This window comes from Nerophis lumbriciformis, linkage group LG04, assembly GCF_033978685.3.
Source record: "Nerophis lumbriciformis linkage group LG04, RoL_Nlum_v2.1, whole genome shotgun sequence".
In the NCBI taxonomy this organism is placed as follows: Eukaryota; Metazoa; Chordata; class Actinopteri; order Syngnathiformes; family Syngnathidae; genus Nerophis; species Nerophis lumbriciformis.
In genome coordinates, this window is record NC_084551.2 from 5274602 (window position 1) to 5394195 (window position 119594).

Genomic DNA, 119594 nt, shown 5'->3' on the forward strand with positions numbered 1-119594 from the left:
TTGGTACCGGGCCACGGCCCGGTGGTTGGGGACCACTGTTATAAGCCATATGTATTATTCTTATAAGTATTGGTAGGGTTTAAATTCTTATACCTCAACATGTGGATTACAGGTAACTTCTTCAATTTTATAATATAATTTTATAATGTTTGTGCCACTCTACAAACAACAGTAGGTCCTCTTAGCAGTTAAGGTAAACAAAAGTCTCAGCTATAATGAGAGAATGTATGGTATTTAACATTTTTATTGGTACTTTCTGCAGTTGAGTGAATAACACACCTACAGCCACTAACTATATCACGAAATACGGTACTTGCCATATGTAATTATATAATCAACATACCGTATTTTTCAGAGTATAAGTCGCTCCGGAGTATAAGTCGCACCGGCCGGAAATGCATAATAAAGAAGGAAAAAAAACATATATAAGTCGCACTGGAGTATAAGTCGCATTTTTGGGGGAAATTTATTTGATAAAACCCAACACCAAGAATAGACATTTGAAAGGCAATTTAAAATAAATAAAGAAAAGTGAACAACAGGCTGAATAAGTGTACGTTATATGAGTGATAAATAACCAACTGAGAACGTGCCTGGTATGTTAACGTAACATATTATGGTAAGAGTCATTCAAATAACTATAACATATAGAACATGCTATACGTTTACCAAACAATCTGTCACTCCTAATCACTAAATCCCATGAAATCTTATACGTCTAGTCTCTTACGTGAATGAGCTAAATAACTTTATTTGATATTTTACGGTAATGTGTTAATAATTTCACACATAAGTCGCTCCTGAGTATAAGTCACCCAATCGGCCAAAGTATGAAAAAACTGCGACCTATAGTCCGAAAAATACGGTATGTTAGAATAATTAAATGACGACCCAATAATAACGGGGGCATCTTGATTGTTCACCGGATACCAAAACAGTCATGAATATTTGTGTCTTCTTTCCTAACGCTGTTGTGACACAGAAGGTAATGAGTCAGTCAGAAGAATTGCAGCAATTTGCTTGTGAAGCACCTGCCCGCAGCGCCTTTGGAGACCATGTTTATTTAATACTTCCGAGTCAAGGCGCCTGTCTCGCAGCAACAAAATACAGCTTGTAATAATAAAGGAGTTGTTGTGAGGGGGAATGACTTATTTACACCGCCCCTTACCTTTGTAGTCGCAGTAGGTTCCATAGGCGAAGAGGTTGAGGAGCTGGTACATGGGTGCATGAGGACTGTTCTCCAGCTAAGGGGGAAGTGACATACGCAATGAGAGATGTTTATGGGTGGCCAAGGGAAGCAGGCTGCAAGTGGAGCAGCATCAGTGTATGATAATTAGTCTCCAAATGATCCATTTAGACTTTTTGGTCTTCATTAAACACTGCTCCTACGTCTATGGAAACAAATGCTGTGCAATGAAACACCAAATAAGTTGTCCTTCACACATTTAAAGTGACTCGTGGCTGAGCATGTGAGAATGAACAGCTCTTCGGTGACTAATCACATGGACCAACCAATCACACACAAGGACGCTTTGCATCCTGCACTATTCGGCCCTCAATTTGTTTTGCCTGACGATTTACTCAACTGTCTCCACAATTTTATGCATTTAGAAAGAGTAGAAATTACCCGGGAATTAACTGAGATGGGATTTGAAATAAATTCCGCTCAGAGTAAACATGCATATTAGCAAATTAGACGCTCCAGTGCACAAGATGAATATGCATATTAGAGCAAAGTGTCTCTACAGGCCCAACGGCATTTAACTTCCCAAATATTTCTGACTAAGCCGGTTCACATACATCATGTACACTTCGTTAGGTACACCCACACAACCCAATGAGATCCAGTGTTATTAGGCCTGAGCGACATATCGATTTTATTGATAAATACAAGTTTTTTTGGGTAGCAGACAATTTACAAAATATATTTTTATATATATATATATATATATATATATATATATTATATATACAGTGGGGCAAAAAAGTATTTAGTCAGCCACGATTGTGCAAGTTCTCCCACTTAAAATGATGACAGAGGTCTGTAATTTTCATCATAGGTACACTTCAACTGTGAGAGACAGAATGTGAAAAAAAAATCCAGGAATTCATATTGTAGGATTTTTAAAGAATTTATTTGTAATTTATGGTGGAAAATAAGTATTTGGTCAATAACAAAAATTCAACTCAATACTTTGTTATTGCCAACAAAGGTTATATTACAGAGGTCAAACGATTACTATAGGTCTTTACCAGGTTTGCACACACAGTAGCTGGTATTTTGGCCCATTCCTCCATGCAGATCTTCTCAAGAGCAGTGATGTTTGGGGCTGTCGCCGAGCAACACGGACTTTCAACTCCCTCCACAAATTTTCTATGGGGTTGAGGTCTGGAGACTCCAGGACTTTCAAATGCTTCTTACGGAGCCACTCCTTCGTTGCCCGGGCGGTGTGTTTGGGATCATTGTCATGCTGGACGACCCAGCCACGTTTCATCTTCAAAGCTCTCACTGATGGAAGGAGGTTTTGGCTCAAAATTTCACGATACATGGCCCCATTCATTCTTTCCTTAACACGGATCAGTCGGCCTGTCCCCTTAGCAGAAAAACAGCCCCAAAACATGATGTTTCCACCCCCATGCTTCACAGTAGGTATGGTGTTCTTGGGATGCAACTCAGTATTCTTCTTCCTCCAAACACGACGAGTTGAGTTTATACCAAAAAGTTCTATTTTGGTTTCATCTGACCACATGACATTCTCCCAATCCTTTGCTGTATCATCCATGTGCTCTCTGGCAAACTTCAGAGGGGCCTGGACATGCACTGGCTTAAGCAGGGGGACACGTCTGGCACTGCAGGATTTGATTCCCTGTCGGCGTAGTGTGTTACTGATGGTAACCTTTGTTACTTTGGTCCCAGCTCTCTGTAGGTCATTCACCAGGTCCCCCCGTGTGGTTCTGGGATTTTTGCTCACCGTTCTCATGATCATTTTGACCCCACGGGATGAGATCTTGCGTGGAGCCCCAGATCGAGGGAGATTATCAGTGGTCTTGTATGTCTTCCACTTTCTGATAATTGCTCCCACAGTTGATGTTTTCACACCAAGCTGCTTGCCTATTGTAGATTCACTCTTCACAGTCTGGTGCAGGTCTACAATTATTTTCCTGGTGTCCTTCGACAGCTCTTTGGTCTTGGCCATAGTGGAGTTCGGAGTCTGACTGTTTGAGGCTGTGGACAGGTGTCTTTTATACAGATAACGAGTTCAAACAGGTGCCATTAATACAGGTAACAAGTGGAGGACAGAAGAGCTTCTTAAAGAAGAAGTTACAGGTCTGTGAGAGCCAGAGATCTTCCTTGTTTGAAGTGACCAAATACTTATTTTCCACCATAATTTACAAATAAATTCTTTAAAATTCCTACAATGTGAATTCCTGGATTTTTTTTTCCACATTCTGTCTCTCACAGTTGAAGTGTACATATGATGAAAATTACAGACCTCTGTCATCATTTTAAGTGGGAGAACTTGCACAATCGTGGCTGACTAAATACTTTTTTGCCCCACTGTATATATATCTTTACCCCATCTTGGGGGGCATACGTTTGCCCCCCATGAGCTTACATCCAGGGCGAAGATTTAAAACATGGCTAATACTAACGCTAGCGAGAGCGAAATGTTTGCTCTAAAGAAAAGTGTTGTCAGTACTTTGGTTTTGCGGCAACAGGCGTGGAACAAATGACTGCACGGTGCAAAGTTTGTATAAAAAGGGCAACAGCACAAACTTATTTCAGTATCTGAAAACCAAAGTCTCCAGTCGGGTGCAGGAAATGTAACTATGAGCCGAATAAGACCGCAACTTAATGCATCTTACTGTGGTGAAATAACCTACACCAGGTACGTATGATGATACCATGTATGATGAGAAAGCACAATGCACAGAGCGATCACTAAAGCAGTCACTCTGCACACCGCCAAGATTTGTAAATGAAAAAGCCTGCCTTTATCCATTTACTAAAACTCTTACATAGTCTTCTCAATGTTTTACTTGATTATTTATTTGCATATAATATATAATACTACATTTTTATTTACAGAAGTATTTTATTGAAGTTTTGTATGTTCACATTATTTATCTGAATGTTGGAGATTATTATTTGTTTGCATACAATGTGCAATGGTACATGTATCTTCAAGACAGAAGTATTGCCTCCCAGAGGAATCTCTTAATTTAGTTATTTGAAAATTATTTTAAAAAAAATACAAATGTATATCTGGTCTAAAAAGAACAACAAATTAAATAAAATTAGTTTTTTGCTAATAGTAAAGTGCAGTGTATATGCAGTGTCATTTCAAACTACTAGTTTTTGATCAAATAAAACAAAAACGTGTTTTGAAATATCTCTGTCATTTTTATTTAATGGTTTCTTTAAAAAGTAGGTAAAAAAAGTAAACATTTTTGTGAAAAAATATCAGATTTTATTTTTAGGCCCAAATTATATATTGACAAATCCTGCCTTAAAGGAGACCTATCATTCATAACGTGTTTTCCTTATTGGTACTTGTTTTTGTGTATTTGGGATCTGCATGGGTCCCACAAATTTGAAATCAAACAATGGAGGCATGACAGAGATCTTGCCTTCCTCCAAATACAGTAACTGGAGCATCTGACAATAATGGTGGACCCGCACAAAGCTCTTTGGGTAAATCTCTACCATGTATGGTGATATCTGCTGACGTCACACTTGGGGAAAAATGTCACAAATTGGGCAAATTCTAAACGGCTTGATTGGAGCAAGTATGAAGGAAGGCAAGATTATTTTATAAACATCTCTGCCATGCCTCCATTGTTTGATTTCAAAATTTTCTGGATTTACGCAAATCCCAAATACACAGAAACAGGTAATAATAGGTTTTAAAAGTTGGTTTTGTATAATAGGTCCCTATTTAAGAAAGGTACAGTATTAGAATGGAATGGCGGCTGCAGATACTGTGTACGTTATGTAAATAAAAAGGCAGGCTATGCAAGAGTTTTACCTCTCTGACGTTGGGCAGCTCCAGGATGTCGGAGAATACGTAGAGACCAGGCGTCTCCAGCAGAGAGCTGACAGCCTGGGCCAGTGCAGGTCCAGACAGAGACAGGAGCTGCTCCACTTCCATCTGAAATAATGTACAGGACACAGAGGTGGAGGGTTAATTGCAACACTCAAACAACAGCTGTGGTACATTAAGGCAATATGACTGTTCTAATCTCGAGCAATATCACTGTTCTAATCTATGCCACACTGTGTTATGATGACAGAAAACACCATTGGAGTGACAATGTTGCACATAAACGTACTTTTAAAAGGGACTTCCTACACTCTTTTCATGCCCTTCAAAGGGAGATCCAGTCTCTTGTGGTGCAATGAAAGGACATCCAATTGAACACGAGCCTACGGCCTCATTTCATGTGTAAAAGCACACAGTGGAACATCTGATTTGGGGGATTTCTCAACAAATCTTTCCATTTCAAACATTCTGAAAATCTGTCCCAGGGTCAAAATGTGGCCAAAATAGAACATTTATTACAGGTGAATTTGTTAACTACTGTTCACATTTACAAATCATTTTTCAAAGTTACGTGACGATAATGTAACGCAAAGGTGAGCTGCATCTAATGGTTAATGTTATAACTGCCAGTGTAAAAACAACAAAACCCTGTACCTTAACTTTGATAATAAGATGACATCCAATACCAAGTAATTACATTATTAGTCATACCAATGCTGATACTCTAACTTATTCTTAACATTTTCAAGACAATTACATTAATAATTTTTGATCAAAATTATAATCAGACAAAAACACAGGATGGCAGTGTAACAAATAAAAGTCTGCTTACAGCAGAGCCAATGGGAGCTCCTCTATGTCGCCCATAAAATCCAATAAATAACCCTTCAAAACAACACTTCCAACAATACTCAATTTACATTTTGTGGTTTGAATATTAACCAAATATTAGTGACATTATTATTATAAGCACTAACGCAGACAAACTATTTATAGCGGCGCCGTGATCATTATGTCCCTATGTTTACATCATCGAGTCGTATGCTGCTTTCTCGCTTCCTTGCTCCCTGTATGTTTATTCTAGATCATAAATCACGCAAAGTTGGTACACTTTGACAGCCATTTAGAACCCGAAACAGGCGAGGAAGACACAAAAAGAAGCTTGTTCCCCACCCCCCGTTTCTTCGTGAGGATTATGAGACATTCTTCACCTAAATGGGAATATAGGAACATCCCAGCAGTCGGCATCCCAATGACAGCAGACGTTGTACAGTAAGTGATGTTTTACTATGTTTGTTGACTCTTAAGAAAAAAAAAAAAGCAAACGTGATGCGTTTTTAAGAGAATGTGCCGCCTATGCTTAAAATGATCAAAATCCAGTCCATTGTGTAAATTTGACATACATATTGTCCAATGTGTATTTTACATAAATAAAATAGAAGGTTTAGTGTTAATACATTTACACAATAAAACGTATGTAGAAATTAAATAACATCCACACCAAACATTGCACACAATATGACTACTCACATTTAACCTAAAGTGTAACGTTTTCGCCCCCTACTGGTCAAATTTAGCATTACATGTATTAAACTAGCTTTGATCGCCAGACTTAGTCTCAAAAATAAAACCAACATGACCACGAATAAATCAAAAAGTCAGAAATGTCAATACAAAACAAAATCTACTTACAAAGATTTGACCAAGTTTTGTGATGAAACTTACAGATGAGGATGTCTACCATTGTTGCTGCCCTGTCTAGAACATGGTGTCTAGCGCTTAAAAGGTCCGACAGGAAACAATGACTCGGGCACTTGCTCGGGGGCAGAACATTCATACTTTGTTGTCCAGTCGTTAAGTCAGATTTTTTGCACGCTACACCGCTACAACAAAGATGACGGGGAGAAGACGCTGCCGAAGGTGAGCCACGTAAATAAGACCGCCCACAAAACGGCGAATCCGGAAGAGACTGTCAGAAAGTGGCTTGAAGATGATCTGTAAAACATAATCCATGCAACATTTTGACCAAACACCATTACATTTTATGTACATCACAAGGAAGTGTTTTCAATTTAGAAAAAAATAAATAAAATAATATTACTCCTTTAATGCGCCCTATAATCCGGTGCGCCTTATATATGAAAAAAGATTGAAAATAGGCCATTCAGTGCGCCTTATATTCCGGTGTGCCCTATGTAGGGTTGCAAAGGGGTGGAAAGTTTCCGGTAAATTTACCACGGGAAGTTTAGCTCGGGAAGTTTGGAAATATTGACCATTTTTTGATTATTCAAAGTTGGACACCGTCCATGGGAATTAATGGGAATATATGGGAATTAATGGGGAATTATAATAATTATATATTATTGGGCACTTGTATATATGCTGCTGCATCTTTGTGGCATTTTTGACGTAGCTCTTTGCACAGTATTTGCAAATGTACACCGCCTTTCCGCCTACATTGGTTGGGGTGAAATGTCTCCACACGTACGTGGCATTATTCTGTTTGTATTTATTTATTCTTGTAAAACACTAATGCAATGCCACACAAAGATATAAATAGTCAGCTAAACAATTGGAGTAGTCTTTAAAAATATTATACTGATGGACAAATTAATAGAAATAAGTTAGATGAATAAATGAACACTCAATCAGCATGCTAAATCAAACTATAAAATACATTCTGTATGAGAACAGAAGGCAGAGGAAACTACAGGTTTTGATTTAGTATTTGCTAGTTGAACTTTACAGATCACAAAAAAGGTAAATTCGGATCGCTAACATTGTTAGCATAAATGAATGGGATTTAACATAGAGAAAACTAGCATCACGGCTAACGGAGAAATATTTTCGGTTCATTATGAGACTGTGGTGGTACATTAACCTAGCTAGCTAGAGATATTGGCCCCAAAATCATTTAACAAGTACAGGAACAGCTAGCTAGCTTGAGTGGAAGTCTGCTGGAGTAGCCTACAGTCATACAGTAACCAGAGGTGGGTAGTAACGCACTACATTTACTCCGTTACATCTACTTGAGTAACTTTTGGGATGAATTGTACTTCTAAGAGTAGTTTTAATGCAACATACTTTTACTTTTACTTGAGTATATTTATAGAGAAGAAACGCTACTTTTACTCCGCTACTTTTATCTACATTCAGCTCGCTACTCGCTACTAATTTTAATCGATCTGTTAATGCACGCTTTGTTTGTTTTGGTCTGTCAGACAGACCTTCATAGTGCCTGCGTTTCAACAAATACAGTCACTGGTGACGTTCACTCTGTTCCACCAATCAGATGCAGTCACTGGTGACGTTGGACCAATCAAACAGAGCCAGGCGGTCACATGACCTGACTTAAACAAGTTGAAAAACTTATTGGGGTGTTACCATTTAGTGGTCAATTGTACGGAATATATACTGTACTGTGCAATCTACTAATAAAAGTTTCAATCAATCAATCAAAAGTGTGAAGGAAAAAAGACCCTTTTTTATTTCAACCGTATATCCCGTCAAAAGCCTAAAGACTGACTGCACAGTTCCTGTCTTCACAATAAAAGTGCCGCTCCATCACGCCTGCGCTTTCAAAACAAGAGTCTCCGAAAGCCAGCGCAAACAAGCTAGCAAGCTACGGAGTTTGCCGCCAATGTATTTCTTGTAAAGTGTATAAAAACGAATATGGAAGCTGGACAAATAAGATGCCAAAAACCAACCACTTTCATGTGGTATTAGACAGCAAGGAGGAACTTTTTTTCTCCTCCATTTGAAAACGTGGACGCTATCAGCACTACTGTCTGATTACAGTCAATGCAAGTCATCAGAATCAGGTAATACACCAACTTATATTCTTGTCTTCATGAAAGAAAGGAATCTATATGTGTTAAACATGCATGTATATTCATTAAAACACCTTTAACATGTAAACAAAAACGGCAAAATAAATAAATATAAATTATATACTGTATATATATATGTGTATATATATATATGTATATATATATATATATATATATATGTGCATATATATATATATGTATATATATATAAATGTGTGTATGTATATATATATATGTGTGTGTGTGTGTGTGTGTGTGTGTGTGTATATATAAATATATATATATATATATATATATATATATATATATATATATATATATATATATATATAAAATATGTGTGTGTATGTTACTCATCAGTTACTCAGTACTTGAGTAGTTTTTTCACAACATACTTTTTACTTTTACTCAAGTAAATATTTGGGTGACTACTCCTTACTTTTACTTGAGTAATAAATCTCTAAAGTAACAGTACTCTTACTTGAGTACAATTTCTGGCTACTCTACCCACCTCTGACAGTAACAAGCAATTACACCTCTATTAAACTTAAATACCATAGATCAAATATATTTACCCCAGTAATATCATCAAACCTTACCTGACTGGGTGAAGTCCTTGGGCTCAAATACTAGTGTGGCCTCAATAGCCCTGCTGTAGTGTGTAGCATGCTGGGAATTGTCTGTGCGTGTGATGTAAGAAATAATGCACTGCACATGTGATGGAGGAATGCACAGTGCAGGGTTGAAATTCTACTGAAATTGCATTAAATCAGGTTGTTTTAGCTAATAATCATGCTGCAAGATCTAGCATGTTGCATTCAATGTTTATTCCCATTAATTTCCGTTAATTCCCATATATTCCCGTTAATTACCATTGGAATGTTTTCAACTTTGAATATTCCCGGAATTTTGCAACCTATGGTCCGGAAATTACTGTATATTAAAACTTTGAGGAAAGGGGGCGTTGCATACCTGCCAACTTTTGAAATCAGAAAAACCTAGTAGCCAGGGTCCAAGGGCCGCAGGCCCCGGTAGGTCCAGGACAAAGTCCTGGTGGAGGGTTCAGGGCTTCGCCCCCCGACGCAAAATGATTATTAGCATTCAGACAGGTTAAAATGTTGCTAAAACCATCACTTTTCTATCAGTCACAGTGACTTTTCAAAACAAAAATATTACAGCAAAAATCATATGGGTTGATTGGCATGTTTATTCTGTAAGCTAACTTCAATAGTTTGAAATTATTTTGACAGTTAATGCCAGTTATCCTGTCAACCTTTCACAAGACTTCAATTTGTTAATTGAAAGTATAAACAGTATAAACACTTTTTACAGTAAACAAATGGTAAAACAGTACTAAACAATTCCATTAAAAAAAAAATTGTGTCATTATTAACTTTCTGTCCAAGCTTGTATAATCTACTGCCTTGTTCAATTGTAAAAAATATTATGTGCCTAAAATTCACATTTCTATCACAATTATCATACTGTAAACATGGTAAGCTAACTTCATTAAAATTAATAGTCCTGTCAATAGCATGGAATTACAATTCAAATGTAGTTTTTTTTGTAAGCCTTTCAAAAGAATTCAAAATATGAAAAATTAATGAAAATTAATTTAAGCCATCAGACACTTTAAAAGTGGCACATCACATCTCTAATGTAATCATTTTAACTTTTCAACAGAAATAGCACTGCAAAAATATTAAGGACATACTTCTGTATTTTGGTAGTTATGCTGTCAACATTTAACAAGATTTCTTCAACTTGGACTTGAAAGCATAAATAGTATAAACACTTTTAACAGTATGTCGTGCTGTGAAATACAGCCGACAGGATTGCGCACCAAACACGAAGCAAGGCCAAAGCGCATGCATGGTGCAGGAGAACAAAGGACTTCTTTCATTTAAGGTTTGTGATAAACCATCAAACTCATTCGTTAAAAGGACTCTATAGTAATATAAAGCGAATTTTTCTGGACATTATCATGCAAGAAAAGTTTATTTTTGGGACCGCGATCACCGCGTAATGATTTTTAAAGGTTGCATTACAAACATTTAACTGTCCCATGTGATCAGCCAGTGCGATTGGAAGTCCATGCTCAATTATTGCCTCCGTAAATAAAACTTCGGCATTTATCACATCCAAAGAATCTGTTTGGGCGACGAAAAACGTTGAAAGTTTTCCACTTGTATCGCTAGCAACGGCATTAGACTTGTGTTTTTTTGTCCCAACGTGGTCTTTTACATCGCTAATTCCTCCGTGTCCGATCGAAAAATCTTGTCTGCACAAGGTGCAATTCGCGTAGTTTTCACCCTTTTTTTTTTTTTAATTAATGAAAAACCGTATTTTTTATCACTGCAACCGTAACCCGGAATAGGTTGATGAAAACCGTACGAATTACGGGAAAACCGGAGTAGTTGGCAGGTATGGCGTTGGGTATTATTTTTGATTATACATGATTTATGGTATGTATAATCAAGTGTAAACACAGCATACGTTGTGAAAATCCAACTTCGGACAAACAAAGTAAGCACCTAGTATGGTCGTTTCCTGGCTCAAAGAGGCACAAGAAATAACAACCCAAAAGTTATATGTAGGTATGAGTGAACTTGTCAAATTAAAAGTGAGAGAACAAAAGATCCCAGTGCGCAGCTATTGACTTGGTTGTGCTATTTTAGGAGCTTCCTCCCACAGAACACATATCGGCCCACATGGGACATGTCGTCTACCGATACAGGATACAATTATTCAGCTTGCGTCAGACCACTTTCACGACTTGGGGCCATGTCTTAAAATTAATACCACAGAGAGAGGGCAAAACACTTCTGAGTAGTTATTATTATTCATCTTATGCTGACACTTATTAAAAGGAATTTGCATGTTATCAACTAATATTGGATGCCATCATTCTGCAGCGTGCGTCTATCGTCCCCATCGGGAGTGCCACCAGTTTAGAAAACATTTCAGGTAAGTGAGGTGGATAATTGAGTGGGTTGGTGTTGCAAACGAATAACCGGATTGCGGCTTGTTTTTTTTAATAGGCCTGTGGTAGATTGTAGAAATTAAATTAACAAAAAAAAGCCATTATGTAATGGAAAAAAGCTGATACTAATTACTAACAATAACAAAATACATTTTTTTTTAGCCTTTTTCTAATTACATTCACATGCATCATGGCCAATTATGCAAATTAGACAATGAGGTCATCTCGACACCCTCGAACAACACACCGGCCCATTTACATAGCAGTCCTGTGGGGAACACTGGAGAAGACATACACTAACAGGCGTACAAACAGAAGCATTTAGCAACAAGAGTTTGTGAGCTTGTTAGTGAAAGCAACGCTCAGCTTCTGTCTGTGCGTAGACAATATGTAATAGTGGTAAGCAGCAGAGGACATCATAAGACTTAAAACAAAAGTCTAGCATCCAGCAGCTGACAGTCAGGTCAGTAGATCACAGGGACACATACATCCCAAGTGACACAAAATTTCACATCAGCAACCATGGGGTTTTTGATAGGTTTGACAAGCGGGGAAAAAAAGCAAGTGAGGAAAGAATTCTGCACACAGATGCACTAGATGTCAAATAATCAGAGGTGGGTAGTAACGCGCTACATTTACTCCGTTACATCTACTTGAGTAACTTTTGGGATAAATTGTACTTCTAAGAGTAGTTTTAATGCAACTTACTTTTACTTTTACTTGAGTATATTTATAGAGAAGAAACGCTACTTTTACTCCGCTACTTTTACTCCGCTACTTTTATCTACATTCAGCTCGCTACTCGCTACTAATTTTTATCGATCTGTTAATGCACGCTTTGTTTGTTTTGGTCTGTCAGACAGACCTTCAAAGTGCCTGCCTTACTTGTGACGTTTCACTCCGTTCCACCAATAAAATGCAGTCACTAGTGACGTTTGACTCCGTTCCACCAATCAGATGCAGTCACTGGTGACGTTGGACCAATCAAACAGAGCCAGGCGGTCACATGACCTGACTTAAACAAGTTGAAAAACTTATTGGGGTGTTACCATTTAGTGGTCAATTGTACGGAATATGTACTGTACTGTGCAATCTACTAATACAAGTTTCAATCAATCAATCAAAAGTGTGAAGGAAAAAAGACACTTTTTTATTTCAAACGTACATCCCGTCACAAGCCTAAAGACTGACTGCACAGTTCCTGTCTTCACAATAAAAGTGCCGCTCCATCGCGCCTGCGCTTTCAACATAAGAGTCTCCGAAAGCCAGCGCAAACAAGCTAGCAAGCTACGGAATTTGCCGCCAATGTATTTCTTGTAAAGTGTGTGAAAACGAATATGGAAGCTGGACAAATAAGATACCAAAAACCAACCACTTTCATGTGGTATTAGACAGAAAGGATGAACTTTTTTTCTCCTGCATTTGAAAACGTGGACGTTATCATCACTGCTGTCTGATTACAATCAATGCAAGTCATCAGAATCAGGTAATACACCAACTTATATTCTTGTCAACATGAAAGAAATGTGTTAAACATGCATGTATATTCATTAAAACACCTTTAACATGTAAACAAAAACGGCAAAATAAATACATATAAATGATATACTGTATATAGCAATGTATGTATATATATGTATATATATATATATATATACCGGTATATATATATATATATATATATATATATATATATATATATATATATGATATGTGTGTGTATGTTACTCATCAGTTACTCAGTACTTGAGTAGTTTTTTCACAACATACTTTTTACTTTTACTCAAGTAAATATTTGGGAGACTACTCATTACTTTTACTTGAGTAATAAATCTCTAAAGTAACAGTACTCTTACTGGAGTACAATTTCTGGCTACTCTACCCACCTCTGCAAATAATAGACCGTATTCTAGTTGATATGATTTTTTTTAATGTTTAGAACACTTCCTTGTGGTCTACATAACATGTAAGGGAGGTTATTTGGTCAACATTTTGCATTGATAATGTTTCACAGACTGTTTTCAAGCCACTTTCTGACCATGCGCCGTTTTGTTGTCGGCCTTTTTTAAGTGCCTCCACTTCGCCCGTGCCTTCTCCCCGCCATCTTTGTTGTAGTTTTTACTGCTTCCATAGCGTACATACTGACAAATTAACTAGCTGGGATCCCCGCCTCCCCAAAAGGGACAAGCGGTAGGAAATGGATGGATGCATATACGCTACTTTGTGTGAGAAATGGCAACAGTGGAGGATGCCTGTGCATGTACGAAACAGTCTGCCCCACAAGAAGAGAATAGATAAAAAATTAGTTTTTTGACTACAGCGTCAGACCATGCAGAACCCTTTGGTTAAATTTATACCATATATGGTTTAAGGCTGAAACGACGCGTCGACGTAGTCGACGTCATCGGTTACGTAAATACGTCGACGCCGTTTTTGTGCGTCGGCGCGTCGCATATTTACGTCACACTACTGTCATGGCGGAGTGCAAAGCAGACGATGCGAGCGAGGGGAAAAAAGCACGCCAAAAGTCGTCAAAAGTGTCGGAGTATTTCAATAAACGGCCTAATAATGTTGTTGTATGCACACTGTGTCGAGCGGAAATGGCCTATCATAGCAGCACAACGGCTATGAACGAACATTTGAAAAGAAAACCTCCGACAGCGTTCTTGCCATCACCATCAAGTCAATCGTCCGCGTGCGTATACGTTGTCATTATTACACAAAAACATGAATGTGTCATTTGTATCTGCGTTGTAAATTCATAAACTAAAGCACCGTTTGCTCTGAGAGGCGCGTTTGGCGTGCCTGTTCAGTGTTTACAAAGACGCGCTCCTCTTTAACGCTGTGGAGAGGCGGCGGCGGCGGCGAGCGAGCAGCGAGGCGGGGCGCGCCGGGAGCGACGCCGCAAGAGACAGGGGACGACGAGCGAGCGAGGAAGAGGAGCTGAAAAGCGAGGAAAGAAAGAGAAAAGAGTTGGAAGAGAAAAGACTTTGTGTAAAATTAAAAGATTGTAAACCTGGCAAAGCCGTCTGGCGTTCAGTCTGTCGGTCCTGAAAGAACCCCACGGCACAAGACGTGTCACAAACGCTAACGTTAATTAGTTGTGCAAATACCTTTTACAACATTAACAGTTACATGTACTATGTACAAACCAACAATTAACTTTCACTTTAATCATACTATCATTGTTGTGTTATTAAGCAAAATAAGCAATACTTTTACTTTTGTTGAAATGTTTACACTGTACACTTTTTTGTATTGGATGTTTAGCTTTATTTTTGCACATTTTAGCAAATAAGCAATACTTTTACTTTTGTTGAAATGTTTACACTTGTTACAGAATATTTCCGTTTTGCACTTTTTTGTATTGGATGTTTATCTTTATTTTTGCACATTTTAAAGCAAAATAAGCAATACTTTTACTTTTTAAATGCTTATACTATTCCAGAATATTAAGATTTGCACTGGATGTTTACTTTTATATTTGCACATTAAAAAGCAAATAAGCTACTTTTAATTTTGTTAAATGTTAAAAGTTTTAAATGTTTACATTGTTACAGAATATTTTGTCATGTTGTTGTCAATGTTGACTGAGTGGCCATACTTTTTTTTTTGTAAATAAAAGCCATGCCTTTTGAAAAAACTGGCCTACATTTATTTTTTCCTCTTCATTTTAAATAAAAAAAATATTCGGTAAAAGGAAAAATAATCTATAGATTAATCGAAAAAATAATCTATAGATTAACCGATTAATCGAAAAAAATAATCTATAGATTAATCGATAGAAAAATAATCGTTAGCTGCAGCCCTAATATGGTTAATCCGGTAACACCCATCCATCCATCCATTTCTACCGCTGGTCCCTTTTGGGGTCGGGGGTGTGCTGGAGCCTATCTCAGCTGGGTGCAAAAACGTCCCAGGACGAGCAAATTCCAAACGGCTTATTTGGCGGAAGTATGAGGTAGGGCAAGATTATTTGATAAATATCGTCGCAATGCCTCCATGGTTTGATTTCAAATTTGTGGGACTTATGCAGATCCCAAATACACAACAGAAGGTACCAATAGGTAAAAAAAAGTTGATTACAACTTATCAATTTATTTCGATAAATGTAAATCAGCGAAAACATGATGTCAGATTGTCCTAAGCATTGGTGTCAAAGTCATTTTAGCTCAAGGGCCGCATGAAGGAAAATCCACTCCCACGCAGGCCGGACTGGTAAAATCATTGCATTATAACTTCAAAATAAAGACAACTTCAGATTATTTTCTTTGTCTACATTCTGAAAATGTACATACTACAAATAATCCTCTTGGCAAAACACTTGACGAGAGTTGAAAACTCTGGGGAAAAAAATCGGTGCGATTTCATACCTGCCAACTTTTGAAATCAGAAAAACCTAGTAGCCAGGGTCCAGGAGCCGCAGGCCCCGGTAGGTCCAGGACAAAGTCCTGTTGGGGGGTTCAGCTTCGCCCCCCCCCCGACGCAAAATGATTATTAGCATTCAGACAGGTTAAAATGTTGCTAAAACCATCACTTTTCTATCAGTCACAGTGACTTTTCAAAACAAAAATATTACAGCAAAAATCATATGGGTTGATTGACATGTTTATTCTGTAAGCTAACTTCAATAGTTTGAAATTATTTTGACAGTTAATGCCAGTTATCCTGTCAACCTTTCACAAGATTTCAATTTGTTAATTGCAAGTATAAACAGTATAAACACTTTTTACAGTAAACAAATGGTAAAACAGTACTAAACAATTCCATTAAAAAAAAATTGGTGTCATTATTAACTTTCTGTCCAAGCTTGTATAATCTACTGCCTTGTTCAATTGTAAAAAATATTCTGTGCCTAAAATTCACATTTCTATCACAATTATCATACTGTAAACATGGTAAGCTAACTTCATTAAAATTAATAGTCCTGTCAATAGCATGGAATTACAATTCAAATGTAGTTTTTTTGTAAGCCTTTCAAAAGAATTCAAAATATGAAAAATTAATGAAAATTAATTTAAGCCATCAGACACTTGAAAAGTGGCACATCACATCTCTAATGTAATCATTTTAACTTTTCAACAGAAATAGCACTGCAAAAATATTAAGGACATACTTCTGTATTTTGGTAGTTATGCTGTCAACATTTAACAAGATTTCAACTTGGACTTGAAAGCATAAATAGTATAAACACTTTTAACAGTATAACAGTACTAAACAATTCCAATAGATAACATTGGTGTCATTACCTTTTTGTGGCTAAAATCCAAAGTTTTCCACTTGTATCGCTAGCAACGGCATTAGACTTGTGTTTTTTTGTCCCAACGTGGTCTTTTACATCGCTAATTCCTCCGTGTCCGATCGAAAAATCTTGTCTGCACAAGGTGCAATTCGCGTAGTTTTCACCCTTTTTGGAACGGATAATTATTCCCGGATAGGCTTTTGAATATTCTTCACGGAATGACTGCAGTTTTCTTTTCGGTTTAAGACTCGTTTGCGATTTTTCTCCGGCTGATTCCATGATCGTTCGCTCGTTTGGAAACAATGGGCAACAGGTGCCTCGTGATTGGCAGCGGTGCTATAAATAGTCTCGCGCATGGCATTCGGAATGGCTCGACAGGAAGTTACGGGAAGCAGTGTCGATTATCATTGTTGTTACGCGATTTCGTGAATAAAACTTAAAAAAAAAAATTGTTTTAATTAATGAAAAACCGTATTTTTTATCACTGCAACCGTAACCCGGAATAGGTTGATGAAAACCGTACTAATTACGGGAAAACCGGAGTAGTTGGCAGGTATGCGATTTCAAAAACACAGTGAAGAACACATTGAGCTTAAAGACTTTCTCTCAGGGTTTTTACAAAGTCAATAAAGTTTAAGCACTTCCTGTTTAGCATTCTAACGTTAGCAGTTTCTTAAAAATGCTTGGAAAAGCAACCGATTGTTTCCACAAACATAGATAATTAATTCGCGGGCCGGATCTGGCCCACGGGCCTTGACTTTGTCACCTAAGTGCTAAAGCATTGCTTTTCAATCATGTTATTGAACCTAACCACAAGGCCAGTTAGAGTGTTCTCCCTGAGATCGGTAGGTTGTGAGTCGTACCAAAGACTATAAAAATGGGACCCATTATCTCCCTGCTTGGTAGAGATGCGCGGTTTGCGGGCACAACCGCGGAGTCCGCGGATTAAAAAAATTAGATTTTATCCGCGGGTCGGGTCGGGTCGGGTGGTTGAAATAAAAAAAAATTTGATTTTAAATAGATTCAGGCGGGTGGCAGTTAAACCAATTCGGAAATATATATACATAGTTAAATGTTGTTACCCACATACGAAAAACGAGCAGGCACCTGCTGCATATGCCACAACAAAAAAAAAAAAAAGAGATGGACACTTTTACGGAGCGGAGAAGGGACGCCTCGCCGGGGTCCGGGACCGAGGCCCCTTCCCCCGAGAGGGCCCCACCGGGAGCCGTAGCTGAGGCGATCCGCGAGAAGGGCCCGACGCACGTCCAGGGTCACTACCGCGCCCACCGCACCGACACCCCGCCTCGTCCGCCTTCGCCGCGGCCGGCGTCACGCGCAGCAGGTAAGCAGCTTACCTGCCCGCCACCCCCGTGGCCGAGGGCTCGTAACAGGGGTCACTCCGCGCGCTCCGCCCGCGCAGCTTACCTGCCTGCCACCCCTGTTGCCGGGGGCGTGTAACAGGGGTCACTCCGCGCGCAGTGCGCTCACGAAAGGGGTGGGGCTCACCCTGGTTGATATAGACAGCAGCTAGGACGGTGGCCATGGAAGTCGGAACCCGCTAAGGAGTGTGTAACAACCCACCTGCCGAATCAACTAGCCCTGAAAATGGATGGCGCTGGAGCGTCGGGCCCATATACCCGGCCGTCGCCGGCAGCGAGATGCGCTTGGAGGTGCGCTCAGCGCGGCTCCCATATGATTGCGCACTGGTGTGCGTCTGGGTCGTGACAGCGTGGCACGCGAATGTCTGTGCTGCATTGGATCAGTCTCCTTTCTTTAACAGGCAAAAGCTTTATAACCTCACTAATGCCTTGCATCGTCTATATTAGATATATAACAACGGGCGGGTGCGGTTCTGATCAAATGTTAGATCGGGTGGATTGCGGATGGTTGACGACTTTCTGATGCGGTTGCGGATGAAATAATTGCCTATCCGCGCATCTCTACTGCTTGGCACTCAGCATCAAGGGTTGGAATTGGGGGTTCAATCACCAAAATGATTCCCGGGCGCAGCCACCGCTGCTGCTCACTGCTCCCCTCACCTCCCAGTGGGTGAACAAGGGGATGGGTCAAATGCAGAGGTTAATTTCACCACTCCTAGTGTGTGTGTGAGACTATCATTGGTACTTTAACTTTGACTTTATTCCCCATTAAATGTAAGGCAATCGTTTGCGGTTTATGAAAACTGTTGCTATTATTTAAGCATCAAAGAAAATATGTCTTGGCTCAAAAGTCGGTGTAATTCTTTGATCCATAAAACTATCCAAGCCTTATATACCAAAAATGTCTTTTGTATTCAAATTCGTCATGTGAGTAAACACAAAAGCGTTACTTGTCTCGTTATTTACATGATTAAAGCTCGGTGTGTCGTGCTAGATAGCATGTTAGCATCCACAGTGCTGTGAAACGCTAGGCCACAGTTCAGTCCAATACTTCCCACAGACCTAAATTACAACAAAATGACACCATAGGTAAACTAAAACACGACATACGCGTCAAAGTTGGCAGGAAATGAATACACATAAGGCTGTTGAGAGGAACTGTTACCTTGTTGTGTTGATTTCAAGCAGATTAGCCTCTCCGCTCGACGGTGCATTCACTTCCGCCCAGTTTACGTACGACAACAAAGTAACGTGCAATCTGATTGGACAAATGAAAGGGAAGTAGGCGGGGTTTTCAGGCGAGCTGTGCGTCAGTGGATAAGACTAAACAGCGTCATCTAGCGCTGGTCTGATGTTACAGCAACACAATTTGGGCCATGAATATAATTTCTCTATCCGTCCACTTATGGTTTAATTGATAACATGTAAACAGATAAAATGTGATATATCACATAATAATTACACAAGTTAATTTCTCTTTACATGTTCGAAAAGGAGTAGGGAGAAGCAAAATGTATTTAATCCTTAGCAGTGTTGGGTTAGTTACTGAAAACCAGTAACTAGTTACAGTTACTAGTTACTTTATTTCAAAAGTAACTCAGTTACTAACTCAGTTACTTAAACCAAAAAGTAATGCGTTACTGTGAAAAGTAACTATTTAGTTATTTATATATATTTTTTAATTTTTTTAAGGCCCCATTTAATGCCCTTTTAGCCTTCATTTTAGTACTGTTATTGCACTGGAGAATAATACAATCTGTTGATCAACTTGACATGCATTTGCATCACTGAACTCTGCTAAGCAATGTGCTCTACATACAACACACAAAGACAAAGATATGTTTTAAAGGGCCAATTTGTTTCAGACCAGAACAAATTGACCAAACTATTTTAAATAGCTGCAACTTAACATACATAAGTAACAAACAGCATAATAACAACATAGCTGTAAAACAAGAAAGGCACACACTACATACATAAAGCCTAACCAGGCGTTTTTTTATCTCAAGGAATTCTGAAATAAAATCATGTCTGAAGCCCAGAACACTCTACACATTTCCCCACTTAGTTTAGAGAAAAGGAAATATTAGCCTGGCCCACTAGTATCCCTCTTTAGGTTTGTGAACTTTATAGTCTAAACATTTAGAGTGATGTGATCAGGCCCGGCCCTAACCAATCTGGCGCCCTAGGCAAGATTTTAGGTGGCGTCACCCCACATCGGCAGTGAAGTGTATATACTCACAAGAAACCGAATAGCTTTGTCTTTGACCATTTTTTTACTTAAAGAAAGCAAATTAACAATCAGAATAGTTAACAAGATTAAAAAAAATATGAATAAATAAATGAATGCAAAAAATAAAAAATGAATATATGAAATACAATATTTTTTACATACATATTGCTTAATTAACATTAATGATGTGCACTTTAACAACCAGGCTTACAACTATACCTCATATATAAAGGGGTGGAAAAGTGACTATTACCTGCAGGGCAAACATTATCTAACCAGAAGGCAATAACAATGTAAACAAAAAACACCTGCTTAAAAGATCTAATACAAATGTCCCTGAGGAATGTAAGGTGGGAGTACTGTAATTACCTAACGTTACATTATTATTTTCCATAACAATTTAGCCCCCTCCACAATATTAACCCGACGTTAAAACAGAACTAGCTATTTATTGATTAGCAATTGCCGAATCATGTAACATTAGCTTAATGCTAAAAAGCCAGGTTACTATCACATTCTGTAACAGACAAATAATTTCATGTAGGCTAACGTTACCTACTTGCTACCTCTGTCTTTTTCTCGTTTCTCCTCCTCTTCTTTTCTCTTTTTTCTTCCCTGGGCACCTGACCGTTTTGGCCGTTTTGACATCTTGTGTTGATTTTTTGATGTGGTGACGTCCAAAAAGAGTCATGATACGGGAAGGGAGGAGGCTCACCGTGCGGGGGGGGGGGGGGGGGGGGGGGGGGGGGGGGGGGTAATGTTGTAACAAATAATATTTATATTATATAGGCTTTACTTTGCATTTTAATTAACGTGGGATTATTTTTTGTATTTAGAAATAATAGTACCAACTTTTTTTTTTTTTTTTCTCCCAACATTTGTGGCACTGGCGTGGCGCCCCCTGATGGACGGCGCCCTTAGCATTTGCCTATACGGCCTATGCCACGGGCCGGCCCTGGATGTGATAATCAAACACTCTAAAGGTCTAAAATGAAAGAGTATATAAGAGAATTGACAGAGTGTGTGTACCTTCAGTGTGCAGTGCCTCATTAAAATCCAGCCGCTGTTGGAGGTGGAGGTGAAGTGTGTGTCTCTTTACTAGCTTCGTCGAAGCATGTTGTTTTTGTAGCTGTTTCAGCATATTTGAAACTTACATTCAACTAAAATGTTCTTTTCTTTGTGGTCGATAAAAGAAACGTACTGAAAATATCTCCATTTTAAGAAACTCGGCTTCGGGGTTCGCCATGACGTCTTGATAGTAGACACAGACACGCCCCTTCCCACACACACACACACACACACACACACACGTACACACAGACAGCGCGCGGCGCGCCTCTTTTTTGTCGCCTCTTCAGCAGCGCTGCAACACTCAGATCTTCTCAGTTTCTAGCCGATACTACATAAAAAATAACGCAAAATAACGCAGTAACGTATGTAGTAACGGTAATTGAGTTACTGAATATAAAAAATAACGCGTTAGATTACTAGTTACCGCCGATAGTAACGGCGTTACAGTAACGTGTTGCTTTGTAATGTGTTAGTCCCAACACTGATCCTTAGACTTAGAGACTTAGACTTCTTAGACGTCCTTTTATTGTCATTCAAATTTGAACTTTACAGTACAGATAAGAACGACATTTCGTTGCATTAGCTCGTTGAAGTGCGGGATAAAAGAGCAATAAGGTGCAGATATAAACAAATAAAGTTAAAGTACCAATGATTGTCACAGACACACTAGGTGTGGTGAAATTTGGCCTCTGCATTTGACCCATCCCCTTGTTCACCCCCTGGGAGGTGAGGGGAGCAGTGGGCAGCAGCAGTGCTGCGCCCGGGAATCATTTTTAGCGATTTAACCCCCAATTCCAACCCTTGATGCTGAGTGTCAAGTAGGGAGGTAATGGGTCCCATTTGTATAGTCTTTGGTATGACTCGGCCGGGTTTGAACTCACAACCTACCGATCTCAGGGCGGACACTCTAACCACTAGGCCACTGAGTAGATACAGATTAAATATATTGCATTTGTCATATTGTCTTTATATTCCAGCGAGTTAATCCGTTTTGGGGGGAAATGAGGGGATTATTTTTGATTTACGCCTATACTGGCTCACCTGCACTGGTTTCCTGTGCACTTAAGATGTGACTACACAGTCTAGCTCTGTCCTATCTTGTCGATTGCATTGTACCATATGTCCCGGCAAGAAATCTGCGTTCAAAGAACTCCGGCTTATTAGTGATTCCCAGAGCCCAAAAAAAGTCTGCGGGCTATAGAGCGTTTTCTATTCGGGCTCCAGTACTATAGAATGCCCTCCCGGTAACAATTAGAGATGCTACCTCAGTAGAAGCATTTAAGTCCCATCTTAAAACTCATTTGTATACTCTAGCCTTTAAATAGCCCCCCTGTTAGACCAGTTGATCTGCCGTTTCTTTTCTTTTCTCCTCTGCTCCCCTTTTCCTTGTGGAGGAGGGGGGCACAGGTCCGGTGGCCATGGATGAAGTGCTGGCTGTCCAGAGTCGGGACCCGGGGTGGACCGCTCGCCTGTGCATTGGCTGGGAACATCTCTGCGCTGCTGACCCGTCTCCGCTCGGGATGGTGTCCTGCTGGCCCCACTATGGACTGGACTCTTACTATTATGTTGGATCCACTATGGACTGGACTCTCACAATATTATGTCAGACCCACTCGACATCCATTGCTTTCGGTCTCCCCTAGAGGGGGGGGGGGTTACCTACATATGCGGTCCTCTCCAAGGTTTCTCATAGTCATTCACATCGACGTCCCACTGGGGTGAGTTTTTCCTTGCCCTTATGTGGGCTTTGTACCGAGGATGTCGTTGTGGCTTGTGCAGCCCTTTGAGACACTTGTGATTTAGGGCTATATAAATAAACATTGATTGATTGATTGATTGATTGATTTGATCCAACCCCTTTTTCCAAGTCATAGCAATTACTAACATATTTGTTCACTTCCTGTTCTGATCTTGGAATTGAAACACAATTTATACCTATGAATACAACAGTTCTTTTAAAAGTTAAGTCAGTCATGATTCACAATTGTGATGACTGTCTCATTTTCAATTGTTAGAATACTGTTTTTGACTAATGAGAACAAGTTGTTACTATGGATGATGACACAATATTAATGAACTCACATTATTTTCTGCATATGGTGAATGTTCATATTCATCTTGGAGAAAGCAAACCACCAAGTTTAAAGGCCTACTGAAATGCGATGTTCTTATTTAAACGGGGATAGCAGGTCCATTCTACAGGTAAAAGCCAGTAAATTAGAATATTTTGAAAAACTTGATTTATTTCAGTAATTGCATTCAAAAGGTGTAACTTGTACATATTTATTCATTGCACACAGACTGATGCATTCAAATGTTTATTTCATTTAATTTTGATGATTTGAAGTGGCAACAAATGAAAATCCAAAATTCCGTGTGTCACAAAATTAGAATATTACTTAAGGCTAATACAAAAAAAGGAAACAGAGTGGACCGACACCAGCAGATGACATGGCACCCCAAACCATCACTGATGGTGGAAACTTTACACTAGACTTCAGGCAACGTGGATCCTGTGCCTCTCCTGTCTTCCTCCAGACTCTGGGACCTCGATTTCCAAAGGAAATGCAAAATTTGCATGGTTGGGTGATGGTTTGGGGTGCCATGTCATCTGCTGGTGTCGGTCCACTCTGTTTCCTGAGATCCAGGGTCAACGCAGCCGTCTACCAGCAAGTTTTAGAGCACTTCATGCTTCCTGCTGCTGACCTGCTCTATGGAGATGGAGATTTCAAGTTCCAACAGGACTTGGCGCCTGCACAGAGCGCAAAATCTACCCGTGCCTGGTTTACGGACCATGGTATTTCTGTTCTAAATTGGCCCGCCAACTCCCCTGACCTTAGCCCCATAGAAAATCTGTGGGGTATTGTGAAAAGGAAGATGCAGAATGCCAGACCCAAAAACGCAGAAGAGTTGAAGGCCACTATCAGAGCAACCTGGGCTCTCATAACACCTGAGCAGTGCCAGAAACTCATCGACTCCATGCCACGCCGCATTAACGCAGTAATTGAGGCAAAAGGAGCTCCAACCAAGTATTGAGTATTGTACATGCTCATATTTTTCATTTTCATACTTTTCAGTTGGCCAACATTTCTAAAAATCCCTTTTTTGTATTAGCCTTAAGTAACATTCAAATTTTGTGACACACGGAATTTTGGATTTTCATTTGTTGCCACTTCAAATCATCAAAATTAAATGAAATAAACATTTGAATGCATCAGTCTGTGTGCAATGAATAAATATAATGTACAAGTTACACCTTTTGAATGCAATTACTGAAATAAATCAAGTTTTTCAAAATATTCTAATTTACTGGCTTTTACCTGTATGTGTCATACTTGATCATTTCGCGATATTGCCATATTTTTGCTGAAAGGATTTAGTAGAGAACATCGATGATAAAGTTCGCAACTTTTGGTCGCTGATAAAAAAGCCTTGCCTCTACCGGAAGTAGCAGACGAGAAGCGTGACGTCACAGGTTGTGGAGCTCTTCACATCTGCACATTGTTTACAATCATGGTCACCAGCAGCGAGAGCGATTTGGACCGAGAAAGCGACAATTTCCCCATTAATTTGAGCGAGGATGAAAGATATGTGGATGAGGAAAGTGAGAGTGAAGGACGAGAGGGCAGTGGGAGCGATTCAGATAGGGAAGATGCTGTGAGAGGCGGGTGGGACCTGATATTCAGCTGGGAATGACTAAAACAGTAAATAAACACAAGACATATATATACTCTATTAGCCACAACACAACCAGGCTTATATTTAATATGCCACAAATTAATCCCGCATAACAAACACCTCCCCCTCCCGTCCATATAACCCGCCAATACAACTCAAACACCTGCACAACACACTCAATCCCACAGCCCAAAGTACCGTTCACCTCCCCAAAGTTCATACAGCACATATATTTCCCCAAAGTCCCCAAAGTTACGTACGTGACATGCACATAGCGGCACGCACGTACGAGCAAGCGATCAAATGTTTAGAAGCCGCAGCTGCATGCGTACTCACGGTACCGCGTCTGCATATCCAACTCAAAGTCCTCCTGGTAAGAGTCTCTGTTGTCCCAGTTCTCCACAGGCCAATGGTAAAACTGTCATCTTCCGGGAATGTAAACAATGAAACACCGGCTGTGTTTGTGTTGCTGCAGTCGGCTGCAATACACCGCTTCCCACCTACAGCTTTCTTCTTTGCTGTCTCCGTTGTTCATTGAACAAATTGCAAAAGATTCACCAACACAGATGTCCAGAATAATGTGGAATTTTGCGATGAAAACAGACGACTTAATAGCTGGCCACCATGCTGTCCCAAAATGTCCTCTACAATCCGTGACGTCACGCGCTGGCGTCATCATACCGAGACGTTTTCAGCAGGATATTTCGCGCAAAATTTAAAATTGCACTTTAGTAAGCTAACCCGGCCGTATTGGCATGTGTTGCAATGTTAATATTTCATCATTGATGTATAAACTATCAGACTGCGTGGTCGGTAGTAGTGGGTTTCAGTAGGCCTTTAAGTAAACAGTGGTATTTCAGTTTGACCACATAATAAGATAAGATAAGGCCCCTTAGTTTGATATTCGCAGGTGGATTGGATCACTTCTCATAGGAAAGAAGCCCTAATTGGGACTTTGGAATGCAAAAGTGATAACCATATCCTTGAGAAAGAGACTATGTGTCGAGCTCAACGCCAACATGTAAGTTATGACTTAAAGCACTTGTTTTTCAGACACTTACACACGAACATCTATATATATATATATATATATATATATATATATATATGTATGTGTGGGAAAAAAAATCACAAGACTACTTCATCTCTACAGGCCTGTTTCATGAGGGGGTTCCCTCAATCATCTCCTGATGATTGAGGGAACCCCCTCATGAAACAGGCCTGTAGAGATGAAGTAGTCTTGTGATTTTTTTTCCCACACATACATATATTGCGCTCTACTACGGTATCGAGCACTATTTTTTGGATAACCTTATTAAGACATATATATATATATATATATATATATATATATATATATATATATATATCCATCCATTTTCTACCGCTTGTCCCTTTTTGGGGAGATATATATATATATATATATATATATATATATATATATATATGTATGTGTGGGGAAAAAAATCACAAGACTATTTCATCTCTACAGGCCTGTTTCATGAGGGGGGGTACCCTCAATCATCAGGAGATTTTAATGGGAGCATTCGCATACCATGGTTTATATAGGGCACAGAGTGGGTGGGTACAGGCTGGCCTAGGGGCGTGGTGATTGGCTCCTGTGTTACCTAGGAGGTGTTTCCGTCTATGGCGGCATGCTGTTACAATTTCGCTGCGCTTGTTGAGGGATGACAGGTCTGGACGGTAAATAATAAACAGTTTCTCTTTCAAGCATAGGTTGCATCTTTTATTACCACTATTGTAAGGTGTGCTGGATGCAAGAATTTGCCATGTTATTGAATATTCAACATTATTGTCTTTGAGGTCCCAAATGTGTTTGCTGAGTTCTGTGGTATTTCGCAGGTTTTTGTTCCTGAAAGAAGCCTTGTGATTGTTCCATCTGGTTTTGAATTCTCCCTCGGTTAATCCTACATATGTGTCGGATGTGTTAATGTCCTTGCGTGTTACCTTAGATTGGTAAACAATTGATGTTTGTAAGCACCCCCCGTTGAGAGGGCAATCAGGTTTCTTGCGGCAGTTGCAGCCTTTGTTGGTTTTGGGGTCGCTCTGTCCGGGGGCCGACGGCTCATTTGCAATTGTTTTGTTGTGGTTTGAGATAATTTGTCGTATATTGCTCATACAGCTGTAGCTCAATTTAATGTTGTTCTTGTTGAATACTTTTCTTAGGGTGTTGCTCTGTCCCCCGGCCAGAGCGACCCCAAAACCAACAAAGGCTGCAACTGCCGCAAGAAACCTGATTGCCCTCTCAACGGGGGGTGCTTACAAACATCAGTTGTTTACCAATCTAAGGTAACACGCAAGGACATTAACACATCCGACACATATGTAGGATTAACCGAGGAAGAGTTTAAAACCAGATGGAACAATCACAAGGCTTCTTTCAGGAACAAAAACCTGCGAAATACCACAGAACTCAGCAAACACATTTGGGACCTCAAAGACAATAATGTTGAATATTCAATAACATGGCAAATTCTTGCATCCAGCACACCTTACAATAGTGGTAATAAAAGATGCAACCTATGCTTGAAAGAGAAACTGTTTATTATTTACCGTCCAGACCTGTCATCCCTCAACAAGCGCAGCGAAATTGTAACAACATGCCGCCATAGACGGAAACACCTCCTAGGCAACACATGAGCCAATCACCACGCCCCTACGCCAGCCTGTACCCACCCACTCTGTGCCCTATATAAACCATGGTATGTGAATGCTCCCATTAAAATCTCCTGATGATTGAGGGAACCCCTCATGAAACAGGCCTGTAGAGATGAAGTAGTCTTGTGATTTTTTTTCCCCACACATACATATATTGCGCTCTACTACGGTATCGAGCACTATTTTTTGGATAACCTTATTAAGACATATATATATATATATGTATATACTGTACATATGTATATATGGGAGGGGGGGGGGTTAATGCTTAATTTGGTTTTGCTTCTTTTCAGCACTGCAGCCCTAAAGCCCCCAGGCCACACTTTGGACCACGCTGCAAATGTTTAACTGTGCCAAAAGTCTGCACTTCTTGCCCCGGTGGAGGATTAAACAAAGCCTATGCATAGATTCCATGCAGTGACTAGCTCGTGTCTAATCAGACTCCCTGGTACTAAAGCGATGACTTCTCAGTGTTAAAAGAGTCTGGCCTCAACGCCCCCTTGATGCTTATTGACTTTTTGCGCCCCTCTCCATCTGCACCGACATCATCGTCCTCCTCGCAGGCTAAACACTCCCTAACAAGTGTATGTTTCTTGCACTCAGCATCCTCCAGTCGGAGTCCCTTTCACTCCCCTGATGATTATTCTCCCTTTATTTCAGTGCGGGTGTGCTTTCGGACACCTATAATTGGCAATAAAAATCAGGGAAAAAAAGAGATAAAGCACGCTTGGAGCCCAGAGAGGGTCATATAAAAGGAAAAGAAAAAAAAAAAAAATGAGGACAAAAGTCTATAATTGTGAAATATTTCTCCTGCAGGGGCCGGTGGACTACAGCGGTTCAGCTTGATAATGTGCTTGTGAGGACCCTCTCTGGTTTAAAACAAACACCAGTGGGGGGGCTGTCAGCTTGATCTATTACTAACACCGCTCTTTACGCACGCACGCACACACACACACACACACACACACACACACACACACACACACACACACACCCACACACGCTCCACTTGTTTCATTCGCTTGGTTCCTGCAAACATTTTTGTTCCCCAGGTTGATCAGATTCATGCTTCCACAGAGTAATCATGACAGGCGCACACATACCCACAGACACACACACATACATACACACACACACACACACACACACACACACACACACACACACACACACACACACACACACACACACACACACACACACACACACACACAGAGACACAAGTTCTGAAGGGCAACTTGGTGTCTTTTTTCACTAATCTAGCAACAGCATCAGTGCTTTAAGAACTAGGAGGTGGAATAATCCATCAAAATATGGATAATATCGATACCAAGGTATCAGATTGATACATCACGAGATTGAGAAGTTTGAATCTTATCTATAATTAATTTCACAAATATCCAGAGGTGGGTAGAGTAGCCAGAATTTGTACTCAAGTAAGAGTACTGTTACTTTAGAGATTTAATACTCAAGTAAAAGTAAGGAGTAGTCACCCAAATATTTACTTGAGTAAAAGTAAAAAGTATGTTGTGAAAAAACTACTCAAGTACTGAGTAACTAATGAGTAACATACACACACATATCATATATATATACATACATTGATATATACAGTATATAATTTATATTTATTTATTTTGCCGTTTTTGTTTACATGTTAAAGGTGTTTTAATGAATATACATGCATGTTTAACACATATAGATTCCTTTCGTTCATGAAGACAAGAATATAAGTTGGTGTATTACCTGATTCTGATGACTTGCATTGATTGTAATCAGACAGTAGTGATGATAACGTCCACATTTTCGAATGGAAGAGAAAAAAAGTCTTCCTTTCTGTCTAATACCACATGAAAGTGGTTGGTTTTTGGCATCTTATTTGTCCAGCTTCCATATTCGTTTTTATACACTTTACAAGAAATACATTGGCGGCAAACTCCGTAGCTTGCTAGCTTGTTTGCGCTGGCTTTCGGAGACTCTTATTTTAATAATAATAATAATAATAACTGGGATTTATATAGCGCTTTTCTAAGTACCCAAAGTCGCTTTACATGTAGAACCCATCAATCATTCACACCTGGTGGTGGTAAGCTACTTTCATAGCCACAGCTGCCCTGGGGTAGACTGACGGAAGCGTGGCTGCAATTTGCGCCAACGGCCCCTCCGACCACCACCTATCATTCATCATTCAATTCACCGGTGTGAGCGGCACCGGGGGCAAAGGGTGAAGTGTCCCGCCCAAGGACACAACGGCAGCGATTTTTGGATGGTAAGAGGCGGGGAGCGAACCTGCAACCCTCAGGTTTCTGGCATGGTTGCTCTACCCACTACGCCATGCCGTAGGCATGAAAGCGCAGGCGCGATGGAGCGGCACTTTTATTGTGAAGACAGGAACTGTGCAGTCAGTCTTTAGGCTTTTGACGGGAAGTACGGTTGAAATTTAAAAAAGGGTCTTTTTTCCTTCACATTTTTGATTGATTGATTGGAACTTTTATTAGTAGATTGCACAGTACAGTACATATTCTGTACAATTGACCACTAAATGGTAAGATCCGAATAAGTTTTTCAACTTGTTTAAGTCAGGTCATGTGACCGCTTGGCTCTGTTTGATTGGTCCAACGTCACCAGTGACTGCATCTGATTGGTGGAACGGAGTGAACGTCACCAGTGACTGTATTTGTTGAAACGCAGGCACTATGAAGGTCTGTCTGACAGACCAAAACAAACAAAGCGTGCATTAACAGATCGATAAAAATTAGTAGCGAGTAGCGAGCTGAATGTAGATAAAAGTAGCGGAGTAAAAGTAGCGTTTCTTCTCTATAAATATACTCAAGTAAAAGTAAAAGTATGTTGCATTAAAACTACTCTTAGAAGTACAATTTATCCCAAAAGTTACTCAAGTAGATGTAACGGAGTAAATGTGGCGCGTTACTACCCACCTCTGGCCCTTAATCACAAATGTCTCAAAGGGCTGCACAAGATCCCACATCAGGGCCAGAAAAAATAAGTAGTGCTCCACCCCGGGTACCGACTTCATGTTGCAGTTGTCGTGTATTGTCAATGTGTTAAAATGTTTAAATTCAAAATTCACTTATTTGGGAGAGAAAACAAAAAACTAACTGCATGTATATAAACACATAGCTAATCTAGCGATAGTGTTAGCATGAATACTTCAAAAACCATAGTTCGGGATTTACGGGTAGCAGAATTTGAATGTTATCGACTGGATATTTTGTAAATGTGTTTTGAATGTTTAAATACAGAATTAACTTATTTTGAACAGAAAACATCTAAAAGTAACTGCATGTATACAGACAGGCTAAGCTAACATTAGCAGAGGTGTGGACTCGAGTCACATGACTTGGACTCGAGTCAGACTCGAGTCATGAATTTGATGACTTTAGACTCGACTTGACAAAATGTAAAAAGACTTGCAACTCGACTTAGACTTTAACATCAATGACTTGTGACTTCACTTGGACTTGAGCCTTTTGAATTGACATGACTTGACATGACTTGCTACTTTCCCCAAAACCCAAAGATGAAAAAGTTATTCGGGAGCGCTCCGTATTTTTCATTGTGTACTTGTCTATCAGCGTTGCGTGTGTCAGCTGGTGTGGTCTCAGTACAACAGCCAATCAAATTAGATCTACTTTGTTTTCATCACACAGCATTCATCCAATCAAATTGCAGGACAACCAACGAAGAAGACATGTCCAAACCACACGCCAGTGAACAAAAAATGATACCTAAAATTATTTCGTTTGGGTATAAAAATTACGAGGTGGTCAACACAAAACGGTTTGCAGTATGCAACACATGCGGTTCGAAAATGACTGATGGAGAGGCAACAACTTCCAACTTCGTCCGGCATTTGAAGTTGCACAAAGAACGGTAAGTTTTGAATGTAAGATAACGTTTATTGGCTAAGTAACGTGACTTTTATTTGCTGTGTAGTTAAATCAGTGAGGCTGTAAACTCACTGCTAACGTTATAACGTTATTGCAAACACGGGAATCTGTTGCAGTTCACTACCTTATTCATACTTTTTGTTCAGTGATTTTTTTTAAGCAGGGTTACGTTAGTCAATATATCACACGTAACGTTAGACGGCGGTCAGCAGCACCGCGTATTTTAGCCACCTAAAAAAAGACAAAAATAGTCAAATAAAGGTCAGTTAAAATGTATACTATATTATGAATATGTGTACCGTTTTAGCTAGCTTTCTGACATACTGTTGGTTGTTTACCTCAGTGGTCCCCAACCACCGGGCCGCGGCCCGGTACTGGTCCGTGGATCGATTGGTATCGGGCCGCACAAGAAATTTTTTTTTTTTCTTTTTTTAATTAAATCAACATAAAAAACACAAGATACACTTACAAGTAGTGCACCAACCCAAAACAACTCTCTCCCCCCTTTTGTTCTGGGCATTGAACATGAAGACTCTTCCTTCACTGTTCCGAGTGGCCATGAGAGTCTTGGCAGTGCCTGCCTCCAGTGCTCCAGTGGAGCGAGTTTTCAGCCATGGTGGCATCATACTACGCCCCCATCGTGCACAAATGACTGACAGACTCTTGGCTAATTTGGTCTTTTGCAAATGCAATGCAGCATAGGGCCCTGACATATAAAAAGTACAACTTTTTTGTTATGTTCACGTATATGTCATGTTTTTTCAATGTTAACACTTTTGTACAAATAAGTACATTTGCACTTTATTTTTCAATGTGTTTGTTCTGTAAAGGAATGAGTTAATGTTTAAAATGACTGGTTAATAGTGCTATTATAAAGTGCAATGTCAGCACAATTTTCTTTCCTGCAATTTAAAATGCACTTGTTTTAATAAATAAATACAGCGTTTGAAAAGCATACACAATCTGTGTTAATATATTAGTCTGTGGTTAAAAGGACTTGAAAGGACTCGAAACTCAAAATGCAGGACTTAGGACTTGACTTGAGACTTTCCAGTCTTGACTTTGGACTTGACTCGGGGCTTGCCTGTCTTGACTCGGGACTTGACTCGGACTTGAGGGCAAAGACTTGAGACTTACTTGTGACTTGCAAAACAATGACTTGGTCCCACCTCTGAACATTAGCGCTTCAAGAACTGTAGAGCGGGATTTATGGGCAGCACAACTGAAATATTATCGATTGACATTTTTTCATATATTGTCAATTTGTTAAATATTTGGATGTTTAAATACAACATTTACTTATTTTGAACAGAAACCATAAATTGAAATCTAACAGTGTCTACAGTAACTGCGTAGACATTGCCATGTTTTTTGTGACAGAACAAATTTAGCAAAATGTCTTCATGTGACGACTGTGTCATGTGACCATAAACTAAAGCGTTCAACCAAATACAAGACGACCCCTCTTTTTCAAGACCAAGTTATGGAAACATGGACAGGGAGTTCTGGTAGGAACATAACGTTCGACACACAAATAGAAGTGTAAACATAGCTTGTACAAAACCCAAAACCAGTGAAATTGGCACATTGTGTAATTCGTAAATCAAAACGGAATACAATGATTTGCAAATCATTTTCAACTTATATTCAATTGAATAGACTGCAAAGACAAGATATTTAATGTTCACACTGAGAAACTTATTTTTTTTTGCAAATAATTATTAACTTAGAATTTAATGGCAGCAAAGTTGCAAAAAAGTTGACACAGGGGCATTTTTACCACTGTGTTACATGGCCTTTCCTTTTAACAACACTCAGTAAACGTTTGGGAACGGAGGAGACCAATATTTGAAGCTTTTCAGGTGGAATTCTTTCCCATTCTTGCTTGATGTACAGCTTCAACAGTCCGGGGTTTCCGTTGTGGTATTTTAGGCTTCATATTGCGCCACACATTTTCAATGGGAGACAGGCCTGGAATACAGGCAGGCCAGTCTAGTACCCGCACTCTTTTACTAGGAAGCCACGCTGTTGGAACACGTGGCTTGGCATTGTCTTGCTGAAATAAGCAGGGGCGTCCATGACAACTTTGCTTGGATGGCATCAACTTTCTCAGTCTTTTTTGACACTTGTGCCAGCTTTTTTGAAACAAGTTGCAGGCATCAAATTCCAAATGAGCTAATTTTTGCAAAAAAATAACGCTTTCCAGTTCGAACGTTAAGTATCTTGTCTTTGCAGTCTATTCAATTGAATATAAGTTGAAAAGGATTTGCAAATCATTGTATTCTGTTTTTTTTTTTTAGATTTACACAACGTGCCAACGTGGGTTTTGCAGTTAAAGCATCTTATTTCACACTATTGCCATCTACTGGATTTGGTGGGGTATTACCGCACTTGTCCCCTAATGCAAAATACAATACAGTACTGTGCCATCATTTGCTTTATTGGCCTTTTTCCACTCAAAGAAAAAAATTACGCAAAAATGATTATGCAAAAAACTATTCCCAAAAACTTTGTATAGGGTAGGAAGATGCCATACAATTTTGAGTAGGGTTAAAAAAAAAATAGAGGAATACTCCTAATGTTCGTAAACATACTTTTAAATTTATTTAACAAAGTTGAGCCTTCTCGCCTCACTGCTTTTCTAACATAGACAATAAATGTTTTTACACCTCTTCACTCCCCATCTCTAGTCAATAAGAATATAGCCATGTATAATGAACCAATACAAATAATAAACAAGATGGCAGCTGAATCTACTTCAGTGTAATCAGAGATGATGTTTTGTCGAGAGGAAGATGGCATTGTCGATCCAAACTGGGGACGATCTTTTCACAGCTAATTGGGCTGTCAGGTGATTTATTTCTGCCTCACTGCCGCATCGATTCATTGTCAACTTGCTCCTCTATTGCATCATATGACAGGTGAGAGTCAGAAGGTACAGAACAGTTAATATTTATCTATATTAGCTATTATTTTCTATGTACCGACATTAACCCTTAGGACCCTTTTAAAAACACTTTTACTTTTAGCTCCAGAAATGGTTGCGCTAATAAACGTGTAATAAAAATGTAACATACCATTTTTTTTTTCACTTTTTATGTATCATATACATTGTTTTTCACCAACATGAGACCTAATCGGAGATATAAAGTTTTTACTATCATAAAAATGATTGAGGTCTTTATCCATTTTAGTCATTCGGACCACAATTTTTTTTCTCAATGACAAAAACAAAATATGGAGTGTTTTTCGAAAATGAGGTGCAAAGTGGAATATTTTATATGAGTTTTAGTACAGTCTTGATTAGCTAAATCATTTTGTTTTTGGATCAAATTAGTTTGAGTTTATTTCGAACATGCAAGTATACAACATGATACATCACAATCTCCAGTTTCTCTTTTCAACATGTTCGAAAAGGAGTAGGAAGAAGCAGAGCTTATTTAATCCCACCCCTTTTCTTTTACATAACAGTTGCTAAAACTTTTGTTCACTTCCTGTTCTCAATTTATTCACAATATACTCCATAAGTAATGACAATAAAATAAGTAAATAAATGATAATTGGTGAAGTAAGTTACATTTCATATGTTGAGATAAGTAAGATTATTTTGTGAGTGAAAGAATGAAAGAATGGATGAGTTAAATAAATTCAGAATGTTTATCATGGTTCTTCTTCTTTGTACTTTGTAAACACTTTAAGTTTGAAGAGTTTCTTGAAGAGGATCATATTAGTACATTGTTTGATTGCTTTGCTTAATCCATTCCATAATTTAATTCCACATACTGATATACTGAAGGTCTTAAGTGTTGTACGTGCATACAAATGTTTTAAATTACATTTCTCCCTAAGATTATATTTCTCCTCTTTTTTTGAGAAGAATTGTTGTATATTCTTGGGTAGCAGGTTATAGTTTGCTTTGTGTATCATTTTAGCTGTTTGCAAATTCACTATGTCGTAGAATTTCAGTATCTTTGATTCAATAAATAAAGGATTTGTGTGTTCTCTATATCCAACATGATGTATTATTCTAACTGAACTTTTTTGTAACACCGTTAATGAATGAAGTGTACTTTTGTAATTATTTCCCCATATTTCTGCACAATAACTCAGATATGGTAACACTAGTGAGCAGTAGAGAATATGAAGTGATTTTTTGTCTAGAACATGTTTTGCTTTATTCATTATTGACGTGTTTCTTGCTACTTTATGTTGTATATTTTTTACGTGAGATTTCCAGTTCAATTTATCATCAATCATTATACCTAGAAATTTGGTTTCATTTACTCTTTCAATTTCTATTCCGTCTATTTGTATTTGTGTTTGACTTTCTCTTCTACTGTTACCAAATAGCATTATTTTAGTTTTACTGAGATTCAACGATAGTCTGTTTTTGTCAAACCATCTTTTTAATTTGTTCATTTCTTCTGTTATTATTTGTAGTATCTTCTGTGTGTTCTCTCCTGAACAAAACGCTGTTGTATCATCCGCAAATAATACTAACTTTAAATCTTTTGTAACTTTACAAATGTCATTTATATATAGATTGAATAATTTAGGTCCTAGTATTGATCCCTGAGGTACACCACAGGATATATTTAGCGTTGTAGAGGTGTGTTCGCCTACCTTCACGTATTGTTTCCTGTTCATTAGATAACTTCTTATCCAGTTTAAAACTGGATAAGTAACTTTAATTTTTTACATTTAAATCCCAAAATGGTCGATTTCATAAAAGAGTAACAAAAACATAATGTATATTTTTCCCCTCTCTCAGTGCATCATCTCTTCTCAAAATTGTCAGACCCATCCACAAAATGCATATTTAAAATATAATTTATATTATATATCCCTTTTTGTCATTAGAATTCCAACTGAAAAAATGCAAAATATGCTGTATTTAAAAAAAATTAGGACCAATTTAGAATATTTGGGATTATGTTATTTCAGCCTTCACTCGGTCAATAATCAATAACAGTGATTTTGATACTTTTTTTATTCACAAATGTACACTTATAAAATGGTCCGTCTTATAAAAGTGTGACAAAAGGGTGTTCATTTTCCTCCCCTTCAATGTAACAAATGTAAAATGTTTTAAACAACTTCAAACCTGACCAGCGATATTACTTTTTTAATTTATTGTCTTGTCTTTTTGCCCTTTTTCCATTAGAACTATAGCTGAAAAAACACTAAACATGCAATATTACCCAAAATTTAGGCACAAAGTGAAATATTTGGAATGAGGTTATAACAGTCTTCACTAGCTAAATAACTGATGACGACATCGATTTTGATGCTAAATTAATTTTAGAGTAAATGATTGAATTCATTCAAAACTACTCAGTGGCTTAGTGGTTAGAGTGTCCGCCCTGAGATCGGTAGGTTGTGAGTTCAAGCCGAGTCATACCAAAGACTATAAAAATGGGACCCATTACCTCCCTGCTTGGCACTCAGCATCAAGGGTTGGAATTGGGGGTTAAATCACCAAAATGATTCCCGGGCGCGGCCACCGCTGCTGCCCACTGCTCCCCTCACCTCCCAGGAGGTGATCAAGGGTGATGGGTCAAATGCAGAGAATAATCTCGCCATACCTAGTGTGTGTGTGACAATCATTGGTACTTTAACTTTAACTTTTTTTTAAAAACTTTTTACACAGTGGTCTCAAAATAGTCAATAGCATAAAGTATACTAGTGATGGGTCCGGCAACACCGATGCATCGGCGCATGCGTCGAGCTCATGGAGCGAAACCCTGTGTCGGTGCGCGTACCGCTTTTAGAAAGTCACGTGACCGATCATGAGCTGTTTTGGTCACATGACCGATACGCGAACTGTGTCGCACTGACGCCTCCTCTGTGCCCTGTGAGCGGCTCTTTTCTACAGCCCGATAAATAATAACTAAGAGAAATCGTTTAAAATGTAATACGTCGGATTTTTTTTTTTTTTTTTTTTTAATAAAAATGTGTAAAAAAATAAAATTAAAACAATTCCCAGTCCACAATCATCCACAACACGTTCTCTTAGATTTCCATGTTATGATACATGTTCACATTATTTATTGACTGTATCTAAAAAAGATAACAAATATATTTTTATTTAAATGAAGATATGAAATAATCCTAAATGAAATACAATGACTTGGTTTATATTATTGTATATACTAGGGCAGGGGTCACCAACGCGGTGCCCGCGGTCACCAGGTAGCCCGTAAGGACCAGATCAGTCGCCCGCTCGCCTGTTCTAAAAATAGCTCAAAGAGCAGCACTTACCAGTGAGCTGCCTCTATTTTTTAAATTGTATTTATTTACTAGCAAGCTGGTCTCGCTTTGCTCGACATTTTTAATTCTAAAAGAGACAAAACTCAAATAGAATTTGAAAATCCACGAAAATATTTTAAAGACTTGGTCTTCATTTGGAATAAGCGATAGAAAATGGATGGATGGATGGGTCTTCACTTGTTTAAATAAATTCATTTATTTTTTTACTTTGCTTCATATTACTTTTAGAAATACAATTTTAGAGAAAAAATACAACCTTAAAAATGATTTTAAGATTTTTAAACAAATATACCTTTTTACCTTTTAAATTTCTTCCTCTTCTTTCCTGACAATTTAAATCAATGTTCAAGTAAAAAAAAATGGTTTTATTATTGTAAAGAATAATAAATATTTTAGCTTCTGGTTTTTTGACGAAGAATATTTGTGAAATATTTCTTCAAACTTACTATTACGATTAAAATTCAAAAAAAATATTCTGGCAAATCTAGAAAATCTGTAGAATCCAATTTAAATCTTATTTCAAAGTATTTTGAATTTCTTTTAAAAATTGTGTTCTGGAAAATCTAGAAGAAATACTGATTTGTCTTTGTTAGAAATATAGCTTGGTCCAATTTGTTAAATATTCTAACAAAGTGCAGATTGGATTTTAACCAATTTAAAACATGTCATCAAAATTCTAAAATGTATCTTAATCAGGAAAAAATACTAATGATGTTCCATAAATTATTTTTTTAATTTTTTCAAAAAGATTCAAATTAGCTAGTTTTTCTCTTCTTTTTGTCGGTTGAATTTTGAATTTTAAAGAGTTGAAATTGAAGATAAACTATGTTTCAAAATTTTATTTTATTTTTTTGTGTGTTTTCTCCTCTTTTAAACCGTTCAATTAAGTGTTTTTTTCATCATTTATTCTCTACAAAAAACCTTCCGTAAAAGGAAAAAAAATGTACGACGGAATGACAGACAGAAATACCCATTTTTTTATATATATAAATTTATTTATTTAGCTATTCTTGTTTAAATCACACTTACGTGTAACTTACAAATGACAATATATTTATTTATTTAAGTGTGTATCAAACTGGTAGCCCTTCGCATTAATCAGTACCCAAGAAGTAGTTTTTGGTTTCAAAAAGGTTGGTGACCCCTGTACTAGGGCATCAAATCAGTGTCAGTTGAGTCGGTCCATAGGTTGCCTGTAGGGATTTTTAATGTCCAGCAGATGTCAGTATTTAGTGACACAGTATCGACACAGTATCAATACAGTTTTGCAATGTGTCGAAACGCTTCATGACGCCTCATCAACCCATCACTAAAGTATACTGTAGAAGTCTCCTTCTCGTGGGGTGGGTGAATTACTCACGTCAGCTGGATACCGGTGTTCTGATGTAAAAACTGGTTTTATTTTTCCATCGAGCACTTGCATGACACACGACTTTTCAGTCCTCCTTTGTCTCGTGCTCTCCAAGTCTCTCTCCAAACTTCCCCTCCTCTCCTGCACCCGGCCGCTCACTCTAAAAGACAACAGATGATTAGATAAACACGTACCACCTGTGAAATCTAATCACCTGCCAGCTCTGTCTCGCCGTCAACACATGCCACGCCCCCGTCTGATGGTGCTCTGTTTTCAGCACTATGGACAGAGGCGGTGACCTTTGCTCCTGCAAGCGCACTGATCACACTCCCTGTCCACATATACTATCCATCCATCCATCCATCCATTTTCTACCGCTTATCCCTTTCAGGTTGCGGGGGGTGCTGGAGCCTATCTCAGCTACAATACTAAATGTAATATTTTAGAAGATTGAGACTTAGCTGTAATAGATATTCATGAGATTGCTTTCTAATATGTCAGGATTAGTGTAACATATACTTAAAATGTGTGACTACTAGGGATGTCCGATAATGGCTTTTTTGCCGATATCTGATATTGTCCAACTCTTAATTACCGATACCAATATCAACCGATACCGATATATACAGTCGTGGAATTAACACATTATTATGCCTAATTTGGACAACCAGGTATGGTAAAGATAAGGTCCTTTTTAAAAAAATTAATCAAATAAAATAAGATAAATACATTTAAAAAATGTTCTTGAATAAAAAAGAAAGTAAAACAATATAAAAACAGTTACATTGAAACTAGTAATTAATGAAAATGAGTAGAATTAAGTGTTAAAGGTTAGTACTATTAGTGGACCAGCAGCACGCACAATCATGTGTGCTTACGGACTGTATCCCTTGCAGACTGTATTGATATATATTGATATATAATGTAGGAACCACAATATTAACAACAGAAAGAAACAACCCTTTTGTGTGAATGAGGGAGTTTTTTTGGGTTGGTGCACTAATTGTAAGTGTATCTTGTGTTGTTTATGCTGATTTAATAAAATAATTAAAAAATCCGATAACGATAATATTAAAAAACGATAATTTCCGATATTACATTTTAAAGCATTTATCGGCCGATAATATCGGCAGGCCGATATTATCGGACATCTCTAGTGACTACAATAGAAATCAATCGGACCAAAATGGTCTCAAGGGGAATGAGTGTAGACTTACAGTATAGGCAAATCTATTCTAGAGTCATCAAAATGTCTGACCAAACGTGTATAAAGTGGCATGAAAATTAAGAAATAAATCAAAAAAGTCTGCTGAAGCGAGAGTGAGCATTTGTTGTCTGTGAATGACTCAGAAGTGATAATTGTGGCAGCTGCTTCACTGAAGAAAAAAATTTGAATAATCCCACTTTTTGGGAGAAGAACAACTTGAAAGAATTTAGTTCATGCAACACAAAACTGAAACTGAACGAATGTTTGTTTATCTAACCCACCGAAGAAAAATATCACTGACTGGATTATGATTATGAACACAGTCCAAACCTTTACATATTTACACACACACACACACACACACACACACACACACACACACACACACACACACACACACACACACACACACACACACACACACACACACACACACACACACACACACACACACACACACGTATATATATGTATATGCGTATATATACATATATACCGTATTTTCCGCACTATTAGCCGCACCTAAAAACCACAAATTTACTCAAAAGCTGACAGTGCGGCTTATAACCCGGTGCGCTTTATATATGGATTAATATTAAGATTCATTTTCATAAAGTTTAGGTCTCGCAACTACGGTAAACAGCCGCCATCTTTTTTCCCCGTAGAAGAGGAAGTGCTTCTTCTTCTACGCAAGCAACCGCCAAGGTAAGCACCCGCCCCCATAGAACAGGAAGCGCTTCTTCTTCTACTGTAAGCAACCACCCGCCCCCGTAGAAGAAGAAGAAGCGCGCGGATATTACGTTTCATTTCCTTTGTGTGTTTACATCTGTAAAGACCACAAAATGGCTCCTACTAAGCGACAGGTTTCCGGTTCATGAAAAGACGCAATCTCTCCATCCGCACACGGACTACTATTTCACAGCAACTGCCTAAAGACTTTCAAGAAAAGCTGGCTACTTTCCGTGCATATTGTAAAAACAAGATAGCTGAAAAAAAGATCCGGCCAGAGAACATTATCAACATGGACGAGGTTCCACTGACTTTTGATATTCCTGTGAACCGCACTGTGGATACAACGGGAGCACGTACGGTGAATATTCGCACCACAGGGAATGAGAAGTCATCCTTCACTGTGGTTCTAGCTTGCCATGCTAATGGCCAGAAACTTCCACCCATGGTGATATTCAAAAGGAAGACCTTGCCAAAAGAGACCTTTCCAGCCGGCGTCATCATAAAAGCTAACTCGAAGGGATGAAGAAAAGATGAGCGAGTGGTTAAGGTAAGTTTACGCGAAGAGGCCGGGTGGCTTTTTTCACGCAGCTCCGTCCATGTTGATATACGACTCCATGCGCGCCCACATCACGCTGGTTTTTAATATATTATTAAAGTTTGACTGACCTATCTGACTGTTTTTTTGACATTCCTTTAGCGCAGTTAGATGCGGCTTATAACACGGGGCGGCTTATAGGTGGACAAAGTTTTGAAATATGCCGTTCATTGAAGGCGCGGCTTATAACCCAGGGCGGCTTATGGTGCGGAAAATACGGTACATACATATATACACATACATACATATACATATATATATATACAGAGTATATACTGTATACATATACAGTACAGGCCAAAAGTTTCCACACACCTTCTCATTCAATGTGTTTTTTTAATTTCCATGACTATTTACATTGTAGATTGTCACTGAAGGCATCAAAACTATGAATGAACATGTGGAGTTATGTACTTAACAAAAAAGGTGAAATAACTGAAAACATGTTTTATATTCTAGTTTCTTCAAAATAGCCACGCTTTGCTTCAAAAGGTAGTCACCTGAAATGGCTTTCACTTCACAGGTGTGCTTGAAGCTTATCGAGAGAATTCCAAGAGTGTGCAAAGCAGTAATCAAAGCAAAGGGTGGCTATTTTGAAGAAACTAGAACATAAAACATGTTTTCAGTTATTTCACCTTTTTTTGTTAAGTACATAACTCCACATGTGTTCATTCATAGTTGTGATGCCTTCAGTGACAATCTACAATGTAAATAGTCATGAAAATAAAGAACATACATTTAATGAGGAGAAGGTGTGTCCAAACTTTTGGCCTGTACTGTATACAGTATATATATAGATGCTATTGAAGTGGGAGGATAATAATGATCAAAGCAATTTCAATAGAGCCTTCGCAGCTTGCTGCTCGGGCCATAATTATTCATCAATCTCTTCGTAAAATATATAATAATCAGTTGCCTCTGCAAATTGAGTACAGAGGCTATTATATGTTTATATTCCTATATATTTAATGTTACAAGCGGCCCTGTGAGGGCAGCCATAATTGCAATACAAATGAATTTGACACTCCTGCTGTATAAGAACGGAAGTGCCTGCAGAGACACCGAGGTTAAAAAAAGAGTTTTATTGTCTATCCCTGTGGACTTTTAATCCTTTCTAAAAGCCATATAGAACACCTGGGATCTACTTTACATTCCGCCGCGTAGCCAGCCGTCAGCGGGATGCATGAGTTGTGTCTTCTCCTCTCCATAAATAAAGATATTCTTCTCATAAATTGATGCTGTCAGGGCAGTATAAAGCGTTGCATGAAAGGGCAGTGAATTGTATAAAATATTTACAGTGATGTTGACGGGAGGTGGACAGCTACACACAATGCAGACTTTTGTTTACCATCCTAAAGTCTGGCACGCTGAGTTCCAGACTTATTATTGGAAAAAACTTTGCGGTATATTTGTGACAGATGCGCTTTATTAACTGATTGTTGATTGGATCTTGAAAATGCAGTGCACTTCTGGGATAAAACCAGCATAGGCGCTGTTAGAATAATTGTATCTAAGTTATCACAAAACTTTGTGTTACATTGAGTTCCCGGCGAGAAGACAAAAGCTGTCTTTGAACTGTTGCGTTTTGGACCAGTTGTTCCTCCCAGGGAATTCAAGTCACAATTCGCTCCCAAGTTCTGTCCGACATTTAAAGCTGAGTTGAAAAACCACCAGAGACAGAATAGGTATTTTGTTGTATATATTCTCAAAGCTTTGACAATATACATTTTAGATTGAGACCAGTCTATCCCTAGAACCTTCTATCCCGCACACCCAAAATGGTCTCTCTTCCCAACGCCAAAAAGCTCTCTTTTCTTCCCCCTCCCTAGCCATAACAAAAGCACAACGTCTCCCTAGCCATAATACATTCCAAAGAACTCAAGGTTATCACACATAGTATGCTTGCTGACAGAGCATCAAGAGAATAAATGGAAAAGACGAGCTGTTTTCAAATATGACTAATAAATGAAAGAAGTACAACTTAAATTCGGATATATGTAAATATCTGCCTCTGACAGAACCTACCAAGAAGAAGGCTTGTAAAACTCCACTGTGTAGGATGGGAAGCAACATGAAGGTGTTCTGTTTCTTTCATGTATTGTAATCCACAGAAAGATTTTGTCTTGACTCAAGAACTACAAAAGCGGAGAGGAAGCAGGACTCCCCTCTAGGCGACCTTTTCTGTGAACTGTTTTATGACCTCTTCTTTGAACTCTTTTACAACCTTTTATTTAAACTGTTCTGTAATCAAAGGCGATGGCTGTTTACGACCCACGTCCCTTAGAAACAGCTGTTGCCATGTAATCAGGGAAAGTCCAAATAAAAGAGGCGGGGTACAATCTTTCGCCAGAGCGTGCTGGAGACTGTGCAAGAGTACAGCTCAGACGTTTCTCCTCAAATTGAGCCAAATTTAATTCTCCATCCATCCATCCATCTTCTTCCGCTTATCCGAGGTCGGGTCGCGGGGGCAGCAGCCTAAGCAGGGAAGCCCAGACTTCCCTCTCCCCAGCCACTTCGTCCAGCTCTTCCTGTGGGACCCCGAGGCGTTCCCAGGCCAGCCGGGAGACATAGTCTTCCCAACGTGTCCTGGGTCTTCCCCGCGGCCTCCTACCGGTCGGACGTGCCCTAAACACCTCCCTAGGGAGGCGTTCGGGTGGCATCCTGACCATATGCCCGAACCACCTCATCTGGCTCCTCTCGATGTGGAGGAGCAGCGGCTTTACTTTGAGCTCCTCCCGGATGGCAGAGCTTCTCACCCTATCTCTAAGGGAGAGCCCCGCCACCCGGCGGAGGAAACTCATTTCAGCTGCTTGTACCCGTGATCTTGTCCTTTCGGTCATAACCCAAAGCTCATGACCATAGGTGAGGATGGGAACGTAGATCGACCGGTAAATTGAGAGCTTTGCCTTCCGGCTCAGCTCCTTCTTCACCACAACGGATCGATACAGCGTCCGCATTACTGAAGACGCCGCACCGATCCGCCTGTCGATCTCACGATCCACTCTTCCCTCACTCGTGAACAAGACTCCGAGGTACTTGAACTCCTCCACTTGGGGCAAGATCTCCTCCCCAACCCGGAGATGGCACTCCACCCTTTTCCGGGCGAGAACCATGGACTCGGACTTGGAGGTGCTGATTCTCATCCCAGTCGCTTCACACTCGGCTGCGAACCGATCCAGCGAGAGCTGAAGATCCTGGCCAGATGAAGTCATCAGGACCACATCATGTGCAAAAAGCAGAGACCTAATCCTGCAGCCACCAAACCAGATCCCCTCAACGCCTTGACTGCGCCTAGAAATTCTGTCCATAAAAGTTATGAACAGAATCGGTGACAAAGGGCAGCCTTGGCGGAGTCCAACCCTCACTGGAAACGTGTCCGACTTACTACCGGCAATGCGGACCAAGCTCTGGCACTGAGCATACAGGGAGCGGACTGCCACAATCAGACAGTCCGATACCCCATACTCCCTGAGCACTCCCCACAGGACTTCCCGAGGGACACGGTCGAATGCCTTCTCCAAGTCCACAAAACACATGTAGACTGGTTGGGCAACCTCCCATGCACCCTCAAGGACCCTGCTGAGAGTATAGAGCTGGTCCACAGTTCCACGACCAGGACGAAAACCACACTGTTCCTCCTGAATCCGAGGTTCGACTATCCGGCGTAGCCTCCTCTCCAGTACACCTGAATAGACCTTACCGGGAAGGCTGAGGAGTGTAATCCCACGATAGTTAGAACACACCCTCCGGTTCCCATTCTTAAAGAGAGGAACCACCACCCCGGTCTGCCAATCCAGTGGTACCGCCCCCGATGTCCACGCGATGCTGCAGAGTCTTGTCAACCAAGACAGCCCCACAGCATCCAGAGCCTTAAGGAACTCCGGGCGGATCTCATCCACCCCCGGGGCCTTGCCACCGAGGAGCTTTTTAACTACCTCAGCAACCTCAGCCCCAGAAATAGGAGAGCCCACCACAGACTCCCCAGATTTAATTCTGTCTCTGTTTAATTCCTTGCTTCTTGTCTCGTTTAATAGATGTCATCAGTGTTTGAACCTGACAGGCGCTGTTGATTCCGTCTCAACTAGTTTGTTACACCCCCAAAAATAATAGTAAAACATGAGTTAGATCATTTAGAGAGCAATTGTGACGATGCTGTATCAATAAACTGTGCCCCTTGAGCCTGTTTAGGAGCACTAAAGGTACATATTATCCTGAGAGCCAGCATACTCTGCAATGTGTGTGTGTGACAATCATTGGTCCTTTAACTTAACTTTTACTTAAATGTATGTTTTGCATAAGAGGGCTGTTTTGTTTCCGAAATGAGTAACTCTGACAAAACCAATAAACCGGGGTGACCAAATTGCAGCCCTCAGTTTGGGCCGGGAGAGGTCATGAGCTCGATAAAGAATTTGTCCAAGGGGTGTTTCCAAATTAATCTCAAATATTTCTCAGACTTATTGTCGCCTTCTCTAGAAGAACATGAGTTAAACAGGTCAATGACAATTAATCGTGCTTTGAAATAAATGTAGCACAGCATTTACTTGTATGACCCAATCCAAACAACCTTCACTACTATTGGCGCAAAATAAAAAAATGCAACCAACACAAGTCATGGTCACACATAATACTCAAGAGTTTTGTGGATATTATAAAAAAAAAACCCGTCCTAGCACCATAAAAATAAAGCCATTACAATGCATGTTGGAAAAATGCAAAACACTCTCTCCACATTCATCCGTGTTTGGCACATTTTAGCTGCTTGATATTTCTGATTGATTACAAAACTTTAAGGAGGTCGTCACTGAAGTAAACAAGGTAAGAGTCAAACTTTCACATACTCTTACTCTTCAATTATTAATTGTATACCCATTATATGTACACATATATATGTATAGTCTATATATATATATATATATATATATGTATAATCTATATATATATATATATATAAATATATATATATATATATATAAATATATATATATGTATATATATATATATATATATGTATACATACATATATATATACATATACATATACATATATATATACATATACATATACATATATATATATATATACATACACACATACATGCACACGTTAGGTCAGAAAAAACACAGAGGATATTTTATTTTATATATATATAAAATCCCCTGAAAAAACTGCGAAACAGGCTTGTAGGGATAAAATTGCCTCTGTGTTTTTTCCTGACCTAACGTATATTCCGCTCTACCCCGGTTTTGAGCACTGTATAATATATTGTTACTTCACATGCAGTCGGCTTTCAGCCCCCAGAAACCTTTTTTTAGCCCAGTGTGTCCCCCAAGTCAAAAAGTTTGGACACCCCTGAAATATACCAAAAATCAAGGTTTTCAGGTGGATATACACTGTAATTTAGCGTACGAGAATCCATGGATGGATGGGTGGACGGATAGACTGCCGAATGGATATATAGAACAAAAACAAGGTTTTCAGGAGTATATACACTGTCATTTAGCATAATAGATGCTATGGACGGGCAGACGGACTCTAATAACTAAAAAGAATTAGCACTATATCGACAGATAGATTGACCAAACGACAAAAAAAATATCACATTTGGATGGATGGATAGATAGATGGATTATCTTTATTGTCTGTTATTATTTATATCGTATATGTATTATTATATATGTATAATTTATTTATTATTATCTAAATCCCTTAAGAAAAACATGATCAATCATATAGCCACAATGTCGGTAGCTGACTGACAGTGGCTACTAGAGATGCGCGGATAGGCAATTATTTCATCCGCAACCGCATCAGAAAGTCGTCAACCATCCGCAATCCACCCGATCTAACATTTGATCAGAACCGCATCCGCCCGCCATCCGCCCGCACCCGCCCGTTGTTATATATCTAATATAGACGATGCAAGGCATTAGTGAGGTTATAAAGCTTTTGCCTGTTAAAGAAAGGAAACTGATCCAATGCAGCACAGACATTCGCGTGCCACGCTGTCTCGACCCAGACGCACACCAGTGCGCAATCATATGGGAGCCGCGCTGAGCGCACCTCCAAGCGCGTCTCGCTGCCGGCGACGGCCGGGTATATGGGCCCGACGCTCCAGCGCCATCCATTTTCAGGGCTAGTTGATTCGGCAGGTGGGTTGTTACACACTCCTTAGCGGGTTCCGACTTCCATGGCCACCGTCCTAGCTGCTGTCTGTATCAACCAGGGTGAGCCCCACCCCTTTCGTGAGCGCACTGCGCGCGGAGTGACCCCTGTTACGTGCCCCCGGCAACAGGGGTGGCGGGCAGGTAAGCTGCGCGGGCGGAGCGCGCGGAGTGACCCCTGTTACGAGCCCCCGGCCACGGGGGTGGCGGGCAGGTAAGCTGCTTACCTGCTGCGCGTGACGCCGGCCGCGGCGAAGGTGGACGAGGCGGGGTGTCGGTGCGGTGGGCGCGTTGGTGACCCTGGACGTGCGTCGGGCCCTTCTCGCGGATCGCCTCAGCTACGGCTCCCGGTGGGGCCCTCTCGGGGGAAGGGGCCTCGGTCCCGGACCCCGGCGAGGCGTCGGGGGCCTTCTCCGCTCCGTAAAAGTGTCCATCTCTCTTTTTTTTTTTTCTTCTGTTGTGGCATATGCAGCAGGTGCCTGCTCGTTTTTCGTATGTGGGTAACAACATTTAACTATGTATATATATTTACCAATTGGTTTAACTGCCACCCGCCTGAATCTATTTAAAATCTAATTTTTTTTTATTTCAACCGCCCGACCCGACCCGACCCGACCCGACCCGCGGATAAAATCTAATTTTTTTAAATTTCATCCGCCCGATCCGCGGATAATCCGCGGACTCCGCGGTTGTGCCCGCAAACCGCGCATCTCTAGTGGCTACACATCCAGGTTATATTTTAAGACGTGTAGAGAAGCCTTTCTTTTTCTTTAAAACCTAATTTACTTCGTTTGCTGCTCATAAACAGCTTTAGGGACGCGCTACTGTTAGAGCATCATTAAAAGTGACTTTTGTATAGCATGTTATTCTTTTGAAAAGGTGTCATTCCGTCTATTTTAATGTTGGGTCTCAATCAGAAAAGAAAATGTATTATTTAGATTCGAGGTGCAATGGAGTGATGTATGGGTCATCATCACGACAGGCGACGTGTTGCTACGTACCTTTCGCAGCGGCAGAATCCATGTTGGCGACGACAGATGTTCCGCTGCAGTGAGAGAGAGAAACTATGAGTACTGTGATGTCACAGTAGGAAGGGGATGGTACCTGTCTGTGCCTCCGGGTGATGTAAATAAGGAGGAGAAGAACAAAGATGATGACGGCAGCCCCAATCACGGTCCCAAGCAGGCCCGGCCCTAATCAATCTGGCGCCCTAGGCAAGATTTTAGGTGGTGCCCCCCCACATCGGCAGTGAAGTGTATATACTCACAAGAACCCGAATAGCTTTGTCTTTGACCTTTTTTTTTTTTTACTTACAACTATACCTAATATATAAAGGGGTGGAAAAGTGACTATTACCTGCAGGGAAAACATTAGCTAACCAGAAGGCAATAATGTAAACAAAAAACACCTGCTTAAAAGATCTAATACAAATGTCCCTGAGGAATGTAAGGTGGGAGTACTGTAATTACCTAATGTTACATTATTATTTTCCATAACAATTTAGCCCCCTCCACAATATTAACCCGACGTTAAAACAGAACTAGCTATTTATTGATTAGCAATTGCCGAATAATGTAACATTAGCTTAATGCTAAAAAGCCAGGTTACTATCACATTCTGTAACAGACAAATAATTTCATGTAGGCTAACGTTACCTACCTGCTACCTCTGTCTTTTCTCGTTTCTCCTCTTCTTTTCTCTTTTTTCTTCCCTGGGCACCTGACAGTTTTGGCCGTTTTGACATCTTGTGTTGATTTTTTGATGTGGTGACGTCCAAAAAGAGTCATGATACGGGAAGGGAGGGGGCGCACCGTGCTGGGGGAGGGGGGGGGCGTAATGTTGTAACAAATAATATTTCTATTAAATAGGCTTTACTTTGCATTTTAATTAATGTGAGATTATTTTTTTGTATTTAGAAATAATAGTAACAACTTTTTTTTTTTCTCCAACATTTGTGGCACTGGCATGGCGCCCCCTGATGGACGGCGCCCTTAGCATTTGCCTATACGGCCTATGCCACGGGCCGGCCCTGGTCCCAAGCATCCCCACACTGCACTTAGTCTCTGTGGAAATAGACACAGTCGTCACACAGCACGTCAGCAAGCGAAGCCTCTCGGTTACACTCGCACTTTCCACACCTACCGACAGTCAACGTTATCTCAGCCGACGTCAGCCGGGCGTCGCACCGCCACAGGTCACACCTCCACCTGCCGCCGTCCCCTCGGACCGCTCCCGGAATGACGATTTGAGGCGGGTGATGCCCCGAGCTGAGCAGAGACCACGCGGAGGACTGCTCAGGTGGGAAACATTTCACCCAAAGGTTAGACGGCAACACACGACCCAGGCCACAGGTCAATCAATCAATCAATGTTTATTTATATAGCCCTAAATCACAAGTGTCTCAAAGGGCTGCACAAGCCTCAACGACATCCTCGGTACAGAGCCCACATAAGGGCAAGGAAAAACTCACCCCAGTGGGACGTCGATGTGAATGACTATGAGAAACCTTGGAGAGGACCGCATATGTGGGTAACCCCCCCCCCCCCCCCCCCTCTAGGGGAGACCGAGTCGAGTGGGTCTGACATAATATTGTGAGAGTCCAGTCCATAGTGGATCCAACATAATAGTAAGAGTCCAGTCCATAGTGGGGCCAGCAGGACACCATCCCGAGCGGAGACAAGTCAGCAGCGCAGAGATGTTCCCAACCGATGCACAGACGAGCGGTCCACCCCGGGTCCCGACTCTGGACAGCCAGCACTTCATCCATGGCCACCGGACCTGGACCTCTATAGCCCGCAGACTTTTTTTGGGCTCTGGGAATCACTAATAAGCCGGAGTTCTTTGAACGCAGATTTCTTGCCGGGACATATGGTACAATGCAATCGACAAGATAGGACGGAGCTAGACCGTGTAGTATTTTATACGTAAGTAGTAAAACCTTAAAGTCACATCTTAAGTGCACAGGAAGCCAGTGCAGGTGAGCCAGTATAGGTATATATATATATACTGTAGGTATATAAAGGTATATACAGTATAGGCGTAATATGATCAAACTTTCTTGTTCTTGTCAAAAGTCTAGCAGCCGCATTTTGTACCAACTGTAATCTTTTAATGCTAGACATAGGGAGACCCGAAAATAATACGTTACAGTAATCGAGACGAGACGTAACGAACGCATGAATAATGATCTCAGCGTCGCTAGTGGATAAAATAGAACGAATCTTAGCGATATTACGGAGATGAAAGAAGGCCGTTTTAGTAACACTCTTAATGTGTGACTCAAAGGAGAGAGTTGGGTGGAAGATAATACCCAGATTCTTTACTGAGTCGCCTTGTGTAATTGTTTGGTTGTCAAATGTTAGACTGAGAGGCCCGGAGAGGAGACAACTAGATGGAAAGAGAGATCCTTTTTCTTTTGATGTGATGATCGATACTGAAATATCGATACCACCGATAGCAGATCTTTCTGCTCTAATATCCATTCTCAAATCCAAATATTGATGCTTTTGCTTGGTATTTTCACGTAAACATGTTCATGTAACTAAATTGCGACGTACTTTTTATTCTAATAGTAGTTCTTATTAATTCATGTATTTTAATGCCATTTTGATGTACTTTGTATGAAATTGTCCTGTTTTTTTTTTTTTCCTGTTGTATTATCTTGGCTATATTGTTATTCACGCCACAACCGCAGTATACTTCAGAGTTGGAAATAAATAAATATACAGACACAGTACAGGTCAAAAGTTTGGACACGCCTTCTCATTCAATGCGTTTTCTTTATTTTCATGACTATTTACATTGTAGATTGTCACTGAAGGCATCAAAACTATGAATGAACACATGTGGAGTTATGTACTTAAAGGGGAACATTATCACCAGACCTATGTAAGTGTCAATATACAGGTAAAAGCCAGTAAATTAGAATATTTTGAAAAACTTGATTTATTTCAGTAATTGCATTCAAAAGGTGTAACTTGTACATTATATTTATTCATTGCACACAGACTGATGCATTCAAATGTTTATTTCATTTAATTTTGATGATTTGAAGTGGCAACAAATGAAAATCCAAAATTCCATGTGTCACAAAATTAGAATATTACTTAAGGCTAATACAAAAAAGGGATTTTTAGAAATGTTGGCCAACTGAAAAGTATGAAAATGAAAAATATGAGCATGTACAATACTCAATACTTGGTCGGAGCTCCTTTTGCCTCAATTACTGCGTTAATGCGGCGTGGCATGGAGTCGATGAGTTTCTGGCACTGCTCAGGTGTTATGAGAGCCCAGGTTGCTCTGATAGTGGCCTTCAACTCTTCTGCGTTTTTGGGTCTGGCATTCTGCATCTTCCTTTTCACAATACCCCACAGATTTTCTATGGGGCTAAGGTCAGGGGAGTTGGCGGGCCAATTTAGAACAGAAATACCATGGTCCGTAAACCAGGCACGGGTAGATTTTGCGCTGTGTGCAAGCGCCAAGTCCTGTTGGAACTTGAAATCTCCATCTCCATAGAGCAGGTCAGCAGCAGGAAGCATGAAGTGCTCTAAAACTTGCTGGTAGACGGCTGCGTTGACCCTGGATCTCAGGAAACAGAGTGGACCGACACCAGCAGATGACATGGCACCCCAAACCATCACCCAACCATGCAAATTTTGCATTTCCTTTGGAAATCGAGGTCCCAGAGTCTGGAGGAAGACAGGAGAGGCACAGGATCCACGTTGCCTGAAGTCTAGTGTAAAGTTTCCACCATCAGTGATGATTTGGGGTGCCATGTCATCTGCTGGTGTCGGTCCACTCTGTTTCCTGAGATCCAGGGTCAACGCAGCCGTCTACCAGCAAGTTTTAGAGCACTTCATGCTTCCTGCTGCTGACCTGCTCTATGGAGATGGAGATTTCAAGTTCCAACAGGACTTGGCGCCTGCACACAGCGCAAAATCTACCCGTGCCTGGTTTCCGGACCATGGTATTTCTGTTCTAAATTGGCCCGCCAACTCCCCTGACCTTAGCCCCATAGAAAATCTGTGGGGTATTGTGAAAAGGAAGATGCAGAATGCCAGACCCAAAAACGCAGAAGAGTTGAAGGCCACTATCAGAGCAACCTGGGCTCTCATAACACCTGAGCAGTGCCAGAAACTCATCGACTCCATGCCACGCCGCATTAACGCAGTAATTGAGGCAAAAGGAGCTCCAACCAAGTATTGAGTATTGTACATGCTCATATTTTTCATTTTCATACTTTTCAGTTGGCCAACATTTCTAAAAATCCCTTTTTTGTATTAGCCTTAAGTAATATTCTAATTTTGTGACACACGGAATTTTGGATTTTCATTTGTTGCCACTTCAAATCATCAAAATTAAATGAAATAAACATTTGAATGCATCAGTCTGTGTGCAATGAATAAATATAATGTACAAGTTACACCTTTTAAATGCAATTACTGAAATAAATCAAGTTTTTCAAAATATTCTAATTTACTGGCTTTTACCTGTATACCTTGATGTTGCAGAAAAAAGACCATATATTTTTTTAACCGATTTCCGAACTCTAAATGGGTGAATTTTGGCGAATTAAATGCCTTTCTATTATTCGCTGTCGGAGCGATGACGTCACAACGTGACGTCACATCGGGAAGCAATCCGCCATTTTCTCAAACACCGAGTCAAATCAGCTCTGTTATTTTCCGTTTTTTCGACTGTTTTCCGTACCTTGGAGACATCATGCCTCGTCGGTGTGTTGTCGGAGGGTGTAACAACACGAACAGGGACGGATTCAAGTTGCACCAGTGGCCCAAAGATGCGAAAGTGGCAAGAAATTGGACGTTTGTTCCGCACACTTTACCGACGAAAGCTATGCTACGACAGAGATGGCAAGAATGTGTGGATATCCTGCGACACTCAAAGCAGATGCATTTCCAACGATAAAGTCAAAGAAATCTGCCGCCAGACCCCCATTGAATCTGCCGGAGTGTGTGAGCAATTCAGGGACAAAGGGCCTCGGCAGTTTGTTCCCGCAGACGAGCGAGCTAAACCCCCTGGATGTCTTGGCTCACACCGTCCCTTATGCCACCGAAGATGATCAAGAGAAGAATATCGACCCTAGCTTCCCTGGCCTGCTGACATCAACTCCAAAACTGGACAGATCAGCTTTCAGGAAAAGATAGCGGATGAGGGTATGTCTACAGAATATATTAATTGATGAAAATTGGGCTGTCTGCACTCTCAAAGTGCATGTTGTTGCCAAATGTATTTCATATGTTGTAAACCTAGTTCATAGTTGTTAGTTTCCTTTAATGCCAAACAAACACATACCAATCGTTGGTTAGAAGGCGATCGCTGAATTCGTCCTCGCTTTCTCCCGTGTCGCTGGCTGTTGTGTTGTTTTCGTCGGTTTCGCTTGCATACGGTTCAAACCGATATGGCTCAATAGCTTCAGTTTCTTCTTCAATTTCATTTTCGCTACCTGCCTCCACACTACAACCATCCGTTTCATGCGTAATCTGTTGAATCGCTTAAGCCGCTGAAATCCGAGTCTGAATCCGAGCTAATATCGCTATAGCTTGCTGTTCTATGCGCCATGTTTGTTTGTCTTAAGCCACTGGGAACTGATTTTTAATGGTTTTAACCCTTCTGAAATTGTGATAATTTTCCCCTTTAACAAAAAGAGGCGAAATAACTGAAAACATGTTTTGTATTCTAGTTTCTTCAAAATAGCCACGTTTTGCTTGATTGCTGCTTTGCACACTCTTGGCATTCTCTCTCTGGGAAGCGCTACAGGTGCATTAAAACCAAAACAAACAGGCTAAAGAACAGCTTCTTCCCCAGGGCCATAACCATCCTGAACGGACTGCCCCATTGTCCCTCATAACTGCCTTCTCTTCGGTGCAATAACCCATTCCACCAACCACCCTGTTTTTGTTTTGTTTTTGTTTTTTCATGTAGTTATTCATTTCACACCATATTCATTGCACTTCTACATTTTTTATATCTTTATATATTTGCACATTGTTTTTCTTGCATGCACACATCGCACTGTATGGAATGGCCTCAATCTCGTTACCTTGCGTAATGACAATAAAGCTGATTCTGATTCTGATTCTGAAGAGGTAGTCATCTGAAATGGTTTTCACTTCACAGGTGTCATAGTTTTGATGCCTTCATTGACAATCTGCAATGTAAATAGTCATGAAAATAAAGAAAACGCATTGAAATGAGAAGGTGTGTCCAAACGTTTGGCCTGTACTGTATGTACTGATAAGGCACACCTGTGAAGTGAAAACCGTTTCAGGTGACTACCTCTTGAAGCTCATTGAGAGAATGCCAAGAGTGTGCAAAACAGTAATCAGAGCAAAGGGAGAAACTAGAATATAAAACATGTTTTCAGTTATTTCACCTTTTTTTTGTTAAGTACATAACTCCACATGTGTTCATTCATAGTTTTGATGCCTTCAGTGACAATCTACAATGTAAATAGTCGTGAAAATAAAGAAAACGCATTGAAATGAGAAGGTGTGTTCAAACTTTTGGCCTGTACTGTATATAATAATAATACATTACATATAATAATAATATAATACTGTAATAAAAAAATTATAATAAATAACAATAAATAAATGACTGTATTCTTTATGCTATGTTATTTGAAATACACAACTTTTTTTTAGCTGTTACATACAACTTATATATACTGTATATTTAATTTAGCGGACACATTAGGTATTTGCACAAAGTATCGGTGTCGCCGATTCTAGCCTGAATTTTACTCGGTATTGAATCGGAAAGAAAACCAGAGTTGTTGTTGTTGTTGTACTTGTATAGCGCTTTTCTACCTTTTTTTTAAGGAACTCAAAGGGCTTTGACACCATTTCCACATTCACACACTGATGGCGGGAGCTGCCATGCAAGGCGCTAACCAGGACCCATCAGGAGCAAGGGTGAAGTGGGGATTGAACCAGTAACCCTCGGATTGCTGGCACGGCCACTCTCCCAACTTCGCCACGCCGTCCCCAGTGGTATCGTACATTACTACCTTTTTTGGTGTAAATATCAGTGGATCTAATAGGGATCCCTGTGGGACACCTTTCACTCTCACATGATGCGGAAAAAAAGATGGAACCATGAAACCAGCGCTATTAGATAAATAAAATAAAATAAAGGAGTACTGGTGATGGAAAGCGTATACACAGAGGTGGGTAGAGTAGCCAGAAATTGTACTCAAGTAAGAGTACTGTTACTTTAGAGATTTATTACTCAAGTAAAAGTAAGGAGTAGTCACCCAAATATTTACTTGAGTAAAAGTAAAAAGTATGTTGTGAAAAAACTACTCAAGTACTGAGTAACTGATGAGTAACATACACACTCATATATATATATATATATATATATACATATACATTGATATATACAGTATATCATTTATATGTATTTATTTTGCTGTTTTTGTTTACATGTTAAAGATGTTTTAATGAATATACATGCATGTTTAACATATAGATTCCTTTCTTTAATGAAGACTAGAATATAAGTTGGTGTATTACCTGATTCTGATGACTTGCGTTGATTGTAATCAGACAGTAGTGATGATAATGTCCACGTTTTCAAATGGAGGAGAAGAAAAGTTCCTCCTTTCTGTCTAATACCACATGAAAGTGGTGGGTTTTTGGCATCTTATTTGTCCAGCTTCCATATTCGTTTTTATACACTTTACAAGAAATATATTGGCGTCAAACTCCGTAGCTTGCTAGCTTGTTTGCGCTGGCTTTCGGAGACTCTTGTTTTGAAAGCGCAGGCGCGATGGAACGGCACTTTTATTGTGAAGACAGGAACGTCCTCATGTGCGGTCAGTCTTGAGGCTTTTGACGGGATGTACGGTTGAAATAAAAAAAAGTATATTTTTTCCTTCACACTTTTGATTGATTGATTGGAACTTTTATTATTAGATTGCACAGTACAGTACACATTCCGTACAATTGACCACTAAATGGTAACACCCCAATAAGTTTTTCAACTTGTTTAAGTCAGGTCATGTGACCATTTGTCTCTGTTTGATTGGTCCAACGTCACCAGTGACTGCATCTGATTGATGGAACGAAGTGAAATGTCACCAGTAAGGCAGGCACTTTGAAGGTCTGTCTGACAGACCTAAACAAACAAAGCGTGCATTAACAGATCGATAAAAATTAGTAGCGAGTAGCGAGCTGAATGTAGATAAAAGTAGCGGAGTAAAAGTAGCGGAGTAAAAGTAGCGTTCCTTCTCTATAAATATACTTAAGTAAAAGTAAAAGTATGTTGCATTAAAACTACTCTTAGAAGTACAATTTATCCCAAAAGTTACTCAAGTAGATGTAACGGAGTAAATGTAGCGCGTTACTACCCACCTTTGCGTATACATGACAGTGAAATCCCAAAAGAACATCTTTTTAAACTAGAATAAACCACACACACACACACACAACTACAAACACTATCCAATAATAACAATTATGATAACACAGAGAAGTTAGACAATTAAAAATTGATTGTGTTGCCCCGCATCTCTGCTGTGATAGCCGTTAAAACAAATGAGGCCAGACGAGTGTTTTCATCCGTTGTAAAATCACTACTTAGGGACCGGGTTAAAAAACAATTAACATGAAAGAGAAACAACCATTAAAAAACAAGAATCTTCTTCATAAATGAGATTTTGGCAAAAGAATATAAACTTTCACAGGCAAAAAAACCCAACTTTTAACTGTGATACTGTATTATTACATTTTTAGGTATTATTATTGTTATTACCATCACGATGCTCCAATTAAGACCTCTTCAAAAACACTTGACTCAAGGCAAATAACCAACGGGTTGCTTAATTAGCGCTGGGTCAAAAAACATTGACATTAAAAGCTGTGGCTGTCGGCAGCACCTGATGTGTATTTTTTAATTAACAGTGAGTAGCTCTATAAATAAATTATACATATTTTATCATTAAATGATAAATGATAAGCATCCAGCAGCTGTCTCTGCATGCGCTTTAAAATGTTTGTAGTCAGCTGATTTGATGTCTGATGTGGGGGGTGGCACCCAACTGGCTTCACAGCGTGGGGGCGTGGCTTAAAGGGATTATGTTTTGTGTAATTAGGAATGCTTAGGAAACAAATTCAACAGAATAAAATAACTTACATCCATCCATCCATTTTTTACTGCTTGTTCCTAACTTTACGTATTTTTTTTTAAGATTACATGATGATTTAGTTTAGAGCTGAAACGATTCCTCGAGTAACTCGAGTAATTCGATTATAAAATATATTCGAGGAATTTTTGCTGCCTCAAGGCATTGTTAAGTTGGCTTTTTTTTGCCCCGTTTAGTAGTCAAAGCTCACGTTTTGCACGGACTGTTTAGGTATTGCACAGCGTGTTTACGTCAGATCATACGCCCCCTGCACTGCACAACACCGCTGCTTTAAACCTCTTAAGGCCCAAGTTTGTTTACATGCTTTTTTTTTATTTCTCTGTGCTATTTGGGCTTATTGGACCCTAATTAGAATAAAAATAAAAAATCATCTTTTGATATAATGTACTTTTAGTCCATAAGTACACGAATGTGTACTTCATGCTAATTTTTATTTTTTACACATTTTTTTCCAAATTCCATTGTATGTTATACTCTTCTGACACCACCAGATAGCAGTATAAGTGTCCATATGTCGGCATAAGACCCCAATTCAGTAGTGTACACAATTTTGGAAATAAGAGCTAAAAGGTGCTGTCCATCACAGCTATCACAGCAGAGATGCGGGGCAACACAATCAATTTTTAATTGTCTCCTCAGCCTTCCCGGTAAGGTCTATTCAGGTGTACTGGAGAGGAGGCTACGCCGGATAGTCGAACCTCGGATTCAGGAGGAACAGTGTGGTTTTCGTCCTGGTCGTGGAACTGTGGACCAGCTCTATACTCTCGGCAGGGTCCTTGAGGGTGCATGGGAGTTTGCCCAACCAGTCTACATGTGCTTTGTGGACTTGGAGAAGGCATTCGACCGTGTACCCCGGGAAGTCCTGTGGGGAGTGCTCAGAGAGTATGGGGTAACGGACTGTCTTATTGTGGCGGTTCGCTCCCTGTATAATCAGTGTCAGAGCTTGGTCCGCATTGCCGGCAGTAAGTCGGACACGTTTCCAGTGAGGGTTGGACTCCGCCAAGGCTGCCCTTTGTCACCGATTCTGTTCATAACCTTTATGGACAGAATTTCTAGGCGCAGTCAGGGCGTTGAGGGTATCTGGTTTGGTGGCTGCAGGATTAGGTCTCTGCTTTTTGCAGATGATGTGGTCCTGATGGCTTCATCTGGCCAGGATCTTCAGCTCTCACTGGATCGGTTCGCAGCCGAGTGTGAAGCGACTGGGATGGGAATCAGCACCTCCAAATCCGAGTCCATGGTTCTCGCCCGGAAAAGGGTGGAGTGCCATCTCCGGGTTGGGGAGGAGATCTTGCCCCAAGTGGAGGAGTTCAAGTACCTCGGAGTCTTGTTCACGAGTGAGGGAAGAGTGGATCGTGAGATCGACAGGCGGATCGGTGCGGCATCTTCAGTAATGCGGACGCTGTATCGATCCGTTGTGGTGAAGAAGGAGCTGAGCCAGAAGGCAAAGCTCTCGATTTACCGGTCGATCTACGTTCCCATCCTCACCTATGGTCATGAGCTTTGGGTCATGACCGAAAGGACAAGATCACGGGTACAAGCGGCCGAAATGAGTTTCCTCCGCCGGGTGGCGAGGCTCTCCCTTAGAGATAGGGTGAGAAGCTCTGTCATCCGGGGGGAGCTCAAAGTAAAGCCGCTGCTCCTCCATATCGAGAGGAGCCAGATGAGGTGGTTCGGGCATCTGGTCAGGATGCCACCCGAACGCCTCCCTCGGGAGGTGTTTCGGGCACGTCCGACCGGTAGGAGGCCACGGGGAAGACCCAGGACACGTTGGGAAGACTATGTCTCCCGGCTGGCCTGGGAACGCCTCGGGATCCCCCGGGAGGAGCTGGACGAAGTGGCTGGGGAGAGGAAAGTCTGGGCTTCCCTGCTTAGGCTGCTGCCCCCGCGACCCGACCTCGGATAAGCGGAAGAAGATGGATGGATGGATGGATGGAGGTGCTGTCCACGCATGAGGCCACTAAGGCCTTTAGAGGTTAAATACGCTCGAGTTTAGTAAACTTTTTCGCCGACATAACTCGCAATGGCAGACGCCACAGAAAGCAGAGGACAAGAGCCATAGCAAAACGAGGGAATTAAGACGCGACAAAAGTTGTCTAAGGTGTGGGAACGCTTCACACTAAAATCGAAGGAAAACGCAGTAGTATGTAAACATTGTAAAGTGAAGCTCGCATACCACAACAGCACAAGTTCGATGCTGTAGCACCTGCCGAGAAAGCATCCGATTGAGGGACGTCCAAAAGCCAGGTAAGTCATCTATTATCAAATGTAAACGCAAAAGTTGTTAGTAAAATAAATGTTAGAATAATTATGTATACGTTATCCCATAACTCTTATGCTTAAAGACCATTGCTATAGTTATTATCAATTGTGCTGAAGTTGTACTTTTGTATCTGTGCAAAGGCACAACTTGTAATCTTCCATTGCGAGTTGTCTCGTATCAGCAGTGTGTTTCCAAACCCTGCCTGCTGACAGCCAAGGACAGACATCAAGTACCTCAACGCAGATAAAACAGATACAGGGCGAAATCACGAGTGTCAGCACATTTCCATTCTGAATAATCATGTATTGTGTCTACTGGGGCTGCTTGCATTACCCCTCCCTTCAGAAGCAGCCTCAGTGATGTTAACTAGGGACCTCCCGAATAAATAGAGGAGCACGTGGGACTGTACTATAGAGCGTAGGGTGAAACTGTAACTGAGTGTCTCTTCTCATGAGCAAAATTCAACTCTGTCTCTGCTTGATTCCTTGCTTCTTGTCTCGTTTAATAGATAGTTTGGTGTTTGAACCTGACATTATGATAACCAGGATGTGTTCTCTCACTCCCGCAAAGTCATCAAATGACGCCAAAAGGTGTTCAAAACTAACAATTTTATCCGAGCTGTCGTGTTCAATTAGCCTTTCATCAGTAGAAAGTAGTCGTGCAAAGTTATTCGGGTTATTCAAGTCATGCAACCACATGCTACTTGGATAGCTTGCACTTGCACTCACTATAGTCTCTATATCATAGGCGCCGATCTACATTTCTGCTCGACGGGCAGTAAATCTGACGCTACTTTTCTGAGCATGCGTGGTTTTTGCTTGGTGGTGGCCTCATCACTGGTTGCACATTTCAAATGCAGTATTAAAGGCACTACCTAATCCACTTTTTATGTTTAATATCATGAAAACTGTTCTTATTGTTTTATTTTTGATACTAAGAATATAGTTTTATTTCAACTTTCTCAGGGAATACTAATTTTGAAGTAATTTTATGTATATGTGTTTTCATCTCAAACATGTTATGATGGCAAAATGAACATTGATTACTATTTTGCATGCAGAGAATGAAATGAACTATATTGAGTTTGAGTTTGAGTTTATTTCGAACATGCAATCATACAACATGATACATCACAATCTCCAGTTTCTCTTTTCAACATGTTCGAAAAGGAGTAGGAAGAAGCAGAGCTTATTTAATCCTACCCCTTTTCTTTTACATAACAGTTGCTAAAACTTTTGTTCACTTCCTGTTCTCAATTTATTCACAATATACTCCATAAGTAATCACAATACAAATAAGTAAATAAATAATAATTGGTGAAGTAAGTTACATTTCATATGTTGAGATAAGTAAGATTATTTTGTGAGTGAAAGAATGAAAGAATGGATGAGTTAAATAAATTCAGAATGTTTATCATGGTTCTTCTTCTTTATACTTTGTAAACACTTTAAGTTTGAAGAGTTTCTTGAAGTGGATCATATTAGTACATTGTTTGATTGCTTTGCTTAATCCATTCCATAATTTAATTCCACATACTGATATACTGAAGGTCTTAAGTGTTGTACGTGCATACAAATGTTTTAAATTACATTTCTCTCTAAGATTATATTTCTCCTCTTTTTTTGAGAAGAATTGTTGTATATTCTTGGGTAGCAGGTTATAGTTTGCTTTGTGTATCATTTTAGCTGTTTGCAAATTCACTATGTCGTAGAATTTCAGAATCTTTGATTCAATAAATAAAGGATTTGTGTGTTCTCTATATCCAACATTATGTATTATTCTAACTGATCTTTTTTGTAACACCGTTAATGAATGAAGTGTACTTTTGTAATTATTTCCCCATATTTCTGCACAATAACTCAGATATGGTAACACTAGTGAGCAGTAGAGAATATGAAGTGATTTTTTGTCTAGAACATGTTTTGCTTTATTCATTATTGACGTGTTTCTTGCTACTTTATGTTGTATATTTTTTACGTGAGATTTCCAGTTCAATTTATCATCAATCATTATACCTAGAAATTTGGTTTCATTTACTCTTTCAATTTCTATTCCGTCTATTTGTATTTGTGTTTGACTTTCTCTTCTACTGTTACCAAATAGCATTATTTTAGTTTTACTGAGATTCAACGATAGTCTGTTTTTGTCAAACCATCTTTTTAATTTGTTAATTTCTTCTGTTATTATTTGTAGTATCTTCTGTGTGTTCTCTCCTGAACAAAACGCTGTTGTATCATCCGCAAATAATACTAACTTTAAATCTTTTGTAACTTTACAAATGTCATTTATATAGAGATTAAATAATTTAGGTCCTAGTATTGATCCCTGAGGTACACCACAGGATATATTTAGCGTTGTAGACGTGTGTTCGCCTACCTTCACGTATTGTTTCCTGTTCATTAGATAACTTCTTATCCAGTTTAAGACTAACCCTCTGATGCCATATCGTTCTAGTTTTTTGATTAAAATATTGTGATTAATTGTGTCAAATGCTTTAGTTAGATCCATAAAAACTGCTGCCGCACATTTTTTATTATCTATAGCATTGGTAATTTCTTCTGTAATTTCAATTAAAGCCATCGAAGTTGAAACATTAGCTCTGTATCCATATTGATTTTCTTCGAGTATTCTATTTTTATTTATGAAACTCTCTAATCTGTTATTGAACAGTTTTTCAATGATTTTAGAAAATTGTGGAAGTAAGGAAACAGGTCTATAATTTGTAAATTGATGTTTGTCGCCAGTCTTGTAAATTGGTGCAACTTTAGCTATTTTCATTTTGTTTGGAAATGTATCTGTTTGAAATGATAGGTTACTAATATACATTAATGGTCCTGAGATCTCTTCAATAACCTTTTTTATCGTTTCCATATCAATTCCGTTACAATCAGTTGAAGTCTTAGATTTACATTTTTTTACGATTGTAACTATTTCCTCCATATTGCATTCTTAAAATGTAAAACTATTGTCGTCATTATTAAGTGGTTTGTCTTTTTATATTGTTTATGAATTGTTGGCAGGTTGAAAACAGCTCAGCGGATTTGCGTTTAAACGGAACCGTATAATAATCATCAAAAACGCACGAGAGACAAGAACTTGGTTTATGCGGGAAAAGGGTGGAGTGCCATCTCCGGGTTGGGGAGGAGATCTTGCCCCAAGTGGAGGAGTTCAAGTACCTCGGAGTCTTGTTCACGAGTGAGGGAAGAGTGGATCGTGAGATCGACAGGCGGATCGGTGCGGCGTCTTCAGTAATGCGGACGCTGTATCGATCCGTTGTGGTGAAGAAGGAGCTGAGCCGGAAGGCAAAGCTCTCGGTTTACCGGTCGATCTACGTTCCCATCCTCACCTATGGTCATGAGCTTTGGGTCATGACCGAAAGGACAAGATCACGGGTACAAGCGGCCGAAATGAGTTTCCTCCGCCGGGTGGCGGGGCTCTCCCTTAGAGATAGGGTGAGAAGCTCTGTCATCCGGGGGGAGCTCAAAGTAAAGCCGCTGCTCCTCCACATGGAGAGGAGCCAGATGAGGTGGTTCGGGCATCTGGTCAGGATGCCACCCGAGCGCCTCCCTCGGGAGGTGTTTAGGGCACGTCCGACCGGTAGGAGGCCACGGGGAAGACCCAGGACACGTTGGGAAGACTATATATCCCGGGTGACCTGGGAACACCTCGAGATCCCCCGGGAGGAGCTGGACGAAGTGGCTGGGGAGAGGGAAGTCTGGGCTTCCCTGCTTAGGCTGCTGCCCCCGCGACCCGACCTCGGATAAGCGGAAGAAGATGGATGGATGGACACCACACAGCACATTGGGCTGTGAGCGCACCTGTTTTTATTTTTTATTAGCACACACAAATTGGCACAATCAACCGCGGACGCATTTCAGCTGTGCGTGTCAGCCTTCAACCATGAAAACAGGCGTTTACGAAATAAAAGACAATAAGGCCAAACGCAATAATTGAGGGCACAACATGTATAATTAAACCTTAATTAAGCAAAAATATTGCTCCGGCCCGGCTGCACCAAATAATGATATGAATCCATTTAATAAAGTCAAAGTACAAATAAGGAAACAAGAGAAGTATCCCACACTTCCCTTTTGTAAAGTAAATGTGTACAGCCGATATGGGCATCTACATCAACTATATGATTTTCCTCAGAAGCTGGACAAGACACACACAAAAAAAAAAAATAATAATAATAATTAACCAAAAGTATGATTTATTCGATTACTCGATTAATCGATCGGGATATTCGATAGAATACTCGATTACTAAAATATTTGATAGCTGCAGCTCTAATTCAGTTTAACGTTTACATCGTACGTCCTGGCAGTGACAGCTGGAGTGTGTATGCCACAAACAAATCCATCTTAAAATGGAGCACAAGTCTCCTGTTTGGATTTTTTTTCTTTCTTTTACTAGCTATTGATTGTCGCTTGGAGGCCAACTCTTCTCCCACCTGCGTCCAACTGCCTGTCGGTGCATTGATCTGCTGATTGGTCAGCTGCTGCGTGGTGTCAATCATCTTCACGCAGCCAGAAACGGTAGAGCCAGAAAACCAATCAAAGAGCTTGTTGGAGGTCTAAAGGGACAGGCTACAGTTTGAGTGGCTGTTTTCCGCTTGGCGCTAGTGTTCGACTTGTCTCCATTCAATAGTGTAACATTTGTAAATTGTAAGGTACCTACATTGCCTTTTGAAAAATTGCAGACTATTAATGAGTACCAAAATATCTGTTTTTGAAGTAAAAGGATTCTTACGACAAAATAAAGAAAAACCCTCCTTCCTATTGACGCGATAGCGTCCCTAGCGAGATGAGCCCACCTCGTGTATACGACCACCACTCTCCGCAAGACAGTTTTGGGAAAAAAAAAGGGAACAAAGGCTTCCCAACACGTCTTAAAATATCAGCTACATATGTGGGTGCTGTAAGGAAGTAGTTTGTGTGGACTCACCCTGCAGCACTTCAACGCTCACAGTCTTTTCCAGAATCAACCTGTTGCTAAATCTGAAGGCGCACTTGTAGTCTCCTCTGTCTTCTGCCATTACTCCTTTTTCAGTCAGAGACAAGTCCCCTCTTTGGAGGTCTGGAACAGGACTAAAGCCCCTGCTTTGAACCGGCAGCCATGTCAGCTCCTTATCCGTCAGGGAGAGGGAGAAGAGCTCCTGCAGACTTGCATTAAAAAGATGAAAGGACGCTTTTGGGATGAAATACCAGCTGACTTCTTGGAGGCCCTTGTCTTTGAATTGTTCCCAGGAGAGGTGAGTGGGAACTGTTTGGACACATACTGTGGATGGAGAGGAGCCGGGTGGAGGTCTGTCCAAATAAAGCAAGATCAATCAAAACGAAAATCACTGAATGGATCTTTTAAGTGACTCACCAAGAAGTGTGATAGAAAGTGTGGCCCTCGCCTCCTCTCTTCCTCTAATGACAATGCAGCTCCATGTGCCGTCATCTCGGTCTGTAACGTCCACATGGACTTTTCCTTCGTGCGGACACTGACGACTTCGGATTCCCGCCGGACTCAACCAGTAGATGTCAGCCAAGGTGTCACTTTCAGCAGCGACCACTTGGCAGGACAGCGTCAGACGTTGTCCAGGCAACAGAGGAGAAGAGGCAGGGTCGGCAGACGCTAACACGACACACACATCGCTTGTTAGCATTGTTGAAGATTAAGCAGGAAAAAACATGTGAGGTATTTCAGGAGGATCCATCTAAAATGTAGCGAAAATAAATAGTACAGTATTTGTTTGTGTAAGCCAAGAGTGTCCACATTTTTTGACTTGGGCTAAAAAAATGTGGTCGAGGGCCAAAATCATGTAAAGTAATATATATACAGGTAAAAGCCAGTAAATTAGAATATTTTGAAAAACTTGATTTATTTCAGTAATTGCATTCAAAAGGTGTAACTTGTACATTATATTTATTCATTGCACACAGACTGATGCATTCAAATGTTTATTTCATTTAATTTTGATGATTTGAAGTGGCAACAAATGAAAATCCAAAATTCCGTGTGTCACAAAATTAGAATATTACTTAAGGCTAATACAAAAAAGGGATTTTTAGAAATGTTGGCCAACTGAAAAGTATGAAAATGAAAAATATGAGCATGTACAATACTCAATACTTGGTTGGAGCTCCTTTTGCCTCAATTACTGCGTTAATGCGGCGTGGCATGGAGTCGATGAGTTTCTGGCACTGCTCAGGTGTTATGAGAGCCCAGGTTGCTCTGATAGTGGCCTTCAACTCTTCTGCGTTTTTGGGTCTGGCATTCTGCATCTTCCTTTTCACAATACCCCACAGATTTTCTATGGGGCTAAGGTCAGCGGAGTTGGCGGGCCAATTTAGAACAGAAATACCATGGTCCGTAAACCAGGCACGGGTAGATTTTGCGCTGTGTGCAGGCGCCAAGTCCTGTTGGAACTTGAAATCTCCATCTCCATAGAGCAGGTCAGCAGCAGGAAGCATGAAGTGCTCTAAAACTTGCTGGTAGACGGCTGCGTTGACCCTGGATCTCAGGAAACAGAGTGGACCGACACCAGCAGATGACATGGCACCCCAAACCATCACCCAACCATGCAAATTTTGCATTTCCTTTGGAAATCGAGGTCCCAGAGTCTGGAGGAAGACAGGAGAGACACAGGATCCACGTTGCCTGAAGTCTAGTGTAAAGTTTCCACCATCAGTGATGGTTTGGGGTGCCATGTCATCTGCTGGTGTCGGTCCACTCTGTTTCCTGAGATCCAGGGTCAACGCAGCCGTCTACCAGCAAGTTTTAGAGCACTTCATGCTAAATGAAATAAACATTTGAATGCATCAGTCTGTGTGCAATGAATAAATATAATGTACAAGTTACACCTTTTGAATGCAATTACTGAAATAAATCAAGTTTTTCAAAATATTCTAATTTACTGGCTTTTACCTGTATATATATGTATGTATGTATGTGTTTATATATATATATATATATATATATATATATATATATATATATATATATATATATATATATATATATATATATATATATACACAAAAGTATTTGGCCACCTGCCTTGACTCACATATGAACATGAAGTGCCATCCCATTCCTAACCCATAAGGTTTCAATATGATGTCGGTCTACCTTGTGCAGCTATTACAGCTTCAACTCTTCTGGGAAGGCAAGAAAATTCACCCTTGCTCCTGATGGGTCGTGGTTAGGGCCTTACATGGCAGCTCCCGCCATCAGTGTGAATGTGTGTGTGAATGGGTGAATGTGGAAATAGTGTCAAAGCGCTCTGAGTACCTTGAAGGTAGAAAAGCGCTATACAAGTATAACCCATTATAACCATTAACAGAGACATGCGGCAGGCTTACACACACACATGCATCCACAAAAAATATACGCCACACACACATACCCCACGCCCTTGATGCGAATCCTTTCGGGGTGATGGACGACTGGGCAGCGCCTGAAGAGCTGTAGCCTGCCACCGTAGCCCCCACTCCCTCCCCTCTGTTGCAAGTCTCGAGTTGTATGTTGTAATATGTATATGTGCTTTGCTATGGAGTTTTTTCCCCACTCCAGACTGGGCCCCCTTAGGAGCCCAGTCTAAATTGTATTTTTTTACTCATCCTCCCCCAGCGTTGAACTTTTTCCCATCTTTTACGGGGTGCCTTGTGGCGACTCATCAGCGTTCCTGTTCTGTAACCGTGTACACTGTTTGTCTGTCTAATCTTGAACGGGTTTGTGCTGAAAACAAAGTTTCGATGTACTTGTGCAATGACAATAAAGACCGACCTACCTAAACAGTAATAATAACTGTCGGAAATATACCGCCATTTATTGTTACATCCCTAGTGTACACACTGTTTATTTTGTTGTTTTTAATTACTGTGATCCAGTTTCTGTGTAGCTTAAAAAAAATGTTTCCCTTAAACTGATGGACATATTCCTTAATTTCTCATCATAAAATATGAAATATTATTTTACAATGTTAGGTAGATTGGGCAAATGTTGGTTGTTTAAGGTGTACATCAAAATTGTGCTACTACTGAATGTATAGTATAAGGTTGAATAGAAAAGGAAAGTACCAGTGATTTTGTAAAGCTTGAAGGTCTTGACTGGTGCATACCTGCCAACTTTTGAAATCAGAAAAACCTAGTAGCCAGGGTCCAGGGGCCGCAGGCCCCGGTAGGTCCAGGACAAAGTCCTGGTGGGGGGTTCAGGCTTCGCCCCCCGACGCAAAATGATTATTAGCATTCAGACAGGTTAAAATGTTGCTAAAACCATCACTTTTCTATCAGTCACAGTGACTTTTCAAAACAAAAATATTACAGCAAAAATCATATGGGTTGATTGACATGTTTATTCTGTAAACTAACTTCAATAGTTTGAAATTATTTTGACAGTTAATGCCAGTTATCCTGTCAACCTTTCACAAGACTTCAATTTGTTAATTGAAAGTATAAACAGTATAAACACTTTTTACAGTAAACAAATGGTAAAACAGTACTAAACAATTCCATTAAAAAAAAAATTGGTGTCATTATTAACTTTCTGTCCAAGCTTGTATAATCTACTGCCTTGTTCAATTGTAAACAATATTCTGTGCCTAAAATTCACATTTCTATCACAATTATCATACTGTAAACATGGTAAGCTAACTTCATTAAAATTAATAGTCCTGTCAATAGCATGGAATTACAATTCAAATGTAGTTTTTTTGTAAGCCTTTCAAAAGAATTCAAAATATGAAAAATTAATGAAAATTAATTTAAGCCATCAGACACTTGAAAAGTGGCACATCACATCTCTAATGTAATCATTTTAACTTTTCAACAGAAATAGCACTGCAAAAATATTAAGGACATACTTCTGTATTTTGGTAGTTATGCTGTCAACATTTAACAAGATTTCTTCAACTTGGACTTGAAAGCATAAATAGTATAAACACTTTTAACAGTATAACAGTACTAAACAATTCCAATAGATAACATTGGTGTCATTACCTTTTTGTGGCTAAAATCCGAAAAACGTTGAAAGTTTTCCACTTGTATCGCTAGCAACGGCATTAGACTTGTGTTCTTTTGTCCCAACGTGGTCTTTTACATCGCTAATTCCTCCGTGTCCGATCGAAAAATCTTGTCTGCACAAGGTGCAATTCGCGTAGTTTTCACCCTTTTTGGAACGGATAATTATTCCCGGATAGGCTTTTGAATATTCTTCACGGAATGACTGCAGTTTTCTTTTCGGTTTAAGACTCGTTTGCGATTTTTCTCCGGCTGATTCCATGATCGTTCGCTCGTTTGGAAACAATGGCAACAGGTGCCTCTTGCTTGGCAGCGGTGCTATAAATAGCCTCGCGCATGGCATTCGGAATGGCTCGATAGGAAGTTATGGGAAGCAGTGTCGATTATCATTGTTGTTACGCGATTTCGTGAATAGAACTTTAAAAAAAAAAAATTTTTTTAATTAATGAAAAACCGTATTTTTTATCACTGCAACCGTAACCCGGAATAGGTTGATGAAAACCGTACTAATTACGGGAAAACCGGAGTAGTTGGCAGGTATGCTAGTGTGACTTCACCGCCCATTCTGACCAATTTGGAAAGGACAAAAGTGCCAAAGCCTTGCCGTTGGACTCTTGTGATGTTCAGCGCAAGTTTGGAAATGGACAACCTGCCCGCCCAGCGCTCATCTGCAATCAAAAGACTCTCCACCAGTCACAAATATTACAATAACACATTTTCGTACAAAGACGAAAGCTGACCGTGGGTAGACAACCAGCCAGAGAGAGGGTTCAGCCAGGCCAGCCGACCTTTCTGGAAGCTACTCTGAGACCAGTACCAAGTCACTGTCAACTTGGAGCACCTCAGGGTTCATGGTGACTGTGGCCCCTTCTGTGGCGTAGATGTAGACCACCTCTTCAAACCCTGCCACAACCACAAGAGAGCTGACAGAGAGTTGAGATGCATTAAGCTTCTCGACTAAAACTTCCTACTTGTGGTTCACAGGAGAGCAGCCATGACAGAGACAATGTCTACCAGGAACTTCATCTTGGATTATCGAGTGAAAAAGAAACACCGGAATAAATGCCAATACAGTAATCCCTCCATTATTGCGGTTAATTGGTTCCGGACATGACATGTAAACAAATTTCCGCTAATTATAGATGAAATACTTCCATAGCTAGAGCATAAAAAACTGTTTACAACCTTCTAAATATGTTTTGAGACTTGAAATAACACCCTTTATTCACCTTTACACTCTTTAAATCCAATATAGTAATCAATCAATCAAAGTTTATTTATATAGCCCTTAATCACAAATGCCCCAAAGGGCTCCACAAACCACAATGACATCCTCGGATCAGATCCCACATCAGGGCAAGAAAAAAACTCAACCCACTGGCAACAATGAGAAACCTTGGAAGGGGCCGCAGATGTAGGTATTAGTAATACTGCCTAAGACTGAGCCAATCAGTGGCCACGATACTGAACAGCATGATTTGATTGGTTTGGTCTCATCCATACTTGCCAACCTTGAGACCTCCGATTTCGGGAGGTGGGGGTGGGGGCGTGGTTGGGGGCGTGGTTAAGATATATATATATAAAAAATATTTGACTTTCAGTGAATTCTAGCTATATATATATATTTTATTACATATATATATAATAAATTATTTATATATATATATATATATATATATATATATATATATATATATATATATATATATATATATATATATAAATAAATAAAAGAAATACTTGAATTTCAGTGTTCATTTATTTACACATAAACACACACATAACACTCATCTACTAATTGTTGAGTTAAGGGTTGAATTGTCCATTCTTGTTCTATTCTCTGTCACTATTTCAGAACACACACATTATACAAATATACATTATAAAATCAATAAGAAAACGGGAGCTCTAATTTGGGAGTCTGAATTAGGATCAGAAGTTCCTATATAAACATTGCGTACTCAAGTCGCCATTTTGTATTGATTACTGCAGCTGTGCACTGGATTCATTCACAAATACAAACTACAACTCACAAACACTTTAGAGTTAGGCTCCACCATCAGAATGTGTACTTATAAAGATCACATGGATATTATTCAGTGAGTTGATTCACCAAAACTAAAAAAAAGCACACAGGACGTTTCAATTGTTCACAGACTGGTCGCGCTCATCAGAATGACAAGACACTTCCGGTCTGCAGGTGATAGATAGCATTCAATTGGGAAGAAACGCCCTACTGCCCCCTACTGACCAATGTGAATACTGATAATTGTGTAATGACAGCTCCAAAAACGAATTCAAACCACAAAATAAAATAAATAAATTAACACAAAAATGTGACACATTATGGGTGGGTCACATATGCATGTACAGTAGATGGCAGTATTGTCCTGTTTAAAAGTGTCACAACATTGCTGTTTACGGCAGACGAACTGCTTTACGTAGACGAAATGCTGTTGTTGTGTGTTGTTACCGCGCTGGGAGGACGTTAATGAAACTGCTGTACAATAAACCCACACAAGAAACCAAGAACTCGCCCTCGATCATTAGCTGTTTAAATTGTGGGAAAGCGGACGTGTGAACAGGCTGTCAACACGTCACTCAGGTCCGCATGGAGCTGGAGGGGGCGTGGCCTCCAGCTCCGCCTGAATTTCGGGAGATTTTCGGGAGAAAATTTGTCCCGGGAGGTTTTCGGGAGAGGCGCTGAATTTCGGGAGTCTCCCGGAAAATCCGGGAGGGTTGGCAAGTATGGTCTCATCTAGTAGCCAATTCTACTGTAATATTTTTGGTAACACTGTATAATAGTACACACTATTATATATCAGTGCTATTTGGGTTTTTAATGGAGGGGAACAGTCCGATTAAAGGGTCTATTAAATACACAATTAATTTGAACATATTACTGTCATTCCTGCAGTGTTTTGCCGCTGATATGTGCAACAGGATGTGTTTGTGGTGGTCTCACATTAGAGATGAAAGCTGATGAGAGTGCAGAGTGGGCGGCTTGCGGTGTGGTGGCTTTGCATGAGCGCACACCGGGGTTGTGGTGGGCCTTGATTTAGCAAAAGTTCCTATCCTGATCCTCGGCCGCCTTTTACACCTTCTCCTTCCTCTCTTCTTTCAACAAAGGCGGATGTCTCCACGCTTAAGAAGAGGGGGAAAAAAAGAAGCAGAAATAGACTGTGGTTTAGGTTGATGTTAGTTTTCTCTTTTTCACGTTTGGTCAAGACTCACAGTGTTTCCCACAGGACAGGCATCTATTTGTGGTGGTGTGGTCGGGGGGCGGGGGGTGGCGGCGGCAGCGGCGATGACCAAGAAGAACGCGGAGTTGGAATATAATTACAACACCTTATGTACATATTTATATACAGATTTGAACAATTAGTTATTCACTGAAATTTATTTATTAATTGTGGTTCTTACAAAAAATATTTCTTATAAAATATAAAAGCTAAAATGTCTCTTAAAGCTCTGCCCCTTTAATTAGTGCATACTAAATCATTTAACTTTAGCCTACTACTACAACCATATTATTTACCAGCAACCTAAAGTGAAACAGAGGCAGAGGTGTATGTTTTGTCGTGGTCCTCTCTATAAGGCACATAAGAATATAAATTAGGACCCTTTTCATGAGAAAAGTGCATTTCTGATCTGACCCTGCTTTATTTTTCAGTGTTTGCTGAGTCTCACCTGTTCCCTCCGCCCTAATTTTTCTACTTGCCCGACTTCTCAAATCTACTTGCCCCAATATTTTTACTTGTCCTGCCTAGGTTTTTTTCTGGCTGTGTAGTGCTCATGGCTTATATCTTACTAAAATTCTTCCCGTTGACTATTTACAACACTACACAGTATTTATTATTATTATTATCTATAATTACATTTAAATGGCATTGCATACATGTAAAATTAAATGCTATTTCACATTATTTGACCAGTAGCAGTTACACCCATCTGAACAGGTCAGCCACCTGTTTAAAGCCCGATCACAGTTGAAATCTTGAAATGAAGGGCCTTTAATGGCCAAAACATTAACCTGGACAACATTTTAACAGCTGGTTGGCTCAGATTTTATTCTTTTCATTGCATTCACATGCTGCAGTGGACAGTGGACAATTTAGCTTGAGTATTAATGTAGTATCTGAAGCACAGTCTCCACGTGTGTTTATTGACAACAGGGTTAGAACCTGGACACGTTAGCTCGTCGGTATGGTAACACGTGACTGTTACTACGTGCGTCTGCCCCGGACCTTAATGAAGCAGCGTCAGGCTGCTTACCGTCAGTGAAACGCTCGGTGAAATCGCGGATTAACATTAAATATATGACGAGCCGCGAGCGATGCAGCTATAACCTATCTACCTATAACCTGTATTACCCTTGTATTTTGATCCCGTCCGCCCGTCCGTCTTCGTCTTCTTCGTCTTTTTCTTCTGGCCCACCAGGTGAATTAAGTGCTATTGGCGGAGTTACAATGCATAGAAGGCTACCGCCACCTACTGCACCGGAGTTGTAACTACAAGGTACATTCACAGACAGAGTCCCATTGCTTTTATGAGCGGTCGAGCGAGTCAAAAGCCGAAAAATCCATTTGTGGCGGACGTAATTCTTTCGTGGCGGGCCGCCACAAATGAATGTGTGGGAAACACTGACTCACATTTGGTTTTGTGTTGTTCAATAAATGAGGGGATTAAATCAGAAAGTCAACCATTAATATCAATAAAATGTGATATTGATCTATATTATAAATATAAACACTTACAATACACTTCTTTCAAGGAAAAACATTTTTTTATGAATTTTGCCCATCATCCACATTTCTTAAGTGAGACAAGAACACACATGTCTCTCCCTTTGCTGTGCATTCTAAATAGTGAAAAACAGCAAGTAAGAGGCAGCTAACCGGTAATGCGGAGTCCTTTATTCTGCCTATAAAGCCATCTTAAAAAAAACACCAAAAACGGCCAACAACGCCCTATTTACACGCCGTGACCGAGGTATTAACCAAGCTATAGTGACATTGGTATTGTAAGAGCCTGGGGCGTAGCACCAAATTCTGTGCCCCCATACACAAGACCCTAAACCTAACGTCGCCGCCACATACACACACACTTGATATATTTACATGCACCAAAAGCTAATTATGGATTTGGTTAAAATCTTAATTCGATTTTTGACTTTTTTAAAAAATGGGATTAACACATTTAGAACATATCGATATAGGTCCCCCTAAATAATTTAGATATGTATTTTAAACATTTGTTATAAAGGGGCTCGATAATGAAATTAAATGGTCATTATTCACTTAAATATGATTATGAATCTGTCAAATTGTCCATTACTTCAGAGTGTAGAGATGATCTGATACACATACAGTATTGGATCATCATCAGTAGATAATATGAATCATATTACATTATTATTATTACTAGTGTATCTCCTGAGGGTTAAGTCTCCCCATCTTAAAAAAAAACTAACAATCCCTCTATTTTAAACTTTAATCAAAAGTCTTTGAACGCACCACACTCATGTGTAATGAGATACAAAAGTGAAACTTGTACATGCTACAGAGAGCTTTATTATGTTTTTACCTTTCTTCAATAACATTGTCCTTTTTCCAAAATGCTGGTGCTGTGTGAAGGTTTAAAAGGTGAGCTTTGATGATGTTGTGACGTCTGTGTCGAGTGAAGTGTTCCAAGTGAGGTGGAACGAACCATTTTGCGTTTCTTAATTTGATACAAACAACCTCTTCTTTTAATCTAATCTTCGACTTCTAGACATTCTGATCTTAAAACAAGAGATGACCAATTTGAGAGTATGAGCTAGACCAGTGAAGCCGACCGACTTGGATAAGAGGCAAAACGTCTTCTAAGACAAACTTGTTGGTCACAAAAAACATTCATGAAGTTTGGTTCTTTTATGAATTTATTATGGGTCTACTGAAAATGTGAGCAAATCTATTGGGTCAAAAGTTGATATTTAGTTACATGTCCCTTGGCAAGTTTCACTGCAATAAGGCGCTTTTGGTAGCCGTCTACAAGCTTCTGGCTTCTACCTACTCAGTGGCCTAGTGGTTAGAGTGTCCGCCCTGAGATCGGTAGGTTGTGAGTTCAAATCCCGGCCGAATCATACCAAAGACTATAAAATGGGACCTAATACCTCCCTGCTTGGCACTCAGCATCAAGTGTTGGAATTGAGGGTTAAATCACCAAAAATGATTCCCGGGCGCGGCACCGCTGCTGCCCACTGCTCCCCTCACCTCCCAGGGGGTGAACAAGGGGATGGGTCAAATGCAGAGGACAAATTTCACCACACCTAGTGTGTGTGTGACAATCATTGGTACTTTAACTTTAACTTCTGGTTGAATTTTTGACCACTCCTCTTGACAAAATTGGTGCAGTTCAGCTAAATTTGTTGGTTTTCTGACATGGACTTGTTTCTTCAGCATTGTCCACACGTCTAAATCAGGACTTTGGGAAGGCCATTCTAAAACCTTAATTCTAGCTTGATTTAGCCATTCCTTAACCACTTTTGACGTGTGTTTGGGGTCATTGTCCTGTTGGAACACCCAACTGTCCAGTTGCCATCGATTGAATGCCCTGAGAATTTAATGACCTGGATGAATGAAAACGCCCACAAAAATACTAATTGTTGTGCATTTTTTGTACCAAATTCTGCTGTTATTTCCATTAATTTCATTTAGTTTACAATGGATCTAATTCTCCTTGTAAATAATTACATTTCCACTAATAATTGTGCCTTTTTTTGTTCAAAATCCCACTAAATTCTCCTTTGCAGCAGCATAAAGATTGTCTCTTCCACTTAATTGTCATAGCAAGGCACTCACACTGTGTTGTTAATCTGCATGATGATGATGATGATGATAATGTTGTAGAAAATCATATCATTTGATGGTGGCTGCTGATCATTTGCATTAATGGAAGGACACCTTAGGTGCAAAAAAGCGCTCATTTCACTGCAGTCATCATATTCATTAGTGTCTCACACACAAACAATAACACACCAGAATAATACAGGTCGTTATGAAGCCATGGAAAGAGAATCCTGTTGTTTTTACAGAACACTACTGTTATGTTTGAGGGTCTCTAAGAAAAAGTAAAAATACTCGTTTTCATTAGCAGTACCGGTATATTTCTTTCTTCATATAAACTTTTTTTTTAACAGTTTGGGCCTTACAAACTGCAACAAGATGTGAGCTTGAAGCTGCTATCACTGGAAAAAGAGTGATAAAATACAAACAAATTATGTTTTAGTTCATGGATGATGACATAAGACAACAGGATTTTTATCATTTTTGATTCTGAGACAAGGAGGCAAACCTCAAAAAGTGAAAAATAATTTGTAAATAGGTACATTTAGTAAGTCAACTATTTGTAAAGTGCTTCACAGATTTAAAAAAAATTAAGTTAATTAAAACAACAAATAAATGAAAACAACAGGGGCTGACATCACATGGACAAAGATAAGACCTTCTGGAGGAAAGTTCTGTGATCAGATGAAACAAAAATGGAGCTGTTTGGCCACAATACCCAGCAATATGTTTGGAGGAGAAAAGGTGAGGCCTTTAATCCCAAGAACACCATCTCTACCGTCAAGCATGGTGGTGGTAGTATTATGCTCTGGGCCTGTTTTGCTGCCAATGGAATTGGTGCTTTAAATGGGACAATGAAAAAGGAGGATTTCCTCCAAATTCTTCAGGACAACCTAAAATCATCAGCCCGGAGGTTGGCTCTTGGACGCAGTTGGGTGTTCCAACAGGACAATGACCCCAAACACACGTCAAAAGTGGTAAAGGAATGGCTAAATCAGGCTAGAATTAAGGTTTTAGAATGGCCTTCCCAAAGTCCTGACTTAGACGTGTGGACAATGCTGAAGAAACAAGTCCATGTCAGAAAACCAACAAATTTAGCTGAACTGCACCAATTTTGTCAAGAGGAGTGGTCAAAAATGTAACCAGAAGTTAAAGTTAAAGTACCAATGATTGTCACACACACACTAAGTGTGGTGAAATTTGTCCTCTGCATTTGACCCATCCCCTTGTTCACCCCCTGGGAGGTGAGGGGAGCAGTGGGCAGCAGCGGTGCCGCGCCCGGGAATCATTTTTGGTGATTTAACCCCCCAATTCCAACCCTTGATGCTAGGTAGAAGCCAGAAGCTTATGGATGGCTACCAAAAGCGCCTTATTGCAGTGAAACTTGCCAAGGGACATGTAACTAAATATCAACATTGCTGTATGTATACTTTTGACCCAGCAGATTTGGTCACATTTTCAGTAGACCCATAATAAATTCATAAAAGAACCAAACTTCATGAATGTTTTTTGTGACCAACAAGTATGTGCTCCAATCACTCTATCACAAAAAAATAAGAGTTGTAGAAATTATTGGAAACTCAAGACAGCCATGACATTATGTTCTTTACAAGTGTATGGAAACTTTTGACCACGACTGTATGTATGTGTATGTGTGTATATATATATATATATATATATATATATATATATATATATATATATATATATATATATACACACACACACACATATATATGCTTATATATGTATATATACTGTTGTGCTTGCTGTATTCTTTTGATAACAGATTGTTGTTTGATTGATATATATACAGTATATATATATTTATATATATATGTGTATATATATATATATATATATATATATATATATATATATATATATATCAGTGATGTGCAGTCACTAGAGGCAGGTGAGGCAGGGCCTCACCTGCCATCATGGAAAGTAAAAAAATGTAAAAAGAAAAAAATATATATTAAATTGTTAAATGTATCCAGTGATTATACTATAAAGTTATTTTCCATTTAACTTCACCAGTTTTAGATTATTTTTATTCAAAATCGCTGAATTTTCACATTTGCCGTTCAAATACTGAGAAGAGACGGTGCGGTGAACAGCAGCCAGTCGAGGCACGTCACTCAGTGCCTCAACATGGATTGCGGACCCGGCTAACTGCTGGTCTGCTGTGCAGTGAGACCGTATTGCTATATGAATTATATTATACATTTCCATAGTTTAGTTAGCTGAGGTATATAATGTACAGTGTATTTTGTCAACAACTGTATGTGTGTAAAGTATTTCTTGTGCTGAGCGATCATAAAACGGCTGCAAAAGACGCACTGGCTGAGGCTCGCCTCCTGCACCCCCGCCGCAGAATTGTTATATCAACTAAAGCCCACACTTAAACTTTCCACGTGCAAGATTGAATCTATTTAAAAAAATTATTTCATAAGAAGCCAAAAAGTGCAAAAACAATAATGTTGGTGTTGGAGGAGTTGTGAATGACTGCAGGGACAAAAAAAATTAAATTGTTATATGTATCCAGTGATTATACTATAAAGTTATTTTCCATTTAACTTCAACAGGTTTTAGATTATTTTTATTCAAAATCGCTGAAATTTCACATTTGCCGTTCAAATACTGAGAAGAGACGGTGAACAGCAGCCAGTTGAGGCACGTCACTCAGTGCCGCAACATGGATTGCGCAATGACTCGGCTAACTGCTGGCCTGCTGTGCAGATACACCTGCAGTCTGCAGGTGTACCTAATTCACAACTCCTCCAACACGAACATTATTGTTTTTGCACTTTTTGGCTTCTTATTAAATAACTTTTGTAACCTATTTTCATGGGCTTTCCTCTTTGTGATGTTAAGTTCCTGTTATGCGCTGTTATACAGTATATGCCTTGAGCTCTTATTTTGAAGGCGCTAAGAGCGGAAGTGATGTCACGTTGCGGAGGTTTTTGAAAGAAGGTAAATAAAGTGGTCCTCGTGTAAACTGGAGCCTCTGTGTTTGTTATTTTGTAGTTTCATACAGTATAGGCGACATTTATAAACCCTCGGTTACACGTTTTTAAATAGATTCAATCTTGCACGTGGAAAGTTTAAGTGAGGGCTTTAGTTGTGGACTTAATTTCTAAGTAAAGGTAAGACCATAATAACGTTTTTTTTTAATTAAATGTGCTTTTTTGTGTGCTACAGTTTGTATGTGTAAAGGTAAAATTAAGTTAAAGTACCAATGATTGTCACACACACACTAGGTGTAATGAAATGTGTCCTCTGCATTTGACCCATCCCCTTGATCACCCCCTGGGAGGTGAGGGGAGCAGTGGGCAGCAGCGGCGCCGCGCCTGGGAATCATTTTTGGTGATTTAACCCCCAATTCCAACCCTTGATGCTGAGTGCCAAGCAGGGAAGAATGCTGGTATGAGCTTTTAAACATAACCCGTTAACTGCTGCCAATCAAATGGTGAATAAGATACTCTTTACGGTTCATATGTTTGTAAATCTGACTGTGATGAAGTCAGTGCCTCACCAGCCATCAACCTCACCGCACGTCACTGCCGTATACATATTTACCGGTATATACAGTATTGCATTTACTATTGTTTTATATCCATCCATCCATTTTCTACCGCTTGTCCCTTTCAGTGGCGTTGGGAGGGGAGCTGGAGCCTATCTTTATAATTATTTAGACAAAATGTTTAAAACTTTTGAACAACTTTTAATAGTCTTTTGCCACTTTCTTTGAGTATGAAACTGCATTTTTATCTTTAGTACATTTAAATAATAGTTTAAAAAAAGTACTGTAAATGTTTTTATCCAGAGAAAGCAAAAATGCATGCACAATCAAAACGCACATCTTTAACGTATGAATATGCTGCGTAAATGTTAAATACAGTAAATCCAGGCTAATCGCATTTACATTCACGTCACCGGCAGTCAAAAAATTGGAAATAGCTGCATAATTAAAAATTGTCATTGTCTTTCATTCCTTATCTCCATCTTTTTTGCTTTCTTCTGTCACGTCTTTAGCGTCGGGAGGGCTTCTTCTTCTTCTGTGGTGTTGCAACAGCAGGAGCAGCTGGCGGGCTGCGATAAAGAGTGAGGGCGAAGGGGGAATGGGGGGATATTTCTGCACTAATTAGCACGCATTAATGAAGTGCATGGTGAAAAAATGAAAAAATAAATGATGAAGGAAAGCATGAAATACCAGCGACAATGGCAGTACTGTCTGGGGTTCCGCGGCTTTCTGGCGTTCTTCATCTGGAGAAAACGTTTCGAAAAGATAAAAGAGGAAACAACAATAGACAATTTTTTTCTTTTTATCATTGGTCATTGCCCTTTAAAACGTCCTGTTGTGTAATGTGTCCGAACTTTTTCCACACAAACGAATTCATTAAACACAATAATATCAATCAAATGTAGTACAAGATGTACTAAGCTATTAAAGTTAAACATCTCTAAAGATATTTAACATGGCTGAAGTCAAAGGTTAAATTTTAAGGTTCAGGACCCCCTGTTGCATTTCATTAATAAATTTCGAACACAAAAACACAAATCGAGCATCTCCAATACAATATCGTCCTCTGAAAAAAACAGTAGTGATATTAAAAGAAAAGATAAAAGAAACATATGTTTCCTTTTTCTTTTCTTTTAATATCACTACTGTTATATATATATATATATATATATATATATATATATGTATATATACCATATTTTTCGGACTATAAGTCGCAGTTTTTTCATAGTTTGGCAGGGGTGCGACTTATACTCAGGAGCGACTTATGTGTAAAAATTATTAACACATTACCGTAAAATATCAAATAATATTATATAGCTCATTCACGTAAGAGACTAGACGTATAAGATTTCATGGGATTTAGCGATTAGGAGTGACAGATTGTTTGGTAAACGTATAGCATGTTCTATATGTTATAGTTATTTGAATGACTCTTACCATAATATGTTACGTTAACATACCAGGCACGTTCTCAGTTGGTTATTTATGCGTCATATAACCAGTGTTGGGTTAGTTACTGAAAACCAGTAACTAGTTACAGTTACTAGTTACTTTATTTCAAAAGTAACTCAGTTACTAACTCAGTTACTTACACCAAAAAGTAATGGGTTACTGTGAAAAGTAACTATTTAGTTACTTCTTTTTTTCTTCTATTTTTTTTAAAGCTCCCATTAATGCCCTTTTTGCCTTCATTTCAGTACTGTTATTGCACTGGAGAATAATACAATCTGTTGATCAACTTGACATACATTTTTATTTTCCTTTTAACATAATTAATGAAAAACAGTGCAACATAAAAAGGCATTCCTCCTTTCTTTAAACTTGGACCAATGACCATGAATAAAAAACAAGTTAAAGTGCAACATAAGAAGGCACATCATCTTCCTTGAAACATAGGTAGTGAAATAAAGCCTGACATCTGGAGTGATGCTGCTGTCTTCCACACTTGGAGCCATGGATTGTAGAATCCTTGTTTTCAGTGGCAGGATCATTGACACAGATGGTGAAGTTTCAGTGCTCAGTAGAGATGGAACACTTTTGAGGGGTTTAAGCACCGGGAGGACCTCACCTGCCACTCTCATATCATCATCAGACAGGGTGACATTTGTCTTCAGGGTGTTGTGGGTCAATGCAGAGTATATAGCTGCCTGCTGCTCCAACATATCATAAGTGGAGTTCCACCTCGTTGGGACATCATGTATGAGCAGGCAGCTTTAGCATTTCTTGCTTTGTCTTAAGCACATGAGCAGCTGTTGTGCTTGGGTGGAAGTAGGAAACCTTCCTGATCCTCCCAAAGAGGCGCTCCATCCTATTGACTGAGATTCCCTTCTGTGATGCCAAATTCACTACATGTGCAAAGCACCTATCTGTGGTCCCAGTCCTGCCTCATTCTCTGTAATTATTAGATTTTTGGCATTATCATGTGTGACTGGGATATCTTTATCTTCCAGTCCTCCACTGCTTGTGTCAGTACCTGCGCAAGGTGACTCTCGTAGAGGGGGCGTGTCTTCTCATCTCCCAGTCTGCTGTGATGAAGTGAGCGCTTATAGTTCCGCTGGACGTCCACTCGTCTGTCATGAGCGCAACAGATGATGCTCGGGATAGTTCATCCACAACTTTTTTCTTCTCCTGCTCATAAAGATCTGGCACAATCTTATTGCTGAAGTGGGTGCGCGACGGGATGTCGTAACGTGGCTCAAGCACGTTCAGCATGTGTTTAAAACCCTCGTTTTACACAACCGAGTCTGCACTTATAAACACACCGATTCAATGGCGGGGGCGTTCAAGCTCCTCCGTTACTCCGCTCGCCATGACCACGCTGTGTGTGGACTGAACGTGCCAACAACTTTTTTTCCCCACACCCACACCCACACACAGACCGCGCCTCTTTTCTTCTCTCCGGCTTGTGACAGAGGAAGATTCAGAAGAACGACACCGCAGCGCTTCTGTTTCTAGCCGATACTACATCAAAAGTAACGTAAAATAACGCAGTAACGCATCATGTAGTAACGGTAACTAAATTACTGAATAAAAAAAATAACGCGTTAGATTACTAGTTACCGCCGAAACTAACGGCGTTACAGTAACGCGTTACTTTGTAACGCGTTAGTCCCAACACTGCATATAACGTACACTTATTCAGCCTGTTGTTCACTATTCTTCAGTTATTTTAAATTGCCTTTCAAATGTCTATTCTTGGTGTTGGGTTTTATCAAATAAATTTCCCCAAAAAATGCGTCTTATACTCAGTGCGACTTATATATATATATTTTCCTTCTTTATTATGCATTTTCGGCCGGTGCTACTTATACTCCGGAGCGACTTAGACTCCGAAAAATACGGTAATACAAAAATATTAAAATATGAAATGAATATAAATTTTACACCAGACACATTTTAAAAAATTTAGTTAGAAGTCAAAATAATGGATATGATGTTCTTGAGCAGGAACTAAGCAAAGTGTCTATTTTTGCTGCATTTAACGACAAAGTATAGCTGTGGTTGTGTCATGTCTGTGTAATCATGTTTTGTTTTAAGTCATGTTTTGTTTAGTTATAGGACTCTTTAGTTTCTGTCTTTTCACTCCCTTGTCTTGTTTCCATGATTACCCCATTAGTTTCACCTGTTCCACGTTTGGACTCATTGTGCACTCTTGTTTGTCACCATAGCAACCATTAGTTTTCACCTGTCACGTCACGCACCTGTTTCACGTTTTGAGTCACGCACCTGTTTTCGTTAATCATGTCTGTGTTATTTAAGCTTTTCATTTTCTGTTGTTCGTCCTGACGACATCCCCGCATTTTTACCCCTGTCACACTCTATGTCCCTCTGCGCACTTCATGCCATGTCAAGTAAGTTTTGTTTCGATTCATGCCACAGTTAGTGTTTTGTTTAATTGTTCATAGTTTCTGCCAATGTGCAAGTTTTGTGTTTATAGTCTAGTTTTGTACCTCCGCCCCTGTGCGCGCCTTTTGTTTGATCCTTTCTTTGTAGTTATAGTGTTAAATAAATCATGTATTTACCTTCACGCCATGACCAGTCCAATTCACTTGCACCTCGGGAGAACAAACCAAGCCATAGTCCAAGTCATGACAGGTTGAAGGTTGCAGCACAAGATTTCAACTGTCACCTGTCAAACTCGTCAACAAATGGGGGGTTTTAAATCCTCCATTCAAACAAGAACACTAATTATGAGTTAAATAACAAATTTTTTAAACATTTCAACTCCAATTGGTGTACATTAAAGCAAGAAAGCTGTAGATTTTCAAGGCCATCCAATGCATGAAGGTTAAAGGTCATGTCAGTCGAAATATGTCCAGTATGTGTCACTTGCCTTCCTTCTTTTAATCCTGAGCCACAACACTAGCACCAAAACCATCAGCAGAAGCACCACCACGCTGCCACCTGCTACCAGAACCCACCAGGCCAGCGCCGGAACCAGAACATCACCACGGGGCGCGGGAAGACCATCTGAACCGACAAAAGAAATAATGGCCTCACTCTCACTAAAGGTTGCAGGTTCACTCACCAAAGTACTGGAAGGCGGTCGTCATGGAGGCTGCTAACCACAAAACACCACCACATTAAAAGCTAAAGAATCGTTATTTTGGTAACCATCTTTTTACCATTAACAAAAACAATCATCTCTTCCGTGTACTCAGCGCCTTCGTGAGAGAACACAAACTGCCAAATCCCTGCGTGGGCAACCTCAACAGGGTTAAGGTTGGCCAAGGAGCCCGGGTGAAGACCTCCGTCTGGCCCCCTCCATCGCACCACCGTGTACGTAGGCAGACCGGACACACCACATTTTAGCGTAGCCTGGCTGCCCAGCTGGAGGACACCTTGGGGGTCCACGGACACTGACCACACATAGGACAGAAGGTGGCAATATGATGACTTCATTTCTGTAAATGTTCAGTAACTCTGTATATGTTCAGTAGCGTCATTATTTATATTTCCTGGCCCAAAGGGGGTTGTTTTATGATTTCTTGCATTCATGTACAATTTTTTATCGAATACAGAAATTAAAAATAGTAATTCATTGTTCCACAAAAAAATGGAGGTACAAATTCAAATAATAAAAAAATAATACATAAAATCAACCCCTACAATAACAAAATATAAGAAATTCAAAGATAATACACACTAATTGTATCCCGAAAGTGGACGCTCATAATTTGTATGTATACATATCCATTAAGTATATAAAGATGTTAGTTAAAATAAAATTCAATGAGAAATACATATTTTAATAAATGAAAACATACACATTGTTTCTGGTCAATGTATGCAAAGACATTTAGGTAGAATATATTTTCTGCATTTGAATTATTTTCATCAAATATTTAATATAAAACTAAAAATAAATATGTCACATGAACCAAATAAAAACAATGCTGTATGGTTTCAAAATATAATCATTTTAATTGAACCAATTTTAAATGAGTTTTAACATATTGAATAATCAAAATCATATTTAATACCTATTAATTATCAGAGATTATGGAATAAGACAATAACTTTAAAAAAAATTCTAATAACTTAAAAAATATAAATGAAAATTCCTATTTGCATGTTCACCACCTGTCATGGTACCTCTAAAGAATGTGGCGTGCAGGGCCGGCCCGTGGCATAGGCCGTATAGGCAAATGCTAAGGGCGCCGTCCATCAGGGGGCGCCACGCAAGTGCCACAAATGTTGGAGAGAAAAGAAAAAAAAAGAGAAAAAAAAGGTGGTACTATTATTTCTAAATACAAAAAATAATCCCACGTTAATTAAAATGCAAAGTAAAGCCTATTTAATAGAAATATTATTTGTTACAACATCCCCCCCCCCCCCCACCCCCACCCCCTTGACCGGTGCGCCCCCTCCCTTCCCGTATCATGACTCTTTTTGGACGTCACCACATCAAAAAATCAACACAAGATGTCAAAACGGCCAAAACTGTCAGGTGCCCAGGGAAGAAAAAAGAGAAAAGAAGAGGAGAAACGAGAAAAGACAGAGGTAGCAGTAGGTAACGTTAGCCTACATGAAATTATTTGTCTGTTACAGAATGTGATAGTAACCTGGCTTTTTAGCATTAAGCTAATGTTACATGATTCGGCAATTGCTAATCAATAAATAGCTAGTTCTGTTTTAACGTCGGGTTAATATTGTGGAGGGGGCTAAATTGTTATGGAAAATAATAATGTAACGTTAGGTAATTACAGTACTCCCACCTACATTCCTCTGGGACATTTGTATTAGATATTTTAAGCAGGTGTTTTTTGTTTACATTGTTATTGCCTTCTGGTTAGCTAATGTTTGCCCTGCAGGTAATAGTCACTTTTCCACCCCTTTATATATTAGGTATAGTTGTAAGTAAAAAAAAAAAAAAAAAAGGTCAAAGACAAAGCTATTCGGTTTCTTGTGAGTATATACACTTCACTGCCGATGTGGGGGGGGCGCCACCTAAAATCTTGCCTAGGGCGCCAGATTGGTTAGGGCCGGGCCTGGTGGCGTGTGTATGTTTGTTTTTTTAACTCAAAAATATCAATACAAATCCAGATTTAGAGCAAATCTTCAATTGAACTATTATAAAAATTGTAGGTAGACACGGATTGTTTTGCAGAATATTTAAACCAGGGGTATCCAAAACGACCTGCGGCACAATTTAAAAACCAATATAAAAAGTGGAATAAACAGGTGTAATGTAATGGGAAAAAGTTGAAATGTTGACACTAGTAACACAAAACTGACATGCAGGCAGTTTTATTTCTTTAAAAAAATCTATATATTGAATTTGTTTTGAAAGTGAAAAATATCAAAATGACCAACACACCCTTAGATTTTTCAGTGTACGCCTCTCAGGGGAAAATGTTTTGGACACCCCAGATTTAAGCCTTGGTGGAGGTCTGCGGCCTTGTTAACATCTTTAAAAAATGACCGTTGAATGTTATTACAATATTGTATTAAAATATTTACTGTATCATTGCAACAAGGTGCCAAATTCAATGCTCACCGGTGACGACGACAAGGGTGTGCACTCGAGACTCGTTGTCCGCTGAGCATGTGAACGGTCCCGCGTCTCCTCCCTTTACCTTCTTAATGACCAGATTAGTGTCCTGCCTGACCATTGACCTCGACCTAATGTCACCGGTGCCTGATAAATCAAAATCCGCCTGCAATGAATTAATGGATATTATGGGGAAAGGTTTCTTAGAGCACCTTTGTAAGGCACGCCATGCTTGCCGATGGTCCTGACGACCAGATTGTTGCCATGCTGCCACTCTAGTTTGTTGGTGAATTTGTTGAGGCCGCACTCGATGGTGGCGCTCTGGCCTGCTTTGGTATGGACCAGCTCGCCTGCAGCGGAGAGGGAATTTAGCACTAAGAAAGCAAAGATGGAGGGGGGAAAAAAGATACCTTATGTATGACCACAATTACAATGAAGCAGTGTGTTGTCACTCACCCAATGGAAACATGATGGTCCTCATTGTGAAAGAAATTGATGTAAAAGTGTTTTAAATCCGGGACAAACGCATCGCACGGCGCTTCTGTTTGAGATAAGACGGTCAGATCTAAACCCCTCAGGTCCCTCTCCACTCCTGTCCTCTCACTTTTTTCTTTCTCTGTCAGGTAATCAAAGAAGCAAACACATCTGTAGCTCTTGTTTAGTTCAACATTATGGAAATTGGCATAAGAAGCTGCTCAGTACAACATGAGCAACACAATTATTGACCTATACAAACATTTTTCCAAGCAGACACTTGAATGCTAAGTCCAAGATCGCCTGTGCAGTTTATGAAGTTTTTACGATGGTGACAGTTTGACTCTGGAACAGATTTATTCACTTTCAAGTTTCTGTTATATACCAAGTGGAAAGAAAGCATTAAATCAAGGCAAGGGTCTAACCTCCACTTGGAGGGCAGTTAAATGTGTTTTGTATTCCGATTTAAGACTGAAATCCTTCCTCACTCTCCCCTGCACTTGCCGGGTATGCAAACATTGCAAAGGCAGAACTTCAAAAAGGAAAGCACAAAGAAAGCTGCACTTGACAACTTCATGCTGAGATTGTGCACACCGCAGCTTAAATACAAAACACGTGTCACTGAAAAATCTTACATCACTTCAAAAGGGAGGCATTTCATCACCTGCAGGAAGAACGCAGAAAAATTGTGTACCCATAAAAAGCATGAAATACAATTATTTGTCACAGAAGACGTAACAAAATCTTTGCAAACTCGCAATTGAACCCGAAAAGGTTAAAGAAAAAGCAACTAGATTTGTTTGACTTTTTTTATTGTTTTCTTTCATAGCACACATTGGAGCGGCCTGCTCTGTGATTGAATAAGATGGGAGAGTCCGATATCAGTAACTGAAGCCATGCATTGTAAACCAGTACAGGTCGTAGGATATTTAGAAGGGGTATCAATACAAGTGTGAGCCTTTCACGTGATAGTTTTAGATTTTCAGGAAAGATTAACTTACTGCAAGTCGATAATTGAGTTAAAAAAACAAAAAAAAAAACACATCCCCAATTATGTGCAGCCAAGCAGTGAGGAGTAAAGAGAGATGTATTTACACTTCTTATAACAAGGGTGTTTCAAAGAGCTTGTTGTACGTGTGTCAATAAAAGTTGTGTGTACGTGTGTAAGCAATCACACGCATCACATTCACTTTCCCAAAAGTGCCACCATGCGCCCCCACCCTCAGTCTTATTCTGCCACTCGCCTATAGAAGTAGAGGTACCCCAGGTCTTTGGGAGGTTTCTCTGAAGCGCACACCTTCTGGTCATTGAAGATAACCCACCTGCCAAACACACATCACAGTGTGTCAATCTGAGAATTATTTCTGTATAATAAACACATTAAGTGAGTGACATTAAAAAAAGTATAAAGAGTACAAGTACCGGTAATGTAAAATATTTTCTACAGGAAATGATTAGTACCGTATTTTCCGCACTATTAGCCGCACCTAAAAACCACAAATTTACTCAAAAGCTGACAGTGCGGCTTATAACCCGGTGCGCTTTATATATGGATTAATATTAAGATTCATTTTCATAAAGTTTCGGTCTCGCAAATACGGTAAACAGCCGCCATCTTTTTTCCCCGTAGAAGAGGAAGTGCTTCTTCTTCTACGCAAGCAACCGCCAAGGTAAGCACCCGCCCCCATAGAACAGGAAGCGCTTCTTCTTCTACTGTAAGCAACCACCCGCCCGCGTAGAAGAAGAAGAAGGGCGCGGATATTACGTTTCATTTCCTTTGTGTGTTTACATCTGTAAAGACCACAAAATGGCTCCTACTAAGCGACAGGTTTCCGGTTCATGAAAAGACGCAATCTCTCCATCCGCACACGGACTACTATTTCACAGCAACTGCCTAAAGACTTTCAAGAAAAGCTGGCTACTTTCCGTGCATATTGTAAAAACAAGATAGCTGAAAAAAAGATCCGGCCAGAGAACATTATCAACATGGACGAGGTTCCACTGACTTTTGATATTCCTGTGAACCGCACTGTGGATACAACGGGAGCACGTACGGTGAATATTCGCACCACAGGGAATGAGAAGTCATCCTTCACTGTGGTTCTAGCTTGCCATGCTAATGGCCAGAAACTTCCACCCATGGTGATATTCAAAAGGAAGACCTTGCCAAAAGAGACCTTTCCAGCCGGCGTCATCATAAAAGCTAACTCGAAGGGATGGATGAAGAAAAGATGAGCGAGTGTTTAAGGTAAGTTTAAGTTTACGCGAAGAGGCCGGGTGGCTTTTTTCACGCAGCTCCGTCCATGTTGATATACGATTCCATGCGCGCCCACATCACGCTGGTTTTAATATATTATTAAAGTTTGACTGACCTATTTGACTGTTTTTTTGACATTCCTTTAGCGCAGTTAGATGCGGCTTACAACACGGGGCGGCTTATAGGTGGACAAAGTTTTGAAATATGCCGTTCATTGAAGGCGCGGCTTATAACCCAGGGCGCCTTATGGTGCGGAAAATACGGTAAATGTAAATGTAATAAATAAAACTAACTAAAATAATATAAATAAATAAAAAATTAAAGTTCAATAATAAAGAGGCCACATACACATAATGTAACAATGAGAGAGCTTTTCTATAAAATAAAATAATATACATTGGCCACACACAGACCAACAGAAAAAAACCCTTCTATAAAATAAAAATATACATTTCCAAAAATTTGACATACCGTATTTAAAAAAGGACTACATAAAACAGTATACACAGGTCACACAATACAAGTTAATACAATAGCAATAGCTGGGTTGCAATCACATGACCGAAAGGACACATTCGGGCACTTTCAAGTTTCATGCGATTGTCGAGAGCTTCATTAGGCTATGGTTTATTTGCCTGAACCAGTGGAGATATGGGTGTATTAGCTATATAAGCGATCATGAAAAAAATATTTAAATTGGGATGGAGTGGATTTTTACACTCTTACAAATTTTTTTAAATTTTTAAGATCATCACCAAGATGTTACTGCTCGCTACAACCTCACTTCATTTGACACTCACGGTATTTAGAGAAAAAAAGATTGGAGGCACATCATGTATTTACATCTGCAGGTTCCACAAATTAAGCATCAGTCGTTGAAAGACAAACTTAGACTTATCCGTGCATCGCTATAAGTAACATATTTGATTGACGCAAGTGCCGTGCTGCTGTAATCATGACGCGAATAAGAAAAAGGATAAGTTTGTTTGCAGTTGATTTCATACTACAAATATTAGTCTCATCTACAATTCATGTCTCCAGTTGTTTTTATGGTGTTCGTATTTTGTCTCATTATTTAGCTATAGATGTCCCTGTTGTTTAGCAATGTTTGCTAGCGATATCAGGATTCAGTACACTGAATGCTGCTGAGCCTACGAGAAATGTATTCATCTAGTTTATTAGGACAATTAAGGATATTTTCTTGATGCTAGCAAATATCCCCAAAGATGTTATAATGTGGTCATCCATGTCGGATAAAGCACTTGGCTTTCCTGCACAACAACAACAAAGCTTTTAGTTTCGATTATGAAAATCGATAATGAAAATACGGTAGATTGAACCAACAATCACAATATTTATTACTAGGACTTAACATGACATTAGTTTATTTGTACAACCAGGTCTTCAGTTATATTTAGGCATAGCAACCACAAAAGAACAAACTCATGCCATTTCTTGTCCTTTTCATACGTTTGGTTTTACTCTCAAACACTACTAATATAGTATCACTGCACACAAAAGCATGGTCTGATTGTATTCCATAAGATGATGAAAGTGATATGTTCTTCAACGCACTTTTGTTTTCCCCCTGACTTTATTACCTTTCTGAACCACTTCTTCCGGGACTCTATGAAAGCTCTTTCCTATCTCTCTACTTAACGATTGGAACACCCCAGAATACAACAGCAATATGGCATTTTATGCTCAAACTTTACACTCTCTCTCACTTGTTGTAATGCAACGCTCAAGCTGCTTGACCATCATGTGAAGAAAGCCGTGAAGAAGAAAAACGGATATGACGTCATTTGCAACCCAGCAATAACATAACGTGAAATAATAGTGAAATAAAATCATATAGATAGCTGTAGTAAAATGTTTTAGTAAACCTCAAGTATCAATCAATCAATGTTTACTTACAGGTAAAAGCCAGTAAATTAGAATATTTTGAAAAACTTGATTTATTTCAGTAATTGCATTCAAAAGGTGTAACTTGTACATTATATTTATTCATTGCACACAGACTGATGCATTCAAATGTTTATTTCATTTAATTTTGATGATTTGAAGTGGCAACAAATGAAAATCCAAAATTCCGTGTGTCACAAAATTAGAATATTACTTAAGGCTAATACAAAAAAGGGATTTTTAGAAATGTTGGCCAAATGAAAAGTATGAAAATGAAAAATATGAGCATGTACAATACGCAATACTTGGTTGGAGCTCCTTTTGCCTCAATTACTGCGTTAATGCGGCGTGGCATGGAGTCGATGAGTTTCTGGCACTGCTCAGGTGTTATGAGAGCCCAGGTTGCTCTGATAGTGGCCTTCAACTCTTCTGCGTTTTTGGGTCTGGCATTCTGCATCTTCCTTTTCACAATACCCCACAGATTTTCTATGGGGCTAAGGTCAGGGGAGTTGGCGGGCCAATTTAGAACAGAAATACCATGGTCCGTAAACCAGGCACGGGTAGATTTTGCGCTGTGTGCAGGCGCCAAGTCCTGTTGGAACTTGAAATCTCCATCTCCATAGAGCAGGTCAGCAGCAGGAAGCATGAAGTGCTCTAAAACTTGCTGGTAGACGGCTGCGTTGACCCTGGATCTCAGGAAACAGAGTGGACCGACACCAGCAGATGACATGGCACCCCAAACCATCACTGATGGTGGAAACTTTACACTAGACTTCAGGCAACGTGGATCCTGTGCCTCTCCTGTCTTCCTCCAGACTCTGGGACCTCGATTTCCAAAGGAAATGCAAAATTTGCATGGTTGGGTGATGGTTTGGGGTGCCATGTCATCTGCTGGTGTCGGTCCACTCTGTTTCCTGAGATCCAGGGTCAACGCAGCCGTCTACCAGCAAGTTTTAGAGCACTTCATGCTTCCTGCTGCTGACCTGCTCTATGGAGATGGAGATTTCAAGTTCCAACAGGACTTGGCGCCTGCACACAGCGCACAATCTACCCGTGCCTGGTTTACGGACCATGGTATTTCTGTTCTAAATTGGCCCGCCAACTCCCCTGACCTTAGCCCCATAGAAAATCTGTGGGGTATTGTGAAAAGGAAGATGCAGAATGCCAGACCCAAAAACGCAGAAGAGTTGAAGGCCACTATCAGAGCAACCTGGGCTCTCATAACACCTGAACAGTGCCAGAAACTCATCGACTCCATGCCACGCCGCATTAACGCAGTAATTGAGGCAAAAGGAGCTCCAACCAAGTATTGAGTATTGTACATGCTCATATTTTTCATTTTCATACTTTTCAGTTGGCCAACATTTCTAAAAATCCCTTTTTTGTATTAGCCTTAAGTAATATTCTAATTTTGTGACACACGGAATTTTGGATTTTCATTTGTTGCCACTTCAAATCATCAAAATTAAATGAAATAAACATTTGAATGCATCAGTCTGTGTGCAATGAATAAATATAATGTACAAGTTACACCTTTTGAATGCAATTACTGAAATAAATCAAGTTTTTCAAAATATTCTAATTTACTGGCTTTTACCTGTATATAGCCCTAAATCACAAGTGTCTCAAAGGGTTGCACAAGCCACAACGACATCCATGGTACAGAGCCCACATAAGTAAGCCAGTTCATTTATTTATTATATCAAAGCAATTGCAATATTATATTATATAATATTTAATGTGTTCTATATGGACACAGCGCCCTCTGCTGGCTTATTGTGAGGGTAGTTAATAATGATGCACTGCATCATATTGAGAGCAGTTTCTATTATGGCCCTGAGATGTATCTACAGAATAAACAAGGTAAACACAACCACAATTATAACCGCAATGATATATCTTTGCAAACAATATTGAAAATGGAATTGATGATGTACTGCTTGTATTGGATCTCATATTAAGGCTAAGTGTAAGTGCTGCTTAAAAGATAACAATGACAATGGACAAAAAGGACACTTACTGCTGATCCTTCTTGATATGACAGACATAGTGGCCACACATGGTGCTCGTACCCATGTGGCTGATGAAGGCAATCAGCTCATATTCTGGGCAGACAGAAGAAAGCACGCTGCGTTGAGGACAAAGAACCACTTAAGACAAAACACCATTGTCCCATACGCCTACTTACTGCCTGGTCCGTCTCGGACACAAGGCCCAGGAGGAGGATCCCGAACGCTCTCGCTCTCTGCGGCGGAGCGACCTCCTTCGGACACATCCATGGACTCCAGGTCGTCCAGGTGTGAGAAGATCCAGTCCACGGCCCGGTCCAACGTATTGCTCTGAGACAATAAAATAACTTTCAAAACTGAGCATAATTATATCAGTAAAAAATACAACTTGTGTGCCCAATGTTGTGACCAGATGGTCTAACTGTACGTGAGAATGTTTCATTCTAACCGTTGCCCGAAGTGCTTTGGTCGCTTGGTCTCGGCTGAAGCCCATTGACACAATGGTTGCCAAGTGTTCCTCGGAGATGCTTTCTGTCGGCGTCGTTCCACCACCTGAGCTGCAGCCGGGCAGGATCAGGGGGGCGGAGAAGTCTGCAACCAATCAGAAAGAACAGGGAGAAAGAAACAAATGACTAAGAAAAGCAGACTAACGGATTGAGGATGTGCTTGCTACCACTGCTAAGCACACCTGGGTCGTCCATGTGGCCCATGACCCAGTTCATGGCGGCGTCGATTCCAGTGTTCCCAGTGTAGTACACCGCTTTCCTGCAGGCCTCCATGGGGAATCCCATGTCGCAGAGCTGGGACACCGTGGAGTCGTCAAGGACTGGAGCTGAGAATTTTGGAGTTTGAAAAAGAAAAAAAAAAAGCGAATTACTTTGACGCACTTTATTTCTCAGAGGAAAAAACACATCACAAATGTATTTAAAACTTTTAAATAATAAGGGACAAGCGGTAGAAAATGGATGAATGGATGTTATAAATCATCAGAAACTAAATAATTATGTGTGATATATAAACCAAGCAGTGCAAAAGTGAACAACAAAGACAACATGAGGACAGCAAAGGTAGAACGGAAGTAAAAAGGAGGACAGGACGAGTCGAGGTTTGACGTGAGGAAAAGAGCAGAAATGACAGACAGACTGACACAGCAGTGGGGAGTAGAGAGAGTCGTCCTCCTCGTTGCCGTGGGAACCCAGGATACCTTTAACCTCCACATCTGGGGTCATGAGAGGGGGCGGGGCCACCTCTGGTAAGAGCTCCTCCCCCGGCTGCTGGCCTGCTGCACGGAGCGCGCTTAAGTCCAGAGTGTCCGGGACGTCGATGCTCACATCTGCAAAGAACATCATGGGCCACGTCACACTTCTGGCTACGTTCGACATTCTAACAGACCAATGCAAGTACTCTAACTTCCAAACATTAACCATCTTACGATAGTATATGTATGGTCTTAAGGGACAATACAATAGAATTAAACCTTGGATATACTTTAAAGTAGTCGGTGTATAACTTGAGGTGCAGTATAAAGATTTACTATCAACTGAAAATCCATCGGCATACATTGAGTCTTGAATAAATAGCTGGCAACACATTAGTGGTAAGATAATGGTGTTTACAGTCATATACAGTCCTGGTCTGGGCCTGCACGAGTGCTGCTGGCACTGGGGAGCTGCAGTCCATGAAAAAAAAAAACATGAATTCCACAGAGGTTTAAGGCAGTAGTAGATAACAATAATGCTCACACTAAATATTGACACCATTTGCACATGTTCACTGAGAGGTGTAGTAACAACAATCGCTGCATATTGACTCATTTTCAGTTTACAGGAAATCTATCAAACTGTACACTGACTACTCCAAAGTATGTCATATAACAAAAATATACAATTTTTTTTTTACTCTTTAGTACCTTATTTTCCGCACTATAAGCCGCACCTAAAAACCACAAATTTTCACAAAAGCTGACAGTGCGGCTTATAAACCGGTGCGCCTTATATATGGATTAATATAAATATTTATTTTCATAAAGTTTCGGTCTCGCAACTACGGTAAACAGCCGCCATCTTTTTTCCCCGTAGAAGAGGAAGCGCTTCTTCTTCTATGGTAAGCAACCGCCAAGGTAAGCACCCGCCCCCATAGAAGAGGAAGCGCTTATTCTTCTACTGTAAGCAACCACCCGCCCCCATAGAAGAAGAAGCCCCCGGATATTGCGTTTCATTTCATTTGTGTGTTTACATCTGTAAAGACCACAAAATGGCTCCTACTAAGCGACACGCGTATAACGCAGAATTTAAACTTAAGGCAATATTTAACCAAAGAACTCCAACCGCTCGATATTGGTGTCAACAGGGCATTTAAAGCACGACTGCGAACGGCGTGGGAACAATGGATGACCGAAGGCGAACACACCTTCACTAAGACAGGGAGACAGCGCCGGACGACATACGCCAACATCTGCCAGTGGATCGTAAATGCCTGGGCGGATATTTCGGTCACAACTGTGGTCCGAGCTTTCCGGAAGGCAGGATTCCCAGAACTGCGACGAGACGGAGCCGGCCATTTTGGATCCCGTATTCGCCCAACTTTTTAATTCGGACACCGAAGGAGAAGAATTCGAGGGATTTATGAATGAAGAATAACTTCAGAAAGTGAGCGTTATGTTTATTTTGTGTGTTGTGACATTAACGTTCGAGCAACATTAAGTTATTGATGCTTATTGATTGCACATTTGCACATTACCGTACATTTTGGGAGTGAACAGAGTTGTTAGAACGCTGGTTTTTAATATATTATTAAAGTTTGACTGACCTATCTGACTGTTTTTTTGACATTCCCTTTAGCGCAGTTAGATGCGGCTTATAACACGGGGCGGCTTATAGGTGGACAAAGTTTTGAAATATGCCGTTCATTGAAGGCGCGGCTTATAACCCAGGGCGGCTTATGGTGCGGAAAATACGGTACTAGATTTCCGATTTAGGGGCTCCAATTTGATTATAAATCGATTATTTATACATCTTTAATTATCATATTGTATTGTATATATTATTTGTATGTATATATTCTAAATCTATAACATTTAATTAATAATATGTTTACAAGGCTCCTTTGGCTGCACATGCAGTATTGCGCAGTATTTTTTTTAACTGGAATAGCCTGCTCAGTGAAAAAATAAATTAACGTCCCTACTTGGCGAGCAGGCATGCCCAAATACATTTTTGTGCCTTCTAAAACCACATAATGCACAAATACTTTGGCTGCAGTCGTCATAAAGACGTTTGTCGTCTATTTACTCATTCATATCTATGCCTAAACTGTATGACTACTATTGTCTCTCTTGATTTATTAATCTATGTGCTAAGTTCCTCTTCTTAGCTGGTTTTTCCGTGTTGTAATGCGGTTCCTATTAGCCTTCAGTGGAAATGTACAAAACATGTATTCTTTTCTTGTATTACAACTTCACATTCAAGCTAGTTTAGCGCTGCAGCTAGTATACCTTGTCCTCTCTTAATCCGTGTGTGTCGGCGTTTACCCAGCTAACATGGATAGAACCAAAAGGTAGAACTAATGTTTAGAAAACATTAACATTAAGGCTGCATTTTAGAACCGTCTGTATTACCTTATCTAACATATGTCAATAATTGATACTTGTACATTGAGTTCTCACCGTGATGCATTGGAAAATCGGTCATTTTTCTACAAAGTACACATTAACATAGATTAACTGACCAAGTGATTTTTGCACTTACCCAGTTTCTTAGGGACCCAGTCAAGACCAAAGGTAAACTTCTTAATCTGAATAACTAAGTGGTCTGGGAACGAGGCAAATCGGGTGGTTCTGATGAAAGAAACAGAAAGACTGATGAATAAAAACTATCTTTGTTAACAATAACAAGGCCAAAATTATTCATACCCCTGGCAAATTTTGACTTAAAGTTACTTTTATTAAATCAGCTTTGTGATTAGGAGTGACACAAGTGTTGCCAGTGATATGAATAATTTAAGGCTGGACTGTATTTTTGACTTTGGTCAGTGCATACTTGGTGGCAGTAGTTTTGGCTTGTGCAGCAGAGCTCCAGAAGTCAGTAAGGAGTTCCGGTTCAGTAAGGGCCGCCATGCAAGTCGCAAAGGGAATTTGTGCACGCACAGGCGAAACCGATGAGTCCCCATTCTCACGCCGGCGCTCCACCTCCTGCAGCTCATCTGATGGGGAGATGGTTTTACATGAAAAAACTGTTCACACAAGACCAAAAACATGGCAAGTAAGAACAAATCCTATTACCCTCCTCACCTGTGTTGATGGCCTGGTCCATAGGCACAGGCAGCTGGATGATGTAGTCCACCCGCTGTGTGTACTTGGCCTTCTGGGATTGCTGGCACACAATCCTGTCCTCCAACAGGAACCTGAAGGCTTCAGATGGGTTGGGACCGGAGCGACAGTTCCTCTGTTGTAGAGTGGAAGTAACAAGATGAGAAGAAGAAAAACGGTAATGGGGGCGCGAGCAGCATTAAATGTCGTCAAATTTACCTCCACCATGTTTATGAAGTGCAATAGAAACTCCTGAGCATCCTGTTGCCGATTGGTGGAGAACTCCGGGTGACCCCGCCCAACAAGTGCTTTGAACATTTGTGGCGCTATGCCGATTTGGTAATCCTGGAAATAAAACATTCGATTTATCTTGAAAAATTGTCAATTATTTTTCAAAAAAGTGTCGCTATTTGTAGCTTTTCTTACTTTGGGCTCAGATGCACCATTTTCATCGGAAGCATCTTGAGCCAGCTTGGAATATTCGCCTGACAACAGACCGTAGCCCAACTTGGCTCTGTCAGACACAACAAAAATAATAAAGTCTCTGCAGTGGACATACAACAGAAGAACCAAGTAAGTTTTCTTTTTAACACTGAAAAAAGATACTCACACTTGGGTTTTGAAGTCTTGAGAGGGATCGCTTGGGGCCTCGTCAATTATCTTGTCAATGTTGCACACGTACCTAGACAGAGCAATATGACTACTGTCAATCAGTGTTACTTTGTAACGCGTTACTGTAACGCCGTTACTTTTGGCGGTAAATAGTAATCTAACGCGTTATTTTTTATATTCAGTAACTCAGTTACCGTTACTACATGATGCATTACTGCGTTATTTAACGTTATTTTTTATGTAGTATCGGCTAGAAACTGAGAAGATCTGAGTGTGTTTTATTGGAGCGCTGCAGAAGAGGTGACCGGAAAAGAGGTGCGCGCTGTCTATGTGTGTATGTGTGTGTGTGGGAGGGGGCGTGTCTGTGTTGACATCATGGCGGAGCCAGAAGTCGAGTTTTTTAACATGGAGATATTCTCACTACTTTTCTTTTGTCGACCACAAAGAAAATAACATTATAGTTAAATGTAAGTTGTGTCTTGGATCAAAGATCCTATCCTAGCAATTCAAATCTGCAGAAACAGCTACAAAAGCAACATGCTTCGACGAAGTTAGTAAAGAGAGACACACTTCACCTCCACCTCCAACAGCGTCTGGATTTTAACGAGGCACTGCGCACTGAAGGTACACACACTCTGTCAATTCCCTTATATACTCTTTCATTCTAGACTTCTAGAGTGTTTGATTATCACATCACTCTAAATGTATAGACCAGGGGTCCCCAAACTACAGCCCACGGGCCGGATCCGGCCCCCCCGCCTCCAAAACCCGGCTCACGTGAAGTCCCAAGTTAAAAAAAATTTAAATTAATTTATTTATCTTTTTTTTTTTTTTTTAATCTTTCCCTTCTAATCCATTTTCTACCGCTTGTTACTCTCTGTGTCTCCTAGCCGCTCAAGCAAATCATATTGTCTAAAAATGAATTTTCCTATCGATAACGTCCATCCATCCATCCATCTTCTTCCGCTTATCCGAGGTCGGGTCGCGGGGGCAGCAGCCTAAGCAGGGAAGCCCAGACTTCCCTCTCCCCAGCCACTTCATCCAGCTCTTCCTGTGGGACCCCGAGGCGTTCCCAGGCCAGCCGGGAGACATAGTCTTCCCAACGTGTCCTGGGTCTTCCCCGCGGCCTCCTACCGGTCGGACGTGCCCTAAACACCTCCCTAGGGAGGCGTTCGGGTGGCATCCTGACCAGATGCCCGAACCACCTCATCTGGCTCCTCTCGATGTGGAGGAGCAGCGGCTTTACTTTGAGCTCCTCCCGGATGGCAGAGCTTCTCACCCTATCTCTAAGGGAGAACCCCGCCACCCGGCGGAGGAAACTCATTTCGGCCGCTTGTACCCGTGATCTTGTCCTTTCGGTCATAACCCAAAGCTCATGACCATAGGTGAGGATGGGAACGTAGATCGACCGGTAAATTGAGAGCTTTGCCTTCCGGCTCAGCTCCTTCTTCACCACAACGGATCGATACAGCGTCCGCATTACTGAAGACGCCGCACCGATCCGCCTGTCGATCTCACGATCCACTCTTCCCTCACTCGTGAACAAGACTCCGAGGTACTTGAACTCCTCCACTTGGGGCAAGATCTCCTCCCCAACCCGGAGATGGCACTCCACCCTTTTCCGGGCGAGAACCATGGACTCGGACTTGGAGGTGCTGATTCTCATCCCAGTCGCTTCACACTCAGCTGCGAACCGATCCAGTGAGAGCTGAAGATCCTGGACAGATGAAGCCATCAGGACCACATCATCTGCAAAAAGCAGAGACCTAATCCTGCAGCCACCAAACAAGATCCCCTCAACGCCATGACTGCGCCTAGAAATTCTATCGATAACGTGACAATGTTAAATGTCAAAACGGATTAAAAAGACTATATATATATATATATATATATATATATATATATATATATATATATATAGCCCGGCCCCTGGTCAATTTCTTTTAACCCAATGCAGCCCACGAGTCAAAAAGTTTGGGGACCCCTGGTATAAGCTATAAAGTTCACAAACATAAAGAGCGATCCTAGTGGGCCAGGCCAATCTTTCCTTATCTCTGAACTAAAACTGGGGAAATGTGTAAAGTGTTCTGGGCTTCAGACATGATTTTATTTTAGAATTTCTTGAGAAAAAAAAACGACTGGTTAGGCTTTGTGTATGTAGTGTGTGCCTTCTTTGGTTTACAGCTATGTTTTTATTATGCTGTTTGTTACTTATGTATGTTATGTTGCAGCTATTTAAAATAGTTTTGTCAATTTGTTCTGGCCTGAAAAAAATTGGCCCTTTGAAACATATCTTTGTCTTTGTGTGTTGTATGTAGAGCACATTGCTTAGCAGAGTTCAGTGATGCAAATGCATGTCAAGTTGATCAACATATTATATTAGCTCCAGTGCAATAACAGTACTGAAATGAAGGCTAAAAGGGCATTAAAGGGGGCCTTAAAAAATATTATTTCTAAAAATATATAAGTAACTAAATAGTTACTTTTCACAGTAACGCATTACTTTTTGGTGTAAGTAACTGAGTTAGTAACTAAGTTACTTTTGAAATAAAGTAACTAGTAACTGTAACTAATTACTGGTTTTCAGTAACTAACCCAACACTGCTGTCAATTGATAAATACTAGGTATACCAGAGATAGATACTGCGGTATTGCGGTTTCAAAATCTTCACAATAATGCCGTGACGTATGACTGTATCAAACGAAAACTTGGTGAATGAAGGTTTTTCTGGCGCTTTTGCGTTGGATGGTCTGCAAATAAACTACATCTCCAAAAATCTTCTCGGATTGCCAGCGCACTGGTGTATGTTGCCGCGACTCGCTGTATTAGCTAGCGACACTATAATTTGTACGAACATTCCTTCTTTAAATAAACTTTTCAAGAAGAGCATATAATTCAAACGTCCCTCTTAGAATAGACCACGACAAGTGGACCGTAACACTAACCTCTTTGGCGCAGGTAACAAAGCGCACCACGTTTGTCTCGAGCGTTCCAAGCCAAAACCGACTTGGTCAGGACGCATCATGCGTAGAGAAAATATAATTGAAGCAAAGGAGGCTAAACCTACATTTTTTAGGTATTTACAATATTAAAAGTTAAATTGTGAGTTAACTTTTCTGCAGAGGACACTGCTTTTTAGAAAGTAAAAGTTGAAAGACACTAAAGTGTCCCATTGTTTTACACTTGTTACACCAGATGCTTACGTTGTCAGTTCAACTGTGAGTTTTTTTTAATTTTAATATTTGCTTGTAACATTGGATGTTCTTGCACTATTTTTTGTACTTAAAATACATATTTGTAGTGATGAATATGATTACAACATGTTTGTATTGAATGACTAAGTGTTTATCCTAAACATTCCTGCCACTTCATTTTATACATACTGGCATTTTTCGCAAGTCTTTTTTGTACAATACGACAATAATATCATGCCGTGGTCTTAATACTGTGATAATATCGTACAGTGACATTTTGATATTGTTACATCCCTAATATATACCAATCAGTTATTGTTTATGGCTGACACTAGATAAGCATAGTTGTACAATATGTGTCCATATCTGCAAAGACATCATGCATCTACTACCAGGATATACAATGTGCATGTACAATGAATAGAGTAATTTCCGCACTATAAAGCCTCTACTATTCTGCCCCGCCCCACTCTTTACACGATGTTGTGGCTAATTTGGGGCGTTTCCTTGGCTTCACATGCCACCAATACATTTTGCCTTGTCACTTCAGACCAATGAAAATGCCAAACGGGTCACGGTGGAACAATGAACCTGTTAAACCGAACGCACTTACACAATAATTTAGTGAGCTATTTAGGTACGCGCTCACCTCACCTCCATCATGGAGAAAACACGAATAAATGCACGCGACGCAGCCCAAAACACAAAGACGATCGACCCAACCATTGAAAAGAGAAACAACAGCCGCATGGAATGGAAATTCACCACCGCTAACAGGCCCCAATAGGCTGGACCGACACGCGCCGAAGAAGATGGCACGAGCCCAGATGTGACCTAACCTGACTCTCGCCAGATCCTTGTAGTCCGCTGAGCTCCACACAAGGATCTGGGACTTCGCAATAGGAGATGTATTTCAGAAGGCGGGGCCTTGTAAAAAAAATCATTGTATGTGATTGGATAAACCACTTGTCCGTTATCTTGAATGACGTGCTACTTCAACCACTCACATGGAAATCAACCCGTGACGCTGATGAGAGAGACGCTGGGAAATCCAAAACAGAACAGCCGACATATTGGATAACAACAGAGCGCAAAGTTCTCTGTTCATCTTTTAAATAATTAATATTCGATAGATTCGACAAAACAGTTGCAATAGCAGAATCAATGTCAGCTAACGACTCCTTGCTGCGTGCCACCATTGTTGTTTGAATCAAACAGTCGCTTCGGCGCTACATCACATCTATGAAATCCCGCCTGGCGATCCTGATTGGTGAATGCAAAAACAAGACCAAGAAAACGCCAGGCGAAGCAACCCTGAGTCCCCTCAACTATTGACACCGAACAAGATGACCCCAACGCATGGCAGGAGGACAAGGACAACGACTGACGTCAATGACCTCTCCGGTAGGCTCTTATAGGTCGTGTGACAAGTAGAACTCTAACGGTTTTGTAGATACGGTTTTAAAATGTTCGCACATAATGCCGTGTGGCATGATGGTATCAAAACAAAACTTGGTGAGTGTAGTTTTTTTCTGGCACTTTTGCTTTGGCAGGTTTGAAAATAAACTACATTTCCCAGAATCAATGTGGGGGTGAGGAGCGCCGTAAAAGAGAGAGAGAGGAAGCAGGAAGGTGTTCCACTTTGTAGTCAATCAGAGGAAGGTTTGTGTTTCGAAATAACTGAGTTATGTTGTTAACAAACAACCAAACCAACCCTGGCGAAAACATAACGTCTGTAGAGGAGCACAGCGCGCCATGTTCGTCTGAAGTGCCTGAATGTATAAGATCATTCATTTATCAAAAATAATAAAGGAGATAAAACATTATAGACCTATGTTAAGTGCCTGCATAGTATTATAAAACATCTTCAACAATGGACGAACAACTACCGTATTTTCCGCACTATTAGCCGCACCTAAAAACCACAAATTTACTCAAAAGCTGACAGTGCGGCTTATAACCCGGTGCGCTTTATATATGGATTAATATTAAGATTCATTTTCATAAAGTTTCGGTCTCGCAACTACGGTAAACAGCCGCCATCTTTTTTCCCCGTAGAAGAGGAAGTGCTTCTTCTTCTACGCAAGCAACCGCCAAGGTAAGCACCTGCCCCCATAGAACAGGAAGCGCTTCTTCTTCTACTGTAAGCAACCACCCGCCCGCGTAGAAGAAGAAGAAGCGCGCGGATATTACGTTTCATTTCCTTTGTGTGTTTACATCTGTAAAGACCACAAAATGGCTCCTACTAAGCGACAGGTTTCCGGTTCATGAAAAGACGCAATCTCTCCATCCGCACACAGACTACTATTTCACAGCAACTGCCTAAAGACTTTCAAGAAAAGCTGGCTACTTTCCGTGCATATTGTAAAAACAAGATAGCTGAAAAAAAGATCCGGCCAGAGAACATTATCAACATGGACGAGGTTCCACTGACTTTTGATATTCCTGTGAACCGCACTGTGGATACAACGGGAGCACGTACGGTGAATATTCGCACCACAGGGAATGAGAAGTCATCCTTCACTGTGGTTCTAGCTTGCCATGCTAATGGCCAGAAACTTCCACCCATGGTGATATTCAAAAGGAAGACCTTGCCAAAAGAGACCTTTCCAGCCGGCGTCATCATAAAAGCTAACTCGAAGGGATGGATGGATGAAGAAAAGATGAGCGAGTGGTTAAGGTAAGTTTACGCGAAGAGGCCGGGTGGCTTTTTTCACGCAGCTCCGTCCATGTTGATATACGACTCCATGCGCGCCCACATCACGCTGGTTTTTAATATATTATTAAAGTTTGACTGACCTATCTGACGGTTTTTTTGACATTCCTTTAGCGCAGTTAGATGCGGCTTACAACACGGGGCGGCTTATAGGTGGACAAAGTTTTGAAATATGCCGTTCATTGAAGGCGCGACTTATAACCCAGGGCGGCTTATGGTGCGGAAAATACGGTACTAAAGCACTCTCTTGACTCGCTCCAATGATCAAATTAACAGATTGGGAAAACCTAAACATGGCGCCGAGCATAAAGATGACAAGCAGATACTAACTTGCTCTGGAAGTCTGGAACGGTGAAGAGCACTTGCATTACAGAGTTGAGGTAGCAACTGTTGCCCAGGTTCTTCATGCCGGTAAGGCCGGGCCCAAACAGGGGACGCAGAGTGGTCCCGGACTCTTGGATCACCTCCCACTCTCCGACACGCTGATTGACGGCAATCTCCAGCTCTGTCATGGTCCGCTCAGTCTGAAGAAGCGCAGACGGAGACATCAGTATGAGGACTACATATGAAGTCAATAAGGTTACGTCCAATACGTGCACTTGCCTTCTCCATGGTCATCATGTCAATGCCAAAGTGGGACAGATGCTCTGGTAACTTAGAGTCCAGTACCATGTCATCCTCCTCGTAAGAGTAAACATCTGGACATACGAAAATGCCAAAGTTATTACGTTATCCGACTGAGTTCTTTTCAATTGCGCCGTCTCACCTGCTCCGTCGGGGGTGATGGTTCCCAGTTTGACAGCCAATGGGTGTCCCGTCTCTTGGAAATGCAGCAAGGCGTGGTTGTTGCCACCTGTGCCGTCAAAGTACCTGCGACCACAGAGGACTTTGCCGTCCGTCAGGTTCATCCAGATGTTCTCCTGGAGGCCGCACATTTCGCATCGCCAGCCGCTAGTAAAGAGGGACACACAGGGCGTAAGCGCTCCAGTAGCAGCATTTCCTTAAGCATACTATGGTCATGTCTATTGTAATTTTGCAATTGAAAAGGTGCACCATTTTAAAAATGGAGGTTAACCGGTCATTATGGGTGAAGTCACACAAGACGTCAGCAAATCCTGTAAGAGCTGGGCTCAAAGAGCATTTTGAGCATTAACTCCGCTAGCATTGCTTTTTCTTAAGCTTTGTTTGTGATCCACAGAAGGGCACCAGTCATGGCAAGTTCTACATAGCAGTAGAAACAAAGCGGTAAGCACATCTTTGTCCGGGCTACTCAGTACAAAATAGCTAAAGAGGCAAAAAGGTCAATATTTTTAAAAACAAATAAGAGACTGAACATTTAAAACTGTACAAGTTTGGCTTTTTGTGGTCCACAGAACTAGTGGTGGAACGGTGTGATGATGACCATACCTGTAAATTATATTAACTAATACATAGATGCAGAATAGTGACTATATCAGGGTTGCCCATTACGCTGATCACAAGCTAACGGTCGATCGCGGAGGATGTGTCAGTAGCCGGGCATTAAAAAAAAAAAAAGTTCTAAAAATTAGCGATCATCAATCTTCACTATGACATGACTTTTGTCACTTGATTGACATTCGCAGCACCCGAGGATCTTGTGAGATGACGCTGGCTGCTGCGAGCTCAGTATTAACAAAAATTGACTGACAGGAAGGCGAGAAACACTTTTTATTTCAACAGACTCTCTTCCGTACCTGCCGTCAACAGCCTAAAGACCGACCACACAGTTCCTGTCTTCACAATAAAAGTGCTGCTCCATCCTGCTTGCGCTGACAAAATAAAAGTCTCAGAAGGCTAGCGCACACAAACAAGCTACGGAGTTTTCCATCAATGTATTTCTTGTAAAGTGTATAAAACGAGTATGGAAGCTTGACAAATAAGATGCCAAAAACCAACTACTTTCATGTAATATTGGACAGAATTTAGGACTTTTTTTCACCTCCACAATGTAAATTGGAAAATCTGGAAGTTATCAGCACTACTGGGAATCTTGCCTGATTCCAATCAATGCAAGTTAGGTAATACAACGAATGATATTCTTGTCTTCATGAAAGAAATGAATCTATATGTTATGGTTTGGATTTATTTCGAACATGCATACAATTACAAGATGATACATGTGTTAAACATTCTTGTATTTTTATTAAACACCTTTAACATGTAAACAAAACATTTCTGTTTCATAAATAAATGAATATATATATATATATATATATATATATATATATATATATATATATACATATATATATATATATATATATATATATATATATACACACACGCACATAAAATATCCATCCATTCCATTTTCTACCGCTTGCCCCTAAATATAAAAATATTTATATAAATATATATATATATGAAGATTAGGTAGATCATGACAGGCAATAATGTTAAATTGAGACTTAAAACATTGCCTGTACCGTTAATAAAGGTGATATAACTGTGACAACTTGAACTGAAACAGATTATTCAAATTTCCAATACTTCCTACAGAAAAGGGAGGTCAACTAGCATCCCAAAATGGATTACCGTATTTTCCGCACTATTAGCCGCACCTAAAAACCACAAATTTACTCAAAAGCTGACAGTGCGGCTTATAACCCGGTGCGCTTTATATATGGATTAATATTAAGATTCATTTTCATAAAGTTTAGGTCTCGCAACTACGGTAAACAGCCGCCATCTTTTTTCCCCGTAGAAGAGGAAGCGCTTCTTCTTCTACGGCAAGCAACCGCCAAGGTAAGCACCCGCCCCCATAGAAGAGGAAGCGCTTCTTCTTCTACTGTAAGCAACCACCCGCCCCCGTAGAAGAAGAAGAAGCGCGGATATTACGTTTCATTTCCTTTGTGTGTTTACATCTGTAAAGACCACAAAATGGCTCCTACTAAGCGACAGGTTTCCGGTTCATGAAAAGACGCAATCTCTCCATCCGCACACGGACTACTATTTCACAGCAACTGCCTAAAGACTTTCAAGAAAAGCTGGCTACTTTCCGTGCATATTGTAAAAACAAGATAGCTGAAAAAAAGATCCGGCCAGAGAACATTATCAACATGGACGAGGTTCCACTGACTTTTGATATTCCTGTGAACCGCACTGTGGATACAACGGGAGCACGTACGGTGAATATTCGCACCACAGGGAATGAGAAGTCATCCTTCACTGTGGTTCTAGCTTGCCATGCTAATGGCCAGAAACTTCCACCCATGGTGATATTCAAAAGGAAGACCTTGCCAAAAGAGACCTTTCCAGCCGGCGTCATCATAAAAGCTAACTCGAAGGGATGGATGGATGAAGAAAAGATGAGCGAGTGGTTAAGGGAAGTTTACGCGAAGAGGCCGGGTGGCTTTTTTCACGCAGCTCCGTCCATGTTGATATACGACTCCATGCGCGCCCACATCACGCTGGTTTTTAATATATTATTAAAGTTTGACTGACCTATCTGACTGTTTTTTTGACATTCCCTTTAGCGCAGTTAGATGCGGCTTATAACACGGGGCGGCTTATAAGTGGACAAAGTTTTGAAATATGCCGTTCATTGAAGGCGCGGCTTATAACCCAGGGCGGCTTATGGTGCGGAAAATACGGTAGGCTCATTTTTGTGGGTCCTATTCTAAGTGCAGGGGAATGACAGAGTACTTAAGTCTTACCTAGGAGGGATCTTGATTCCGTTGTCGAGCTGCTTGAGCTCAACGGCATGTCGCGATTCCTGTCTCACCTCGCCGTCCCACTGTTGTACTTGCAAGGTGTGCGACACCGAGTCAGCCACCATGATGCCTGTCATTGACAGGGACACCTTAAGGAATCGCGAAAAGAGTTAGCGTAAACAACTTAAGACATTGTTAGCGATTCCGTCTCACTCGCTCTTTTACGACATCCAGCATGGATGTAAGGTCCTCCGATGTCACTTCCTGCCTGTCAGGAAAGATGACAACCTTGACGTCCTCTTCATAATTCTCCTGCTCAACATCAAAGCCCCCTTCAATCCCTAGGAAGGCGACAAAGAAAACATATTAGTTATTTTAATGTATATGATGTCATTTGATTCTATGGTAGTCACACTGGGCATTCATGTTTTACCTATCGCCAGTCTGGTGGGCTTCTTCTTAGGCGGGTGTCCAGATCCAGAGTTGTCCTCTTCCTTCTGAGAGAATAACATAATAAATTGGGTAATATCACAAACAGTATAAACAAGACTGCTGGTGGTGTCATTCATTTTACTATACCTTGGCCTTACGAGTCCTGGTGATGTGCAAGTAAGCCCTCTGACCAGACCTAGCGTGGTGCCTGTCCACATACTGGCTTCCAAAACCCAGAAAGCTGTTCATGCACACGTACAGGCCTCCTTCGCTTTCCTGGAGGAAGGGGATCCGAAGATGTTTACATGTTATGTACTATTTTATTTTTAATCATATTGTAAATTATAAATGATAAATGGGTTATACTTGTATAGCGCTTTTCTACCTTCAAGGTACTCAAAGCGCTTTGACAGTATTATCACATTCACCCATTCACACACTGATGGCGGGAGCTGCCATGCAAGGCGCTAACCAGCAGCCATCAGGAGCAAGGGGTGAAGTGTCTTGCCCAAGGACACAACGGCCGTGACTAGGACGGTAGAAGGTGGGGATTGAACCCCAGTAACCAGCAACACTCCGATTGCTGGCACAGCCACTCTACCAACTTCGCCACGCCGTCGTATATTGTAGTGAATTATATTTATGTAGCGCTTTTCTGTAGTGACTCAAAGCGCTTTTACATAGTGAAACCCAATATCTAAGTTACATTTAAACCAGTGTGGGTGGCACTGGGAGCAGGTGGGTAAAGTGTCTTGCCCAAGGACACAACGGCGGTGATTCGGATGGTGGAAGCGGGGAATCGAACCTGGAATCCTCAAGTTGCTGGCACGGCCACTGAGCTATACCCCCTGTTGGAATAATTGTTTGTAAGTTATCACAAAAGAAACGTTGTATTATGAATGCTGTCTTTCGAGGCCTAACAAGAGGAAGAAGGCTCGTAAAACTCCACTGTGATTTCAACACGGACAGATGGCAGGATCTGCTCAGCTTCCAGAGGAACTCTCTTTGAAATGTTAAACGAACTCTCTTTGAAGTATTTCACAAACTCTCTCCCAACTATTTGGTAACCGAGGTCAACGCTATTTACGACCCGCTGCCCTCTTGAAGTTGCTGTGGTCAGGAGACGGGAGGAGGGTTATCCACTGTCCTCCAACACCTGCCCCAGCTGGATCCAGGAAGAGCCCAAGCCCGAGAAATCCTCTTCTTGAACTTCAAAGCGACCGAAAACAATGACTGTTTTACATACGTCCCATTCCTGCTGTGACATGTGTTGGTGCGTGAACATTGAATATTGTAATAAAGAGGAGACGAAAACCTTCTTCGTCAGAGCGTGGTGCAGGACTGTACAGAGAGTGCAGTGGCCATGTCTCTCCTCAATTGAGTCCAAATTGAATTCTGTCTCTGTTTGATTCCTTGCCTTTTGTCTTGTTTAACAGATGTCCTCAGTGTTTGAACGTGACACCCCCCTATACTATAATATATATATACAATACATATTGTATATGTATTGTGTGCTTTTTTTCCCCTTTTCTCTCCCTTACTTTTCTTTTTCTTTTAAATTGTAATTTGTACTGCCTTTTTTTACATCATGGCCAGGGGACTATAGATGAAAACTAGCCTTATAGCTAATTCTGGCTTTTTTTAAACCATGTGTCGTCATGTGTTTTATGAAATTGCAACTAATCTAATATTTCTCCTCCATCATCACAACCCTGTGAAGTTGTCTGCAATGTGGCAAACTTGCTAGGTATGACACTCCAAAACTCCTGTTGACCTGTCAAGTGCTGCCTAACTCGCCAAATAACTAATGTATAATGTAAATAGGATGTCTTACTGATAAAACATTTTGTGAAAATGTTTAAAATACTTACAATAAAAGCCTTCAAATCTAGCCCGGATTACAGGTAGTGAGGGCTGCTAGCTAGCTAGCATGCTAAGTGCTAACTTCACTGTGTTCTGTTAGCTTAGCTTAACGTTGGTGGCTAGTTAATGAGGCGAATATCACACAATTTAACTAAAAATCGCTCAGCAAATCAACACAGAGAGAAAATACACTGATTAATTTACCTGCTTAGTTAGGTTTGCTTTGAAATTCGGCCAAAAAAAGGAGATATGTTGCTTACCGGGGAGGAAAATGACAAGGCGCATTCATCTTTGTGGACACGGTCTCCAGGCTTCGGAACCCGAATTGTGGACAAAACCGACATCAAAACCTCACTGACGTCCCCCATGGCTTGTTAGCTAGTACCGCCGTTCAGTGAGACACTCGCCCGTTTATAAACGTGGACCTCCGGGCGACCTTATTTCCACCGAGTGCCTTGGCGAGCCCGTCAAACGTGAGTGTGTTTGTCTGAATGAACCATGAGACGCTGCCGTGTGCTGTGTTGTGTTGTGTTTGTGGGAAGGCCCTGAACGCAGCAGCTACTACCGTAACCCTTCTGTTAAAGTCGCAACATAATTCCCCCCGAGACATTTTGTGCCTTTTCAATTTGCCCCACAAGCTGTTTACATTTAGGCAGTGTTGGGTTAGTTACTGAAAACCAGTAACTAGTTACAGTTACTAGTTACTTTATTTCAAAAGTAACTCAGTTACTAACTCAGTTACTTACACCAAAAAGTAATGCATTACTGTGAAAAGTAACTATTTAGTTACTTCTTTTTTTCTTCTTTTTTTTTTAAAGCTCCCATTAATGCCCTTTTTGCCTTCATTTCAGTACTGTTATTGCACTGGAGAATAATACAATCTGTTGATCAACTTGACATGCATTTTTATTTTCCTTTTAACATAATTAATGAAAAACAGTGCAACATAAAAAGGCATTCCTCCTTTCTTTAAACTTGGACCAATGACCATGAATAAAAAACAAGTTAAAGTGCAACATAAGAAGAAACATCATCTTCCTTGAAACATAGGTAGTGAAATAAAGGCTGACATCTGGAGTGATGCTGCTGTCTTCCACACTTGGAGCCATGGATTGTAGAATCCTTGTTTTCAGTGGCAGGATCATTGACACAGATGGTGAAGTTTCAGTGCTCAGTAGAGATGGAACACTTTTGAGGGGTTTAAGCACCTGGAGGACCTCCTCTGCCACTCTCACATCATCATCAGACAGGGTGACATTTGTCTTCAGGGTGTTGTGGGTCAATGCAGAGTATATAGCTGCCTGCTGCTCCAACATATCATAAGTGGAGTTCCACCTCGTTGGGACATCATGTATGAGCAGGCAGCTTTAGCATTTCTTGCTTTGTCTTAAGCACATGAGCAGCTGTTGTGCTTGGGTGGAAGTAGGAAACCTTCCTGATCCTCCCAAAGAGGCGCTCCATCCTATTGACTGAGATTCCCTTCTGTGATGCCAAATTCACTACATGTGCAAAGCACCTATCTGTGGTCCCAGTCCTGCCTCATTCTCTGTAATTATTTGATTTTTGGCATTATCACGTGTGACTGGGATATCTTTATCTTCCATTCCTCCACTGCTTGTGTCAGTACCTGCGCAAGGTGACTCTCGTAGAGGGGGCGTGTCTTCTCATCTCCCAGTCTGCTGTGATGAAGTGAGCGCTTATAGTTCCGCTGGACGTCCACCCGAGCGCAACAGATGATGCTCGGGATAGTTCATCCACAACTTTTTTCTTCTCCTGCTCATAAAGATCTGGCACAATCTTATTGCTGAAGTGGGTGCGCGACGGGATGTCGTAACGTGGTTCAAGCACGTTCAGCATGTGTTTAAAACCCTCGTTTTGCACAACCGAGTCTGCACCTATAAACACACCGATTAAATGGCGGGGGCGTTCAAGCTCCTCCGTTACTCCGCTCGCCATGACCACGCTGTGTGTGGACTGAACGTGCCAACAACTTTTTTTGTTTGTTTCATATATCAAACCGCGGATCACGTGTGTGCCTCCCCTCCCCACACACACACATAGACCGCCTCTTTTCTTCTCTCCGGCTTGTGACAGAGGAAGATTCAGAAGAACGACACCGCAGCGCTTCTGTTTCTAGCCGATACTACATCAAAAGTAACGTAAAATAACGCAGTAACGCATCATGTAGTAACGGTAACTAAATTAAAAAAAATAACAGATTACTAGTTACCGCCGAAACTAACGGCGTTACAGTAACGCGTTACTTTGTAACGCGTTAGTCCCAACACTGCATTTAGGTAGAACTTTCCAGAGGATTTTTTTAAAAACATTCGACACTTGCCATCTCCTTCCTTAAATATTCCTCAAATGGCAACACGTTTGGTCCTCATGTCAAGCAAATGTTCATCGAAATTATTTAATGGCTGTATGAACATTCTAACTAGGGATGTCCGATAATGGCTTTTTGCCGATATCCGATATTGTCCAACTCTTTAATTGCCAATACCGATATCAACCGATACTGATATATACAGTCGTGGAATTAACACATTGTTATGCCTAATTTGGATAACCAGTTATGGTGAAGATAAGGTCCTTTTTTTTAAATTAATAAAATAAAATAAGATAAAAATATTAAAAAAAAAAAATTGAATAAAAAAGAAAGTATCCATCCATCCATCTTCTTCCGCTTATCCGAGGTCGGGTCGCGGGGGCAGCAGCCTAAGCAGGGAAGCCCAGACTTCCCTCTCCCCAGCCACTTCGTCCAGCTCCTCCCGGGGGATCCCGAGGCGTTCCCAGGCCAGCCGGGAGACATAGTCTTCCCAACGTGTCCTGGGTCTTCCTCGTGGCCTCCTACCGGTCGGACGTGCCCTAAACACGCTCGGGTGGCATCCTGACCAGATGCCCGAACCACCTCATCTGGCTCCTCTCGATGTGGAGGAGCAGCGGCTTTACTTTGAGCTCCCCCCGGATGACAGAGCTTCTCACCCTATCTCTAAGGGAGAGCCCTGCCACCCGGCGAAGGAAACTCATTTCGGCCGCTTGTACCCGTGATCTTGTCCTTTCGGTCATAACCCAAAGCTCATGACCATAGGTGAGGATGGGAACGTAGATCGACCGGTAAATTGAGAGCTTTGCCTTCCGGCTCAGCTCCTTCTTCACCACAACAGATCGATACAGCGTCCGCATTACTGAAGACGCCGCACCGATCCGCCTGTCGATCTCACGATCCACTCTTCCCTCACTCGTGAACAAGACTCCGAGGTACTTGAACTCCTCCACTTGGGGCAAGACTTCCTCCCCAACCCAGAGATGGCAATCCACCCTTTTACGGGCGAGAACCATGGACTCGGACTTGGAGGTGCTGATTCTCATCCCAGTCGCTTCACACTCAGCTGCGAACCGATCCAGTGAGAGCTGAAGATCCTGGCCAGATGAAGCCATCAGGACCAAATCATCTGCAAAAAGCAGAGACCTAATCCTGCAGCCACCAAACCGGATCCCCTCAACGTCTTGACTGCGCCTAGAAATTCTGTCCATAAAAGTTATGAACAGAATCGATGACAAAGGGCAGCCTTGGCGGAGTCCAACCCTCACCGGAAACGTGTCCGACTTACTGCCGGCAATGCGAACCAAGCTCTGACACTGATCATACAGGGAGCGGACCGCCACAATCAGACAGTCCGAAACCCCATACTCTGAGCACTCCCCACAGGACTTCCCGAGGGACACGGTCGAATGCCTTCTCCAAGTCCACAAAGCACATGTAGACTGGTTGGGCAAACTCCCATGCACCCTCAAGGACCCTGCCGAGAGTATAGAGCTGGTCCACAGTTCCACGACCAGGACGAAAACCACACTGTTCCTCCTGAATCCGAGGTTCGACTATCCGGCGTAGCCTCCTCTCCAGTACACCTGAATAGACCTTACCGGGAAGGCTGAGGAGTGTAATCCCACGATAGTTAGAACACACCCTCCGGTTCCCATTCTTAAAGAGAGGAACCACCACCCCGGTCTGCCAATCCAGTTGTACCGCCCCCGATGTCCACACGATGCTGCAGAGTCTTGTCAACCAAGACAGCCCCACAGCATCCAGAGCCTTAAGGAACTCCGGGCGGATCTCATCCACCCCCGGGGCCTTGCCACCGAGGAGCTTTTTAACTACCTCAGCAACCTCAGCCCCAGAAATAGGAGAGCCCACCACAGATTCCCCAGGCACTGCTTCCTCATAGGAAGACGTGTTGGTGGGATTGAGGAGGTCTTCGAAGTATTCCCTCCACCGATCCACAACATCCGCAGTCGAGGTCAGCAGAACACCATCCGCACCATACACGGTGTTGGTAGTGCACTGCTTCCCCTTCCTGAGGCGGCGGATGGTGGTCCAGAATCGCTTCGAAGCCGTCCGGAAGTCGTTTTCCATGGCTTCCCCGAACTCCTCCCATGTCCGAGTTTTTGCCTCCGCGACCGCTGAAGCCGCACACCGCTTGGCCTGTCGGTACCTGTCCGCTGCCTCAGGAGTCCCATGAGCCAAAAGAACCCGATAGGACTCCTTCTTCAGCTTGACGGCATCCCTCACCGCCGGTGTCCACCAACGGGTTCTAGGATTACCGCCACGACAAGCACCAACTACCTTGCGGCCACAGCTCCAATCAGCCGCCTCGACAATAGAGGTGCGGAACATGGTCCACTCGGACTCAATGTCCAGCACCTCCCTCGTGACATGTTCAAAGGTCTTCCGGAGGTGGGAATTGAAACTCTCTCTGACAGGAGACTCTGCCAGACGTTCCCAGCAAACCCTCACAATGCGTTTGGGCCTGCCAGGTCTGTCCGGCATCCTCCCCCACCATCGCAGCCAACTCACCACCAGGTGGTGATCGGTAGAAAGCTCTGCCCCTCTCTTCACCCGAGTGTCCAAAACATGAGGCCGCAAATCCGATGACACAACTACAAAGTCGATCATAGAACTGCGGCCTAGGGTGTCCTGGTGCCAAGTGCACATATGGACACCCTTATGCTTGAACATGGTGTTCGTTATGGACAATCCGTGACGGGCACAAAAGTCCAATAACAAAACACCACTTGGGTTCAGATCCGGGCGGCCATTCTTCCCAATCACGCCTCTCTAGGTTTCACTGTCGTTGCCAATATGAGCGTTGAAGTCCCCCAGCAGAACGAGGGAATCACCCGGGGGAGCACTCTCAAGTACTCCCTCGAGTGAATCCAAAAAGGGTGGGTACTCTGAGCTGCTGTTTTGCACGTAAGTGCAAACAACAGTCAGGACCCGTCCCCCCACCCGAAGGCGGAGGGAAGCTACCCTCTCGTCCACCGGGTTGAACTCCAACGTGCAGGCTCTGAGCCGGGGGGCAACAAGAATTGCCACCCCAGCCCGTCGCCTCTCACTGCCGGCAACGCCAGAGTGGAAGAGAGTCCAGCCCCTCTCGAGAGAACTGGTTCCAGAGCCCTTGCTGTGCGTCGAGGTGAGTCCGACTATATCCAACCGGAACTTGGATAGAAGCTAGTAATTAATGAAAATTAGTAAAATTAACTGTTAAAGGTTAGTGCTATTAGTGGACCAGCAGCACGCACAATCATGTGTGCTTACGGACTGTATCCCTTGCAGACTGTATTGATATATATTGATATATAATGTAGGAACCAGAATATTAATAACAGAAAGAAACAACCCCTTTGTGTGAATGAGTGTAAAAGGGGGAGGGAGGTTTTGTGGGTTGGTGCACTTATTGTAAGTGTATCTTGTGTTTTTTATGTTGATTTAATAAAAAAATAAACTTTTTTTTTTTTAAACGATATCGATAATAAAAAAAACGATACCGATCATTTCCAATATTACATTTTAAAGCATTTATTGGCCATCTCTAATTCTAACCTTAGAGGAAAATCTAATTCAAAACATTTGTATGCTCGTACAACACTTAAAACCTTTCGCATATCCATATGTGGAATTAAATTATCCTCAAATCAAAGTTTATTTATATAGCTCTAAATCTCTAAAGTGGAGATTGCAAAAAGCCGCTGCCTGACCAGGGCTCAGAAAATCTGCAAAAACTCCTCCCACCCCCACCAAGGACTGTTTTCACTGCTGGACTCTAGGTTCCGCAGCCTCCGAAGCAGAACCTCCAGGTTCTGTAACAGCTTCTTCCCTCAGGCCGTAAGACTCTTGAACGCATCATAATTATCCCCTCAACTCCCCCTAAAATGGATTAACTCGCTGGAATAAAAAGGACAATATAACATACATCCATAAACGCAGATGCATATGAAAAAGTGCAATATATTTATCTGTACAGCAACCTATTTATTTATTTATATCTGCACCTTATTGCTTTTTTATCCTGCACTACCATGAGCTAATGCAACGAAATTTCGTTCTTATCTGTACTGTAAAGTTCAAATTTGAATGACAATAAAAAAGAAGTATAAGTCTAAGTCTAAATCACAAGTGTCTCAAAGGGCTGCACAAGCCACAACGACATCCTCGGCTCAGATCCCACATCTGGGCAGGGAAAAACTCAACCCAAAGGGCTACGATGAGAAACCTTGGAGGGGGCCGCAGATGTGGGGTAGTTTTACAGCATATTACTGTGAATGGAATGAGAAAAACAGTATCAATTTTTTTTTTACGGTCAAATTCATGAAACTTCGCTGCCAGTTTTTTGTATCATAAAATCCAAGGTTTTATTTTTATAGTGTGTTATTGTGAATGGGAACACGGTATCAACATTTTTATGGTAAAAAAAAAACTCATGGTAGCCCAGTCGCCAGGATTTTATCATCAAATATTTTGTCATTTTTGCAGTGTACAATTTGATGGATAACTCTTTGCTTTGGAATAATAAGCAAAGCAGATATGTAAGTAGTTATTTTTGTTTGAACAAAAAATGTTTTGGAATGTTCGATACTATTATATTTTATTGCGTTGACATCAAATTAAAATTTCAAAGATATGCAGTTGCATGCAGTGTATGTATTTTATGTCAAAACGGAAGGAACAAATACATACAGTACAGGCCAATAGTTTGGACACACTTTCTCATTTCAATAGGGTTTTCTTTATTTTCATGACTATTTACATTGTAGATTGTCAATGAAGGCATCAAAACTATGACACCTGTGAAGTGAAAACTATTTCAGGTGACTACCTCTTGAAGCTCATGGAGAAAATGCCAATAGTGTGCAAAACAGTAATAAGAGCAAAGGGTTGCTATTTTGAAGAAACTAGAATATAAAACATGTTTTCAGTTATTTCACCTTTTTTAGTTAAGTACATAACTCCACATGTGTTCATTCATAGTTTTGATGCCTTTAGTGACAATCTACAATGTAAATAGTCATGAAAATAAAGAAAGCCCATTGAATGAGAAGGTGTGTCCAAACCAGGCCCGGCCCTAACCAATCTGGCGCCCTAGGCAAGATTTTAGGTGGCGCCCCCCCACATCGGCAGTGAAGTGTATATACTCACAAGAAACCGAATAGCTTTGTCTTTGACCTTTTTTTTACTTAAAGAAAGCAAATTAACAATCAGAATAGTTCACAAGATTAAAAAAATATGAATAAATAAATGAATGCAAAAAATAAAAAATGTATATATGAAATACAATATTTTTTACATACATATTGCTTAATTTACATTAATGATGTGCACTTTAACAACTAGGCTTACAACTATACCTAATATATAAAGGGGTGGAAAAGTGACTATTACCTGCAGGGCAAACATTAGCTAACCAGAAGGCAATAACAATGTAAACAAAAACACCTGCTTAAAAGATCTAATACAAATGTCCCTGAGGAATGTAAGGTGGGAGTACTGTAATTACCTAACGTTACATTATTATTTTCCATAACAATTTAGCCCCCTCCACAATATTAACCCGACGTTAAAACAGAACTAGCTATTTATTGATTAGCAATTGCCGAATCATGTAACATTAGCTTAATGCTAAAAAGCCAGGTTACTATCACATTCTGTAACAGACAAATAATTTAATGTAGGCTAACGTTACCTACCTGCTACCTCTTGTCTTTTTCTCGTTCCTCCTCCTCTTCTTTTCTCTTTTTTCTTCCCTGGGCACCTGACAGTTTTGGCCGTTTTGACATCTTGTGTTGATTTTTTGATGTGGTGACGTCCAAAAAGAGTCATGATACGGGAAGGGAGGGGGCGGGGGGGGGGGGGGGCGTAATGTTGTAACAAATAATATTTCTATTATATAGGCTTTACTTTGCATTTTAATTAACGTGGGATTATTTTTTGTATTTAGAAATAATAGTACCAACTTTTTTTTTTTTTTCTCCAACATTTGTGGCACTGGCGTGGCGCCCCCTGATGGACGGCGCCCTTAGCATTTGCCTATACGGCCTATGCCACGGGCCGGCCCTGGTCCAAACGTTTGGTCTGTACCCATACTATACAAAACATAAAATGTTGTAAAAAAAAGAAAAAAAGAAAATGGGTTATACTTATGCTTTTCTACCTTCAAGGTACTCAAAGCGCTTTGACACTATTTCCACATTCACCCATCCACACACTGATGGCGGGAGCTACCATGCAAGACCCATCAGGAGCAAGGGTGAAGTGTCTTGCTCAAGGACACAACGGACGTGACAAGGTTGGTAGAAGTTAGGGATAGAACTAGTAACCCTCAGATTGCTGGCACGGCCACTCTCCCAACTTCGCCACGCCGTCCCCGTGTACCAGATCTGGCCCCTGGGCCTTGACTTTGACATCTGTGGTGTAAACATGTTACATTGTAGTTTTTCGTCATTGTCACATGGGTAAGGACTTTTAAATGAAACATACATGATTTTAAAGTTTGCATGTAGTTAGCTTCATACGTTTTAATTACGGTATTTTAAAAACATAAACCAAAATAAACCTATAGTTTACTCCATTATGAAATAATTACGGTAATAGCCATACTTGCCAACCCTCCCGGATTTTCCGGGAGACTCCCGAAATTCAGCGCCTCTCCC

General features: G+C 40.6%; 4 protein-coding genes across 7 annotated transcripts in view; all 4 read right to left on the reverse strand.

Moving 5' to 3' along the window:
- Positions 1–19764, reverse strand: part of cops7a (COP9 constitutive photomorphogenic homolog subunit 7A) — a 33071-nt gene extending 13307 nt beyond the window's left edge. Inside the window, exons 1-3 of the mRNA XM_061947728.1 lie at positions 19648–19764; positions 5031–5153; positions 1169–1244 (exon numbers count right to left, since the gene is read on the reverse strand). Of these exons, the coding sequence (XP_061803712.1) occupies positions 1169–1244; positions 5031–5153 (199 nt within the window). The 5' untranslated portion in view covers positions 19648–19764. The remainder of the gene's footprint in view (positions 1–1168; positions 1245–5030; positions 5154–19647) is intronic.
- A 30663-nt stretch (positions 19765–50427) lies between these two features.
- Positions 50428–70836, reverse strand: cd4-1 (CD4-1 molecule). The gene is given in 8 exon segments (XM_072912914.1): positions 50428–50722; positions 51729–51804; positions 65747–66070; positions 66073–66108; positions 66173–66424; positions 70335–70478; positions 70551–70641; positions 70825–70836. Coding segments are annotated over 8 exon segments (1230 nt in total).
- Positions 70837–80628: 9792 nt separating this feature from the next.
- cd4-2.2 (CD4-2 molecule, tandem duplicate 2) lies at positions 80629–87641 on the reverse strand. Its single transcript, XM_061946815.1, has 7 exons — positions 87617–87641; positions 87373–87570; positions 87167–87307; positions 84792–85025; positions 84695–84727; positions 84496–84636; positions 80629–80732 (listed from the first exon to the last, which is right to left on the reverse strand). Exons 1-7 carry the CDS (start codon positions 87639–87641, stop codon positions 80629–80631), a joined length of 876 nt encoding a protein of 291 aa, XP_061802799.1.
- Positions 87642–88429: 788 nt separating this feature from the next.
- Positions 88430–111149, reverse strand: usp5 (ubiquitin specific peptidase 5 (isopeptidase T)). Of its 4 annotated transcripts, none has more exons than XM_061947738.1 (20): positions 110864–111149; positions 108888–109016; positions 108742–108805; positions 108522–108649; positions 108312–108457; positions 105401–105585; positions 105238–105332; positions 104965–105158; positions 98722–98793; positions 98538–98625; positions 98331–98456; positions 98085–98247; positions 97843–98005; positions 97552–97640; positions 94953–95138; positions 94494–94637; positions 94254–94396; positions 93985–94135; positions 93817–93901; positions 88430–88956 (listed from the first exon to the last, which is right to left on the reverse strand). In XM_061947738.1, the coding sequence occupies exons 1-20, from the start codon at positions 110969–110971 to the stop codon at positions 88863–88865; spliced, it is 2553 nt and encodes an 850-aa protein (XP_061803722.1). In that variant the 5' UTR covers positions 110972–111149; the 3' UTR covers positions 88430–88862. The 4 variants fall into 4 exon arrangements, with proteins under 4 accessions (XP_061803722.1, XP_061803729.1, XP_061803737.1 ...); XM_061947745.1 differs by having other exon boundaries at positions 98094–98247; positions 110864–111148; XM_061947753.1 differs by having other exon boundaries at positions 95010–95138; positions 110864–111148.
- Positions 111150–119594: the final 8445 nt, after the last annotated feature.

Coding starts and splice junctions, on each gene's coding strand:
- cd4-2.2 (XM_061946815.1), bottom strand. CDS start 87,641: ATGAGGACCATCATGTTTCCATTGG. Junction 87,571..87,616: donor GACCATCATGTTTCCATTGG/GTGAGTGACAAC, acceptor GTCATACATAAG/GTATCTTTTTTCCCCCCTCC. Junction 87,308..87,372: donor GCATGGCGTGCCTTACAAAG/GTGCTCTAAGAA, acceptor TTGATTTATCAG/GCACCGGTGACATTAGGTCG.
- usp5 (XM_061947738.1), bottom strand. CDS start 110,971: ATGGGGGACGTCAGTGAGGTTTTGATGTCGGTTTTGTCCACAATTCGG. Junction 98,794..104,964: donor GTTCCAGACTTCCAGAGCAA/GTTAGTATCTGC, acceptor TGCTCTGTCTAG/GTACGTGTGCAACATTGACA. Junction 98,006..98,084: donor CATCAACACAGGTGAGGAGG/GTAATAGGATTT, acceptor TCTCCCCATCAG/ATGAGCTGCAGGAGGTGGAG.